Consider the following 144,179-nt stretch of genomic DNA (forward strand, 5'->3'; position numbering starts at 1 on the left):
TTGGTGTCTGATGAGCGTACCAGGTCTGCCTATGGAGCTCAGGGAGAAACACAGTTAGCTCAGAATCAAGGGATATTGTCTAGTACAGCAATAAAACTCTGGTATCAAAGAGAAACTGCACAGCTCAAATGGCGATGAGGGCGCAGTGAGTGCAGACCACACCGTAGCTAATGATCTTAACACTCATTTAAACCCAAAACACATAGCTGTGTGCATGACATTGCATGGGAAATCAGAACAAATAAAGGGATATAAGAGAGAAAGTGAAAAGATTCTGAGATATGGAACAAAGAAAAGAGCAAATAAGTGCTTTCCCATGTGCACCTGGGGCAGGGTCTGACCCTGTAAAGTGGGGTCCAAGGCTTAGCCCTCTCTACCTCCACCCTCTCTCTATACCAATGGCCATTGGCACAGAGCAATCACCGAAATGAGGGAGAGCTGCAAAAAAAATCTACTAAACTCACTTCATTCCCATAGAAGTCCCATTGCAGTGGACATTAAAGTAGCTGCTCTACCTCTGCAGCCCACTTGGGACTTCTGAGTCAGAATCAACAGGTGGAAAGGCATCATGTTTAGTGAAGGTAGTTTGAACTGTGCTACAAAAACACTCTACCTGTGTTCAAAAGGCAAAAGCAAAAACCAGTCAACAAACATGATACCATCTAGCTCTCATTTCCAAAGGTTTTGCAAAGTTTTCATCACAACATCGTCATTCCATCTCAAATCAGATGATCAAGAACTCAAAACAGAGATTTGTTCTATTTGGATTAAACTATCTGCTCATATTTTGTTTTTGTGGTAAAACTTGTTATATTTCCCCAATCCAGCATGAAAGTTGAACAAAAACAGCATTTTCTTTATTTTTGTGAATAACAATTTCATGTTCAAAAATATTCTACGTTTGCTTTTGCATTTTTGGAAAATATAACTATTCAGACATTGTCACCAATTTTCTTTTGCAATGTAAAGTTTTTTTTATTTGTGGATTCTTAATTATAGGACTTATTTATAGTCCCATAATTCTAAATAAATATATTTTAACTAGTAAATACTCAGATATTTGAATACAAATGAAAGTTTTAGGCTTTTATCTTTAATCACTTTTGAGATAATCGTGTTCAAACATGGTCTGAGATTTCAATGTGCAAAAAAAAGAGACCTGAAAATGGATAAATGGACCATTTCTCCCAAAATATATCTTGAAAGTATTTGATACATAAAGCTACAATTTCACAGCAATCAGAACATATGTTCAACCTTTGAAACATAAACTTTCGAGGCATTTTTTAAATGCAGAAAATGTTTTTAAAAATGTGATGATTTAAGAAGAAAATGGAAAAAATATACATACATATTTAACAAAATTATTTTCTGAGTTGTAATTAAAGTCCCACCTGTAAATGTCATACTTTTGATTTATTTAGACGCGACAATCTACTGATACTTTTGTTTTTGTCATATTTGCTCAATCTTTCGTGATGAAGTATTTCATGTTAAAAGCTTTTCTGCATACTTTATTTCACAGTTTTGTGAATTGTCTTTCACAACGTGAGACTTTACAGGTTGGCTTGAATTTTTTTTCTTTCATATTTTACCTAGCCAGTGTGTACACGTACTTTGATGTATGTCAGGGCAATGAAAAATTCAGGCTTTTATCTTTAACGGTCTTTCGGATATGCATGTTTATCCTTTGCCTCAGATTACAATATGTGACAAAAAGGCCCGAAAGCGGGCCAACGGACCATTAAAAAAAATAAAAAATACTAATAAATTAAATATACACATATTTTGAAATTGAAGTAAAATGAGTATATCAGAGGGACAGTTGAGGTTGAGCAGTTTGGACAAAAAGCTGGTTTGGATGCAGGAGGAATACTGGATATTTTGAACAAAGGATGTTGAATTTGGAGCTGCCAAGAAAAAGGCAAGAGGAAGACCACAGAGAAGATTTATGGATGCACTGAAGGACGACATGCAGAGGGTTGGTGTGACAGAGCAGGGCGGTGCTGGGGATAGCGTGAGATGGCGTAAGTCTGATGCCCTGCCTGTATCTTTTTTTTAATGTTGTGTAGGTAATGACTTTAGCTAAACAAACTTGATAATTTTCCACAACTACAGTCTTAAGCTGTGTAGAAAATCATTAGCAGGACGGATTAAAAGATTATAACAATTACTGGCAGATTGTTCCGAGTTAAGTGCAGGGCCAAAAACTGCTGCTTTGGGGGAACAGTTCTGAGAAAACAACATCTGAACACAGGTGCTTTGTGATGTGTGATGTGTGTGTGTGAGTGTGTTGTTCCAGGTTTAAGATTTGTTGTCATGAGAAAAGAAAGGCACCCAGCCAGTAAACAGAAACTCCCCCCTCTTGTTCTCAGATATCTGTTTAGACTTCATAGATTAGCCATGACTCCATCAGACTTGCATTAGGCCACTCACGCACATAGAGTGCGTGCACGCAAACATATCTGCATATTTGGACGTGCGCCGCACACTCAGATCCTCTTCACCCAGGAGACATTTATGGATTTCCTGCGTATCGGTTTTTACAGTACAATGGTCCTGAGCAGAACAGCAGTAAAGTAGAATGAGGACAAAAAAAAAGAAAAGAAAAAAAGGAGCAGACTCTTTAAAACAAGCCTCCGTGTCCCGTTTGTGCTGAGTAGAGGCAACAGAACACAAACCACATGAACTAAACAGTGAATCGCAGAGGGTGATTCACTGTTGCCCTCCGTGTTTGCTGCAAAGTTTGAGTCACATGTTCCTCGTTGTGCTGTTTGATAAAACGCTTTCTGAAACGTTAACAGCAACATTAACCTTCTATACAGCATGCAGACAAATATCAATTCACATAAAAGTCCTTTTTAAAATTGTGACGTTTATAAATAAATACATTTATGAAAGCTCATCACAACGATTAGAATTTTATGGAGTTAACCATACTCCATGGTAGGGTCCATTACAATTATGCAAGCTAATGCCTGTTAGCTTTTGTTTTCTGTGTGGACAACTGCAGCTAAACAAAAGTTTTTTCCTTTTAATTTGTAATTTTATTTTCTTGAGAAACTTCCTTTTTTTTTAACAGCTGATGAATCTTATCATTTACTTATTCAGGACTACCTACTCCCTAATGCAAGAGAGACACATGGCACAATATTCAGCTGCCATGTTTCAGGACAAAGACAGCAAACTTATATCAGTAGTTGTGTTTTGTTTTCACTGCTATGATTCTGTGCATGCAGTTGCGCTGAAAATAAAGTACATTTACTATCCAAAAGAGCAACTTTTGACCCCCCAAATCTCTATGAAGTTCTAACTCATGTAAATCAAAACCTACTAACACATCTGACTACTCTGCTCGACTGTGGACTCCATCCATCCATTTTATTCCAGTTATCTAATCTGCAGTAGACAGTCTAGTTCAATATGCAAGATTCCTTTTCATTTTTCTCCAGCTACATGTAGACAGTCATCAACTGTGGGACCTGTAAATACAGCAATATCCTGATTTTTCTTGAAATTATTTAGCTTATTACTGTTTTTGGTGTTTGCTAAATTTGTCTCATGTGAGATGAGCAAAAGGGCAGCATGTGGCTGTGGAGCTGCAGGTTCACCACCCCAGGTCTGATAATGCTTTAAAGCAACTGTGCAAATAAGAGCCAACAGCTAGACTCACTTCTAGAAGGACTTTTGTTCTTTGGGATGCGGATGACTATACAATAAGTTCATGTACCACCTTAAAAACACTTTCAAAAACTACTTCTGTCATTCTCTCAGCAGCCAAAATGAGTTTCTGTTGGCTGCTAACTTATACAGAAGGGGTCCTCACAGCAGACAGCTCCACATATTTGATTTGATTTTTACACCAGATGCAATCCCATGGGCAGTCTTTAACCATCTCGTATGCTAGCTGAATGTTTAAAGCACTACACTATGAAGCAGCTATTTTTGCAACATTGTTATTTACATTAATTTCTGTCGGATTGTTAAAAAGTGACTCAGCATCTGCTAAACAAATAAATACAGACGTGCATTTTCTCAAATTAATAAGCACAAATACGGTTGATATTGTGATAATACTCATAATTCATTTGGACAGCACTACAGAATGAGGAACTCTAGTCCATTGCATAGTGAGTGGTCGTTGAGATCTGAAACAATCATTCAAAAGTGTGGTTTAAACATTAAAATGTGCCCGTAGACATAGCCTAGAAGAATCTAAAATAAATTCAGGGTGAGGTCTGTGTAACCGCTTTTGCTTAAAAATGCTATAAAAATGTACAGCCACCTTGAAATCTGTTAAAAGCAGCATAAAGGAGGGCTTTGCACCTTTTAAAAAAAAAAAAACTTTTTCTTTTGCACAATTCTCACATAGATTTGAGTTCAGTACAGATGAGAACAGATGAAGGAGAAAGAAATTTTTTTAGGTCAAATTTTCTTTTACCTGTGTTCCCCCCTTCCCTCAGTTCTCTCTGCTGTCCTCAAAGTGTAGCACGCATTTGAAACAATGGAATAAATTACTAAATGCTCATTGCCTTGTAACTTTACACTCTTCAAAACAAAGATGGGAGTGGCACAAAGTGAAATAATCGAAACAATCGAATTTAAGACCATACACAGGCTTCACTGGGCCAAAGTCAGATTATTTAATTAACAGAAATTTACTGTGACCTTAAGACTACATGTGATCGTTGTAAACTGTCTTCGTTCGTACCCAAATTTAAAACATTTCTGATGTCAAGATTTTGAAAGTTTTCTACAATTTGGGGAAAACTGCACTGTCTGCTATTACAGCAATATTTGGGGTAAACCCTCCAAATGTGAACCTGAACAGAATCCAAGCTGACATTACTGCCTTTTGTCAACTTGTGCCAAGAAGGCCCATCCTACACAAACGGAAGGACTCCTGAAAAAGATACACTACTTTTCTGAAGGATCGACCTAACTGCTTTTGAAACCTGACAGACATCTTTCTTTTGTGTCCGACACAGAAGCAAAAAATCTGAGATCAATAAGCTGTTCTCTCCTTTTCATAGTTTTTGATTCTCTTCTCTAACTGGTCTGGATGTATATAAATCCGCACACTTATATATGTTCTTTCACATATACATATATATTAAAGTTCAGGATGTTCTGATTATCTGTAAAAAAAAGCAGCAGTGAGTAAGTGGAAATTTGGTTCATAACTAGATGAGTGTCTTCCACTACTTTCTACTCTACATTTAATGGATTCATTTGGGAAATGATTAGTGATTAATCTGTAAAGAACACAATCATTATTTGCTTGTTTTTAACTGAATGCATATTTATAATCTAATATACAGTACACATAACAGTCACAGTGACCATTACTCTGCCTGGAGCACTTTTTAAAAGTAGTAATACATTGTCCTGAATATAATAACTTCCTTTGATATTTTCACTGCATGACCTTCCCCATATGTCAGTAAGTCTCTGAGTACTTCCTCCCCACTTTAAATAACAGAGGCATCCCACTAACAAACTTATTGTTTGTCGCAAAGCGTAATTTATTTTCTGAATACATCCAAAGACAATCAAAAATCATTGATCAGCAAGTACTTTGTATACTTCAGCTGAAACTATAATATTCTATATTTTTAAAAGCCCAGCCTACTCCTGAAGGACGTTGTGCACCTCATATGTCACATCCATATTTCTAAGCCCAATGATGATGACGCAACCCATTCAATCTGCTGTTGCTGTGCCACAGACCGTGACAGGGCAGAAAATGGGATGTGTGGGTGTATAGCAACTGACAGGAGGAAGAGGAGTGTTGGACGATGTGTGGGTGGTGGAGGCGTTGAAATTCCTCCCTCATTATCCTCTCTCTCTCTCACCTCATGTTTCAGAAAGCAAAAAAAAGCCAAGCATGTGCCCAGGAAGCTCCCCGCCACCGCTGACCGCATCACCGTCACTCGTTGTGTTTTGGTGGCGGGTGACTGTGGAGGTTAATATTTTAGTACGTGTGAAAGCAGGCGGACAGGACCTGATAATGCCCTGAGTGATGTAATGCACTGTTTCTGTGCTCAGTGTGAAAGGGGTGAGGCGGTACATATGGTGTGTGTTTGCATGTGTGTGTGGTTACTGAGAACCTTCACAGACATGTGTGTGTGTGGTTACACAAAGGGGATTCGGTGTTTGATTACCCAATGTTTGACTTATCCCCTTACTATAATTTGCAACGCCGGCTCCCATTACAACGGCGCCTCAACCTGAACAACCTGTGCTTTTTCATATTCCAGCAGTGCCACATACAGACAGGCAAACATGAGAGTGTAGTTCCATGTAATTCTGACCTATGAAGAACTTCACTTCACTTCTATGTGTTGCCAATATCCTTTGCGATGTTTTCATCCATTTAGTATGAGAAAAGAATTCCCACAACTATCACTGACAATAAGTCACTGATGCCGGAATGAGCCTCAGGGAATTTATAACTGAAGCCAAAGAGAGACAACAAAAAACAACAACATCCATTTTGTTTTCTCTATTTACATTTCGACTTTGAAAATTTTTGCCATGATCATAAAAATATAAGGCCTGGATATAATTTCTGGATTTTGGATCATTACAACCCATCTACGGATTAGGGCAAAATGATCAGCCCCCTGTGAAAACTTTTGATTTAACAGGAGGGCTGATAATTTTGTGTCCAGTACCCAGAACAACTGCCAAGACACGAGTGAATGACTTAGCCAAGTTGGGAATTTTAGTGTCAAAGACGATAATTACTAGAACCCCAAAGGAATGGACTGTGAGGCTGCAGACCAAGAAAAGCTCCATTCCTACAAAAGAGAAACCTTCAAGCCACACTGAGCTATGCTAAATACAACCTGGAGAAAGATTACATTTACTGGAAGTTCATCCTTTAGTCAGATGAGATTAAACTAGAGCAACAACAAAGACACTGCTTATATTTAGAGAAAGAAGATTGAGGCGTACAACCAATAGAATAGTAAAGCATGGTGGTGGGAGTATTATGCTGTGAGGGTGCTTCAGTATGTCTGGAACTGAGAATCTCGTGAAGGTGCAAGGAATAATGAAGAAAGAAGGATATTTGTAGATTTTGAAAGAAAACTGCAGTCAGCAGCAAAACTTGTCGCTTTATCTTCCAACGACATGTTACTGATTGGACTCCCCAAAGCCCTGATTTGAATCCCATTAAAAAGTCTGTGGCCTGGCCTAAACTGAATGGAAGGCCAAGGTCCAAGCCACACTACCATCAAATCTGGAGGAGCTTGAGATCTGCCAAAGAAGAGTGAGCTGCGATTGGTCAGGAGACTTATTGAAAACTACAAGAAATGACTGCAAGCTGCTAGTTTTGCTTTTTTGTTAAATAATCATGTTTCTTTCTGCAAAGCAAAATAATGTAAGCATTCAAAATAAAACCAGGATGTTTGGAAAATGCTGTGTTAAAAACCCATTGCTCTCTTTAACAGTACTTGGGAAATACATTTTTTTTTCATAGGGGTCTAATAATTCTGATCTCATCTGTACATTTTTTTCTATAGCTCTAGAGGAGATAGAAAAGGGTCCAGTGACTAGAAGATTCATACCAAGTAAAGAGCTGTATGGTTGAGGTCATTCACTTCAGTTCACTTCTTATGAATTAAGGTTGCCAGTCTGTCAACAAAATCAACGGAAAGACAACCATTCACACTCACTTTCCTACCTGTGGCCAGTTTTGAACACCAGTTAATCTGACTTGGGTGGAGCACTGGGCGGTGAAGCCAGAGCATTTGGAGAGAACCCATGCAGGGAGAATGTGCAACCTCCACACAGAAAGGCGTCAGCCAGCTGGTGGATTCAAATACAGGACTTTCTTGCTGCAAGGCAAATGTGTTAACCACCGTGTCTGCAGTAATTTATCTTTGGCAGGCATCAGTGACAACAAGCATGACACTGATTAAGTCAGAAACAACATAAATACTATGAAATGGAAGAGCTGGAGTAGAGGTAGGGTTGCGAAGCAGCTTGCAGAGGCTGCGGGAGCTGTAATTAGGCTTAACCTTAGCCCTCAAAGGGTTAAAGCAGCTTAAACCTCTGAGGGCTTAGTCATCAGCCTAACCCTACCATAACCCTGTAAAAATGTGAATAGTTTCTGATGTGTGTCAGACTGTTTTCTAAATTCCATCATTGCCAAGATTTGGGAAAGGAATTTCACGAAAACATTAACTACATGTTCTGAATTCCCAGGGTTAGGTTTCGGAGTATCACTGATGACTTTGAACAACGTGTAGCATGTTTATCTTTACAACCTTATTTAGTTGTTAAAATGATAAAGTTTAGTACCTAAAATTTTTATGTCCTTGTCCTTTAGTTTAATCATTTGGCAAGGCAGACACAACATGGTATCATTAACAAAATGACTGCCAAATGTCAGCTTTTTCTTGTAAAGGTAATACTGTTTAATCAATATGTTTGTGAGCAGAGCTCTGGCCAGCATGTGTTTTTCAACCATATCTTAGTTAAGTTCAAACCAAATCGCAAACACACACTAACACATGCAAGTACATAAAAAAAAACATCTGTGTTCTCACAACTTCTCTCCCCTAAAGCACCAATTTTCCAGTTAACTCAATTGTTTTAGCTTTGCGCTTTAACCACTGCTGCCAAACTGTACACACACACATGCATACCACCTCTCCTGTGGTTTTACACATCTTCACTGTGACCCATGATGAAAACACAAGAGGCTGGTTATGTGATGTACCATGTCCTTTAATTGAGGAATGAGCAGTGTGTGTGTTTGTGTCCATGGGGTAAGGGTATGTGTCTATGCTGAGGTGTCACTGCTGTTTGAGGGCAAGCTGAATGCATCCTGCAGGAAGGCAGAGTAGTTGATGTTTTTCACGGCTGCTCGGCCACCATCAAACCCCACATCGACTTCAAACTGGAAACAGGAACAGGAACACACACGTCACTTTGAGCAGATTCAAATACTTAGTGTTGTAAATAATTGATCATTCTGGTGTCCAGCTTTATTTTACTATTTCTTTCTCTCCTCTGTGACTGTTTGTGCTTCTCTGTGATAACGCTCTCCTTTATTGTTCTTTTATTTGCTTGACTCTGCACTATGACTTGACTATGCACTTTTGCACAAATGAAACATTTCAGAGTGTAGCAAAAGGGCTATTTAAAATAGCACTGCTTTTTCAAACGTTAACAAAACTGAGGGCTGTCTTTTACCTCCATTATACTGATTAAACCCTAGGAAACAAAGGAAAATCCTGCTTACAAAAGTGCCATTTAGCACTTTCCACTTTTTTTTTAAATTGTTTCCAAGATAAAGTAAAATGAACAGAACAAAAGAATGATAACAGCAGAGGCAATAAGAAAATCAGCAATGCTAAACAGCGAGCTGGAATGCAGCAAATACCAAAAAGGCACGCAAGGAGAAGTTAGTTTGTCTGGACCTGCCAACGTGACATTCCTGTTGTTCTTGACACCTTAAAAAATGTTAAAAAGGTGCAGTGGCCATTTTTGGTCTCTTCGAGGGTTTGCCTTGGAGATTTTTTAGGACGGCAGAGTAGTTGAGCAGAGACTGAGCAATGAGTTTGGGCTTAGAAGCAGGCGAGGAAAAAAGCAGCTGGAAACCATGGCAGAGGAAAATGGAGAATAAATTAAGCACAGTGTCAGTATACACACACACACACACACACACACACACACCGTGAGCACATACACAGATTCCTTCACTCTTGTTCTATTCACGCAAGTCTGGTGAATATCTCTCCTGCTCACCTGTTTCTGCTTAGATTTGGCTGTAGCGTAGCATGCCGAATTTGTATTACACAGGAAAGATACACGTAAATAGAGAAGAAGAGAAGAGCTACTTCTTTTTGACCACCTCTGTATGTATGTCTCTCTCAAGACATTTGCCTTACACACACACACACACACACACACACAAACACACACACACACACACACACACACACACACACACACACACACACACACACACACACACACACACACACACAAATTGTCTTCTTATCCGATGACTGTTCCTTTCCGCTCACTTGATTCTGCCTTTGGCTCACTCATCCACTGAGTGATTGCAGGTTAGAGGAGAACGTAAACTCATTTTCAGTTACCCCTATTTAAAAAATCTGTGCACATGCTGTGAAATCACTTACTGTCTCTCACTGAATTGACTCTTTCTTCTTGCTTTATTTGCTTTATAGTTCCTGCTTTTTCTCACCTTTAAGGTGTCTTCAGGCATCACGGGTGGAGCAGGGTGCTCTAACCAGTTAATACCAGCAAGGAAGGCATAGTAGTCAATCTCATCTCCATCTGCAAACCTGAATAAAAGATGCCATCCACTTGAGAAACTGTTTTTTTGTGCTTCATGGTCACAGTCGCTGGAGCTTATTGAACCATTTTGCAAACTAAAATTTAAGAATTGCTTCCTTTTCAAAAATAAGTCACAGATGGAATTACACATTAATTATCAGACTCCTGCAATTTTTGCTTATTCTTCCAGTTCCAGCTGCCCCAAAGGTGCTACAATAATCATGTACTTTCTGTTTGTCTGTGGCTTCTGGAAAATCCAGTCTGAGTCAGAATCTCTGTGGCTTTCATACATTTTTTGTTGAAAGGTGAAATATTTTCAGTTTGCACGGATGCATATTGGACTGTATTCACACCACCTGGGCCAAGTTTAACCCATCTTCTGCACTTTATCTGCACTACTTCAAAACTTTTCTTCGCAACTTGTAACAACAACTGTAAAGCCAAGTATGATTTTTTTTAATGTGGAATAAAAATAAACAATGTAGACTTCAGAGAAAACAGAAACTACCAAACAATATTCTGGGCTGACAAAAGCAGCCAAAAAAATACGAAGAAATTGTCTTTAAGATTTTTAAAATGTAGTTTTCTCAACCATCAGGAGATGTTAGTGCAGATTGTGATTGGGATGTCTACTTGATGTCTTATATGTCTTACCCAGTCAAATACCCCCAACACAAATAATAACAAATAAAAACAAAACTGAGTCTAAACACTGAAACTAAATAAATCAAGCTGAAACAAAAAAATGAAACGCACACTGGAAACCAACTGAAAATGGAAACCAAAATTTCAAGTGCAATTAAAAAAAACAACTCTGGTCAGAACACACCTTTAAATATTTATAAGATATGTCCTTGAAAAGATTGTAACAAGGCACCATTTCTTAATTTTTGTGGTTTTCAGTTCGGTAGAGATTTTTTTTGTATGACAAGAACAATCCCGGGCACAGATTGCGGACTGCACTTCACCTCGGTGAAAATAAACCTTTCTGAAAAGCCTTCTGAAAATGTTCTGACATTTTTGAGGGGACCTTGAACTGCTCTACTCTAAACTGATTTGTGGGCTCTTACTTGCTGAGAAGACCTTCGAGCAGGCTGTTGGGCACGGGAAGGTGGAAAGCTTTACAAATGGTCCTTATCGCTTTTGTGGAGAGACGTTGTGTCCTAAAGAAAAAAACAAAACAAGCGCACAACATATCCAACATATGGTAGAGCCAAAAGCTGCAGCTACAGTTCAGACTCGCATTGGCTGTGAGCCTGCTGTTTGTAGAGACATTTGAGAAAGGCTCTAAGAAAAAAAACAAAACAAAACATGTTGGTTAGAGGCCAGTACATTACATCAGAGACAATGTGCCATCAGCAGCAACATGAGCTGGCCTTTGTTGTTAGTTTAACATAAAGTACATGTAATTCCCATAAGGACTGACATAAATTCAGTGCTAGTGGAAAACGTTTTAAAGTGATATCGTATTTGGACAATGTGTGTAAAACAGAGGATGTCTGTCCTGCAAGAACACTTATTCTCCACAGTAATGACCGCGAGTCCAGAGGCGCCGTTCTTGTCATGCCTTCCTTATTACAGGGACGCTGATGAACAAGTTGATGCCTATCAAGGGTGTCTACACTTGTGTCACATAAACAAATCAGCAAAAGTGGGTTAAAGGTCCTATCAAGTGGATGAGCAGTGTGTGCGCATTAAATATGTGATTTTATGCACAAAAACAAAATGAAGGTGACAGACAATGAAAAACACACATAATAGACTCAGGAGACTGTGTGTGTGTGTGTGTGTGTGTGTGTGTGTGTGTGTGTGTGTGTGTGTGTGTGTGCGCGCGTGCGTGCGCACTGGGCTAAACAGGTCTTAAGGATCCATCTGGTTCCCATGCTCCGCTATGGCATTGCTGGAACTAATCGTTGCTCTGAGGTATGGGGGCCACAGGCTGCACGATTGATGCCTTGTTGTGACGCTATCTGCCTGTGTGTTTTTCTGTGTGTGTCTGTGTTTATGTTGCAATAGTATTTTGCCTTACTTGTGTCGATCGTGATCCGCGAATGCTCTGGCCATTTTAGGGAATTCTTCAAAGGCCTTCTTCTTGAGGAAGTCCTGGGCCACAGCCAGCATCAAGCCCACGTCCACCTGGGTCTGCTCGCGCTCTGAGAAACACCGGCCCAGCACCAGCACCTCGTGCTCAGACAGATTGCAGTCCAGTCCCAGCAGCAGGCTCCTATGTGGGGAGAAAATAATACACAAAAACTGATGACAAATGAATTAACCCACATCTCACAATCCTTTAAGGTTGTTTTCACACCTACAGTTCACTTACTCTGGTCCAAATCAGCTCATGAGTATCTAAACACGAAGATTTGGTTTCTGGTTACCAGATAAAACTCGAAGGGGAACTCCAAGTGAACCAAAATGTGTTGCTACAAAATAAGTGAGAACGTGTAGTATGCTTATTGGTCAGATGTGTCTGGAGCAACAAAAGTAAATAGAGGAAAGAGGTTGAGGTTATGTTCTCGCTGAGTGGATAACATGGAGAACTTACATTCAATTTATAGCTGGCCCATACTAACTGTTTTATTCTCCATTTTCCATAAAACGAAGAGAGTTCGACTTAGAATTTGATTTAAACTGACTAAACCCTGCAGATGTGAAAACACCCTTAATATACTGTGCACAGGATTTCTCTTTGCTTTCATGTGTCACTTATTATATTTACATCCCTAGAATTGGATAGGAACAAATTAGTCTCCAGTAAATCACTATTTAAACTCCACATATGTAGTGATTAACTGTCCTTTTCATCACTTTATGGTTGGGAACTAGAACCCTTCTCTCGGTCTCGTCCAAGTTACCACACTCTGCTAACAGGAGGTGCTGGCAGTAATTTCACCTTGGAGAACTGAATACATTGATCACGTACTTCAACACTTGCGGGCTAGAGATTAAACTGCAAGTGCTTTTGCTTCATTACTGTACCTTATCGACTCAAAAGGGATGAAGCCAGTGTTGCTGGGGTCACTGAGAGTCAGAAACTTCCTGATCTCACACTGTTTCTCCTCCGGAAGGGACCTTAGTTTGCTAATGATGATGCCCATGTTGGCTCTGGGAAACTTTAAAGGGTAACACAGAAAACATGCTTAATAGAATAGAATTAGAATAGAATTCAACTTTATTGTCATTGCACATGCACAGGTACAGGGTAACGAAATGCAGTTAAGGAAATAATAGCACTTAAGGAAAAGCGGACTGCTTCATGCCCCCGAGACAAAAAACTAAAACCAGCTTGAGCTGATTTCTTATTTTTCCTCTTTACCTCCTCAGCATGCTGCTCCATGTACTTGAATGTGTATTCATCAGCATCCAGAAGCTGGAAGTTGATGCTGTTAAGGCAGAGGGTAGCTCCCACATACAGATCCTGAGCTGTAAAGTACTGAGACAGCTGACTCTTAAACAGCTCCTGGCCTGGCTTCTTTACACGACCGCGCTCCAGAAACTTACCACCAAGAACACCTACAACATGGGACAGAGTGTAGAAAGAAAGCTTCTGTAATACTTAACTACATGTATCCGAACCATGAGGGTCATCGATTTGTATCTCAGGTCCTACGAGTGTTTCTGTTGCAAATGAGGATGGAAAGTTTTTACCTGAGTTCTTCTGTGGGCGTTCAAACACACTGATGGTGTCATTGGAGAGGTAGAAGGAGATGATGAAGACCCGCTCTCTGTCAACTGGATCAGCTGTAATCATCTTAGCTTGGAAATTCAGCACTTTACTGTCCAAGCCATACCTGTGGAGACAGGCTCACAGTAGAGTTCGGGGCTAGCACTAACACACATATAGTGAGAGATAGAGTAGAGATAAAAAACTTTCACTAATTTGATTGTGACTGTGACTTAAACTCATCGAACCTGTCTTTCGCCATAAATTTCTGGAAGTCTTTCCGTGGTGGCTTGGGCAGGAGGTGCTGGCAGAAGCTAAGCGAGTCCTCCTCTGAGCCAAAGCCGTTGTAGGGGGGCACAGGTCTCGGGGGCTTAGGGGCTGGCGGAGCTTTGTACTGCAACGGGGTGAAGTCCTCTAAGAGGAAGCAGAAGAAAGAAGAGACAAAACATTTAAAAGAAGAAAATAAACCCAGGAGGAGATCACAACGAAACAGGTCACCTATCCCTGAGCTGACCCCTGACTACTCAGAGCAAGAAGGGACACTTCCATCACAGTGACCTGTCAGCGGGGCCTCTGTCTTGTTTCCTACTGTGACTAATGCAGCAAGCCCCCAAAACCTGCCCAGGGTGGCAGTGAGCAAGGATACACTATAAGGTTTTTCCCTGCTGGGGAGTAAGTGCCTTTAACTTTAACTGGAGGCCCAGGTGTCTTTTGTCAGTTCATCAGTGGTGTTGAACACTTTCTGTTTTTCTAATAAGCGTCAAGCAATAAGCGCTCTCTATAGACAGAAAGCAAATCTATCCTGTACCATTGGATTCAGGAATCACCTCCACAAGAAAGACGGCTTTGGCAGATGCTTGCTCTTACTGCCCCCAAGTGTTTATATTAATGCAATGCAAGACACAAGTGAAAATCCCCAGGAAAAAATATGTCACTGTAAGCATTTTCTTACATCAGTTATTCCATAGGTGTATACATAATGCAATTTTTTTTTTCAGTTGACAATCCTGTCCAAAGAAACAATGCAAACATTTTTAGTAATACTGAAATAAAGAAATCAACAGCACTGCAGTAGTGTTTACCGTACCGATGCCATATTTGGCGCGGTAGTAGTGTTTGGTGAAGTCATCACAGTCAGCGAGGATTACTCTCCTGCCCCACACATTCACTTCCCCACCTATGATTAAATCACAGTCCTTGTAGAATTCCTCGTGGACAGCTCCGGTCTGCAGGTGAGAATAGAGATAATGACACGAGTAAACAAAACAAAAACTTATATAGAATCTTACTTGTTGAATTGAATTACTTAAACACACATGAATTGGATGGTTATATCTATTAAGAGCCTGGTGCTGAGTGGATACAGGGAGTGGGACATGGTGATCGAAGAATCCTGTATTAAAATCCACAGCAGAAATTATGTCAGCAAAAATGGTGGAATAAGATTAACGCTCTGTGGAAGCATTTTAAAACCTTATTTTGGGTCAAACTCAGGAAACCTTTTATTTCTGATAAGACTGATGGTTGCATACAGGCAAAACTGAAAATTGATGGAATTATTATTTAATACAGAAAAGTGTGGTCAAACATAATCTGTGTTTGATTAGCAACAGCTTCTTTTTCAGCATGACACTGCCAACGCAGTAAAAGCATATCTGAATAGAGAAACACACAATGGAACATTATCAGTCATGGACTGGCCTCAGCAGAATCATTTTAGCAGTGTGGCATCATCTTCACAGAGAACAGAACAAAAAGCAGCCAACATCCAAAGAAGAACTTTGAAAGTCTTTGAGAGCTATTCCTAAAGGATAGTCAAAGAAATTAGAAGAAAACCCACCTAAGAGAGTTCAGACTGTGAAGTATAAAGGTGGTCATACTTTGACTTTCAAGGTCTTGTACATCCTCTGTTTTTGCCTTATATATTGTATTTCCACATATGTACACACATGTTTCAATAAATTGCCTCTATTTCCTAATTTCCTAGCAAAATATGGAGGAAATGAGGAGTGACACAAGAGGTTTGCACAGTATTGTATTAACTGAAAAAGGAAGCTGCCTTCCCCTAGACTGGATTACTGGATTGTAATTTGACGCATATTTTATCCTCTAACTCTAATCGAGTGTCTTAATAGCTCGTTTTAGGTTTAACCTCTGAGATTCATGTAAATCTCGCTAACTGCCTAGCCTCTCAGTGACCTCTCAAATAACATCCCGTTAGCATGTTTGTAGTGTGAGCGTGGCTGAGACAGGACATACTTTGAGGCTGTCCAGTATGTAGCGGTTTCCCATAGTACTGGAGGTGAGCACGTTGAGCACCGTGCGGTCTGTTATCTCTCCAGGCTGCTTGACTTTGGCTGGAACATGCTGCAAAAGGGAAACAAGTGCGGACAGGAAAAATACAGAAACTGTTAAACAAAAATTATTCTTTATAAGTAAATACCATTCTGCATGCACACAACTGGTAAGAGAAATAAAAAGACGGATAAAAGACTGAAAGAGAGAGGGAGAAGCAGATCAACAAAATAAGACTGAAGAAGGAAACGAGATCTGTCGTTAAGGACACGGTGATTTCCCACTGGATGGCAAAGTCTGCTCAACCTTTAAGGCTGACATTTAATAAAAAGGCATCGGAGCAAACAACGTTACTGGACTGAAAACACATAGTTATACATTGACATGATTGATGCCTGGATGTCCTTCAGGATGAATTAAGCTTGGTCAGTCAGTAACTGGAGGAGAAAGCCTACATGCTTGAGGGAAACTGGGTGCTAAAGCAGTCCTGTCAGAGTGAATGAGGTCTCCATGAAAGCAGGAAGACGAAAAGAAGCAACACAACCAGAAAGAGGGACACTGCAAGCCTTTAGGTTAGGAGTAACCATCTTTAAAAGTTAACAAAAACAAAGAAATAGCAAAACTTCAAGCTCAAAAAAGCCCTTATTTATCCTTTTGTATAACCCTGCCTGTGCTTTTTTTCTTTACTCTCTCATTTCTCGACAGCTGTTATCGCGCTCTTATCACGCTGCTTTACCTACCTTAGGTAGTCTGCAGCGACGAAGAAATTTGTTCACTTTGTCTCTGCCAGAATTTGGGGGGATCACCTCCCGGATCTCTATGGTGTCATCAACCAGGAAGTAGTGCAGTATGAGCTCCCGCAAGTCAACATAAATGCTCTGTGAGTCATCCCAGAAGCAGTAGAAGCGCAGGACTTTGCGGTCATGGTCCAAGAACTGCTTCAGCGTATCATGTCTCTCATATGGCCGAAGTGGCTGCATACTCTTTTTGAGCTGAAAGCGTGAAACAAATAGATTATTCGCTATAACTTTCTTTAAAAAAAATAAATAAAGGAGGATTAAAATATATTTCGACAGAGTTAAAAAAAAAAAAAAAGAGTTAAAATAAAATACAAACAACAAAAAATGTATTTCGGATGCCCACCTGTTCCCGTAGGCTGCTGTAGGGGTCCTCAGGTACAGTTGTAGGGTTATTTACGTGCACCCCAAGTTTTGTCAGAAAGTTCCTTGTGAAAGAGTCACAGTCAGTCACAGTGAATGTGCGAGAGTGCAGCTTCATCTGTTGGTTGATGTTGAAATGGAACAGGTTGTAGAACTGGCCTTCATTTGGAGGAGGCAGTGGAATACGGTGGCGACGAATGAGTGTTCCTATGACAGGGATCACCAACACAGTAACAAATGAGTCTGGAAACTCTCATCATATTGCAGATTTTTGGGCCACTTGGGAAAAAGCAGAAGATTAACAAAAATCCAAACCCAATCCCAAAAGAGTTGTGATGCTGTATAGAATGTAAATTAAAACAGAATGCAATCACTGACAAACTCATAAACCCATATTTGTCTGGAGAAATGTCTTTTTGCAAGAGACAAAGCTGAAAATCAATGCTGGATGCCCATGATCATCGCCACCCCGAAGGCATCTAATACAGGCATGGTTTTATCATGGAAATCACTGCATCAGCTCAGGAACACTTCCAGAAATCACTGTTCACTTTCCACAAATGGTTGGCAGAAACGGTTAAAGCTCAATCATGCAGAGAAGAAGCTGTATGTGAACAACGCCACCATCTTCTCTGAGCAAACACTCATTTAAAATTTAGAGAGGCAAAGTAGACTGCATCTGTAGTCAGACGAATTAAAATGCAATATTTGAATTTCTTCTTCTTCATCTTCCTCCCATCAAATTCAAAAGTGACCTTATTTTTTTCTTAAAAATGTTACAAGTTTTTATCATGAGTAAAATGTGAGTTTATCAGATTTGCAACTCATTTTATTCTGTTTCCATTTATATTTTGCATAGTGTCTCATTGTTTATTTATTTATTGAGGCTGTAATTGAATTTAAGCAATATTCTCAAGATATTTCCTGTTATATCACAGACACCTTGGGGAATGCCACTGTTCTTGTACTCCGGCTCCACAACCTGTATGGTATCGTCTTCCAGGAAGAAGTAGATCTTACACTTTCTGATTCTGTACGTCTCAGACTGAGCCTCAGGTACAGTCTCCTGGAAGTATGCATCAAAACACAGAACCTAGAAGAACAAAATGATATTTTGTGGCTAAAATTACTCAAATGACAAATGCGAAATGATTACAGGCTTTAAAAAATACCAGGCTTTAATTTTTTTTTTACTTGAATGAGTAACACAAGATATTGGAAGCTTTAAACCTTAATAACAGACATGAAAAAAAAATAACATAAAGCTATACCATGTCTGTCTGAGTGGAGAATTAAAATCAGTTTCTATTATTCACCTGTTTGTCAAAGGTTACCCATGGTGGTAAACCGGTACCACTTCCTATGGGATAGACGGAGTACTTTGGTTTAATCTCCTGACCAACTAAATGTTCTCCTCCAATGCCTGGCTTCTCAGACCCAACCAGCATAGGGACTCCACTGGAATAGTTAAAATGTTGGGATTTGTGGAATCTCTCCTTCCCCAGCTGTGGTACAGAAAGGAGAAAGTATATCTGAGCACTTTCTATTAAAAACATGTTAAATAGACTGGTTCTTATATGCCTGAGTACTCAAAGCGCTTTCTAAACAGCATACATCACTCACCCACTCGTACAACCACTTTTATCTGAGCTTAAGCGCTCTCTAGCTAACAGGCGACCTGGGGTTAGTTTCTAGCTAAGGAAGTCGCCTGCTAACGAAACTCGGTAATTTGCGAGAAACATACGAAGTGTCGTAAACTTACTCTTTCATTGGGAGAGTTCCCTGGCAGAAACGGTAAAGCCATGGTGGTAATACTTATAACTGTTGGATTACTTTCTCCATAAAACTCAGCGGCCCTGAAGTTCCAACGGTCTGTTATTGGTCTGTTACCATGGAAACGTCTTTTGGGGACACGTCTCTTAGCAACAAAAAGAACCAATGAAATATTTTTATTTTCATAACAATATTCAAATTATTGCTGTTCATCGTATATTTTGATGCTAACATAGCCAATTAAATAAAAAAGAATTTATAAACACATTATTTTTCCTACAAGTTAAAAAGTGCAACAGAGCGTAAACTGTGTACTTATGTACTATTTATATATTAAAGTTTACAAATAGTATCAGAGTTGGCATAATATAACCACCACTACTAAGGTAATTAAGTAATTATCCCTGTAAATAATACCTTGCTGTTTAGAGTTTACTGTACATTCTGATGATTTGGAAATAATTCTTGCTTGAACTTTTACACCATCTAAAAGCCCTCTGTGTCTACCTAAGAAATTATAATTTAATGTATGCCACACACATCCTGCAAAAATTTAACTTGGACTCAAGAATACATTATAACACATCCTGTTTCCTTGTAAACTGTAAACTATTATGCTTGTAGGGCATACAAAAATAAATGGCCAGAGTAGCAGCTCATTTTTGTTTCTAATTATAAGTGCAAACTAAAACATTTTACAAAATCCAAGTGAAAGTAAACCAAAGCATGGATGAATGTATACTAACAGACTTCAAAGGCATCCGAGACTAGGTTTCTTCATCTGTACAGTTAAATAAACTGCACTGTAAATTGAATTAGACACAATTAAACATATTTCTTTATTTTTATTTACTTACATAATAGTCAGACCACAGCCTTCAGTACCCAAAGCGATGCTAAACATAATAGACCATAAAAAACAGAGACCGCAAAGACTGGTGTAACCCAGTTTTTACTTTGAAGATGATTGATTATAATGTGTTAAACCAAAATATAAAAATTAACAGTGGCACTGATGGAATACCTTAAAGACATGCATCCCCTGCCAGGTGTAGGTGAACTGAAATCTATTTGCCCCAACTGTGCACAACCACAATGGGAAATCTTTCCTTCTGGAACACTGTCCCGTTTTTTTAATAAATACATAATAACAGAAACATTCTGCTGGGTTTCCTTTTTTGATTTAATTTACATGATATGTATTATTATTTGGCGTTAAAACTGGAGTGTTTCAAGATGGCCATTCTGGGCTAATAAATAAGTCCCATGTCTATATCAACAAGTATGGTGTTATAAACAGAGGGGTTTGCAATGCAGCTTAAGTAAAAACACAGAGCTCCAAGCTAAACTGGTATCTGTTGGTCACTTGCTGTTAAAACACTTGAGAACTTTTCAGCAAAGACTTATAATTATCCCCTATAGCTTTTTATAACATCAGAAACATAACACAAAAAAACCCCAATAACTCTTCTCATTCGGTAGGTCCTAAGATGCCAGGCCGAGCAGGAATCCTCCGATGAAGCCACTTGTGACGACAATGTTTTTCTTCACAAACTCTCTGGACTGAAAGACACAAACCATATTTCATATGACACAGTCACTTTTTCGTTGTAATGGGAGGGTGAAAATGATCTCACAGTCAACCAGACAACTCACAACAAAATTACCTTCTCAACAAATGTGTTGAGCTCAGGGACTGCCTGATCTGTTCCCTTCTTTAACTGCTTCTTAGCTTTGTTGACATCCTTCTCTACTCGCTTCCAGTCCACTTGGATATAGCCACTGTTGTTAGCTACCTGAAGAAAGACAGATTCATGAAAACAATGTCAATGTGTTGAAAAGCTTAACCTGCACATATTTATGCAGGGCGATGCAATAATACCTGTAAAAGCAGAAGGCCTCCCCCCACTGCGGTAGCAGCAACTTTTCCAACCTTCTGGAAGAGGTAACCTGCACACCTAAGGCAAATTGAAAAGAGAGCCTAGTAGCTGATCTAACAATAATAATGACACAAGTTAGCCTAACAATGACCATTGTAAGGTGGCCATTCACTGTCATAAGGTTTGCATGATGTGAAAGGTTCCACTGATAAAGTGTAACTAAGACACTGTTTGCAAGATACCTTAACTGCAGAGTTATAAAGTTGGGAGTGTGAAATTTGTTTTCTTAAGTGATGGCAAAATACAATTTTGTCTCTCTGCTTCCAAAGAGCCAGGCCTCCTGGTCATTTTTTAAAGCGGCCTTGAGCAGTAGCTCTCCAGCCCTTCTGATGCTCTTTTAATGTTTTTCTTTGGACGTTCCTTTACAAGTTCTGAGGTATGCCAAATGACACAAGAACTGGGTTGTAAATAACTTGTCAAAAGTAATAAATTCATGAACACAGAAAATGATCTTTGATCCACCACCCAATGTCATCTCTAAAGTGTTTGATTTGGAAACTGAAACTAAAGAATGAAACTGCTGCCATACACGCTGCTAAAGGCATACCTGGATAATTACATTACTGAAGCAGTGTGAGATCATCATGACAAAGAATGGAACAAACAGCATTCAAAGGAGAACTTTGAAGAACTATCTTTGAAGAGTGCTTAAAGGAATTAGACGAAAGCTTTCTGAGGAGACTTCGGGCTGTTGAAGAATACTCATGACCATGATCACTTAAAAGGTCATGAGTATTGTATAAACTCTGTTTTTCTTATATACTGTATATATGTTTGCATGTTTCAAATACTGTCTGCACACATTTCATATTTTCCTAGGAAAGGGGAATGTGGGGTGGCTAGAGATTTTTGCGCAGTACAGAAATAAAGACATCCGTGTCCAATTAGCCAACAGAAGATATACTGTAAACAAGATGAGACACAGAGCAATTTATAACCATCTAAATCTTGAGATTTTCTCATTTTGCGTTGGGGTGTTTCTCAGCCATTCATATTTACTACGCTAAAGGCAGCATAATTTTAATGAGAATATTTACCATCCACTCACTCCACCTATTGCAATCTGTGTGGCCACAGAGTATTTTTCAGCTATGGGGCCGGAATTCTTTCCGAAAAGGCGGTTCCACCATCGCTGACGTTTAGCGTATTCTGTCAGATCCACGACCTTGTCGTAAATCTCATCTTCCACTTGTGTACATACAAGAAAAAATAAAAGACAGCTAGCATGAAATAACAATGAATGCAGCGGCGAGAAGCCTTACAAGCACAGTTATATTAATGCTACAAAATCAACATACGATTCTGGACGCTATTATCCATAACTCAACGATCAATTTTAGTAGTTTCCTGCTTTTTTACTTAAGATTTATCATGACAGAGGCAGATACCAATAGTTTCATTACGGGCTCCATTACAACTTACTAAAATTCATGGGCCTAACAATAACTTAGCATAACTACATAACTAAAGCTAACAGGTGAAAAGTTAATGTTAGCTGTAAATGGTGCGGCCCAGGACACAGTCAACGCTACAGAGGAAACGGGAAAACGTCTTCAAGGCTTCTTAGCAGCAACGCGAACGTTACTAAATGCACCCACGGTGTCGAGACCGTCCTGGATCCGAATAACATGCAATAACTTTGCAGGCCTCCTTACCCTTGCTATTCGCCATTTTGGAGTGCACTGGTCTGTCCTCAGCTGCTTTCACGTCCGGCGTCATTTGCATAAATTTGACGGTGAAAAAGAAACTGAGACATGGGCAGGCCTACATATACTGCAATGTTATACGTTGTGTAGTAGTAATAATAATAATAATAATAATAATAATAATAATAATAATAATAATAATAATAATACATGTTTTTGTTTCTTATGAAACATTTGGAGATTTTGCCAGTCTCGCAACTCCATCCAGGTTTCGCGTGACCTCCAATACACTCAGTGCACTGAAGGTTGTTAGGACACAGGTATGGGCAGCTAAAGGTGTGTTGGTTGTGACTATTTTGTTTTTTAAGAATAACTCTAAATGAGTGCATTCCAAGTGGAGATGGTTAGCCCCCTATTTTCCTAACTGATATTAGGAAAACAATTCCTGACTAATTCCTGACAATAACAGGTTTCATTTATTTAGGTTATTTTTGCACTATTAAGTTAGCAGAAGAAATTCTGCCGTGAATTCTCCATGAATGAGTTTCGTAATAACCCGGTGTGCCTAGTGGTAGAAAAAGACAAAACAGACAAACAAAAGAAAGAATCGATAGTAAATATATTAAAATGTTATTACTAAGTTTTATATAGCTTTTTATTTTTTATGGGATTTGTTTATATCTTTTTTTGGAACACCAAGGCATTGTGTTCATTCGCTAACTGACGTCCTCCTGAAGCTTAAAAAACAGATAAATAACACGGCACAAAACTTCAAAAAGGGAATAGTTATAGTTTTCTGGACTGTTTCACTTTAGTTTACTTTCTATGGTTCATTTCACAGTTTCTTCAGTCGTTCATTTTTTTAAATTCATGTTTATTTGTGTTATTTGGAGGAAAATGAGTTCCCAGTTTCTTGAGCTATCTATCTATCTATCTATCTATCTATCTATCTATCTATCTATCTATCTATCTATCTATCTATCTATCTATCTATCTATCTATCTATCTATCTATCTATCAGTCAAAAAGTACATGTGCGACGTTGCAACAAATACCCTTGGCACATATGACACTTATTTTAACCAATACGTTACCTACAAAAACAGTTACGTAATCATAATATAGCCTGAAGAACCAATCGCAGGACGTGAGGCGGGACTTGGAAACAGATTTGATGTGTGCGTGCGCGTGTTCGTTCGCGTGTTCGCAACACGTCAACAGGAGACCACCACGTGACCGCGGATGCCGCGTGCTGATTGGGCACAATGAGCAGAGGGCGTGTCGAAGGTGGCGGCATGCGTTTGCCTGTGTGACACAATTACAACAACTTTGAGCCGATGGTTGGGGAAGTTTGCGATATTATAAAATAACACTCAGTCCTACAACCCAACATTACATCAACTTCATGCATAAATTGGCACTGGAATACACGTTGAGTTTGATGTACAATGAGGAGTGTGGAAGATAACTTGAAGGGATCATTTCCTTGAGGATTTGGCAAGAATTACACTACGCCCCGTTTTAATCCTGGATAGGTGTGCAACACTTTCGTTGTGACTGCATTTTGGCGGAGTTGCTCGGTGCCGTTGATTTTCCCAGTTCTTTTCCATGAAATCGTGCGGAGTGTCGCTCACCGCCGCTGCCTCTGCTGCTGCCCGGAGTCTCGGCGTTGCTGGTAATGACGAGGAGAAAATGGCGTCGGGAAAAGCGACTGAAATCGAAGAGGACTTTCCGAAGCTAACAGCGCAAGAGAAAGAGAGCTTGGTCGGAATTGACAGGTTAGACGCTCTATTGTGTGAATAGTTTAATTCGCTTAGTTTTTTTGCAATTAATAAATTTTCTTCGCGCAGTTGGAAACAACAATTGCCCCCCCTCCCCTCCAAGTAATACGGAACCGCCTGTGTTGTCTGTCCTCTACTTGCAGTTCACTGTTTGGATTTCATAGGCTTCAAGAAGATGGCGCCAGAACGAAGGCCTTGCTGTTAAAGGTATGCCACAGAATAGGATCACAGTTGCCGCTCTCCGTTATCTCCACAGACGAGTGCATATCCCATATGAAATACGTGGTACAGACCTCCCAACGCCACTCTTGGTATAAGGCTAGCAGCGACATACACAAACCATAATTTCCCCAACTTTGAAGCTGAACCTGCGGGCTGAATGTACAAACCAGCCCTCAGTTTTACATCATTGCATTCGCAAGACAACACGTACAGTGCCAGGTACACAGCGAGCCAACTCGAGTGTATTTCTGCTATGTTTATTACTATGTTTAGTATTAAACATGCCCAAACTAGCCGACAGGGCTACAGTACGATTGCAGGGAGATGGGAATCTCCACCCTGCTCAAATCGGTGGTGTCATCGGTAGTTGAGAGTAGGTACCATGTACATAGCGTTTTATGGAGTGTTGAAAACATACTTGGCGTAGCAAAAATATTGCTTTTAACAAAACTCACAATAAGTGGAAGGCACGTGTATCGGTGAAAAAACGTATTACAGTGGTTATTACTAGTTAAGTATTGCTAGATAGTCATGCACACGTTGTAAACTGTAGGACTAACAAATTTAATACTTTGCTACCAAGCCAACTTGGTGTTTCGTATCTAAAAGCATTACAGCGAGCCTAATAATACGGTAAACGCCGACTTTTTTGACTTTTACCGAGAGGCGTTAACAGAAATATCAGTGTCGCACTATGTCGTCCGTCCCCTCCTCAGTAACGGCAGGTAGAGTTTGGTTTGTGCGTCAGCTCACTCTGTTAGCATGTAGCAGCTAACTGTCCAGTGGTTACCCGCCCCTACCCCCTTCCTGCTCTCACTTTTAGCTATTACGGCATAACCTGGAGAACACTAAGAATGAAAAACACAATGTTAGGTATTAATTTAAGCTTGCAAAAATAATGGCTGCTCAACTTGGCGCAAGATGGCGGGGATAGGGAGAAAATACCTAGCAAAGGTTTGCTAGGTGACTGGCTAACTATCAGCGGTGGCTAGGCTAACCACCATTCGCTTAAAAGATACAACGACGGTGGCGTTCAGTGTTTTAGAACAAAGGTGCACGATTAAAGTGCAAAGAAGGGTTTACAGTTGATTTCACGGTGTGTGTTGCAAACACATCAACCCTGCTCATTCAGTCAATGTTACTACAGGTGAGCTGCCTGTGCTGGATGTGTCTTCAACATGTGGCTTCTGGGTTTCTTGTTGAAGCGGTTTCTTGGGACGTTGTTTTGTCAGGGTCTACTTTCAGATTAGGGCCGAGCCATTACACTCATTCTTTGCACATTTGTGGTGTTGCTGTCCTTCATACTCTGCTGGATAGCTGGACAACCTGACCGTTCAACATCATAACGTTAAACTTACAACGTCTGGTTGTTGAGTCTTTCTTGGCGATGGTGTTTTAGATTGTATCCCATTAAATACAGTTGTGTCTTCCAAAATGAGTGCGCTTTACCTAATTCTTCTTATATTCTTTCCGCATCCTACCATTTTAAAATGTGGTGTGACTAATTCTTTGCACGATGCTCTGTTCATTGAATGGTGAATATTAAAAACAAGTAGATTTGTCGTCGTAGAGTATATAATTTGCTTAAATGGTTTCAAAAGTGGTCCTTGCTGATTGACACCGTCTCTACAGACTTCACTGCTGCACCAAAAGCAGAATTCGTGAGCAGAACAACAATAGTTTCAATGTGCATGGATTTTTAACCAGTTAATGATACATCACAGCCCTTTTTATGTTAGCGTAGTTGTATGTGCAGTGACGAATCATGCGGGAATGTTTTTCTTCTAGACCGCTAGATAAGGTGCATGGTGCACAAGAATAATGTTTTCAATTTTTTTTCATAAGGTCTTGTAATAACGAAGAGATACTGAGTCAATTATCTGAAAAAGTACTTTGCCAGAATCTCTGAAAAATATACCTCTGCTGTAAACAAGCAGCATACATATATGGAAGGTTGCCTTTTTTGCAGAGCAGTAGAACTGATCACAGATAAACACTATGCAGGTTTCAGAATCAGTGCAGCTAGTTAATTATATCTGTCTAAAAACAGTGCAGCAACATTGTGCACGCAACATAGCCGTACAGTGAGATGGATATCATTGCTTGCAAAGTACACCTGTCAGGGGAAAAAAGTGTCTATGCTAGACCGACATGCATGGGATTCAGAAGGATGGAGTGCTGCTCACGAGTTCTGCAAAACAAGAACCAAAACCAAAAATAAGGAACCATTCTGTGTTGGCTGTTGCTACCAGGCTGATTTCCAGTTCTTGCACTAACATTATCCACTACTACCTCTTTTCCACCAACATAGTGCTGGTGTGTAGCCAGTTCTGCCTTGGTTCCCATTAGACCTCTAGACTCAATTTGAGCGTTTTAAGAGCTAGTTATTGGGTAGCTCTGCTTGCAGACATTGGGTCATCTACTATTGTAAGAAAACTAAGGTGGTAAGATACCTGTAGTTTGCTCTGCCTATATTTCTTGCAGTGACTTCTCCAGTAGCCACTGAGATCAATGCTTTCAGCTTCAGCTCCATCAATATGATAGTGCCAGTGTTTTAGAACAGGTTCTAAAAGGAGCATCCGTGACAAAGCCTTAAACTGTAAATAGATAAATACTACTGATAGTTTTGCTGTGTTTCAAATATTGATCTGAGTCACATCACATGACAATAACCTGACAGTGATAAAGTTAGTTCTTTGCTGAGTAGGGCTGCCATGATTAGTCGACTAGTCACGATTACATCGACTATTAAAATCATCGACAACTAATTTAATAGTTGACGCGTCATTTGAAACTTTGTAAGATCCCAAAAGACGCAGGAATAAGTAGGATTTAAGAGTGTAACAATGGCCTGAAACAGAAGATGGCAGCACTGCATGTACAAGGATGCCAGCTGCTATTAAACCTTGAAGAAGAAGAAGCAGTGTCCGGTATCGTAGCTGTGTCCAAATTCAGAAACCGCATCCTCCTGTGCCCGCATTTGTAGGCTGATTACGTTACAACGACACAACGAAGACTGTCCAAATTCGAAGACTCCAACAAATGCGGCCGACAAATGCGCCCTTCATTTCCCCAGATTTGAAGGATGGGTCGGGTGTATACTTCGTGGCCTAACCTATCCCAACAATGGCGGCAGCTAGTTAGTTTGAATTTTACTCTTATTATTCTTTCTGGGTCACAAAATAAACGTTTAACATATTTTTTAGGCGAGAATGTAGCTGTGTAAACTTCAGTTTATCAAGACGCCACATATTTTCAAAAGTGCTCCAACGTTTTCGGAGACGTCTGTTATCCACCAGCTTGATAGGTAGCCGGGATTCAAGGCTCACTAGAGCCGGCGAGAACACCGGACTCCCAACAAATCGTTTACGAACCCACAGCCGTCTTTCGTTACTCAGGTTAAACATATATAAGTCACTTAGATAACTTAAAAATGTTATTGTTTGGCTTTTTTCAGTATTTTATTTGTTCCTGAGTAAATCGGTTGGCTGAGATTAAAGTTATAGTTTTTACACAGGTGAATAAACGTCTAGCAGACAACTGATTATCAGAAGTGTGAGATGCTGGAGAATATACTGCGGTGTCCTGTTATATTTTAGAAAGCAAGGAGCAGACGGCTGAGTTTATTAAACTCCAATGAAACAATCTGCAAATTTCATTAAAATTTAATAAACTATCATCTTGTCTTTATTTTTAGTTAGCACATACCTGAAACACTTAAAGCTGTAAGCTAATGATAGTTATATAAGAGCAGATGCATGCTGGTGCAATAAGCTGTACGCTGTACGTCCAATGGATGCATGATCTGATTAGTCGACTAATCGCAAAAATAATTGGTGACTAGTCGACTATCAAAATAATTGTTTGTGGCAGCCCTATTGTTGAGTTGTAGCTGGTATAAAGCAAGTTCTGTAAAGCACTTTGAGTAATCAGGCAGAGTAGAAACGCGCTATATAAGCACCAGTCAAGTTACAATTTATTTTCTGTGACTGTTACCAGCTCAACAAGACTGTATTCTGTATGCCCAAATTCACAGTACACTCTGTTCAGTTCACTTACCATTTATTTTTGTCAGTTGAGTTACATTTAATTTATTTCAGCGGTTCCAAATGATACAATTGTTTTTCCGCCTTTATTTTACCCTCTCATGTACGCACACAGTCATACTCATCAATCATTTGTCCTTGGTGACTGCAGCGCGGGCTAAAGCGCATAATTTGTATAGCCATTGTTTAAATACTGACTTTCCAGGTCCATATTTGGGCACAGAGCTGGTACTATGCAAAGCAGGTCTAGAAGGTTTGAAAAGGATATCCCTTTGATAGTATGTGAGTCAACTGTGTCAGAACGTTACCTCCAATAAAGCTCATCCGGTGACCTAAGCATTGGTCATATCGGTCCTTTATAGCCTCATAACGTCTCTGTAATATGCACAGGACAAACTGAACATCTACCTTACTGTTATCAGTCGCACCCTTTTAAACTCTTCATTGCTATCACCTTTTTATTTAGGCTGTTAGCTGCTATGATGCCCTCATCCTGAAAGCAGAGGGGAAAGTGGACCCTGACATTTTCTGCCAGCTTGGACACTTCAACCTTCTGCTGGAGGACTATTCAAAAGGTGAGAGACCAGAGTGTAAATGGCTCCCTGTTCCTGTCAAATCTGCTTCTTAGGATCCACTAAGACATCTTTTTTTTCCCAGTAAAAATTTGACTTCACTCTTGTTTCTTTACTCTGCTTGAAAAAATGTTGATGATAAAATATTCAGATTAGGTCATTTGTGCTTTCCTGCTGGGAAGCGTTGAAGTGTAACAGAGCTAAATATCTTTAGCTTTTAACATTGTCACAAATTGTTTACATCCTGTTGAGTCTTTCCCTCTCTCTGCTTTATGTTCTTATATTTAGCATTATCTGCATACCAGAGGTACTTCAATTCACAGTCGGACTACTGGAAGGTAAGCGTTCATGACTCTTATAGGTAACACAGCCATTAAAAAGCTGTATTCATTTATTTATGTTTTAATTTGCTAGGACTGATTTTTTTCTGGGATACACAACATCCCCTATTACCGATTTTTCTACTGCTTTTGTTTTTGAGCTGGCAGAAAGGTACAGGTCAGCATCAGAAACGGTGCCTTAAATGCGCTGCAGGTACTGAGGGGCGGTAGAGGCTAACAACTGCTCAGATGCAAGAATGTTCAGCATGTCATTGTCCTTAAACAGTGTGCGCATACCAAACAATGCTTGACTGGTTGACAGTTAGCCTGTAAAATGCGCCTCAGCAACCTGCTTTAGATTATTCACTCCTAGTCCAGAGCCACTGCTGGAGTAGATACTGTGATTGACAGTTTGATATTAGAATCAGAATCAGAATCAGAAAGGGGTTTATTGCCAAATGTTGAGCAGGTTTACAACATTAGGAAATTGCTGCGGTGCTTCAGTGCAAACATAGTGTCATAAATATCACTTAAATAGACATGAAAAAATAAAAGTAGGGATAAGAATTAAAAGTGCTACGTGGAAAGATATGTGCATGAGATATACATGAGATATATACATGAGAATAAGAATTAAGAGTGCTACGTAGAAAGATATATACATGAGTGCAGGTGGTGATCAGTGCCAAACATGAAATGATGCAGTGACACAGCGTAGGGTCATGTGTTAGTGGTGGGAACAGTCATATGGTTATTGTTCATGTGTCCAACAGCAGAGGGGAAGAAACTGTTCTTATGGCGAGAGGCTTTGGTGCGAATGGACCGGAGCCTCCTGCCTGAGGGGAGCAGGTCAAACAGACTGTGTCCAGGGTGAGAAGGGTCAGCTGAGATCCGAGCTGCACGCCGCAGTGTCCTGGAGGTGTACAGGTCCTGCAGAGATGGGAGTCTGCAGCCAATCACCTTCTCAGCAGAGCGCACAACACGCTGCAGTCTCTGTTTGTCCCTGATAGTGGCTCCAGCGTACCACACGGTGATGGAGGAGGTGAGGATGGACTCGATGATTGCAGTGTAGAACTGCATCATCGTCCGTGTTGGCAGGTTGAATTTCTTCAGCTGCCTCAGGAAGTACATCCTCTGCTGGGCTTTCTTGATGACGGAGGTGATGGTGGGCTCCCACTTCAGGTCCTGGGTGATGGTGGTACCCAGGAAGCGGAATGAGTCCACAGAGGTGATGGGGGTGTCAGTCAGGATGATGGGGGGGAGTGGGGCTGTGTGCTTCCTGAAGTCCACAATAATCTCCACTGTCTTCTGGGCATTCAGCACCAGGTTGTTGTGGCTGCACCAGGACACCAGACGTTCAACCTCCCTCCTGTAGGCAGACTCATCCCCGTCAGAGATGAGCCCAATAACGGTGGTGTCATCTGCAAACTTGATTAGCTTGACAGACTGGTGGGTGGAGGTGCAGCAGTTGGTGTACAGGGAGAAGAGCAGAGGAGAAAGAACACAGCCCTGAGGGGAGCCGGTGCTGATGGTCCGGGAGTCCGAGACATTCTTTCCCAGCCTCACATGCTGCTTCCTGTCCGTCAGTAAGTCAGTAATCCACCGGCAGATGGGATCAGGCACATTCATCTGGGAAAGCTTGTCTCGGAGATGGTCTGGAAGGATGGTGTTGAAGGCAGAGCTGAAGTCCACAAACAGGATCCTGGCGTAGGTTCCTGGGGAGTCCAGATGCTGCAGGATGAAGTGTAGGGCCATGTTGATGGCGTCGTCTACAGACCTGTTGGCTCTATATGCAAACTGCAGGGGGTCCAGGAGGGGGGCCGTGAGGGTCCTGAGATGGGAGAGAACTAGGCGCTCAAAAGACTTCATGACCACAGATGTCAGAGCCACGGGTCTGTAGTCATTTAGTCCAGTGATCCTAGGTTTCTTGGGGACAGGGATTATGGTGGAGGACTTGAAGCAGGCAGGCACATGACATGCCTGCAGTGAGGAGTTGAAAATGCCAGAAAACACTGGGGCCAGCTCGTTTGCACAGTGTCTGAGGGTGGCAGGAGACACGCCGTCTGGGCCGGGAGCTTTCCGAGCATTCAGGTTCTTAAACTGCTTCCTCACATCTGCTTCATGAATATGAAGAGTTGTGGTGGGAGGAGGTGGTGTGAAATCCTCTTTTGTGTGGGGTGAGGAGGGGGGTGTTGTAGGTGAACAGTTTGAAGGTGGTGATGGCTCTATGGAGGGGGGAGAGGTGGGGGAATTAGTGTCCAAAGTGCCTCTATTGTTGGGGCCGTTGGAGGTGTGAAGGCTGCCTGATGGCTCGTCAAAACGGCAGTAAAAGTCGTTAAGGGTGTTGGCTAAACTATATATTAGTTTATAGAGCTTGGAGATCGGTAGTCATGTCAGTGTGAATATAGTGTGGATATTCTTTTTTGCTGTTTAGTTATTCTGCTGAAACTTGAAGTGCATTCTCTGAATTGGATACAATACCAGGAAGATGGGGTGGATGGATGGAAGCACGCAGTTAACTAAATGTAACAGTCTTGCAAAGACAGTAGCAAACATGATTTCATATAAACTGGCTTGATTACAGGTCATTTAGTCAGCAGTATTATGTAACCGTTTTGAAAGCTGAAGTTTGCCAAATGTTGCCAGCTAGTTTGTGTTTTTTTTATATCTGTGCAGAGACCAGAGTCACGTTGGAAATGCTGTGGCATGAAGGTTAAAGGCTCCTTTCTACTGTTTGTTTTGAACTATCGCAATTCTGCTTTTCATAGCCTTTAAGAGGTCAGGGGATTTTGTTATTCTGTGCTGTGTCAAAGGTTTAAATGTGCATTGGTGGGAGGCTTTGTTCCCCATACGGAAAAGAAATAGTAAAAACTTATATGTGATTACTCATGAAAGTGGCCACTTTCGCATTACTTTCATACATTATTTTAGTAAGTATCCAAAACATACAAGTTTCATTATATAATTTTTCAAGGGATCTTATATCTGTTTTCACTCTTATATGCTTTTCATACAAGTTTCACACAAGACGGATACAAACTTTATAGGATTTATATATATCTTTTCCATATGGGTCCACCTCTAACTTGGGATTTTTTACTGTAGTCGCTTATTACTTAGGAAGAGACTGTAGCAGGATGACAACCTGCCTAAATTGCAGTTCCAGTGACATCCAATTTGCATCAAGAATAACCATGGCTTTACAGCAGTAACTAATTTACTACTGAATGGAATAAAATAAAGAAATAAGGCTAGTCAGCTAGTCTATAAGTAAGTAAGTAAAATGTATTTATATAGCACATTTCACAGATAAAAATCACAAAGTGCTTTATAATAAGATCAGACATACAAGCTAAAATTAATTAAAAGCCCGTTTGTATAAAAATGTCTTCAGCTGCTTTTTAAAGGAGTCAGTTGAGTCTAGAAAACAGTTACAATTTAATCAACAAGATAACTGATTTAACCGAGGTTAAACAGTGTCCCAGATCTAGCATGTGTGTTTTGCCACCATTAGTCACATAATTCAGGAAAGAAATTCTGTCTTAAATGTTGCTGAAATGTCTTTCTCATTGTGCTGTGCCTAACACTGGACACATGATGCTGCAGGTAGCACTAGCAGCCTTCTTTCCTTGTAGATTAGTGCCCACAATGTGGTTATTTAGTGTTCTGGTTCATATGTCGGTTTCGTTTGACAAAGTCTACACAAAACCGTTCATTAACGGAGCAAAGTAATGCAGAATCAGTGGCTAGCAGGGAATCATTTGGATTACTTTACGTTTAGCTAGTTTCAAACTTCCTATAACCACAACAAGTAAGAGAGAGAGATGCTGGTGTTTGGTTTCACCTCAGCACTGAAAGCGACCAAGCTAGAGAGAGATGGTGTAAGCATGTTTGCTGGAGCCTTAAGTCATATCAACTCACTTAATCACAGTTTTTGGTTAAAGAAAAACTATGTCTTTAAAGCCCAAAAGGTTGATTCTGTTCATCTGGACGTAGCATTTTCAGTGGGAGAAACGTTTCGTCACTCAGCCAAGTGACTTCTTCAGTCTCAGCTGACTGCAGAGTTCCCCAGCCTTATAAACAGTACATTTGCACAATAACTGAAACCAGCCCACTGAATGGGCTGTGAGGTCAGTTCCTTGGTCATTAATATGAAAACCATTGATGAAAGACCACTGATTAATGGCCATGAGAACCATTCAGAGAGTTGGGGAATGGCTGCAATCACAGCAGTGTAAGATGGCGAAAGATGTACCCTTAGGCCTCCTCCTGGAGTCTAGATGAACAGAATCAACCTTTTGGGATTTACTTACCTGGATGACTGAGCATGCATCAAGATATGCCTGCAAAACAAGCTATCTTAGTGGTCCCATTAGCGGCCATTGCTCTGTTGCTAATGTGCAGTGTAGAACTGAATGAATAGACTTTAGATCAATTGGTATCAGAGCCAGTTTTTGAAGTCCGGATTGGACTGATATCCAGTACCGATCCTACTGGATCGGTACATGCCCAGTTGAACATTAGTCTTTCACTGTGTAATGAATCCCCTTTTGGGGATGCTCGTTTGTTTTTATTCTTTTTACACTGCTCTGCTACAAATGAACTACGTTTGTTATGATTTTGTTTTCTCCTATCATCACAACTTTTTCAGTATTTTGTTGCTAACTGCTTTGAAGCAAGTTCAAAGCATGACAGTTTTAAGCTTGTTTTTCTCCAGTGTGGTCATATGATTTGTTGTCTTTGCAGTTTTTTAGTAATCCCAAGTTTTTTGGAAAGTGGAGCGGCTGTGCTGAGAGTTTGCACCTGTATTCTGTCTAAACTAAAAGCAATAAGGTTAAGTGAAGTGTCGCGCATCCTCTTAATTTAACAGGGCAATGCATAGCTTGTCCTGCTAAATTCCAAGTGTATCATGCCTGGCATGAACTAGCACATTAACTTATTTGTATTGTTCAGGAGGATCACAGACAATATTGTGATGGGAAAAGCAAACTTAATATGGTGAGAAAGAGGATCACAAAAGCACTTCAGGGGAAGGAGACAAAAAGTGCTCTATTTCTGTCTACCCGACCACAATTACCTCATCCATAATCATGGTCCCCCATTGTGTAATTTGTTAGCTTAAACCCCAGATCAGTAGTTTTTTTTTCCTTAAAGCATTATTTGAACTTTAGTCAAATTGTCCAGTCATCTATGTTATGATAGTTTCCAGTCCGTGCTCTTCATGTGCTTCAGCACGCCCGTTAAACAGAGGTGTTGAGAGTTCGATTGTGATCAGACCTGACAGCTCCCTGCTTACAGCTCACCACAGTGAAGTGATAATGTAAGCTCGTAGTCTCGATTTCCCCGACTCAGTGCCAGTCCCAATGAGACTGCCTCCCTTTAACAAAGCAAAAATAAAAAATAAATACTGTAACAGAAAGACGGTGTTTTATTTATGTAACAATGCATCGTTTGTGTGCCATGTATAGATTACTGCACTAATATGGGGGAAGGGAGACAATGACTCATGACTGATTTTGGACATGAGTTAAACACAAAACCTAAACTAGATTTCCATATAAAATGATCACTGAGATAGAAAGTTAGAAGCAACATGGGGTTGCTATAGATGGTACAAAACAAACGGTGGACCTGAGAAGTGAAGCCAAGGCAGAAGTGCCTTCAGTTGCCATTCTTTCAATGGTCATCCATCCATCTTCATCCGCTTTATCCAGGGCTGGGTCGCGGGGGCAGCAGCCTAAGCAAAGCATTTTGACATTTAAAAAACAAATAAGAAGAAGGATTCAGGGCCCTAAAATTGAAAATGGAAACCTTTTTTCTTTTTTTGGCTATTGTTTAATGTGGTGCTACTTTCTCTCTTCTATCTTGCTCTCTGTTTCACCTCAGGGAAGAATTCATTTAAAGTGGTATTAACTAGTATTGAATGTGTATAAACATGTTTTCGTGCCATCAAGGTTATCCTTGCGAGCTCTTACTTTAGTGCTAAATTCTGTACAGTAAACAATGAGCTGAAAAACGTCTGTTTTGCTCTTAACAACAATTTTCCAACCTTTGGTTTTCTCCACAGAATGCTGCCTTTTTATATGGCCTTGGCATGGTTTACTTCCATTATAATGCATTTCAGTGGTAAGTACTTTTGAAAAAAAAAGTTTCTCATTGCATGTGTGATCTCTGCCAGTTTTATAATTGTTTCTCCATGAACCAAGTGGGGATTAAAAAAATCCTTTTCCTTTGCTGTGTAACGGTCTGACCTTGTGGTAAATAAGCGCACGTTATGTCACCCCAACTTTGTGTGAGGACCAAGAAACTTGATAAAAGCAGAACTGTTTCAGGGAAAGACAGAACAGTTGTAAGGCAAGGTTCCCCTCTGGACTGAAGGCTGCCTTCGTGTATCAAGCTAATATGCAGATAAGAGTAAGAGAAATCCTTTTTTGAATTCCCAGTGCTCAATAGGCACTTGACATATTATTGTCAGGCATTAGTTGTGTGTGTGTGTTTGTTGAAGTATTGCTTTCCCGGCTATTGGAAGTACACTTTTCTGTGTTTATGTGATTTATATGCTGTTAACAGGCACTTTTTGTCATTAAATGTTTACATCTGTTGCACTAGAGAAACTTTGTGTGTTATGAATGATGTCTTTGTATTCCATTAAATATTCCCAGTAAGCCAAGAGGCACTGGCTGACCCTCAAGGTTGTGGAATTGGTGTAAGTTATCACCACCTCTGCCATTTAATTTTTTAAAAATTACACATGCTGGTAAAAATATTCTTGACTCTTTTTTTGCTTTCTTAAATCCTTTTAACCTAGGGCTGTTCGATGTAACGATATATATCGGATGACGATATAAAAACGTCTATCGTTTCATTTTACGCTATCGTTTGTTTCGTGGTGTCGCAAAATAAACTGTTTACGGCAATATTTTTTCATGGTTTTGATGGTCACTGTAGTGGCTATATTAATTTATTAAAGTTCTCTCTATCGCTTATATTTAATATAACTACACTACAGACAGACAAGCGTTTGTTTTTATGCGTTGTCGTTAGCAACAACGACGGTAAAACCACCGCGTGTCTGCTTGTTCCACATAAACCTTTCACAATAAAGCTCAAGATCCTGTTGAGACTTTTCAAAATAAACTGAATCACGTGAAAGAGCAGATTGTTTACGGATGAGAAGCAAAAAAGAGCCGCCAGGTGCTAAAAAATAAACCTTAGACTCAAACGTGAGTACAGGCTTTTCCCCGCAGCACGCCGTGCACGCCGTGTAATAAGCCGTGTGCAGTCAGCACAATCTGGAGCTGAACACTCTTAAGACTGTAGAGATGACAGTGGCCTTCAGGAGACATCCCTCAACTCTGCTCCCCCTCACCATATCAGACAGCCCTGTGTCAACTGTGAAAACCTTCAAGTTCCTGGGTACCACCATCTCCCAGGACCTGAATTGGGAGACCAACATCAACTCCATCCTCAAAAAGACCCAGCAGAGGATGTACTTCCTGAGACAACTTTGAAGTACAGTCTTCCACAGGAGCTGCTGATCCAGTTCCATACTGCGGTCATTGAGTCTGTCCTGTGCTCCTCCATCACAGTCTGGTATGGAGCAGCCACTAAACAGGACAGGAGCAGACTGCAGCGGACTGTACGGGCAGCAGAAAGGATCATCGGCACCCCCCTGCCCTCCATCCAGGATCTGTACCTCTCAAGAACCAGGAAACGGGCAGGGAAAATCATCACAGACCCCTCACACCCTGCACACAGACTTTTTGATCTGCTGCCCTCTGGCAGACGGTACAGAAGCCTGCAGACCAGGACCACCCGACACAGGAACAGTTTCTTTCCCCTCGCCATCTCTCTTCTTAACAGTTGACCTGTCACACTGCTCCCACTGCCAGACTGCAACTGCACCTTATGTACATTTTGTAGTATTCATTCCACCTCATTCATTTCTGTATTTTAGGTATATAAGTTAGATTCGTTATTTATAGTTGGTTTACACAGCTTTGTGTATGTATGTGTAATGTGTATATATAGACGTGTGTGTGTGTGTGTGTGTGTGTGTGTGTGTGTGTGTGTGTGTGTGTGTGTGTGTGTGTGTGTGTGTGTGTGTGTGTGTGAGATTTACATTGCTGTGCTTGAGAGCCACCATCTACCGGAACCAAATTCCCTGTATGTGTCTGCACATATACTTGGCCAATAAACACGATTCTGATTCTGATAAATACTCACAAAGAAAACGGCGGCCGTTACAACTTACCGGTATGTCTAAAAATGTATCGTTTCATGCATCGGTTAAAACACTCGACTCCAGCTACATGACGCTCAGCTGGAAACACTTCACGCAAGTCGAGCTGCCTGAGATTCACAGAATTTACAGAAAATGTTACATTTTTGTGATTTATATCATTATCGGACGATAGATGTCTTAATATCGGGATATGAGATTTTGGTCATATCGCACAGCCCTAGCACAACAGACTTTCCACTTGTGTATCGTGATTGTATAAAATCTTGGAGGCTAAGACTGTATTCAGATTGTTTTGTTCTGCTGCCGCCTGTGCTGGTGTTGATGTGCAAAGACGTGATGAGCGCTGACACTTATTGCATTAGAATGTAGTAGATAAGTCTGTGATGTGAGTGTAGTCATTTTGCTGCACCGACTGAAGTCCCATCAAACAAATCTTGTAACCAGACTTATGGAAACCAGGGGTGTAGCTTTCTTATATACCAGGCTGTAGAGGCTGACCTGCTGCTGTGTCTGTTACCTTTGGGCCTGTTGATTTTATTGCTTTCATAAGCTACACCAGCAGAACATCTTATTTTTTCCCTTAGCCTAAGCCAAGCTTTTAAAGCTTGAAAACCTTCTTTAGCAAGTCTTTTACTACATTAGTGCTTTTTGCCCTGTAAGGGACCACCTTGTTCCTGGGTCTATTTCACTGAATCCCCATTGTAGAACTTTTACTTTGATTTAAGATCAAATACTTTTAAGTAATGTCCAGCATTTTTGTCTAATGACCAACCAACGTATTATCATTGGTTGGTCATTAGACAAAGGCAGATATTTCCTATCAAATTTAAAATTACATTATACATTGCAGTGCACCGGCTGCATATGCACCTGTCAGGCTTTAGGATCAGAAATGACTACTCGTCTGTGCTCCATCAGTTTCAGGAGTAGAAAAATATGATTGGGTGGCTGATACAGTATTTTCCTATGGAGTACTGGTACCCAGTACTCCATTTTTTAGTACTGGGATTCCAAGCGATCTGAAAATGTGACATCAACAGACTGACGATGAGTCACATGAGCACATCTCTTTCACAAAATTCAAAACTATAATTTTTAACACCAGGCAACTAGGGAAAGGGCTTCACCTGCATTAGGTGGTACTCAATTTTAATGGAAAAACGACCAAAAGGGGGATCGGGCCGAGCTTGTAAGGTACTATTGGAAAGGGCTATTAGTGTAGCCGAGAGACCTGCGCAGAAAAAGTCTGTGTACAATAAAGAGGAGAAAGATTTTTACGTGATGTTCTAAATGGTTAATCTAAGACTGGTTGCATGTTTCAAGTGATAAACTATGTCTGAGTTTGCTGAATTGCAGAGAAATTGTTGTCTGCAGAGCCTGCATATTCATCCTTTGCCCTCTTGCTCGCCATATGTAATTCCTTTCCTAAGTGCTTTCTGAGTCTCTCAGTGCAAACAGTGGTTGTAGAGCTGTACAGTCATGTTTCATTCACACTAAGATGAAACCATGGTTTTGACAGGTTTTTGAATCTGTTTGTGTAAAACGGCTGTGAGTGTTGGGGGATGTTAATGGGGGAGGGGAGCATGTCATGTTGGGACCTCAAGGTCAGATTACGTCAACTTGAGCCGGAGGCCCAAAGGAATGCTGAGCTGTCAAACGGTGAATGTTACTTCACAACGCTGTAGTTTTGCATATCCAGAGAGGGATGCTAGCCTATGAATCACAATCCTTTGATTCTTAGTGTTTATTAAAAATAAAAATAAATAAATAAAAAGAAAGCCATAATGGAAGGATAAGATATTAGGTCATAAATGCCATGCTAATTTTGATGTTGAAATAATGTTGGACATTCAATTTCAAATGGTCACCAACCAGTAGCCATATTTCAGATGTGCACCTTTTTGTTGTTGAATGGTCTTTTCTAAAGGCCTGGGTCGCCCTCTGTTCATCCTTTGGCTCGAGTCTGCCTTATGCTGTGTGTCACAACCTATTTGGTAGAGCAGCTTCACTTTGGATTGTGCCATTTAGGGAGGGGAGGGTGAACACGGAGGGGAGGGTGAACACAGAGGGGAGGGAGAGAGGGAGGGCCCAGATAAACAGGGAGGAGGGAAGGAGGGCAATGAGTTCAGTCAAGCTGCCGTTTGTGTGTGCGTGTATGTTGCACACAGTCAGCAGTGAGCTGAGTGCCCTGCCATACAGGAGAAGGGCTTCGTGCTGATATGCAGTTGCTATTGTTGTCATAGCTACACAGTGAGTGGCTTCAACTGGAAACTAGTATTTGTCTGTGTTTTAATGTGCTCTCGTCTCTGTAGGTTAGTTTATTTCAATATTGCTGAGAGATCGGTGCTGAAATGTTGAAAGGCTGCTGTCATGCTAGCAAATTTACGATTGCTCTGACATACACTACACTTGTGAAGCCAGACCCGCCGATATAGACCAGATCCACTGTGCAGATACTGTTACTGAATGACTGATTTTTAGCTTGCAGCAAAAGTGTTGAAGAGAAATTTGGGGACTTGAATTTTCAAACTGCTGAGCATGCTGTCATTCTTAAATAATCGCGCTCCATTTTCTGCTGGCTGTGCTGTATTTGACATTACAAGGATGGATTTGTTTAAAAAAAGGAGGGAGGGTTTGCATGTGCACTTTGCTTTTATTTTACAGATAAAAACAAAACGGTACAGCGGAAAGTCTGTTTGCCTTTTTCTGGGCTGAACTGAGAAATTAGTTCAGCATTTTGCTGGCAACTAGGGACCAAGATATGAAGTCCTCTTGTTAGCTTTGATGGAACATTATACCATTGTCACGTCAAGTTTATGTGAACTGAAACCTGTTTCAGACTAGAGTAAAAAAAGTAGGATGGCAAACTGTGCAACCAGGAAAAACCACTGGTAAATAAGCTTGGCTTTTGGGTGTGTTTGTTTGTTTGTTTTTTCTGTCTGGGAACAGTTGAAAGTCAATGCAGTTACCCTCTGGGAGGCCAGAGGCTGAGTGCCCTCTGCTCTGGGCACCCAACTTTGGTCGCAAGGCAACTGCTCAGCCTCTGGGTGGGAAGTCCAAGGCGGGCAGACTCCAGTCCCTCTTCAGTAGATTGATGAAGGTTTGCTGTTAATTGCCGTCTAATCTATAAATGCAGACAAGTTGCCAACAAATTTTAATCAGTGGTTTGCTCAATCACATATAGAATAGCACAAACCTGAGTTACTGTTCGGGCACTGAAAAGCATGTTTTATTTTGTGCCAATGTGTGTAGTTGCCTCTTGGACTGTTTATTTGGAATGAGAGGGAAAGATGTTACCAGAACAAGTGTGTAATTGACACGGCTGGATGGCTTAAAGCTGTAGGTCTCTTCTGTCGCTCTTTCCTCAGTGTTTATAGCCGAGTCCCACATGTTCCTGCTCCACAGTGATGCTGGTATTTTACTGAAACAGTAGAAGTAAACTCAACTTAATGGAAGGAGGAGAATTCTAATGCAAGACACATACAAGGATTCAGCTTACTTTCTCTCTTTATTTTATTTTTTTTAAATTATAGTGAGCAGAGCAGGTTCCAGTGTGTCTGAATGTTGCAAAAGGGTCAGTGTTAGTTAAATTAATATGCAGAATATTCCAAGTCGTGTGCTTTCCTCTTCAGACACTCGAAGTCAGACGCAACAATACAAAAGTATAATCTGTAAGAATTAAACGCCCTCTCCACTTAGCCAGCTGTGCCACTCAACTTCGATGTTTAATATGAAGTAATGGCAAGAAGTTGTTAAAGAAAGAAAGAGTTAATGTTACACTGCAGTAGATTTCTAAGAAAGCACTCTACTTTGATGGAGGATTTATTTATTTTATTTTGTAAGTCTGCAGTTACCTTGAGAGTTAATAAATATGTATAATTACTCTGCATCTGTAGCAAGTTTCACACCATCACCATGGACTGGAAGTTCTAAGTGTGCAGTGAATGATGGTTGGGTTAGGGTTGAGTTTTTTTCACTCAGCTGCTCTTCTTGGCCCGTCACAACAGTTGCATCATCATTTGCAAAGCCAATAAACTTTGCATGACATTTTATCAGAGATCCTCTCACAGCAAGGCTTTCTAACTGTAGGATGTGAGACTGCAGCCCCGGTGCATAGCATCAGTTAGGTTTCGCACACTGTAGAATACCTCTGATCAATCATATTTGTACACCCGGCACAGTAAGAGCATCTTCATTAACATGCGGACAGCTTGGAACTGACAATAGATAATGTTTTGTTCTTCTAAACATCGTATATGTCAGGTGTTACAAATGGATTTCAGGCTTATATGGAGGAACAGTTTGCAATAAAGCAACTCTAAGGTCAAATCCTGCCTCCACTCGAGTCTCAGTCCTCAAGCCTTCACACAGTTACCGACAATTTCAAACAGAAGTGTTCACACTTGTATCATATTTACCGATTCCTCTTCAGCCTTGTTACCTGCTCCCTGACTTTTGCTCTTGGTGAAATGCTTGTAGTTTGCCGCGTCTTTACTTGTTTGCCCCGTTTAGATCTGGCCCAGCCTGAGAGAGTTGATTATGCACGGTCCAATGCTGGCAAGTCTGTCCCTGGCCCAGGGTACAGCTCTGCAGGTTGGATGTAGGCGGGAACAGATTTGAGATTGCAGTATTATCACAAACAGATTGCATGTAGAGTGCTTAACAAATGTGTTAAACCACATGTCATAAGTGCCAACTTGTTCCTGAACTGATTCAGAGAAAAACCACCCCCAAAAAACAGTGGTAGCCGACCGACTCGGTCTTATTGCTGTTTTATCCCCATTCTACCGCCATATTGACACACCAGTGTTGATTTGAAGACGGGCAAGTTGACTACAAGTGGTCTCAGACCCTGGTCCCTGACTTTGAAGCCACAATGTACAATTTAAAAATGGTGTCAGACTATGTTAACTGTTCATCTGCACAATTTTATACAATTTCTTCAGATTTACTGCAGATTTTTATTTGTGTAAAAACAAACAGCGGTGGATGGAGCAGCTACAAAGTTTTGCTTTTCTTTGCATCAGAGTTTTTGATCGGGTGTTTTGATGAAGGACTCCCGCTTGCCTTTTTCCACTAAAGGCATTAATGGTGATCACAGGAACAGCACTGCTGTTTACGACACTAGAAACACGTTTTTCTTTCACTCTACCCGAGCTCACCAGCTCGGTAATGGCTCCGCCTCTTTGCTCTTTATGGTGTGTAAAGATACTCTGGGTCCACGTTAAACTGTGCCAGCATCATCACTACTGCTGTTATGTTATCAGTGTTTTTGTTTAAAACTGGGGCCTGTTTGGGCTTAATGTTGTCAGACCTTTTAGTCACACGCTGCTCCTAAACACATTTATACTGAAGGTCCATTTTTAGTCGCACATGCGCGTGAAACCCTCATGTTTACATCATTTAACACATCGGCGCAATACAGAGCCATGCGTTAACCGAAGCATCGAAGCAAAGTTCGTGTTGAGAATTTTTTTTTAATAATCGAGTTCTTGGAATTACTCAATGAAATGTTGTAGCCCTGAAATGGTTTCTTTACCTACAAGTTATGCTTCTATATGTATGCAAACATGTAACAGCTCAAGTGAGACGCCTCTGGCTCCCACCAGACCACTTGCCATGAAAAATCATCTTATGAATATAGTAAGCTAACAAAGTGCACATAACTCCATCTTTACTGTAGTGATGAGGGCCTCCACGTAGTTGACCCTGTTGTGAACTTTGCAAGCAAGCAAAGAGGAAAAAAAATTTACTTTTGGGAAAAGACACATGCGTGAAGCCCACATGGAACCATGTGTATCATAGATTTGGGCTGGTAGATACCAATATACAGTAGTGTCTGCAGCACCTTGAAGAATAATGGGAAGATACTAGAGAAGACACTATCCACTGACCATAAAGGCTACAGTACAATATACTGATACACTGCTGAAGCCATTTTATTTAATTGAAGTAAACAAATTGCCTGCAGCTGTTTGTACAGTGAAATGATTAAGATTTTTTTTCTGTTGTAAAAGTAGCATCAAGCCTTATCTGGGCTACCTCAACCTGGATAATGTTTCGCAACACTAGAATAGTTTACAGCTTAGCAGCTGTTATGTTATGTATGGGTTAAGTTGCACAGTTGCATCTTGCTGCCTTAAATGGCTAATATTAGGTCCTCATCCCTTATCTCAACCTAATTTCCGAGATGGTTTTACAAATGGGATTTCACTCATTTTCCAAGTTTTTTTTCTTTTTTCTTTTCAAAGTAGCATTTACACTTATCTGGTTACCTTGGAGATTTTTATACTCCATATTATTACCATATCAATTCCATTCGCTTCCGCTTCTCCTTTTCAGGGTCGCGGGGGGCGCTGGAGCCTATCCCAGCTGTCATAGGGCGAGAGGCGGGGTACACCCTGGACAGGTCGCCAGTCTGTCGCAGGGCTAACACACAGAGACAGACAGCCAGTCACACTCACATTCACTCGCACATTCACACCTAATGGCAATTTGGATTATCCAATTAGCCTATCCCCACAAGCTGCATGTCTTTGGACGGTGGGAGGAAGCCGGAGTACCCGGAGGGAACCCACGCAAACACGGGGAGAACATGCAAACTCCACACAGAAAGACCCCGGCCTGATGTTGGAATTGAACTCAGGACCTTCTTGCTGTGCGGCAACAGTGCTAACCACCGTGGCACCGTGCTGCCCCTATTACCATATTATTATTATTATTATTATTATTATTATTATTATTATTATTATTGATTGGTAGTGTAGTAAAGTGTCCACATGGGCTATATTGGCATATTTTATTAGGTTTACTGTTTGTATTCATTTCTGTTCTTGTTAATCCTCCTATTTTTGTGGTCTTTTTCCAGGGCAATCAAGGCATTCCAGGAGGTGCTTTACATCGATCCCAGTTTCTCAAGAGCTAAAGAGATTCATCTGAGACTGGGATTCATGTTTAAAGTCAACACAGACTACGAGTCAAGCTTAAAGGTAAATTCAATTCAATTTCAATTCAGTTTTATTTATATAGCACCAAATCACAACAACAGTCGCCTCATGGTGCTTTATATTGTAAGGTACACCCTACAATAAAAGATACAGAGAAAAACCCAACAATCATATGACCCCCTATGAGCAAGCTCTTTGGTGACAGTGGGAAGGAAAAACTCCCTTTTAACAGGAAGAAACCTCCAGCAGAACCGGGCTCAGGGAGGAGCACCCAACTGACGCGACCGGTTGGGGTGAGAGAAGGAAGACAGGATAAAGACATGCTGTGGAAGAGAGACAGAGATTTATAACAAGTACAATTCAATGCAGAGAGGTCTATTAACACATAGTGAGTGAGAAAGGTGACTGAAAAGGAAAATCTCAATGCATCATGGGAGTTCCCCAGCAGCCTATGCCTATTGCAGCATAACTAAGGGAGGGTTCAGGGTCACCTGGTCCAGCCCTAACTATATGCTTTAGCAAAAAGGAAAGTTTAAAGCCTAATCTTAAAAGTAGAGATAGTGTCTGTAAATCTAAATAGATATGAAGTTTGAGACAGAATCCAGTCTGTGTTTTCAGGATTTTATTTCAGTGGTGTCATATCTTCCACCTTGTCTTGTTTTATGTATTTTCACTGAGATGGTAAAATATGTTGGACTGAACTGAAGCATGCATGCACAGATAAAAAGGGTGATCTGAGGTTGCTATACTGAGGCTGCAGAACAATGTCCAACTTAATAGGATGCACTGTAGAGGACTACTGAACAGATGTTGTCTCACACATTTTAATAATGAAGTTACTGATTTCAGTTGGAATATTCTAAATATCTTGAACTATCCATCACAAAGGACTTGGGGTGACAACTCTGGCTGTGGTCTGACGTGATTTAATAAATGTAGTCAGAAGTAAAGCCATAGGGAAGCAGGCGAGCTATCTTATCTTGTAATGTTGTCATAACAACCTTATCAGCTAATATTGGAGGGATACTGGAAGCATTTGCTATTGTGGGTGTTTATGAAGTGTATTATACAGTCTTACTTTGTTCATTGCACATCTAAAGGTTCTGCACCCACAGCTGATAGAAGTGCAGCTAGAACAAATATATACATTTTGACTCGAGTCATCAGCAGAGTGTCCTTGCCTGATGAGAGTGCTGGAACAATTGAATCATTTTGCATTCATGCCACTTAAGTTTCATGAATTCCGATGTACAGTCACAGATAAGAGCCTTTTAACTTTTTAGATAATTCTGACCTCCCTAGTCCTTTGGATCAACACCGGCTGCAGGATCATCTGTCCTGTGTGTCTGTAATCCCCGGATACTTGTGAGTTGTCGAGACAGTAACAAAAGGAAAAAGGCATTCTGACTTTTAGCTGCCGATCTGTTGTCGGGGATCCCTTTGGGGATTGATTGCTCTGATCCTAGGCTTTGTCCTGTTTCAGACGTTATGTCACACTAGCATACTTATGCCAGTGCACTACAGAAGTTTAGACATGCCAACTGGATATTACAAGTTTAAAAAAAGGAATATTTATTACACTGCCATCGCAGAGGATTTTATTCATGGTGATTATTTATGAAATAAAAGTTCAAATAACCAGAACTAAGAATAGAAGACTAACTAAGAAAAGATTAAATTCCAATAAGTTACAAGTAAGTGTCAATATTGCAGCAATAGGTGCATCAGTGTATTTAACACTCTGAATGACCACAGTCAGAAAATAGCAGGGGAAGCACTGCAGTAATATTCTTCCAGGCTTACAGAATATGAAGTTCATACATAGAGCTGTTCGATATAACGATATATATCGGATGACGATATAAAAACGTCTGTCGTTTCATTTTACGCTATCATTTGTTTCGTGGTGTCGCAAAAAAATTAACTGTTTACGGCAATATTTTTCATGGTTTTGATGGTCACTGTAGTGGCTATATTAATTTCTTAAAGTTCTCTCTATCGCTTATGTTTAATATAATCACACTACGGATGGACAAGCGCCTGTTTTTATGCGTTGTCGTTAGCAACAACGACGGTAAAACGATCGCATGTCCGCTTGTTTATTTTCCACATAAACCTTTCACAGTAAAGCTCAAGATCCTGTTGAGACTTTTCAAAATAAACTGAATCACGTGAAAAAGTATGCAGAGTGTTTACGGATGAAAAGCAAAAAAGAGCCGTCAGGTGCTAAAAAATAAACCTTAGCCTCAAATGTTAGAACAGGCTTTTCCCCGCAACATGCCGTGTGATAAATACTCACAAAGAAAACGGCGGCCGTTAAAACCTATGTCAAAAAATGTGTAGTTTCATGCATCGGTTAAAGTACACGACGCCCAGCTGGAAACACTTCACCTTCCCGAGATTCACGGAATTTACAGAAAATATTAAATTTTTTGTGATTTATATCGTTATCGGGACGATAGATGTTTTATATCGGGATATGAGATTTTGGTCATATCGCACAGCCCTATTCATACATTACTAAATCTTTTGGGGAAGGTATAATAAGTGCCAGACACACAAACTCAGACACATATCGCTGTGATCTCAGTCAGCAGCACAGGAGCTCCTCCTCTCCTCTGATGCCCATGGAGGATCTAGAAGGAAAAAGGTCGAGGTGGTCATATTTTCTTAAAAGTAAGTTGTGAGTTAGTGTTGCCTGATCTCCCTGACTTTCTTTTTTTCAGTCAGACTAAGTAACCTAGTTTGAATGTGAGTAGAAATCCTGCCGAAACACGTTTGAGCGGTATGGTTCAGAGGTCTATGAATTCAAATAAATTTGTCATTGATAGAAAAAAGCTGCAACATACACATTTAAACAATTCTCTCTCCAAAGAAAACACACCGACATCAGATTAACAGATAAGATGACACAAGAGGAAGTGCATGTAATCAGCAAGGTGAATTACATTTCCAGAACAACACCGACAGTCCTGTATATGTGCAAGAAACGAAGTGTGCAACACTCGGAATTTAAGGTGCATGACACGTGTCTTAACTATATCAAGCAAATATTCTGTATTGGTTAATGGTGAAAGAAGTATTTCCTAAAGCTTGACATTTTCAGTTTACAGTTTATTACCAAAGGTTTTAAGAGTTTATACACATGGTGCTCTGTGGAGCTAACTAGGCTGCACGCGTTGCACGTCTTCACTCGGTGTTGGAGGCCACCCCTCCCTGTTTGTTCTGGCTCGCTGCCAACACATATACACACACAACTGCCCCACTTATCTAAAGGGAGGGGTGGTCTCTCACGCAGAGGAGCTGAGATTGAATAAATGTAAGAAACAGAAATGAGAAAGGAATCAGAAACTGTTTTCTGTAGTAAATGCGTGCAGGAGGGAGAGGGAGGGAATGTAGAAATGGACTTTCATGAAGGATGCATGTTTCAAGGTGCAGAGCATCAAGTGACTGAGATGCCTTGAGTTTCTAAGAACACATTGCAATGTGAATCACTGCATGTAACTGCACCAAACTTGGATTTCACATACAGCGCAGACAATTTCATCCCATTAGTGTCTGCTAATGTGGTTAATGAGAGAAGAGGAAATGATTTGGCCCCAGTGTGCTTTAAATTGAGGTTATATGAGTTGGCTGCTTCTGTAGAGCTGCGTAGCCATAGAGAAGAGCTTTGAGCTGAGAAAGAGAGGTGAGATTTGGGTTGGGTGAGGGAGGGGGGGCTGTAGAGGTGGTGTTTCCCTGCCTGTTCCAGCTTTGAGGTATTGTGTGTCATCTCTCAGCACTCTCCACTGCAGCCGTCTGCTGAATAGTAATCAGTGACACCAGGATAGAAGAGGGGGAAGGAGGTGGCGTGAGAGAGGGAGGGAGAGAGACAAAAAGAAAGATTGCAAAGAGACAGAGAGAGAGTGAGGAAAGCGAGACATGGGGAGGGAGGTGGAATGCCAAGCTGACAATCCTGCTGCATTATCTGCCTGATGGTAGAGCAAGTGTGAAAGGGAAGGAGGGAAAGGATAGAAGAGGCTGAGGCGGAGATCTACTGGAGGATGCTGTGGGGTTCCATGAGGAGTGTGATGTGAAAGCGATCTAGGTAAAAGCATTTGTCTTTGCCTCTGTTGCTTGACATTAAAGCATGTGGATGCAGTTGGAGTGTCTGGTGTTTAGTGGCTCGTAGCGCTGTTTAAAAGGGAGTTTGTCCTAAGCAGGGTCCTCTGTGTGTGTCTGCATGCGTGCGCATGCATGTGTAAGTGTGTGTGTGAAGCTCCACTGGCCCAGGGTGAAGCATGCAAAGAAAGATCCAGCTGGACGGCTCTTGATTTTTATCTGGCTGACATTGACCGTCTGTGCGGCTGCTGTCGCTCCAAGACAGCGGGCGCCTCCTTTTTCTGTGTGTGCCTGTGCTTATAGCTGCCTTTTCCCCAGCATGGACCGCTGATACCGGTGCTTGCCTTTTAAGGTTAAAGCAAGAAATCCTCTTTAATTTGACCAGTTCAGCAACAGCAGCAGTACAGTTTGTTCCAAAAGTGTGCGTGCCATTGAAAGAAGTTCAAGGTTTTGGGATTTTCCTCGTGCTCAGGTGCTGACAGGTTTTACTGACCCAGATTCTAGTGGTGCCTTTTTAAATGCACAAAGCATCATTTGGGACTGCATAGGGTTACAGTGCAGCAACCCTAGGGACTGAAAAAGGGCTCCAGTGATTCGTCCAAATAATCGATGACATCAACTATAAAAATTAATTGATGGGGGAATTTTATTGTCGATGCATCATATCATAAATTTCTTTTTGTAACTGCAATACACTACAGGAAGCTATAGGGCAGTATCGCCTATATCGTCTGCCAAGACTGCAGATAATACTAACGAAGAAGAACGTAGCGCGAACGGCAAAACAGGAGGACAGAAGAAAATAGAAACTGAGATTTTAAACAAAAGTTATTTGCAGAGTGTCCAAACTGGCACTTTCCTTCCACGACAGGACTACTGCTGTCCACGAGCATTTAAAACGCCGGCACCCTGGAGCTGTGACGTCAGCTCTGAATGCTTCAGTTTTAGGGAGTTCAGTGCATCGCGTTAATACTTTATGTTCAAATTTGTCCAGTAATGTTTATGTTAGATTACCTATCGGAACCTTCTCATGCATGCGAACACCATTTCAGTTTTGTTAGCTAAAGAGTGAAATGCGATAATGTAGCTACTCCTGTATGCTAGTTTGTTTGGTTTTTGTTTTTTTTTCTCACATTATTATTAGTGTTTATTCTGAATAGTAATTAGTACAAGTTTCTGGGTCATTATTTTATTTTGCTGTGGGCCGAGACAACACAGTGATATTCACAGGTGGGAAGACTTGACTAGGTGAAACACTGGAGCCTAGAAGAGGAGGTTCACCCACTGGAAGTGGAGATAAGCATAAGTGAAATGATCGTTGACTAATTGAAGAAAAATTGGCAGATTAGTTAACTACCGAAATAAACTGCAATGAAAACTGTCACCTTGAAGCCACTTATAGACAGGACATCTTGCTGGAATTTACATTTCACTTTCTCGTATAATGAACTTGAATACAGTTAAAATTACAGCAGTGTGTCAGCAACATCTGGGCATTTTGTGGAAGAACTAAAGGGAGTCCGAGAAGGCCAGAAGAGCTGTGTGACTTGGGCTAATCAGTTCAGTGACCCCATATAGAAGGCATTTCCTGGTACTGTGGCACGCCTTGGCCTCTGCAGACATCTGCCTTACCCAGAAACCGTAGTTCAGATGATGGAATTGGATGCCATTAATAGCCTGCCACTGGATATCAGCGTCTCATTTTGAGGACAAGTTGGACAGGAGAAAGGAGGGGTGAGATTTGTGCCTTAGCTTTTCCAGCTCTGTGTCCTCTCTTGTTGCAGTGGCAGGAGTTCATTTATGGTTTATTAGGAATGCTGGGGATTTGGGTAATGCACATTAGCTGGAGAAGAATAGAAATTTCTCCACGATTTCCTTAAAAGTATCACTCCTGTGCTCTGTGCTCTCGGAAAAAACTAGGTTAAATCGTTTTTGTTTGTTTTTAATCTTGTCACAGAGATGTTTGATTTGTGTGAATTTGCTTTCACACTAAAATGATTACATTTTTTCCCTCTCTGCAGCATTTTCAGCTGGCTTTGATCGACTCCAAACTCTGCACTTTGTCCAAAGCTGAAAGTAAGTATAGGTGCTATAATTGTTCCAGCCAACCAGTCACACGCTACAACGTAAAGTATGATCACATATGATGGGCCGTGTTGCTAGTGGTATGTAACACATATTGAAAGGGCATAGGAATATTTCTACAGAGCAGATTTTTTTTTCTCTCTCTCTGTTGCTGTTTCCCTGCTGACTCTGCCCAAGACTGGGGTTGCCTAGGAGACAGCACAAGGAGAGAGAGCGAGCTGGAAGTGCTTTCAAGCACATTGCAGATACACACTGTGATTTCAGATTACATGTACACTCTGGGGAAAGTGTCCTACTCCCCCTCCCATCTGTGCTCCATAGTGCTAGCAGTCTGTACCCACTGAGCTTCATGGAGCCATTATCTAGCTTAATTTCTCTCTTTGTTTGGGTTTTTTTGTTGTTGTTTTATTTCACTAATTTCTAATTTCTCACCCCCACAGTTCAGTTCCACATCGCTCATTTATATGAGATCCAGGTAAGCAATCGATAAATGTGGGCCAAACAATTTCATGTTGTACTCAATTAATATAGCATCATGCACCTGCTATAACTTTATATTGATTTAACAATTTCTCTGACAAGGGAAGACCTTCAGTGTAATCCAGCCTTTTTAAGAACTCAGATACTGTGGCTTATAAGAACAACTGTACTGTTTATTCATAAGTATAAAATAATTCAATTATTAAAAAATTATGATGAACAACACCAGTAATATAAAGCTTTAACTTCTAACTATTATTGTTTGGCTCAAAGGCTGCTGGGAATGATTCAGGGTATATATAGGTACATTACACCCCTACTTTGTACTAGACCACTGGTGTCGATGAGTTACTATATCTAGGTATTGTTTTTATTTACATGTATCTGTCCCTTTGCCTTGTTTAGGCCAAGTTTGAATATGTTAATGCACTCCTCAGTATGCCATTATGAAAATATGCTGCACTGGGGGTAGAGCAGGTTATTTACTAAGTGGAAGGTTGTTGGATCGATCCCTGGCTGCTCCAGTCACAGATCCCAAGTTGATGCATCCATCAGAGTGTAAATGTGTGTATGTCAGGTAGAAAGCACTTAGGCATAGAAAAAAGTGCTTTTTTGAATGGGTGAATGAGGCATGTTGTACAAAGCGCTTTGGGTGCTCAGGTAGAGTAGAAAAGCGCTATATAAGAACCATTACTGTTACTATCATGTTGAAACAACATGATCAGGACCTGTTGGAAAATGTGTCAATTAACTACAGAACAGTGTTTGTTCAAGTATTATCTAAAACTAAATGACTCTAAATGTCAGATCTTGTAGGTAATGGCAGGGCTTCATTACCAACAATCCCCCCCCCCCCCCCCCCATTGCAATTCTTCAGTTGTAGTAGTTCCAAATGCAGCTGTTCATTTGGTTGTATTTGCCTTCAGCCTTAATGACAATCATTAGTCGACACAGGAAGGAACATTAAAGAATCTCTCTCGCTTGTGTGCCCAAGTGTCAGTGTTTGCCCAGAGGTGTTTTTATTGTGTGCAGACAGGAAGAGTCTAGAGCCAGACTGTGTATGTGCAAGGTCTGCACATACACAGTCTGGTGGGTTGGTTTTTAAAAGGCTATTTTAGACCTGATAAGAGAAGATTCTGTCCATGCACTGACATTACTCTACCTGATGATCTAGACAAAAGGTCAGTAAGCCCACTAAGTTAAAACAAACCCTTGGTTCACCAGCAGGCAGCTCAGATTTCCCCAGATTTTTGTTAAAGCACACAAACATTTTAGTGCAGACACACACACCTGCCAGACTTGTTGAGTCTCCCTCCCCCCGTGTGTTTGTCTGTGTATGGAAGGACACTATGAGTGTGAGGAGGTCTTTAAAGTCTTTGTCTGTCTAGATAAAACCATAAAACACTGGCTTTCCTGTCTGGCCTAAACAACCCCCATGTCTACTTCTCTTGCTTGTCCTCCTCTTCCTGTTCTCCCCGCAGAAGAAATACAGAGCAGCGAAGGAAGCGTATGAAAGTCTGTTGCAGACGGAAAATCTTCCTGCACAAGTGAAGGCGACCACACTGCAACAACTTGGTGAGTGACCTTTGCTGATGTAGGCCGATGCTCATGTCCACATGTGAAATGTACCGGATTAAACTGGCTGAAAGTATCTTCAGGCTCGGTTGGTTCGATTCCCGGCTTCCCCTAGTCTGCATGCTCATTTACCATTTACCATCCTGCAAAGAATGGGGGGAAAAAAACCATCTGCAACCAGTGATTGCTAAAATCGTTGTATTTTTACATCAAATGTTGTAATAAGTGGATTTTTATCTAGTTTGATTAAATAATTCTGGCTTTATTTACTCAGGCATTGGTTTCTCTCTCTCTCTCTCTCTCTCTCTCTCTCTCTCTCTCTCTCTCTCTCTCTCTCTCTCTCTCTCTCTCTCTCTCTCTGTGTGTGTGTGTGTCAGTATTAATCAAAAGATTTCATACATTTATATACACTTGCTGTATTACCTATACCTATTTAACTGCTTGTTAATGCAGATATCTAATCAGTGAGTCACAGAATAGCAACTCGTTGTATTTGGGTGAGAACAAGATGACTTATTGTAGTCCAAACTGAGCATCAGAATGGGGAAGGAAGATGATTTTAGTGATTTTGAACATGGCATGGTTGTTGGTGCCAGGAGGACTGGTCTGGTAGGAACTATCCAGTGAGCAGCAGTTATCTATGTTCATGCCAGAAGTCAGAGAAGAATGGCCAGAATGTTTTGAATTAATAGAAAGACAGCAGTAACTCGGGATAAGCACCGGTTACAACCAAGGCAGGAATGCACAACATGTTGAACCTTGAAGCAGATGGGCTACAGCAGCAGAAGACCACAGCAGAAACTGACAGTATACTTTGCACAGGTTCACCAAAATGCCAAGATAACCAAGGTAGTGAGGCGCACAGATTAGTTTGTTTGGTGTATTTGGCTTAGTATGTTTGTATATAGTTGTGGTAGCCACTGTTGTACCTATCAGGACTTGCTGGAAATTGGTTTTTGGCTAAAACTTCCCATTACAGATGATTTACGATGCTTGCAATGGCCCTGCCAACCTTGTGAGACCACTAGGAATTGCCATAGATTGCTGTCAAGTAGGGGTGGGCGATATAAACGATATACGATATAAACGATACCACTTTCTGACTATACCGCTCTATCGTGATAGCGTATGTTGATGATGTCATCAAGCTGCGCCTGTTTTGGTCGAAAGCATCGCAGCGGCTACAACCATTATCATCTGCAAATTATGCCAGGCGACAGTAATGGCAAAGAGATGAAGCACTTTTTAAATATGGGGAAAGCCAAACACTGCGCGTCCTCCACTTCCGTAACATTGATTCATTAATGTTGAATTCTCTCGCAGCTGTTCTGTTCCCATGTTGTTGCAGTATATTAATAACTAACCTTGTATTGTGGATGAATAATCTCAGTTGTTGTCCTGACTGAAGTTTGGCCCGTGTACAGCATCCTGCTATGCGATTGCATTTGTCCCTGACCACCAGAATCCCTCACGTTAACTTTTATCGAGTGGAAAAAACGTTGGCGTTCATCCTCCAGCTTCACTGTGCTAATGTTATGCTAACATAGCTGTATCACTACTAATCACGTAGCACAACATTATATACCAGGTAGTCCAACTTCAGTAACCCTGCAAACGCCATCGCTGTTTAGTTTTCTGTCTTTGTTTATGTTGGAAGTGGTAGCAGAGCTGTACGTTTTAATTAGTTTCAAAAATCTCTCAGTCAGAACATGGTATGTCATGTTTAGGTGGAAACTAGCGAGCTAACTTCCTGCTAACTTCTCACTCCGTTAAATTGAATAAATTCTGTTTTCATGGATGTTAAACTTAATTGTTACACCTGGTAAAGCAGCAACGCTGATGAAAGGATTTAGACAGTTTTTAACTCTGTGTTCGTTTGACTTTGGGACCTGAAGCCGACGGAGTTTTGGACCCAGATTACTCCGCGAAGCTCCTCACTACGGCAGCCGTAATGCTCTGACAATCCATCAAAACATTTTTTAACAGATTTGTGCACGCAAAAATAGGTTCGAGGTCAGTAAGCACAACCAGAATTCATACATAAGGCGCACTCGATAAAACAGGCGGAGTGAGAACACATCCGGGAATTTTTTGCGTTCTCGGCTTGATGTGTACTTTGAATTGGAACAGTACTTGGTCTCCGACTGATGACGTATCATGAGTACACGGGAACGCAAGTACACATAAGTACGCATATGTGGTTACACAGGTGTATAGGAGAAGAGCTGTGGGAGGTTTGTCATTGCTCATTACAGTCTTCCTGAGCCTCTGTGTTTGCTTGAAATTGGCCAGTTTATGTGTGTGCACGCACACGTACTTGTGCGTGTGCACGCACGCGTACTTGTGCGTGTGCACGCACGCGTACTTGTGCGTGTGTGTGCTTGAATGCAGGGAGGAGCTGTTTGTAAAGGCTGGTTCATATCAGATGTTTAAGCGTTTTGAATATAACTGCTTCTTTGACTTTTTCCACTGTTACTCTCATTAAAGTTTCAGGAAGTAACAAGTTTTTATTTATTTGATCTGTTTTGTTTTTTTTCTCCTTTGGCAGACAGAACTTAATCTTATCAGAAATCTTACCTTTTTCATTACATTTAAAAAAAATGTGGATTTTGATTTATAACACTTGTATTCTCCTTTGGTATGTAATCATCACTAAATAAAAAAACAAAGCCAGGAGGTGTGTTACAGTTGAATCGTGAAGGCTGATGTTTTGTTTTGCTCTTCTCAGGCTGGATGCATCACACAGTGGAACAGTTGGGGGATAAAGGCACCAAGGACAGCTATGCCATCCAGTGTCTGCAAAAGTCTTTAGAGGCAGACCCAAACTCTGGCCAGTCTTGGTACTTTCTTGGCAGGTACGAAAGCAAAGGACGCAGCTGTTTGCGTATTATCTTGTCTTGTGTTGTCAAATTTAATTAGACGGCAAATTCTTAGTTTTAGTCGTAGTCTTTTGGCTGACCTTACTGTATATGAAGATTATTTCTGATTGGATCACTTCCAAACACGTCCCACCTTTCTGCACAACTTAATCGGATCTCATCTCTTCAAATTCATTAGTTTTTATTTAGTTGTCATCTTCTTTTCATCACAAAAAAAACCACTTGTTGCCAAAAACATGACATAACACTGTTAGAAGGCATCACAAGATAATTTGTTTGTTTTTTAGCAACCTTAAAATCTAGCTAATGCTTCAGGATGTTAAAATGCATGCTCCTGTGCTGCTGTTTCGGTTGAATGTAGTAGATGCCCAGTCTTGACCATGGGGCCAATGCTGTCCTTGAGGTTACAGCCTAAGCAGGGAAAAAACAAAAAAAAGGCATCCCTTAACTGGGTTATTGGTCTTTGCATAATATTCCTTTTAGACTAAGCAGTCTTTACTTGAGTCACTATGTTGGTGCACTAGAATCGGCCTTGCCTGATGACCCACATGAATAGACCTTCCTCTGGATCAGGGTGCTTTTCAGTTCACCGACTGAAAGAGTTTCTAGTTATTCAGGAAAATAAGTTGAAACTTGCTGCACAATAGTCAGCATTCAACACTGTAAAATCACTTCACCATAAAACACCATCTGCACTGGTTTTTTGACTCTGTGTTTTGAAGCCTCAACTTTAAAACAGTTGATCATACGTGGACAGTGTGTAGCGTTACCAGCTTCCTTAGCAGGCTGCATGTGTAAACTGTATAGATTAGCAACACACGTCTGGTAATTGGTGCTAACCGGCAGACTAATAAATACCAGAATTTCACTCACCAGATCTGGGCAAACAGCAGGCATTCTTAATATTTTGCCAATTATTAAAAGCCTTACAAGCCTATGTGACCAATTATTGATCTTTCATTAGGGCAAGTAGCTGTTTAGGTAGAAAAGCTTTTCTACTGCTTGGAAGCTGAAAGCTGCTCTTGCTCTTGATATAGCCATCTGAGTGATACCATGTGCTTGGTAGTCTAAGGAGCTTGGAAAGAAAAGCGCCTGGAGTTTCCTTGAAGACGTTTCACCTCTCATCCAAGAAGCTTTTTCAGTTATACCCCAACCGGTCGCAGCAGATGGCCGCCCCTCCCTGAGCCTGGTTCTGCCGGAGGTTTCTTCCTGTTAAAAGGGAGTTTTTCCTTCCCACTGTCGCCAAAGTGCTTGCTCATAGGGGGTCATATGATTGTTGGGTTTTTCTCTGTATCTATGAAGCGCCTTGAGGCGACTTTTGTTGTGATTTGGCGCTATATAAATAAAATTGAATTGAATTGAATTATAAGTGCAATCGGTGGAGAGTCCCAGATTTAAGCCCTATTGGGAGTGTCCCTAAGATGGCCACGGACCCCCTATTGATCCTCTGCCTAATCACACGAGCCAAGGTGTGAAAACGTGTGTGTGTGTGTGTGTGTGTGTGTGTGTGTGTGTGATTCACAATCAGCCAAGGTTTCGGGTGAACCCGTTATGAAACCTAGCCCCACCCTATCATGTGATTTATTAAGGTCAAATGGCCCAGGATGTGAGTGGGCTTTAAGGTGTATGAGAAGGGATCTCAAAACTTTTCAGAGATGAGAGGTGTATCGTCTTCAAGGAAACGTAAAGAATTCCAGACACTTTTCTTTTCTAGCACCTTAGACTACGATGACCTGGATGACTGAGAACCTTCACAGACGTGTGTATGTTAGTTAAAAAGTACCTAAAAGCATGGAAAATGTATCTGTCTCTGTCATGAGTTCTTACATTTATGCATGGGCAAACCGTAATGATTAAAACTGTTTTGTGTGGTTTTCACAGCCCAGGAAATTCTACAGGACAGTTTTTGGTTAATTTAAGTAACTTGACTCGGTCGATTGCACATCAAGGGGCTTGGTGTAAAAAGGTGTCTTAAAAGCGGGCTAAGATGCATGAAGAAAGATAGAAAGCGAATATGTTTTGGAACAAAGTTCAGTGCAGATTTTTCCTCAGCAACATCTACTAGATAGCTAAATGTTGCTCCCTTTGCTAGTTGGCAACAGAAAAACTAGTTGGTTAAACTAAATTTAATGCACAAAGGCATTTACATGTCCCGTCTAGCAACCCTCCTCTCCATTATACAATGTTGCAGATGGATGAGATGCAAGGTAGCATTGCAAACCACTGTATTAGTACTGTATTGAAGTTTTGTAGTGTTGTATTTTAAACTACAATATAAACTGTTGTATGTAGGCTGTGTAAGCGTAAACTGACACATAACCAGTAGATGCCCAACTGTCTTCTGAATGTTTTCACATCAGTCAATTTGTTCCTAAAAACAAACATCAGACTAAACCCTGAATTGTCTGCTTTAGGGTAGAAATTGGTCACCAGAATGGTACCAGTCATATTTTTATACAGGGAGTGCAGAATTATTAGGCAAATGAGTATTTTGTCCACATCATCCTCTTCATGCATGTTGTCTTACTCCAAGCTGTATAGGCTCGAAAGCCTACTACCAATTAAGCATATTAGGTGATGTGCATCTCTGTAATGAGAAGGGGTGTGGTCTAATGACTAGGGGTGCAACGATACACAAAATTCACGGTTCGGTTCGGTTCGATACTTTGGTGTCACGGTTCGATATTTTTTCGATACAAAAAAATGTTCATGCATTTTTTATTTGTCATTTATTAAAATTATAAATATATATTTTAACTCAAAAGTACAGTTTTTAAATTTAACCCTAACCCTTGTGCGTGTTTTTTATTTTGACAGCGAATGCGCACCTGCGGACCACTTATGTGCAGCCCTGGTTATTTAGCTCATCATATTGCAGCCACAGAAATTCTTTTGTCCATGAAACCATAAAGCTGCACTTTCTTTTTGCCGTATAGTCTGATTTGTCATAACTTCTCCGTTTTGTGGTAAGCTTTTATTTGGCTGTCACTTCTTCACCCTGACCTGTCTTATTTGGCTCAGCAGAACTGAAATGCTTTTACACACGCACTCACATAAGCTCAGCGATTCTCTGCGCGATCAACCTCTCACATGTTTAAGCTTGCTGCGGGAGATTTCACTTGTCATGTTTGCATAGTAAGCTAACGATTAATAAGACGATGTCAGAGGAATTGGTGCACAAATTATCATCACTCACAGATCAGTGCTGTCACTCTCTATACACAGTTCGCACGATTGCAAAGTGAAAGCAAAAAAACAAGCGCAAATTCAAACGCAACTTCAATATGTCACATATTGACAGTGGCTCACCGATGCCAATGACATAATTACCCAGCTACATTTCTGAAAGAATGCAAAAGCATTGACATATATTTTTCCTACAATAGCCCGACGGGCAGGGAAGAGATAGATTTTGGTAGCCCGACTGAAAAAATCGCTAGCTCCGGGACGTCGGGCTAGTGATTTTGCGAGCCCTGTATCTGATTGAGGAATCACTCATCTTTGGAAAAGAGAGTTTATTACAGAGAAATGTCTCTTTCCAAAATAAAAGCTATACTATCCGCTTCTTCTGGGCTATATTCTCAGCAGCATAAGGAGAATCATGTGCTAACAGCTGTCTAAATGACTCGGCTAAAGTTAGTAGCATGCTTGTTGTTTTTGTCTGCTTCCACTTGTCTTTGCACTAGGATGATGTCGGTGTAAATGTGCAGTCATATTCGTCGTGTTCCCACTAGTGCTTTCAGGTTAATCTCGTTGAAATGACCTTAACGCCACAACACGGCAAATCTCCGTTAACGAGCTACCGCCGATCGCCCCGTGCATGGGGCTAGACGGCCAACACGTTAACGAGCTAACTGCGCTAACACACTAGTTCACACCAATGTAATTGAGCATTGCATGGCACATCCAACATACTGTTTTACTTTAGTCCATGACTCGCTTACCTTCAGGGTCATACGTCACATGAAAACCAAAATAATTCCAAACGCCAGATCTGAATGAGGTTCAATTTGCCTGTTGCAAGGAGAGCTTAACTTCTGTCTCGCTAGCTTGCCCTGCGCTCTTCCTTCTGACTATGCTGTCTGTGTTGAGCGCTCAGTGGATCTGCATTCGACTACTCCGCCTAGGCTGCACTGTCGAGCCTAGGCGGAGTAGTCGAATGCAGATTCACTGAGCGCTCAACACAGACAGCATCGTCAGAAGGAAAATTGATAAAATAAATTACAAATGTTGTATTGTTCGATACATATGCGTACCGAACTGAAAGCACTGTATCGAACGGTTCAATATCGATACGAATATCGTTGCACCCCTACTAATGACATCAACACCCTATATCAGGTGTGCATAATTATTAGGCAACTTTCTTTCCTTTGGCAAAATGGGTCAAAAGAAGGACTTGGCAGGCTCAGAAAAGTCAAAAATAGTGAGATATCTTGCAGAGGGATGCAGCAGTCTCAAAATTGCAAAGCTTCTGAAGCGTGATCATCGAACAATCAAGCGTTTCATTCAAAATAGTCAACAGGGTCGCAAGAAGCGTGTGGAAAAACCAAGGCGCAAAATAACTGCCCATGAACTGAGAAAAGTCAAGCGTGCAGCTGCCAAGATGCCACTTGCCACCAGTTTGGCCATATTTCAGAGCTGCAACATCACTGGAGTGCCCAAAAGCACAAGGTGTGCAATACTCAGAGACATGGCCAAGGTAAGAAAGGCTGAAAGACGACCACCACTGAACAAGACACACAAGCTGAAACGTCAAGACTGGGCCAAGAAATATCTCAAGACTGGTTTTTCTAAGGTTTTATGGACTGATGAAATGAGACTGAGTCTTGATGGGCCAGATGGATGGGCCCGTGGCTGGATTGGTAAAGGGCAGAGAGCTCCAGTCCCACTCAGACGCCAGCAAGGTGGAGGTGGAGTACTGGTTTGGGCTGGTATCATCAAAGATGAGCTTGTGGGGCCTTTTCGGGTTGAGGATGGAGTCAAGTTCAACTCCCAGTCCTACTGCCAGTTTCTGGAAGACACCTTCTTCAAGCAGTGGTACAGGAAGAAGTCTGCATCCTTCAAGAAAAACATGATTTTCATGCAGGACAATGCTCCATCACACGCGTCCAAGTACTCCACAGCGTGGCTGGCAAGAAAGGGTATAAAAGAAGAAAAACTAATGACATGGCCACCTTGTTCACCTGATCTGAACCCCATTGAGAACCTGTGGTCCATCATCAAATGTGAGATTTACAAGGAGGGAAAACAGTACACCTCTCTGAACAGTGTCTGGGAGGCTGTGGTTGCTGCTGCACGCAATGTTGATGGTGAACAGATCAAAACACTGACAGAATCCATGGATGGCAGGCTTTTGAGTGTCCTTGCAAAGAAAGGTGGCTATATTGGTCGCTGATTTGTTTTTGTTTTGTTTTTGAATGTCAGAAATGTATATTTGTGAATGTGGAGATGTTATATTGGTTTCACTTGTAAAAATAAATAATTGAAATGGGTATATATTTGTTTTTTGTTAAGTTGCCTAATAATTATGCACAGTAATAGTCACCTGCACACACAGATATCCCCCTAAAATAGCTAAAACTAAAAACAAACTAAAAACTACTTCCAAAAACATTCAGCTTTGATATTAATGAGTTTTTTGGGTTCATTGAGAACATGGTTGTTGTTCAATAATAAAATTATTCCTCAAAAATACAACTTGCCTAATAATTCTGCACTCCCTGTAGTTCAACTGTTCTTTGGTCCTTATTTCTTTCTTTGTCTCCTCTCCTCAAGGTGCTACTCCAGTATTGGGAAGGTGCAGGATGCCTTCATCTCTTACCGGCAGTCCATTGATAAATCGGAGGCCAGTGCTGACACCTGGTGCTCTATAGGGTAAGAGCAAAATTTGTCATGTGTTGGCTATGCTGAGAAGTATGATTAAGGTCACAACGAAGAAGGTGAAGCTCTTTAGGTCTGACTCAAAATGGCTGGTGGAGAAGCAGCAGCTGCATAGAGGACATGGAAAAAGTGTGAAAGGATCTATTGTTAGAATTATGAAGAACAGATTAGGTCCCCTGAGAACTGTGAGTTTGTAAGAGGATAATGACCTAAATCCTGGAAGATGGCAAGAGAATAATTTCCTATCTTTGCCTCTGGGTCCAGGGTGCTTTACCAGCAGCAGAACCAGCCTATGGATGCACTGCAGGCTTACATCTGTGCTGTTCAACTGGATCACAGCCACGCCGCCGCCTGGATGGATCTGGGCACTCTCTACGAATCCTGCGGCCAGCCGCACGACGCTATCAAGTGCTACATCAACGCTACTCGCAGCAAGGCCTGCCTCAACACTGCTGCACTCACACAACGTATCAAGCTGCTGCAGGTAGAGCTGGCCTTTACATAAACCCAACGCACTTTGTTACGTGTTGTGCATTTTGGTGTGTGCGTGTATTAAAGTGACGTGTTAAGTGCCAAACATTGCCAAAGCAATCAGCTTTTTGAATTGCAGGCTGCGTGTTTGTCCTTTTGATTTCTGGTAACAGAGATATGAATAATAATTCATATTGGTATTTTGTTTTGGCGTTTTCCCCTCACTTTATTGTAAAGCATTCCTTCATGGCATTGAACATTTTAGTATATCACCTATATAAGGTGTGATCAAAAACATCTGAGAATTGCCCCAAGAAAATGTAACTTTACCAAATTTGTAATTTTTCCTTTAAGGTCATCTTTTTGTGGAGGTCAGAATGTTTTCAGCATGGCTGCATTTGTAATATTGCTCTCTGGAAGTCCCGTCTTGCACTTGCACGCCTGCGATCTTCAAGCAAAGACGGCAAACATCAACCAATCAAGTTTTAAACTGATCCAACTGTGGTTTTGAGTGCTGGGCCAGCTTCAGTTTTCACTTGAAAATTCACAACATGTCAAAAGCTCAGGAGAGGTAAAACCAGAGTGGGCGTGTGAGTTTTTTAGTATTGAGTAAGTTCCCCTGAGTTTGGCCACCAGAGTCAGACTCTTGGTGTGGAGTTCTACTATAACACCAGAGAAATGTATCTGGCTGTGTGCAGATACAAAGCAAAATACTTTTTTTTTTTTTTGGCTACAGAAAATAGTCTTGTGTCACAATCTACCCTACTAGCAAGTGCAAGTGGTCAAAATGGGACTTCCGCTTACCTACAAATAGCTACAAGCTTTTCAGACATCCACAAAAAGGTGACTTTGAAGCAGAGATCAGCCAAATAAAACCAGCCAAAGTGTTTTTATCTTCTTCTGTTTTTTTAAACGGGCTCCTTTGAAGATTTTTTTGATCACAGCACGTACACGAGCAGTAACTTTTCTAGTATCTTTTTTTTTTTTTTTGTCCAACCCAAGTTCAGCACTAAAGTTTGTGTCTTACACAATTTCTCCTAGGCTCAGTTGTGTAACCTACAACCAGGTAGTCTGCAGAATAAGAGTAAAATGCTTCCTAGTATTGAGGAGGCATGGAGCCTACCCATTCCTGCTGAGCTCACGTCCAGGCAGGGGACCCTGAACACTGCACAGACACAGCAGGTGAGATCCAGCTTATAAAGGAAACTCCAGTCTCTTATAAACTAGTTAAACTGTAAATTGAAGAGGATTGTTTAAGCCTTGCCCTCATACTTTTAGAGGATTTAACTACATCATAGTCATTTTCCAAAATTCTGGCTAGCATCAGTGTTCAATATGGATCCAAAGATAAAAAGCATGAAAGAACTGGAGTGAGGCCCATTTTGCAATAATCTTAATTGCTAAAGTGCAGTTTCCCTTCATAGCCCCTCTCTCATCAAAAGGCACGTGTTAGAATTACTAAGGATTTCTACAAAGAACTCATCATGCCACACTGCTTTTATCTTTTTTACAAAAATGCACAAATCTTATGCAGACATTGCAACAGAAAATGCTGAAAATGCATGTCTAATGAGCATAGCATATCGAGTAGTACGAATGCATGGATTTGACCTGTGTTTGTCATGAATGGCATACGCGAGTTTTGATTGCCACAACTGACTTAGAAAAAAAGACTGAGGCTCAACTCCACCACTGTCACATCAGTTTTAACCCTTCTTGTTTTTTCTGTTTGTCTGTTAGTAAAATCCTTAAGTCCTCATTTTGGCTTCAAATCACCATATTTGCATCATGCTTCATCTGTGCCACAATAATAATGAGGTCATTTTCAGTGATTCTAAGTATTGATCAGAGTGAACCAAGTGATATCCTGTCTGCATTAGTGACTTTACATGAACAGAATATGAGATGTTCAAACTACTTTCCTGTAAAGCAACTAGGGATGCTCTCAATACGATTTTAGTAACAGACTGTGAATAATCAAGGATTCACATGAATTAAAGACAGTGGCTGCAATCTGATTTTAGTCAAACGACCAAAATTGTTTTACTCAGTGTGACCTGAAATGAGTGACTAAGCCCATAAGCTCGTGGGAAAAGCATTTAAACCCATCAGGATCGACGGCCGTTTATCCATAGACTAGTCATTTCACAACCACAGGTATCACCCCTCGTCGCCATTACAAAGAATGCAGATTTAAGCCACTTCAAGCTTGCTTTACTTTTTGGATTCTGAAAGAGAGGGAGAGAGAGCTGTGTCAGTGCCAGGTGAACAAGAGGCCGATGCAAAGCACTCGACTGCTGGCTATAGACTGTTTGCCAGGCATTGTTTGGAAGGAAAAGGCTAAAGAGATCTGAAAGTCACAGAACTCTAGTGGCAGTCGCTGTGTTGGCAACATTGGGGTTAAGTGAAACATGATCATCACTGCTGAGAGAGAGTGGGAAGTTAGGCACAGAAACTAAGGCTTTTTATTTCCTCATATCTGAATCCTGAACCCAACAAAAACTGTTTCATTATCAAATATCCAGTTACAGCCCTAAATGCAACAAATAGCACATTGTTTCACATAATAATCACAGTATGAATACTCTGATTACCACCTTAATCCATCTCAGTTATTTAGATTAAGGTAAACCATATTTGATATCAGAGTATTGCCATACAAGCATTGTTTAAATGCTCAATGTTTTTGCATGTAAATGTGTAGTATGGACCCTGTCCTTTGATCTCAGTGTGGGGAAAGTTTGGATACTTTGGCTCATTTTTTTAAATTTTAGCTTACTTTTTTTGGGGGGGGGGGGGGGCAGCTTTACTGTTGTTGATAGTCCAGTGTGTAGTCACAAACTGTCTTTGATGCATTTTTAGGCCTGTAAAGGGGAGGGAGGCCAGTCTGCCAGCAATCATGCAGATCCGCAGGCCAGTCCTGCTAAGAAGAAACGCACTGCCAGCCCAGCCAAGGTACAGCCAGGGATGCTACTGTGTGTGATGGTGGAGAGTTAAAAATATGGTGCATGGTACATATTTGTGTCTCTTTTACAGGGTGCTGCAGACTCGTGGGGAAACACCACCAATCAACAGCAAATCAAGCTTCAGGTAGGAACATGCATTTCTTAATTTGGTAATTATTACTATTTTTCACAGAGGCTTCACATTTTAGTGGTTTACATTTGCATAATATGCAAAAGATCCAAGGTTGGAGCCCAATAGGGGATGCAAGACAGACAAAACAAAACAAAAAAAATTGCCAAATCAAACTTTATTACTGTTACACATGATTCTGATTTAGAAGAAAATGTAAAGTCTGATCTGACATCTGACTTTTATTAGCTAAAATGAGACATACTCAAAGAGGTCGCTTTGGGGGTTTATATGCATTTCACAGAACCACTTATATCAGCTCGTGATATTGTATGTTTAACATTTTTATCCTGTCTTGTCATTTTTCTTTATATCCTCCATGCTTCCCATCTGTATCACATTCATAAAGTTGATCATGGATTGTACTTGGACATCAGTTTCATTTATAAATTCCAATTACTCATTTATTTATTTATTTACATGGAACTCAAGTGTAAACCTAGAAACTCTTTAAAGATTGTAACACTTTTATATGAAAATAACTGAAGCAGTCGTTTAAAATTTTAACATATATGTTTTTTATTTTACTTTTTAGGTTAGTTGTCATTAAGGATAACAATCTCAGAATCCCCATATAGTATGGGTAAAAATGACAAAAATACCATTAGGTTGTGTTTCTCTGCAGCTACTTTAATTGCCAAAACTCAATGACAAATTTATATTGGCATAATGTAATCAGCTGGACTTTTGAGTCCATTGTCTTGAACTACAGCTGCAGATGTAGTGTTAATTCTGCTCAGCGTCATTGCTGAGGGCGTTGCTACCTGTTGTCCGAGGTGGTGGGATTGAAGATTGTACAATGAGACAAGGTCGAATGGTGTCAGAGACTGCCACCACAAAAACACAGAAAGGGATAGGGCTAGCTTGTCATCATGACTGAAGTTTAGAAATAAGAAAAGGAAAATTGATGACAAAATAGATGAAAATAATACACAAAAAATGCTAAAGTTAATAAACCAAATATATTTGGGTGTTAATTAAAACATGTGTGTCTTGCTCAAGTAATAGATATGTGTGGGGAATGCTACCTGTGCATTTGGTAGTAAGCTTTAATAAGTGATCTTCTAATTTTAATGCAACACTGTTGTGAAATGTACAGCACCTGGAACACTTGCGGACCAACCGAGCAAACCTCAACCCCCACCAGTTGCAGATGCTGGAGCAGCTGGAGAAGCAGTTCTCGCTCATGCAGCATCATCAGCAGGTACACACATGCTACCTTGGTTATTAGTGACGTGAGTTTCTACTGGCTAATGTGTAGGAGGTTTATATTTTACATACAGTTATGATGGACATGAATGTCAAGGCATTGTTGGGCTTTCAGTGATTTCTCAACCTCTTAGTTTGGTCGTCATGAATAAGTTTTGGCATAATTCTGGTTGGAGTGGCCACACACTTGTACCACGTACTTATAACACTGGTTTATCTAATTACATTTAAAATTTGACTACAAGAGAAGTGATTGGCTTGTGTAAATCTACCATCTTCTTTGTGAGGTCTGCTTTGAGTCCCACTGTATGAGTGAGCGCTGTGAAACAAATCCTTTTCATGATACTACCTGCTGTAGCCCTTCATGGTCACCAAAGGGAAGTGCACAGGCCTTGGCAGTTGAGACACTTTTAGATTTTGATGAGCATCATTTTGATGAGCACACTCATTTGAGAAAGAAGGTGTCTTTTTTTTCTTATATGTGAATGATGTGAAAGAAAATGAGTAGCTTACAGCAGCAATTGACAGCTCAACATAACCTAAGCCTTCGTGTTCACATTAAGTGTGTGTGTAAACTCCTGATCAGAACAGTTTGTGTTAAGTGTGACTCTTTTCTCATTCTCTGCCCTGTATCAGATTCGGCAGCAGGCAGCAGCAGGTGGCCAACCGAGGCCCAGCCTTCCCAACGGCGAATTGGCTGGGCCCTCTCCCCACCACGCAGGCTTCTCTCGCACCTCCCCTCTCAATCACACAGCCACCCGGCCCCCGTGTGTCACTCAGCCCACAGCCAATGGATCCTGTTCCACAAGTCCTTCAGCGGGGCTGCCTGGACACCCGGACAAAAATCACAACCTGGGACTGGGAGGTGGCGGCGCAAGCAACGGAAACGTGCCTTACCCGCAGCAGAACTCTCTACCTCACAACTGCAAAGCCGCCAGTCAACCCAGCACCAGCAGCACTACCAGTAGTCCCAGTCAAGCAGACGAGACATGGAGGAGCCAACAACGCAACACTACCACTCAGGTACACTGTTGACTGCTTTGAAATGGCTTTGTTTTGCACAACAGCAATTCACATTCACTGGCCACTTTAATGAGTACATACTAGCACCAGGTTTGACCTCCTTGTGCTGTTAGAACTGCCTTAGTTCTTAATGGCATAGATTTAGCAAGATGCAAGAAATATTCATCAGACATTCTGGTCCATGTTGGTTGTAACATCAACAGGTCACCTTTACCACATCTACACACCTAAATACTTTGAGTTGCTGCCATGTGAATGACTGATTAGATTGGTGAACTTGTAGACCGTTTGCACATGTCACTTTCTGCATTATTTTGTTTCTGCATGTTTTTCATGTGAATTATTTTGGCTCATTGAATGCACCATTTATTAATCAGTATGTCTCACTCTCTCTCTAGGGGCTTCAAAAAGGTCCAGGTTCACATTCGGCAGGTCCTAATGGAGAACCCCCTTTTTCTTCTTCCTCCTCCCCTCAGACCTCGTTCACATCATCTGGCATTCTGAATCAGGTTGGACATTCCTCTGGGCCCTGCACTGCCTCTTCCTCTGCCTCGTCTTTATCCCCCACTTCCCCTCAGACAACCCCCAACCACTTGTCCTCACCTCCCCACTCCGCTACTACCTCAGGGGTCCACACCAAAGACACCACGCCTTCAGGGGGCAACACCGGCAGCAGTGCTGCAGCTGCCGCTTTGCCATCAGGTCAGGAGGCTGCCATCAGGCATTCCGGAGGGACGTCGCATAGTCCCAGCACCACCCCTGCGCAGGGATTGACTAATCACATCCAGCCACGGGTGACTGACGGCTCTGCCAGCGCGTCTCTGCCCAGCTCTCCTGCCCCCAGCGTGCTCAGTTCAGACAATCCTCTCTCAGCCTTGATAAAGGGAAAAGCTAATACTACCAGTAACGACAATAACAATAACTACAGCAACCACGGAGGGTCTTCCTCAGAGAAAATGAACAATGTCCATCCAGGTCTCAATGGCGCCACCAAGCCAGTTTCAGAGCACTCAGTGGCATCCTCGCCACTTTCTGCCACTGCGATGCCCTCTCCATGTTCAGCAGACCCTCACACCATTAACAGCCTCCCCTGCCTTAACAGCCCGTCCAGTACAAACAGTCAGGGGCCCACGCTCAATGGAAAGGGGCTGGAGGACTCCCAGAGCCCAATGAAGGTGGAGCCTTGTGGGGGGCCTCATAGACATTCTGGCCCTGCTGGCCTGGCTCCCTGGTCCTCAGTTTCCATCTACCCCAGCTCCAGTGAAATGCTCAAAGCATGCAGGTACGAAGTCAGTAAAGCTAAGACCACATATAGAATTCACTGAGTTAATATAGTGCATGCCCAAATTAATATTCATTTTACTCCGCTTTGGATTTAAGTGTAATTCTGAGTTTTTCAAACTTTTCAGCCTGCCATAAATTAGTCACAGAAGTTTATATAAGTACAAATTATTGTGTAAATCTAAAACTGAAACACCGCGAGAGCTAAAGACACCTGCAATGCCCTCTCCAGCTCACTGCTAACACCTGCCCATTATCTGTTAGGGTTGGGGTTGGGACACAAACCGTGTCGGTTAATGCAGCAGACACATTCATATGTATGAAACCATGTTGTGAAAGTGAGGAATGCCTTGATTCTTTGTTACATTTAAAAATGCCCTGATATTTTGACCCCGTACTATACACCATTTAGCTCCCTCCCAGCATCATTCACACTCTGCACTCATGTCAGACAGAGATCTGAAGTGTACATGTGCTTAAATGTTTGTGTGAACCACATAGATTTGTAACTGTCACAGTGCTAGAAACTTGTTTCTTCTCGCTCTTTCCTTCTTTAGAGAAATGTGGAGGACATTTTTGCCTTTAATCTTCAAGTCATGCAGAGTTAGGCCATCGCTCATGTTGGTCCCTCTCCTTATCGTGTTTTTGGGGGTTTTGTTTTATTTAAGAGCAGAATGACAAGCAGCTAATTTAGAAAAATCATCCATGTTTGCCTTCCAGTTAGATAAGTTGCAGGGTTTCCAGCACAAAAGTCATTAGACCCAAAAGCTAATGCTAACTGGTGGCACAGAGAGAGGGATGCGCTGTCAGACTTGTAATAAAGAGATGTACATGCAGTGATGTGAAGTGTCAATGAACCTCTAGTGAAATTACCGTAAACCAAAAGTTGTTTTTCTTTTTTTCTTACTGATTTATTGATTTGTGTCTGTCACAAAGCAGGGCAGTTAGAAATAGTGGTTCCAGATACAGAAGCAACATCAAAGCACGAATGAAAGGTGTATGAGCAGTTGATGGTAACACTATATTAGTATATGTTAGGGGTCTCAAACTTGTGGCCCAGGGCCCACTTGCAGCCCACATCACCCCTACTTGCGGGGGATTTGGCCCAAGAAGTTACTTTTTTTTTTTTTTGTTAGGGAGGATTTATTTGTTGTTGAGTGCAATGTTAAAGTAAGTTCTTTAAAAAGCAAAAAATCATTTAACATGAAGGCAATATGAGCAGAGAGCACAAACTTGTTGAGGGATTGGCTGTATTAGTTCAGTGAGCTGCATTCTCAATCATCCAGGAAAGTAAATCTCCAAAAAGTTGATTCTGTTCATCTGGACGAAACGTTTCGTCACTCATCCAAGTGACTTCTTCAGTTTTCTTCTTGAGTAGAAGTTACTTGGATGAGTGATGAGTGACGAAACATTTCTCCCACAAAACGCTACGTCCAGATGAACAGAATCAACTTTTTGGAGATTTTCTTTCCTGGATGATTGAGAAGGCATCAAGACATTATAAAGGGAAGGAGAGCGAAGGGCGAGTTCACAAAATGAGGCACACTAAGCACTGATGTTTCAGATTTCTACCTAAGCCGATACACAGCGTGATGATCTCGTGTTCTTTACCTGCAGGAATCTGGGGAAGAACGGCCTGTCGACCAGCAGCATCCTCCTGGACAGGTGTCCCCCACCACGGCCCCCTCGTGCGCCATCTCCTCCACTGCCAAAGGACAAACTCAATCCCCCAACACCCAGTATTTATGTGAGTACAGCTGTGCCATATAAGGAGAAGTATTCATCATGTTGTTGATTCTCAGTATCTTAGCTACAGCTAACAAGCACAAACACTCTAAGCTCCTTTTTAATGCACTGATACTCTCAGTAAGCCTGGAGTCAGTTCACGTTTTCCTGTCTGACATACAGCTAGAAAACAAGAGGGATGCCTTCTTCCCCCCCCTTCATCAGTTCTGCACCAATCCCACCAACCCGGTCACTGTCATCAGAGGACTGGCTGGAGCACTCAAACTAGGTAAGAGGATGGGATGGCACAGTTTTGTAAATTAGGTGTTTTCCGTGTTGAGGGTTGCAAGTACGGCTGGTGTGGCTGACTCGATGTTTCTTTCCCAGTCTCACATGGCTCTGTGGGTGTGTCTCTGAAATCACAGGAGGGAGCATGTTGTGTGGATAACTTTGTATGACATGTATGACAACAGCACCACCTGCAAGCTGAAAATGTTACTGCACACATTTCCTGTGGAGAAAACTAGTTGGATTTGCACCAAAAAAATAATATAAAAAAAATCACTACCATCAGCTCTTTCCCCCCCCCCAACTATTATGTAACAGATTGTCCTCAGGTTATTAATAAAGAAAATAAAACAAAAACCAGTTCATGTAACATACGTGTTCCACTCTGTTCCCCTTAAGTCACAAGTTCATATCGATGGTTCGCTAAAATCTATTTTAACACTTGTTTAAAATGATGTAAGATGCATGAAAGCTGTTCTAAACTCTTCCTTGCTTCCTCATCCTCAGACTTGGGCCTGTTCTCCACTAAGACACTGGTGGAGGCTAACCCAGACCATTTAGTGGAGGTGCGGACTCAGCTGGCTCAGCCCACCGATGAGAACTGGGATCCCAGCGGCAACAGGAAGATGTGGCGCTGTGAGAGCAGCCGCTCACACACCACCATCATCAAATACGCCCAGTACCAGGCATCGTCCTTCCAGGAGTCTCTGCGGGTCAGATTTTAATTGAAGTTCTTATTTTGGCTTTCAAGTAAAAAGATGATCAGGATCAAATGCTTGGTTTTGTTTGTTAATTTTCATTACAAAACTCTGACCTTGTATTATGTTACAAATCAGCCACCTCCCATGTTACATTGAAAATATTTTCACCGTGTTGCTGAGTATGTTACCAGCCTATAAAAATCTTTTCTTTAACAGGAAGAAAATGAGAAGAAAAAGGAGGTGGAAGCGGAGGCGGGTTCCTCAGACGGGTGAACTTTCTCTGTCTTTCTGTGTAGATTTGAAAGCTTTGTGAGCTCTTGTTTCTGTTATTAATGACCTTTTACGCTCTTGCTCTTAGTGTGAAGCGAAGGAAGGGTCTGTTCAAACACATCAAGTTTGGCACCAACATCGAACTCTCAGATGACAAGAAGTAAGTGACTCATTCATTTTAGTCGATGAAACGTGTAGAGCGATTTGCAGTTGAAGAAAGATGAAGCACTAGTCCCTTTTCTTCGTTTCATTGACCTCTGCCCTTTCAGGTGGAAGCAGCAGCTGCAGGAGCTGACTAAGTTGCCTGCCTTCGCCAGAGTGGTGTCAGCTGGTAACCTGCTCAGTCACGTAGGTCACACAATCCTGGGCATGAATACTGTGCAGCTCTATATGAAGGTGCCAGGGAGCAGGACACCAGGTATAGATCAACGCAGTGACCACAAGTGTGTGTGCAGTCTTTTGTCTCACTCTGTCTCACTCTGAGTAATCGTGCTTTTTCATAGGTCACCAAGAAAACAACAATTTCTGCTCCGTCAATATTAATATTGGTCCTGGGGACTGCGAGTGGTTTGCTGTGCCTGAGCCATACTGGGGCGTCATCAATGAATTCTGTGAAAAGTACGTGGACAGAAAAGATCGTTTGAAGTCTGTTAGGTGAAGCTCAAAGTGGTTCATTGTATCTGATGATATATTTCTTTATTTTACAGGAACAACATTAACTACCTGATGGGCTCCTGGTGGCCCAACCTGGAGGACTTGTATGAGACCAATGTGCCTGTTTACCGCTTCATCCAGCGTCCCGGGGACTTGGTGTGGCTTAATACAGGCACAGTTCATTGGGTTCAGGCCATCGGCTGGTGCAACAACATCGCGTGGAATGTCGGATCCCTTACAGGTTAGGAAAGGAAAGCTCCTTCTCCATCGGGGCCAGCTGTATGACTGAATCATGCACAGATGAACATAAATATGTGCTTTTTTCTTCAGCCCATCAGTACAAGCTGGCGGTGGAGCGCTACGAGTGGAACAAACTGCAGAGCGTCAAATCCATCGTTCCCATGATCCACCTCTCATGGAACATGGCCAGGAACATTAAAGTCTCAGACCACAAGCTTTATGAGATGATCAAGTAAATGCCTGTAGATTCATCATCTCATTCTTGGTTTTGTGTGCATGTTACCTTGATCTTACCTCAGGTGTGTTTCTGTTTCTTAGGTATTGTTTGTTGCGCACTCTGAAGCAGTGTCAGATGCAGAGGGAGCTGCTGCTGGCTGCCGGGAAGGAACTGGTGTGGCATGGGAGGACCCAGAACGAGCCGGCACACTACTGCAGCATCTGTGAAGTAAGCGCAGCCCTGCTCATTTGTATTTTCTTTCCTGCTGCAGGCATGCCATTCGATCGTCACCTTTCCTACTTTGGTAACGCTTGTGCACCTGCTATTTTGCACCTAGGTGGAAGTGTTTGACCTGCTGTTTGTAACCAGCGAGAGCAACAGCAGGAAAACATACGTGGTGCACTGCCAGGACTGTGCCCGTAGGGGGAGCACTAACCTGGACAACTTTGTGGTGCTGGAGCAGTACAAGATAGAGGACCTCATGCAGATTTATGACCAGTTCACACTTGTAAGTATCGGGCACAAATCCACCAGGGCGGGCCACAGAGAACCATGAAATGCTTCAGTGTGTGCTTCTTTGTCCCCACAGGCGAGTCCCCTGCCTTCCTCCTCTTGATGGTGATATTCTCTCGTTCTGAGGACTTTTAGTACCACAAATCAGAAACTCTCCGGAAACCTTGTTTTTTCTTTTCTCTCTCTCTCTCTCTCTTTTTTTTTTTCTTTTTTTTTTTTTAAGTTTGTTTCTTCTGATATTCAGGAAGTAAGCCGGCAGTCACCCAACTGCACCCTGTAGCTAATCCCATAAGGCAGCTGCCTGAAAGCTGTGTGTCTATGCAACCTGCCCAGAGTGGTGTGCCACCCCAACCCCCCCACCCACCCACCCAAACAAGTGGACTAGAGGGGGTGAACGGTAGCTCCACCTGTCATCACGACCAGACTGTTCTACTGCTGGCTCAGCTGGACTTCACCCCAAAAACCACACAAAATCACAAAAGGAGGAGAAAAGTCAAATTTTGTACATATTAAGTTTAAACTGGTGACATCATCACGCAAAGACTACTGACTCGATAGTTTTCCTGTTCCCCGCCATTTTTGTCTTCTGTTTGTGAGTTCACAAGAGCTTTGTTCCCTCCTTCCCCTCGATGACACAAGTACATTAGCATAGCGGGTCTTTTGTATGTTAGACACCACCTCGGTCAGGAACATGAGTTAAAAACTGTTTTGTAATGCGAAACGTTGAGTGACAGATTCTTTGAGACATTTCCCTTCGTTTGTTTGTTTTGGATTTTTTGTAATCACTTAAGTTTTTTTGAGTATGCTGCAAGTATGATGAGACTTTGGTTCCTTTGGGTTGAGGGAGAGGAAATGAGTTGTAGGCCATGTCACAAAGAAAAAGGGTTGCACATAGTTGAAAGAGTGAACTTAAATTTGTGATGTTTTCTTTTTGTATTTGGTTGTAAATTACACTATTTATAAATGCCTATTTATTGCCTGAAAAATATTTGTTGATGGAATGCTGTACTTTTTTTTCCCAGAGTACCTGCCATTAAATTTGAAGGAGCCTTGTGATTTTTTTTAAAGCAGGGCCCCTCATAACGTTTTCTATATGAATAAAACTGCTTAGTAAGCATTGTACAGAGACCTTACATTGAAATGGGTTTATTGTTTGAAGGATGTTTTATGCGTCAATAAACAAAACCGGTCTTTATTTACATCTGCAGCTGTGTTGTGTCTGTGCAAACAGTGCTGTCTGCTTGTTGGGTGGAAAGTGAAAATATTCCATACATGCCAGAATTATCAGTATCATCATCCAGCAATATAAAATTAAATGCAGTTAAATGTTTAAAGTTTATGTAACACAAGACGAGTGCAGAGCCTGCAATACAAAGGATGTAGATAAGATACAAAAATGTATTATTTTTTAAAAAATTTAAAGACCGGTTACTGAAAGGCTTCCATGTGGATGGGTGGAATGCTAATTTATCATTGCATCCAGAAAATGCAACATTCATTCACTTGTTCTAAGATTAAATTTATTTTTCACCTCAAATTTCTACACACAATACTCCGTAACAACAAACTAAAAAAGGTTGGCTTTAAATTCTTTCAAATTTAGCCATCGTCCTGTTCTTATCAGTGCTGCTGGAACCCATCCCAGAGCGCTAACACAGTGAGACAGACAACCATTTGCACTCGTGGTCAATTCGTGCATGTTCTTGGGAGGAAGCTGGAATACCGCGAACCACTGCACCACAGTGCTGCTCTAATTTATTAAATGTAAGATGCAAAAATTATAACATGTGCGCCAGAATCCAAGCCTTTCCCCAATACTTTGTTGAAGCACCTTTGGCAGCAATTACAGTCTCAGGTCTTTTGAGTATGATGCTACAATCTTGGCACATATTTTTGGGCACTTTCTCCCATTCTTTGATGGGGAGCTTCAGTGCACACCCATTTTCAAATCCCTCTCCAGAGATGGTCACTCAGGTTCATCATCATCACCCATGGGTTGGAGAAGAGCATGCTAAACGTCCTGTGGTGAATTTGGCTTTCAGGCTAACACATACAGCTCTTCAGCTTTCAGATGTATTTTATGTTTGATTTGCTATTTTCCCAAATTAGATGTGTTACCATAGCCAGCTTTGCATTGTACAAATGATGGAAATGCAGAGATCACAAGTTGCCACAAGTTTTGACAAGTTGCCACATGTGAGACTGCTTTCAGCTAGCCGCTGTCACAGCTGCCCTGAGTGTTTGTCATGGCAGGACTGTCACTACATGCCCTTGGGCTCATTGTTCCTCTAACCCAGATGTGCTCTGGTATGGAAACTTTGGTATTCAGTAGGACTGATGCAATTTAGTCTGCACACAGCCTGTGTTTTGTAGCAGGCTGTGAAAATGCTCTTGAACACTGTAAAGTTGAAGATTTTTAACACTGGAGTCTCTGTGTGGATCGACTTCTTTTTCCAGACAGCCTCAAGTGAAACCTAAAGGTACTGCAGTTGTTATCAATCCCTCATTTTCCAGCTCTGGAGGTTGCCCTTTGGGGTTCACAGCCTGCTCCAGTCGACTAGCATGGGTTCAAAGGAGGTCTATTATGCTCAGTCCAGAGTTAGAAATTTACAGGGCAAAATAACCCTTTAGTTAATCTTATACTGGCGTTATGGTTTAACGGGCAGTTTTACTTAGAAAGCTTCCTGACTGAGTGAAGTGACCTGGACGTATCTGCACAGCAGCTTCAAAGAGACTGTGTTAAATTCTTTTACTAATGAAAGGTGTTTCAGTGCTTCCTCCATTACCTCCTTTATCAGATGATACTGGAGCATCCTTTCTAAAGAGAAAAGGAGATAATATCATCACACAGTTTAAAACCACACACCATCTGACTGTCCACAAACGTAAGTAACTCGACAACTAATGCTAGATAGACTGGTTCTTAAACACACCGTTTCTGCTCTACTTGAGGACTTTATAATAAAAAACGTCTCATTCATACAAGTGCTTTAAAAAAAACAAAAAAAACATCTAAGTGCTTTCTGTCCAACTGGAGGAACGGGAGTAACTCAGGGTTCAGTATCTTGCGCAAGGACACTTCAGTAAAATCTGCTTCTTATGAATTTGTTTCCTAATAGCTGTATTGAAATGATCAAAGTAAAGAGAAGGTTGTAGAGTGACGCGGTATGCATTGCTTTGTCTTGAGGATTCCTGGTAAGCCCTTTCCTCCAGAGATCTGTGGTTTTAATAAAGGCAGTGTTGAAGTACATCAAACAGCAGGGTGAGCAACATCTTTTAGTACAGCTGTTTCATGTTGCTTTTGTGATTAACATTTTGCTTTAACCTTGGTTTTCCCCCGCCCTGCCCACGTTTATTTAGCCTGCATAACAGAGAGCAGGGTATAGACATGAGGTGATGCGTCTAATATGCTATAATCTTTGGGATGTTGTAGTTTTAACTTCACCTTCACCTTAACTTCATCTGTCAGATTTAAGAATACTCATGGAAGGGTCGTTGGATTGTCCTCATGAATACTTTTCCACTACAACAAGAAAAAGACTTTAGGCTAAATGTCTATATCAGCTACAAGCATTTATCTCATGCTACAGCCTCACAGTTCATCTCCTGTCTGAAACAAGCCATTTTGGATCTTCTCCCTTTCTTCTGATTGGCTTCTCCTCACAAGCAAAAACTAAACTAACATAACAATAAAGAGGAAATATACTTTGTACTTTTAGTCTTTAGTTATCGAAACTTGCCTGATGAGGCTTTGACAGACGTATTTATTGAGACTGTAAGTCAGCTGCTTTTTAGCTAATTAGAAAATGTCAAACTATCATAACTCTGAAACAAATACTGTAAAACCACTGTCATTTAATGGTCGGGCATTGTACAGCTACAAGCATTTCACCCCCATGTCATATTGTGTATGGTTGTGTGTGTGTGACAAATAAAATTTGAATTTGAATTTGAAAACAGCAGATGAGAGGTCAAAAAAGCTGCAACTTAAGAAAAGAAAAGAACAAAACACCATGTAAAAAGAAAAAAACAGTTTCTTTGTGACAATAAGACCAGCTGCACATGTAAGTTACTGTAAGTTACATGCTTACAGTAAAGAGCTAATGGCAAACATGCAACTACAGTATTGCATGAATTGTGATATAAACACACATTACCTGCATCCTTTTCTCCCTCACTATGCTAAAGAATCCTCCGGTTTTTGGCTCATAGTGAAAACTTCTCTACACGCTGACCTAATTATTTGACACTATGGCCACATTTCATATGAACAACTAACAAAATGAAAAAAACATTTTTATTTTTTGTTTATTATATATTTTATGCTACTAGAATGACAAATGTTCTTTTTTACGAACACAAAATGCTGACAATTATAAGACGGCTCGGTGTGTTCAGAGACAAACATAATCAGATTGGTGGGGCCTGACTGATGCAACAGTACAGATCAGCCTCCCACTACCAAAACTACAGGTGGCTGAAAACAGTTTGATACGGTGCCAAACAGCAGTTGAGACAGCTGTCCTGTGTTTGTGGCTGTTTGGCCCGTGCTCTGTGGGTGGTCATTTCCACCTTCACTGGAGCAAAGCAGGAAGTGAGTCAGTGTGATGGCCATCGCCTGCGTCTTTGAATGAACAGTTTTTGGCTCTATCTCTGCTTGCACTTTTTGTTTGTTCACTCACCTTGCTGTTCCTCCTACTAATACGATCAATTTAAATACTGTACACTACCCTTTAAAAGAGAATCCTTTAAAAAAGCTAAAGTCATGCTTGGCCTGCTACTTTTTGTAGCTGATGCACACATTAGAGTGAAAATAGATGAGCCTCTTGTTACAGGTGAATGCATAGGTTCTCATACAAAATGATGTATTTTAGTTGAGATTCCTCATAGCACACATAAAGAAAAAGAAATCTGGAAATACCCCAGCTCTAGTTACCCTTTTGGATTTTGTGATTTCTGTCAGCTCAGTGCATTTCTTCCTGTTAAACCCTAACTTCATATTAAAGATCCTTTAATAATACTACCTGCCTTCAGTCCTGCAGCGTCAGCAACTGGGTCCACGCTTGGCTGCTATTTGTCCATTCTTTGGTTTTTCTACAGCAGGCTGCCAGTAAAAATTTAACTTTGCCAAGTGGATCAGTAAGAGAGCAATTAAAATAGTTTTGCTCACAGGGCTTCAGTTTTCTTTAAATTATTTCACAGAGTTGTTGAGCTGTGCGATATACTGCTTAGGGTAGCGCTTAAAATATTACATTTAGAATCACTGAAACATGTGTGTGAAAGCACTTCCCCAAAAAGAAATAAAATATGAAACAGGCCACCTAATTTCTTGTTTGTTTTTTGGTGTAACTTGTTTGCTTGAACACAGCTGAGGTCTCCTTCAGTGCTCGCTGGTTTTGTGCACAGAATTCACGAGGGAGCCTGTTATTCCACCATATTCAGTCCAGTGCAAGTGTGCCACAGTCAGACTGTGTGGCATAACAAAGTCATGATGCCTCATTAAATGTCCCCATGGTGCATCCAGTTTCAGTGGGGAACTGTTTCTTTATAAAATCCAAATGACGTCTATAAGTACAGAAATGGAAACAAAATAATGACCCAGAGCAAAGCAGCTGAGAGAAATCAAAAGCTTTTCTGATGTTCTGCCTACAATCAATATAAAGTTCTGTCTTTATCCTCTACCCACTAGGTTGTCACATTTGGTAATTAAACAGTGTAGTTTTTTTTAGAGGTGCTGTGCAAAATCTACTTTACGTTTTCCCCCTAAGAGAAGAACAGATAATTCCGTGATTTACAACTGAGGAAAAGAGGAACTTTGATAATTGTCGGTTTGTAAAAGAGGAACAGAAAGTGCCTTCCACCTCCGGGCTAATAATGGTTCAGAAATGTTACAACCAGCTAAATAAATAGTGAAATGACTGACTGGCTCCATTTGATTAAACTGTTTCTACATTTATGATCAGTTTAACAGCCTTGATTTAATCTGACTCTATGTAATGACAGCCCAAACCTCAAGTAAAAGAAAGAATAAAGATATCTGTTATATTCACAGTGTTTTGAAATGGCATGTGATAGCAATATAACTCCAGACTCAGTTATATTAATGTCTCAACATAAACCAAGCCACTGGCCTTCCCTCTGGGGTTAGAGTTTGAGCTCAGTGAACGCTCCTTTTTCACCTACTTTTAGAACTCCCATGTGGGAAAGCTCATAACAGAAAAAGGGTTAAATGAATGTGCCCTGTGGCTAAAAAACAAACAAAAAACCCAGTCATACCCCTAACCTTAGATAAGTTGAGGTTGACTTGGACACGAGATCTGGCAACTTTGCTTTTATATATAGGAAGTTTACCAAAATACAACCTTACTGTAAAGTGCATTTATAAATCTGTCTGCAGTTATTTAGATTACACTCAGTCTGACCCTGACCACTATTGTCTGGAGACTGGTTGCCTCCCACCAGTCGACCTGTGCAATTAACTTGTCATGGAAAGTAGTTTCCCATTCTCAACCTCTGGGTGACCAATTTATTGCAATCACCGAGCAGCCACCATTTTTTCGTTGTCACACAGAGGTTGGTGCCTTATTTTGAGTCTACCGTGACTGAGCCATGAGTGCCGTAATTGCCTAGTGACCGGTCCAGTACCCAGCCTCTGATCGTAGGTTCCAGCCCTCCTTCAACTCATCTTGATAAACAGCTGGAAATGGATTGATGTTTCCACTGCAGCTGGATGGAATGAAATGGATACATTTTCCAAAACTTGTTTGATTCTCTTTCTTTTCCATCTCATTAGAATGAAATCGTTGAGAGAAATGGACAGATAATTTGCTGTGCACATCCATTTCCTGTTACGTTTGCAACGTGAACCAGCAGTATGTCTGCAAATGTCTTTTATTTCAAACTACAAAGGTTATTTTTAAACAGATGTGACAGTACCCTGCAGTCCACCATTCTTTGTGGGCCTCACAAGCCGGATCAATCCAAATATTGATAGTATTGATTCCAACCTCGGTATTGGTGTATCAATGGAAGCACGATTGGATCTACTCTTTAGTTTGTTTCTCTCTTCTAAGTTCAGAACGTAGCTGCTGTTCATCAGAAAATAGACACGTCTGTGCAAACACCACTCTTCTCATGCTGGTACTCTTTGCTCCATCCTCTCCTCCCTGCAGTCACGTGACTCAGCGGCACTGAGCAGAGCCAGGCAGACTGACGTGAGTAAGAAAGAGGAAGATGGCGTAGAGGTGCTTTGTGGCTGTAAATGAAAACATTGTAATCAGTGATGTGTGTTTGAAAGAAACTCAGTACTGCACCAACTCATGTAAGGACAAGAAAGGGCATAAAAGAGAAAAAGCTTGAACATGAACTGTGAAAAATGAACACATGATTGTCAAGTCTGTTTTAATGATGTGACACATTTAAGACAGAACTGATGCAAAGTGCTTTTGAGACAGGCACATTTACATTCCAGGTTTCCAAAAAACCCGGAATGTAAATGTACATGAAATACTGAAAGGTTTTTTTTTACTGTGCTACCTGGTTACTGTGGAAAGTAAAACTCTCATAAATCATGACACACTGCTGTCCGCTGCATATGCTTCCTTTATAAGTTAAAAGCATCAATATTGGCATTGGTATTGACAATAACGGCCCTCTATTTACTTGGTATCATATCAATATCACAATTTGCAGTATTGCACAGTAAAGTGCATAAACCTGGCAACTGACCTCATCATTCTCTCACATCATTTTTTATAGTGCTGGTTTAGTTCATTTTTTAAGGTACTCATTTGTGCACTGCTGTCTTCAGGTCCAGCTACAGGGCATTTTAATCAGGTCTGGGTTTTGACTTGGCCATTGCAACACCTCGATTCTTTTCTTGTAAAGTCTGTATGTTGTAAATTTGCTGCTGTGATTGGAATCATTGTCCTGTTGCACGATCCAAATTTCAGGGGTGTATAGCTTTTTATTTATTTTTCAGCTTAAAATATCACCCGCTTTAACTTAAAGTAGTTGTACGGTGATATTAGTTTTTACCACTAGATAGCAGTAGAAGCTTTGGTCTCTTATTCAACCCCCAAAATAACAAATACCCTGGATTTTCTGGATTTGATCCACATAGAAACTTCAACAAATTAAAATAAAATGTTAAAGTTGGCTAGCTACTATTTTAATTTTTCAAGGAAAAGAATGCAGCAGCAGCTATTTACCACCAAAACTCCAGCGACCTCAGTACTGAATGTGTAAACTGCTGCTAGTATAGGACAAAACAAAACAAAATCCATCCATTAATCCATTGCAGCTTACAAAAACAACATTTTTTTTCTTTACCTAAAAAATTAACCACAGAGAGGAATTTATGCTAAAACAGAAAGCCTACTTTAAACAATTTGTAACACAGCAGTCAGGTCAATCATTCCTTTTCACTTTAAAGGTCCTCTTTAATTGTGTTGCAGTCTGTTCACACATCATGTTATGACAGTGTTATCTCTGCTAAGCTGCAGCAGGAGTGTCAAACAAAAAGTATGGCTTTGGCACTAAAAAAGCACCTGTGAGGAAAAGAAACCTTCATCAGAGCTACTCATTTAATAACAAATATCATACTTGTTCTGTGGTTTCACCAAGATGTAATTTGCACTGAGGATCATCACTGGAAATCATTGGATCTCAACTAGATTTGATAAAGTTTGGTGCATTTGAATAATTTGGCAGCACATATATGACTATGAAATGGCTTGAGGCTAAGTTTCAAGTCAATGTTGAAGAGCCGCTTTTCACAGAAGTTTTTCTGGCATGTGACACGGGGAGTTGGACAGGTGTAATGAATAGTTGGCTGAATGGCTGCATTCAACTTAGTTGCTTTAATTTCAGCTCCTGAAACTGTACATGCTGTTTCACTGACACACTGTGATTAATCGCTGGGACATTTGAATAGTTTGGGAGCATGTTGTTAAAACTTCTTTTCTATAGTCAGAAATTCATGACTTGTGAAAAAAAGCCTCTATATTATCTTTCTGTCTTTTATCTCACCAGTCCTTTTTAAATGGTAAATGGTCTGTATTTGTATAGGTCTTTACTTAGTCCCTATGGACCCCACTACATTCAGTCATCTACCTATTAACACACTGGTGATGGCCACAGCTGCCCTGGGGCGCACTGACAGAGACGAGGCTGCCGGACACTGGCGCCAACAGGCCCTCTGACCACCACCAGTAGGCAAAGGGGGAAGTGTCTTGCCCAAGGACACAACAACCGAGACTGTTGGAGCCGGGGCTCGAACCGGCAACCTTCCGACTACATGACAAACTGCCAACTCTTGAGCCACGATCGCTCTTTTTTATCAGTAAAAAGAAATATCCTGGTAGTGTGAGTATAGCATCAGTTCATGCAGGCAATACACTCAAGCTCAACCAGCAATCTTGACAAACTGGCAAATCTCAAATAGGGTACAGTATTTAAAAGCTGCTTCAGCCTGCCCACTATTGCTGCTTATTGGCAAGCTGCATTGCAATCCACCTCCACCCAAACTCCTGCTTTCCATGCTGTTTCTGTTCTATTTGTTGCCATATCTTCTTTTCTGTGCTAGAGGTTATCAAACACTTATCAAACTAAACACATCACCCGCTGCACGGCAAGGCTGACACAGACAGACAGACACAACTTACACGCCCGCAGCTGTCGTTGGACTTTAGGGAATAAACCAGACCAGCTGGAGACAACCTACACCTGCTGGTTTACTTTTTTATTTGTGAAGCTTTGTATAACTACTCTACAAAGTACAAAAAGTGAGGCTAAGAGAAATGTATTATTATTTATCTATGTGCGAAAAGTGCTTTCCATTAAAGCTATTAATGTGTTACGCCCATCATTCAACTCAGCAGGAGGAAAGTGCTTTGTCCTAACTTCAAATCAGACATATTTCTTCGCTTTCTTCAACACCTGATAGCTGGATTCAGTTTATTCTTGGCAAAAGCTGTCACTGCTGTTACTGTGTATTCAGATCATTCCGGTTACAGCTTATTTTGTCCATTCGTTTTTCAGTTAGTCCAACTTTGTACTACATGGACCCATCAACACACACTGGTGCCCTCCACTGCAGTATTTGGGTGACCATTCTGACAAAGTGGGCATTCAGTTTATTATGGATCATTGTAAGTGACCCTATCCTGCTGGTTAAAAGCTCATTAAAATGCTGTTTTAGAAAGATTTCAAATATAAAAACAAAAAACAATGGAAGTTGCAAAGTGCTGAGAGACGGACTAATGCAATGTTGAAAATTTGTTGATTTGAACAACAACGACAGCAGAATGCATTAACATCCCGCTGTGATACTGCCATAGCGTTGGTTGGTTTGTTTGGCCTCTGAGTGGGCACCACTTTCCTTTTTGTTTTGGCTTATGGGTAAAAAGGATCGAAGTATTCAAAAATCTGGCGACTTACTGGCAATTACTGTGACAACCTTTTACATGAACAGTCGGTGTGAAACATGAATACAAGGCTTATAATAACACTAAAATTAGACTTTTTGGTCCTTTATGGTGCCTGAATCTTTAAACAATATATTCCTTACCTAAATCTTTGAAAATCTTTAGAAAGCATGTGATGGGGGACATTCATTGTGCTCACTGGATGACATTCATTGTGCTACTGTAATAAAATGAGTCATAAGTGCGAGTTCATTCATCTGTAACAAGGTCTGTAGGCACTGTGCTTGACAGTTACTTCATTATCACGACCACAGGTGGCTGTGTTGAACCGATGGACTGACAACCGCTTCAACCAAAACACTTTTAATTTATTCATGATCCCTTTTAAATTTTACGTTTAAAAAAAAAAAAAAAAAAACTGTACTGGCAGGCTATGTTTTTTCTCCACTCTTCACTTACCTTCAGAGTGAGGATGGGGTGGAGGCTGACATTTTAGAAAATATCAAAGATGGAAGCTGAAGTCTGGTTTTGTAGAGATTTCTGTTTTTGGTCTGTCAGGTATAAAAGGCAGTTATACACATTTATAAGTGCAGTTATGCACTTTATAATTACAATCATGAGGTTCAGTAACAAAGTGGATTCGTGGGTCTGTGCACACACATATTATGGATGGATAAGCTCGTGCACAGCATGCACCACGGGCAATGGCTGAGCACAAGATCAGTAGAGGCTGGGGTCTATCACACCATGGTCCCAGGTGCTGGCTGTGCAAAGATGCCCCTGAGACAATCCAGCACATAACAGCAGGGTGCAGGAAGGGATGAGTGGAATGCTATAACCAAGTGGCTCGCATATTATACAGGAACATCTGTGCTGACTAAAGTCTGGAAGTCACGAGGTCAAAACTGAAAAAACAAACAAACAAAAAACGCCAAACATGACCAAACTAAGATCCTGTGGGACTTCCAGATACAGACAGACAAACTAGTGATGGCTAACCAAGGCAGTCACGCAACAGCTCTCCTGGCTCTTCCATCGGATGAGATGCTTGCAGATGTGAACAGTACTCTATTCACCATCCCTGCTACCAGTATCACTGAAACCAATGTCAAAGCAATCCTAAAGCACTTGACTATAAAATCAAGGATGCTTGTAGAGGAAGCCCCCTGTGGAAAAGAAGGTTAGAAGCCAAAGTCAGGGAAGACCAGAAGGATGTTAGTCAGTTAACTAAGATGCTACTGAGGTAGAAATTAAGAAACAAGGGTTCACAGCTCTGATCACTTGGCTCAAGAGATATGGAGTGGAATGACCATCAGACACCTCCTGTGTATGGATGACATCAAGCTGTCAGTGTGTCAAAATGCTTGTAAAATGTATGTCATCACAGATCTCAGCGTCATGGTGAGTGATAGCTAAGCTGTACTTGAAGTGAAACCTCAATGTTTGTGCTTAAAATGAACCAAACAGCGAGCAAAAAGAAAAGCAAGTGAAAGACTGATATCTACAGAGTTTGATTAATTAAAAAAAAAAGATTTATGGTCTTTTCTAGTGTGCAGACCTACATGTCATTTCAGGAATGCTTATATGGTTTGTTTTGAATAGCATAAATGAAGTACACTACCCACGATTTTGCTAACTCACCCCCATTTAAAGTTTACAAGTTTGTTGTGTTTTTACTGGTGAGAGTTGCACCACACGGTTTGCAGTGCTAGTTGCCCCCCACTGAAAGAAATGTTCTTTGCTGTACTGTTTTCAACAGTCAGATTGGTCTAACCTTACTGTACTAGTAGTTTACATTTCATTGGATCACTTACAAAGTCGTACTGCCTTTCTACACAACTTAATTAGTTCTGATTGGATCTCATATCTCCAGGACACATTTTTATTCTTTAATGAAAGTATCAGTCCATTTCATCATAGTTTTAGTTTTAGTTTTTAAAATATAATGATTGTCTTGTTTTTGTCAGGAAAAAAAGGTTGTTGATAAAAACTAAGCAAAAATTATTGGTCAAAGAAATGAACATGGGAATAACTGGTAGGAGGCAGGTTGAAGATATGCAGCAGCTACTGTCAGGGTAAATCATATGAGCATCCTATATGAACAACAAAATCAGCTGTGCCATTAGCCGATGTCGTCTGGCAGTGAGATCAAAGGTCCTCTCTAAAAATGAACTTTTTTCTTATTAAAATTTCCTCCAAATCACACAAACTCCACTGCCTTCATTTAAAAATCAAGATCTGTGATGTTAACAATATTTTTCATTTCAAATAAAATGTAACTTTTGAAACAAGATGGCTCTCAGTCCAGGGAAAGTTCTGCTTCCAGTGAATCGCAGTTGTAAGTTTCAAGTATCCACACCACTTCAGCTCAGAGTGAAGATGAAACATCCAGATAAAGGATCAGGTTTTTGAGCTGAGAGGATTTGAAAGCAGTCTTGCTGAGCAGCAGAGAAAGCCTAACACTTCACATCAGTCTGATCAACCGATGACCCCACTTGCCATTAAAACCATTAAAACTGTGATCAGAGCCAGTTTAACACAAAGCCAGCAGATGTCACTATAGTTGTGAAAAAAATGGACACTAACGTAAGGGTGTGGAAAGCACCACACACACACACACACACACACACACACACACACACACACACACACACACACACACACACATTACTAAACAGGATCAAAGCTGTTCCTAAATCCTTAAGGTGTATTCCAGATGCGTTAGTCACTCATGTGAGTCAACTTGTATTTGTTCCGTTTACTCCTAAACAGAGTGAGTCACGGCAAAGTTGGCAAAGAAAACACATGCAAGTATTTTAGAACAGGAAATGGATGTACAGAAGGGCAGAAATTATATTTCTTGGACTGTGTGCATCAAGCACTTTCAGCAGCCAAGAGGAAATCATAGTCATTTGTGGAAGTGCTGGGTTTGTGAGGAATGTGTCTGTAAGAAGCACGGACTGCCGTTAATGCAGAGAGCAAAACATCTGAAGTCTGACAAGGCTGAGATGAGAAAATAAAATAGCTTTCTGGTAGAGAATGCCACCAAAAGATAGTTTTCTTCTTCTTGTTCAAGGATGATTTATTGAAAAATAGCAAAAGTTCCAGCTTGCATCCAGCTGCTTCAGTTAAACTTTGGTATGAAACTGGGATCAGAATAAATTGCAGTAATGCATTAGCTTTTAACAATGAAGAAAAGGGCTGAATGTAGCTGAAACATAGCACAAAGTAACAGTGTATCTGTTGTCTTTATAATAAGTATTATTCTTAATATTAATTATTAGGCATCGTTACGCACCATCATCAGCTTAGTCTGAAATGAGGTGTTAAAACGTGATTTCCTCACAGTTAACAATCTTATAATATTGTATAAAACACACAGACAATATCCATAAATCCATGCATGAAAACGTATCCACGTGAGCTTAATATCCATCAAAGATAATCTTGAAAAGGAATTCCCATATCATGGGAATCCCAGTAATTTCTGTCTCCATTAACCACTTTTCTAAAGGAGGTATCCACACCTGGTAACTAAATGGAACAGACACCATGAATCTAGCAAGTAAGAAAGAAAAATAGGTCTTATCATCTGCATCACTAAAGAAAAAGTCTTAATAAAATAGTGTTAAAAAAAACAAAGAAGAAGAAAAGAATTCACTTGTGAATATCAATGGATAATAACATATAAATAAAAGGCAGGATAAAAATCTGGAAAGGATTCAGCTTTAAAAGCAAATGTTTGTATGTAATATGTGTGTAGCATTTCCGTTATTTCACTCCAAGTAAATTCACAGAAAGACTTTTGAAAAGATAGACGTAGAAGCACCGTGACGACCATCCACAGCTCTCATACGGGGAACACGGGGCATTTTTATTGCTTTTTATTGCTTTTATTTACTCAAAGGCAAGCTAAAATACATAGTACATACCACCCACAAAATGTATTTGAATAAAAGAAGTATTTTTCATTAAAATAATATTGTAGTAGTTAATAATTATGCAAGCATGTTATTCTATTTGTACAGCTGTTTCGTAAAGAAAGTAACCGCACTCTTGGTCGGTTATTCACTGTCGTTTTTGAACTCTTCCTCGTCTCGGCTGTTTCACACGTACACTCTGTATTGAGAACTGCGAGCCGAGGTGCTCGGCATCCGCTCTGTTCGGTTTCAGGAGCGAGACAGGCGGAGGCGGAGGCGGAGGGTCGGTGTGGTGCGGTCCAGTGACTCAGCCGAGAGTCAGAGCCGGCGCGGTGGGTCGCGTGCGTCTCCCGGGGCGCGAGGAAACCGCAAAGTACAGGGCTGGGACGAACAAACAACCGCAAACTTCATGCGACCTCACAAGGCAACAGAACCGCAAACTCTCCTGATAATGCAAACACAAGATAGTGACAGGAAAAACGCGCAGGGTGACTGGCAAAAGGCCAACAAACTGTAAGTCATCCATTCACAAGCCTTCTTTATTTGGGTGGGAAAAGTCCCTACACCTCCGGCAGCCATAACTCATGACTCATTTCTTATGGAAGTTGTTAGTTAGCTGTTTATGTAGTCAATGTGATAAAGACAAAAATGGAAGATTTAAATCTTATGATAAAGGCACAAAAAATGGGAAGGAAAAAAAAAAAAACACTTGCAGCAAAAGCAACTGTTGCCTGCAGTGAAAAACCTACAAAAACCTTTGTATTACGGCAAGAGACGCAGAAACCTGAAAAAAAAAAAAAAAAAAAAAAAAAAGCTCTTGAAATCTGATTTCAAAACAAAAGCATTTGAAACCTTATTTCAAAATAATAGCCAACTTCGAGTGAATTTAGCTTTCAAATTAACAGACACGTTAAGAACATAATAATAAATATCATTCAGTCTTGTTTCCACACTCTAATGTTAGATCCAACTGATTAGACCCTTGTACTCTTGTAGCACCCTGTCACTATCAAGGCCATCTTCTTGTGCATTTCAAAGTAAAAGCTCTCTGAATTTTCATTTTTGAACTACTCTTTCAATGACTTCAGAATTTTCTTAGAAGGACAATTCATGTTTCCACAGGATAATTGGAGTTTATATCGACAGTATACACCTTCACAGGGATGCCATGTCAATATCAAGACAATCTGCCATTTAAAGATGCTGACTTATTGCAGAGTATTTGTGAACGAGATGAGGCCTGTTGTTTGTATTCCTAGACTATTTAATTTATTTAATAAAATATCAGGTCGCCACGCAACATGCCATGAAACTATGGGGTATCATTTTTTTCCCCAACCCCTAAAATCTAAGATGAATGAAATCAAAGGCTCTCAACTGTTACAGTTGTCATGGTGCGCAATGTACTCCTTCGTGTTCAAAGAGAGAATAGCTTGCTACCACACATTTGAAACCGTTGGACTCTACTGTGCATCAGCGCAGCAACATTGGCTAATACAATGGCTAATACACAGTGTTGGGAAGGTTACTTTAAAAATGTATTCCACTACAGAATACGTTTCTGAATACTTTGGATTCTGAATACTTTGGATTGCTTAATATATTATCATGCTTTTTACAGCTACATGAATGTACTATAGCTGTGTGATTTATTACTATTACTGAAGGTTACTCGCCATTTTTGCAGCGATCTCATATTAAAACTATTCCTCTGGCTAATACGTCGGGTTCTGTGTCAGGCTCGTAGGCAAAAACTAGCTTTACTTTGCTGTCTCGGTCAACTTTGCTAGCGAGAGACAGAGAGAGGCGTTGAAAGGCTGCTCCAACAGAACTTATTGTTTTGGAGGAAAACACGAGCACAGTGTACAGTCAAGTCTTAATAGCTTACTTACAACTGGGCTCGTCAGGCACTCTTTTTGGCTGCAGTGGTTATTATTATATTTACATGCTTCCATCTCTCGTTTCTGGTCAGTGACAACTCATACTTTTCCACTCACCTTTTTCTCCCTCCCTCGCACTCACAGACACATAATGGGTATGGCAGTCTATTCTCCCTGCAGCACGGACTACACTGCCCATGAGGCTACATTCTTTAAGGCTATGCCTGTAACACTCTGCCTGTTGCCTTCATATTAAATCATTTTTTTGAATAATAATTTTAAAAAATATTTCTTCACATCATTAGAGGTGACATGGGCCGCGAGACTGACACACACAGGCATTAGAGCCTCTTAATGTGTGTTTTGTTTGGGTTGCCACCGGCATGGAATTACCAAAAACAGAGAGGGCATAGCCTAACATATGAAACAGGAAAAGACTGTATTCTGAATACCATCTTAAACTGTTACAGAATAAAGAAAGTATACTTTATTGATCCCCATGGGGAAATTACTCTCTGAGACCAATGTGTAGGGACGGTACCTTGCTCAGGGGTACCTCAGGGTAGCCATTCAGTGGATTCGAACCATCAACTATGGGGCCATCACTCTACCTACTGAGCTACCCCTGCCCCCAGATGGAATACGGTTACCCATATTTTGTATTTTAAATATGTAACGCCGGTACATGTATTCCCTTACTCCCCAACACTGCTAATACATTTCCTGTTACTACCTGAACTAGCTGTTAACTAGCACTTCTGGAGGTGGAGACAACTGTCATCTTTTCAGAATTTTGTAGTAGAATTCTTTAACTGCCACATTTCTCCATGTATGGTTTCTGTGGAATAACCATGCTAATTTCTTGGATCTAATACAGTAGCATACTGAACATGTAATTCGGGTAATTATGCACAGTAGTAGTTAAACACAAAATAGCACCAAAAATGAAGGTCCACAAACCCTGCAATTCCTGTCTCAATAAACAGGTGGACTGGATGTACACACATATCACACTCCTCCTGTATCACTGGAGGTCCCCTCCAGTGATACAGGAGGAGTGTGATACAGGAAGTTCAGCCGCTTTGCCTGCCAAGTGTGCAGACCGTTCAGCGTTGAGCAAGCTCACCATTATGTTTTCAGAAAGTATCCATTTCCCCACATGTGCCAAAGCAACAACAAGGTCTCCATGTGGTAGAAGTCCCCCAGATTCCGCTGGTAAGAGCTGGAGTATTTTGGAGCTGAGTCACAGGATGCATCGGGTTAACTTGATGAGCTTCTTGTGATTTTGTGCACACACACATACATAGTGAATTAAATGTGCATGCATAGTAAAAGTACTCATTACAATGACTCACCACCTTGCAAAGTGTTTTGATGCTAGAACAGCACTGTAGGTCCAGGTGGTGAAAGAAAAACTTCTGCATAGCCAGAGGATGTTCTGTGTAACAAGCACAAATAGAATCCAGCTATTTTAGCCAACAGAGCTATGTTTCTGTTGGTTTAGAAGAAAAATTGTCATACTTATCATCTAGTAATCTGTTATCCCACAAAGGTTTTTTTGTCTTTTACTTAGGTCAACTTTATAGACAAAGACAGCTAAGTCTGAGATGGTTTGGACATGTGCAGAACAAGGAGCCTAGAGCTGCCAGGCAAGAGCAGTTGTAAATGGACTGGTGTACTCTTGTACTTTAACTGAGCACTCAAAGTGCTTTTCACTACAAGTCACATTCACCCATACACATACAGCTATATTTCTTGCCTTTAAACACTTTCTAACTACTACGCACATGCTCACACTCCAATGGATGCATTAGGGGCAATTTTTGCTTCAGGATTTTGCCCAAGGACTCTGACATGCCGACTGGAGGATGGACCTTCCAATAAGTAGACCACCCGCCTGAGCCACCGATGCGCGCAATACAGGAAGACAAGGAGAATTCACTGATGTAGTGATAGACATGCATAACAGATGGTCTGACAGGATGGGATGGAGGCAGACGATCTGCTGTGGAGCAGTTGAAAGAAGAAAAAAAAAAGTCAAGGTAACTTTAGTTTACATAGCACACACCTAAATGTGGAATTTCTAATTAATCTGATCAGTAATAGATCATTACTATGAGTTATTCTTCTATTCTGGCTCCTACAGGTGCTGTATAGATCTTTCTAAGAAATGTCTCACAATACTCATATTTTAATCAAAATTTTCCTGAAACTCTGGACCTTTCCATTTGTCAGCAGTGTGTCAACGAAATCATTACCTATAACAGAAATTTGTTTAGCCAAATGGTATGAACATCCACTTTGCAGATGCTGGAATACAACAGATCCACCTTCTTTGTATTTAAAAAATTGTGTTGTTCTGCAGATTTTCAATCAATAGGATCTTAAAATCAATAGGTTTTAGAAAAACCCTTTACAACACAACCTAACAGTTTAAAAATCTGTACTTAAAATAACTGTTCCAATCACCCTGTGGCTTTTGCTGGGAATAGCCAGTAAGGATTCTGGGTTTTGGCTTGCTCCTTATTCCTTAAGTTGGAAGGTGGTAGAGAGCAAGCAGGGTTCCTTGCAGAGAGTGAGGAAGGTAAGTAACTGGAAAAACTTCACAGAAACAAAACTCAGCCTGAACTAGTCACCACTTTGATAGCTATAACAATCTGGCAGTAAGCGAGCGATGAGCTGTCCTTTGATGTGCAGGAGGTTGATGAGTGGATGAGAAGCAGGTGTGTCTGCCAGAATCTAGCCAGGTCTGTTTTGAGGACCTTCAGAGGGTCCTGACAGGCTGGTACGCCCTCCCATATACTCATACCCGGTGGGAGAACAAGTAGTGAGAGAGAAAGGGAGAGAAAGACAAGAGGAAGAAAGAAGGTAGGGGACACTGGAATGTGAGGAATCATAATCCATACAATTAGAAATGGTCAGGAAATGTTACATTGAGCACCATGATAAGATGACAGTCTTATTTAAAAAACTGCAGAGATTACATATATTTTAGGCCATTTTAGTCTTTAGTTTCACCTTGGTTCCCTTAACAAGAGTCCACTGGTATTTTTTTTACAGGTCTTCTTTGGTTCTCGGTTTGATTCACTACCTCTAACCTCCTGGGTTTCGCTTTGATAATGTTGGACGCCTCTATGTCTTAGCCATTTGTTAGCTAAAACCTTCACTGAGATACACAAACAATTTGTGAGCTAAGATGACTGCTAGTGCAAAATCCAAAATCTATTTCCTGCCGCACTGTATTCTGCAGAATGTATCACACTTTTTTAAAAAGGTATTTGCAGTTGTACTTTTTATTAACTTCCAGCATTTTTACGCTGTGCAGAGGTATAAGCACAGTTTGACCATCTTGATATATTTGTTATGAAAGCAGTCATGTGTTTTCACTTCCAGAAGTTCATCACCAGGAACTGCAAAGATAGTTCTTAGATTTGTCATCCAGCGATGTGGCAGACAATATTACTGCTGTCACTCATCAAGCTACTGCAAAAGTACACGGCACATTTTTGTGGAATGCTTTTTCCTGTTGTAAATTATTAACCATTATAACATGAATCAGTGGGTGTTGACCTCGGGACTGATTCATACTTTTAAAATGTGCAGGGGGAAAATATTTATCTGCTCATTCAGTAACACTGCTGGTTGGAGGTGATTTTCTCATTAAACTGTGTTAGCTGCACAGGCTAAACTCGATATTAATTCATTAATAGGTTGATTTTAGGATTGAAATGGAGAGCAATTACATAACTAAAACTGGCATTCTTGAATAGTAATTAATCAATTAGCCTTAATATTAATGCCAGTGAATTGTCGTGGGTTTGATGCATGACATGAAAAACCTGATCTGTTTTCACAGCAGTTTGACTCTGTGTCAATACTGCCTGTCCGTAAATAAATATGAATGAACTGATATTTCAACTATGTCAAAAGGAATTACAAGAATACGCACTGTCCATTTAATCTCAGCTGTGGCGAATATAACTGGATCTATAATAAAAATCATTTGTGTGTGCACAGTTAGTGTTTGAATTGAATACCAGCACTCAATGCTACTTATCTGAATTGAAACCTGTATTTTTTTCACCTGCTAATATTGCTACTATTTACTTATTATTTGAACTATATGTTGCTGATATTTGAGTTTGATCCTTTGCTGTGATGAACCTCAGTAGAATGGAAGGAGCCACATGGTGGCAGTGTCCACAAATGCTGTCAGCTTGTCTTCAGTGTCCACATGAATACAACTCTTGCTTGTGGCTTCCCTGTTTACAAGGTGATTGCACCTCCAGCTAACAAGCCATGTCCGCTGTGACAAAATTTAAAACAGGAGCGATCTCTGCAAAATACAGATGGCAACCCAACTGGCACCTGGCCAGTTTTCCAGAAATCTTGAAATTCCTTCCGCTGTTATGCTTGAGTCACCGTGACTCTTCTGACAATCATCAATCAGCAGAGAGGTCACTTGAACAGCTATTTAATGGTTCACATTGCCAATTTGAAACAGTGGTTAAATCCTCCCACAGCGGTGGCTTTTAGTCATTTTGTATCGCATTTTGTTGCCAAGAATATCTGGAACATTAAACAAAATAAACCGAGGGGAAGATCAGCAGCCTGAATATGAGTGATAACGGCAATGAGTAATGATGACTTGATTGTAAAGCAGATCCAATAATAAAATGTATAAAAAATATTTTGTTAACGGCAGGAAGAAAAGCATCAGTGTTCTGTTTGTTTAAATCATAAAGCAACGCTCTCGTAGACAGGTGCTCCGCTACCTGGGCAGCAAGGGAAACTCCACAGTTCCAACAGATGGGAATAAGAGACTCCTCTTTATCTGCTATGTTGACATAACTTAATCCAGTTTTTCTGTCTTGTCAAAATTCTGGCACTGCTTCGAACAGAACGGCTTTTATTTTTAAGTTAGAGAGAAGTCATTGTGTTTTTTTTAAAGTATGACAAATACGTGTGTATGTGAAATAGTCCACATGCTTGTGTGTAACAACCAGAAACAGGAGAAACAGCTGAAGTTGGGATTGAGTTACTTCCTGTAAAAACAGACCACAATGTTTGGTCATCTGAAGTGCCTCCAAAAGTCATCAGATTATCTGGCTTTGCCAGATAGTACGGTGCTTTCCACCTACTAATGCAGTATAAGTCACTGGCCCTTGACTAACCAGAAGCACTACAGCGATGCCTCTGTGCCGCCTGCAGGCTCCACATGACAGATGTTGTTTAGAAGTTGGCCAGCCGGCTCCCAGCTATGACCTGCTGTTGTCCTGGTGCAGAATGACGCAGGTATTGCACAACATTTTCCTTGGTTATGACTGTGTGACATCACCAGCTCCTATTAATCCTCACTTTCCCAGTTGCCCTGACGCGTGACATGCACTCAAACGATTGCACTGTTATGTGTAAACACCACAAACAACTCAAAGAGCGCATGCATACACACATAGACCTTCGCTGCCTCAGGTCCAGGTCCTGCTGTATCTACAGAGGCACCTGTCGTACATGACGTCACGTGTGAGTCAGGTGAATGCATCCATGCATGCATATGGGTGTGAGTACAGGCTCCTACTGGCTGTGGGATGTTTGCATAATCAGCACAGCAGCACACCTTGGTCACAAGGTAAACTTTCCACTGTGTCAGAAAAAAAGACACTTTTTCACACTTGAGTAGTCCGGGAATGGCCTACTTTCAGAGAAAGGAGGTAAAAAGGAGGTAAAAGGTCACAAAGAGAGCTGGGAGGGTCTGACTGTACATGCTCTTTGTATATGCAGTGAGTAAAGGACTTATTGTTACTTTAAGAGAACTTTAAGAGTACTTTTTCACTGTATTACAGCAGTAGTTCTTAAACTGGGACTCTCCAGCTGGAGTATCATAGGGCGAAAGGCAGGGAGACTGATCTATTGCTGGGCTAATATAGAGGGACAGGCAAATATTCACACTCACATTTACACCTATGGCCAATTTAGCAAACTAACATTCATGTCGTTGGATCATTGGAAGCAGAGTACCTGGACAGACATGCAAACTCCATACATAAAGACACTAGCCAGCTGGTGGATTTTCTCACTTTGATGCAGTGCTAACCACTGCACCAGTGTGCTGGGAACCATTTATATCAATAGACCAGTAATATTGTGTCCATAATTCTTTCCACCGTATATTTGGACCAATGCTCTGACATGGTTGTGATGCATTACAGTAAGCTGGGATCATGGAATCACTGCCTTCTCTTAGGATGTAGCAAACTGATCCCACTACTTAGCTTGGCTTATTAGCTGGCTAATATTTGAGTGAGTCCCATTCGATACTAAGCCTAAAACCAGATAAATCCATCATTTCATGTTGAAAATCTACAAGTTAGTTGTTTGTAATAAAAATTTCCTCAAATACATGTATTTGCTTTCTTGCTGAGATTTAGATGAAATCTATAGAAACATGTAGTTAGCATAGCTTTTGTCTATGGAACCAACTTACCTAGTGACTGCTAGCATAGGCTCCAGCGCCCCAAAGACCATGAACTGAAGAAAATAGATGGACAGAACTTTAATTATGTACTAATTGACACAAGTAAAGTAAACTTATCAACTGTTTTCTCTCTGTTTTTAGTACTTGTGCTAAGCTACAAATCTTAATATTTGGTTGCAGCCATACTTTAAGGACAGAAACATAAAGTGGAACATTTCATGCTTGGTTAGGATCCTATTACTTCCCATCACCTTTTCATACCCACGATTAACCTTCAAAGAAATTAAATTTAAAATAATTTCAATATGAAAGAATTAACTATAAAGCCAAAAGTCTGTATTAGGAGGAACACAGAGGTGGTGATTGCATAAAACATTTGCAGTTCACCTCTCATGAAATCGTGTTAATTTTTGAATTTTCTTTTTGTGCGTGTTCATTTCCAGTTGCTGTTTAGCTAGAATTATGCAACAAAACTACTTGGTTAGATTTAGAAAAATCTCATTTCCTCTCAGGATATTATGGGTAATTTTGTGAGAAGCCAAGGTAGCAGAGTTACACGCAAAGTATTTTATGCCTGCGCTGTCTTGACACACTGGCTGTGTGATTACTGAATACTGCCAGCTAATTGTCCTGCTTGAAAATAGAAGCTACATTTAAATCTGATGGGAGGAAGTCTGGAACATGCATCCATATATGACAAATTTTGAGTAAGACCTGTCTGACAAGTGCCATAACCAACACCTTCGGATGCCTTGTGTACAACTGGAAGATGTCAGCATTTTTGGCCAAATGAGCGTTTGATGTCCTGAGATAAAGAATGGGATGTTTCACAGTGTTAACCACATGATAGAAGGCAAACTTTACCCACCAACAACAAGCTCCCCTCTGCTTGCCACAATGAGCAGTCCATTCCAAGTGCCACGTCAACACGGTGTCATGGTGTCTATTTTAGACTGTAGGACTTGTGAAAGGGTAGCAAGCACATTAAAATGTAACGCCAAGTGGTCCTGCCCAAGAATCTGTTGGTGGCAGCTAAATATCAAACTACAGGCACACAATACAAATTGCTTTAAGGATTTTCCTTTGAACGTCAAACAAATCATAGAACAGTGACGTATTGGCCGGGCATGTTAATGTTGAAATGATTCCTGGATGCCGCACCAGCTGTGATCCGGACTCTTTTTAGCTAGTATTTATAGTGAGTCAAGTAAAGTAAACTTGAGACAGGAAATAGAAATCAACACACTTTACATGAATACACATCATTTCCTTTGCAAATACTGCAAATCACGCTTTTTTCTATTTCTGTATGTAGACTTAATTGGGTTTGACTTTGGCTTTACTTTCTTGAGCTATAAATGAATGTTCAATTAGAAAATAAAAACAAAGAATAAATAAGTAAATTTATAAATAAACAATAAACTCAAGGAAACTTCTTTTAACCGACTATTTAAAAAAGAATTACTGAAGCTCTAATAATGTGATTTTTTAGTGCTAGCTGCAAAATGAGCATGAAGTTTAAAATTAAACTATTCTGTTTGCCAAATGCTAATTTTCTCAATGAGAATTTTTAAAAACTTTGGATGCCAGCTATCGTGTTACCCTGTGAGTGGCACTGTTGGGTGGTGCTTTCGCAAAACATTGCTAATGTTCTGACAGAAATTGCTGGCTCTGACCTTAATGTGCTAAAATGAAACTGAAGGGATTATTTATTTCTAATATCCTGAAGTCAAGGATATACACTTTAAATTCTAATGATGGCAAATGAGAGCTCTTGTCAAACCCCTTTTCATAAAGCCTCTTTTAACTTAATGGTCATTTCATGCAAAGTGGTATCATCCTAAGGAGATTTTTTTTGGTTTTACTTGAAGAGGTTTTGATAAATCCACCTTTGCAAGTTCTGCTGCTTTCTCAACGGGATTTTTCTTGTTGTATTGAAAAGACCTGAAAAGTATTTACTCTTAAAAAGTATCAACACCGAAGAAATGCTGACCCATCTGTTTTCAGTGTCTAGTGCTGTCACATGATGTCGAATAGCCTGGATATTCCTGTTGAACATAGCTTGGTCATCATATTTGATATCCATCCTTGACTTTCTAGCAAGGGGAAGTTTGTGTACTAGAAATATGATCATTTTTTCAATTAGAAATAAATGGCATAAGCAAAACATTTGTGGAAAAGAAGACTATGAAATGAATGAAAAGCTCTCTTCAGAGTGAGAATTGAATATATGACTTTTATCTGTGTTTTCCCAATTGCAGTAATATGAAAGGACTCTGACAGGAGCACTACCAACTGTTCCTATATCTATGTATGTATGCATGTGCCATGCGTGGTGCACTTTTTTGCCATTGTAGCATATCTGCGTGTGATTGTGGCAATAGTACTCTAATGTTTCAACCATGTTTGCTGGGTGTGGTTTTCAGACAGTGTGCTGAGGCTCAATGGTGTCCTTTGAGACAAGTAAAAGTGTCCCTAAAAATTCAAAAAACGTTCTGTATGAACTTTCAACCAACTATATCAATACTTTGTACGAACTAGTTTCTTCTAAAATAAGTAAATAAATAAATTCTTTAAAAAAATGTAGTCAAAGGTAAGCCCAGTCTATGAATGCACTTGCTGGTGGTAATCAAAAAACTATCATTTATAACAGTAAGGAGGCTAAAAAGGGGGGAAATGGACCACTTTTCGACCACAACTACCCATCACTAGCAACCAAACGAAAAGAGCAAATGTGTTGCGAAAGGTAGTTGTCTTTTGGCTTTGCCTTCATTAGACACATCAACAGTCCTCAATCTGAGGGCGTCATCTGTCGGGAGAAGCTGACTAACATGGTGCCACAAGCTAAGGAGGAACTAGAAAACCAAATGTCTTTTCTTAAAGAAACTTTGCCTATTTCGTAAGAGCACTGGATCTAAACCAGAGCCAGCAAGACCATGTTGGCCAAAGTGTCACGTTTCATGCTAGATGAGTGGTGATGCTAGCTTAAAAACATATTCCAGTTGTCATGCTTGGGCTTGGTAACCCCTTGAAAAAACACTGACAATGAAGCTACTCTGTGCAGATAAAAGCCCAGGTATGGCATGAAATGCTCTTTCCTTTGATGAGATTTGCCACAAAAAAGTCAAAACTACTGGTCTAGTGGATCATATATTTAAATGGTGTAAATAACAAAATAAAATTCTAGGCAATGACAGTCTCACAATCTTAGAAAATAAAACCTAAACTGTTCAGTTGAGACAGTGACATGAAATTGAATTCCCCTTATCCTGTTGATAATAATCCTCCACAATCCAGCAGTTAATTGTTTTAATAAGAGTTGAACTGCAGTTGACTTGCCCAGGAGACCCTAATGGTGGACCTGTTGTTAGCCTGGACGATGCAACAGAGGCCCATCTGTTCCGCTCCTGAATGATCATAAGGCCAGGCTGAAGCATCTAAATATAGAAGGGCCAAATGAAAATCAAATGACTCAGATGCTTGATGACTGAGACGAGTGGCTTCAGTCAGTCGGTGCACTGCCTGCCTTTGAGCAAACATGCAAGCCCGGAGTCACTTATTCCACTCCGGGTCACCTCTCAAACCTTCAAGTGTTAGAGGAAGGAGGTTGGTGGTATGGGATGGCGGGGGTTGTGGGGGAGTGAAAGGAAGACGGGTGGAGGGAGGGACGACAGAAAGGCTAAATCAGTTGGCCGAGGAGAGGAAGCTCTGTCATATCCAGGAGGAAGTGTGAGTCAGTCGTTGTACATTCTTCAAGGCTGATTCAGCGCTGTACAGGAAGTGGGAAATGCTTACTGCTGGGCTTTAACACCAGGAGGGAAAGAACCTCGTCTGGAGCGGTGTAACTGTAAAAATTGTCCCCAGTAAAAAAAAAAAAAAAAAGGAAAAAAATTGAGAACACACACGCGTAATATTTTGTGCACGGAAATGACTGACTCATTGCTTACAAGTTCGAAGGAGGTGGCTGCCACTCAAAATAGATTTAACACAGACAACAGAAAGAAGAAGAAAGACTGTATCAACAGGGAGAGCGGCAAAGAGCTGTCAGAGAAGAGGAGGGCAAAGGGTAGCGCTCTGGGTCTTCCTCTTTTTCTTTGCTCCCCAGAAATCCCCCCTTCCCTCTCCCATCACTTCTCAGATTTCACAGTTCCCGCTATAGCAATTTAACTCCTTCTGTTCCAGTAAAAAAAGCGTTCAGTTTCAGCTACATCCAAGTGCTGTAAGTCACTCAGAAGGAGGAAGTGAAGGTCTGGCACAGAGAAAGGCTGAAAGCTTGCTTAATTGTGCCACTAATACGTCAGTCTACGTTTGTTCCAATCGAGTTCGAACTTTGGTGTCACTCAGCTGAGGTTTTCCAGGTTGTGACCTATATTTCAGTTCAAAGCCAAGGTTGATGACATCATGGTGGCCATGTGGGTGGCGGTGGTGGTGAAGGGGAAAGAGGTAGTTGTTTATAGGATGTCTTCCCCCATTTATACACCCATGGACAGTCTGTCCCACCCAGACTCTCATGGTCACTGCCCCCGTCCTCGTGATAAAACGCTAGCTTATCACCAGTTTCCATTCAGCTTCTTAGTCCTTATGTAACGTCAACCCAGGGAGGAAGTGCTGTCCGCTGTGAATGAAGAATGTATCTGTGTGTGTGTTTGTGCTGAAAGAGCAAGACGACGCGTGGAGTGGAACGAGTTTCCACATGACAGAAAAAGCCTCCAAACATGTATGACAGTGGAAAAAGTGTGCTCAGCTGATTAGTGCACACACACACACACACACACACACACACACACACACACACACACACACACACACACACACACACACAGCTCAGATGGTTCCCAAACTCTCTCACACTTCTTACAAACACATACACACACACATTACTCTCACACTGTGTCTCTGTCTCACACAAAACCATGTTGTATTGTGCGGGTTGTTGCTAGGAGACAAATTCCAAACCTCTTGAAACAGAGGGACTTACTCCTCATTTCTAAGCCGGTATGTCGGGAGAGAAAAGGGAGAGTGAAGGAAAGGGGCAAAGAGGGATGGGGATGAGGAATGGGGGCTCTAAGAGACAAGAAAGCAAGTCTCCCACGCACAAAAGCTTTCGCTCTCAGCAGGAAGAAGTCCACAGACTCATCAGTCTCTTGCTTTGACATCAACTCCGCTTCTCAAAAGATCCTACAGGGAATGGCGATACGCATCCACAGTATCGTTGGTGCAAAATGGCTCTGCAGTACTATTCTTCACCTTTTCAAAATGAAACTATTTCTAAGGAGGAACATGAGAGTGACAGCTGCGGCCAAAAAGACTTTTAGGATTCATAGAAGAAAATGTAATTGGGGTCTGTTGTATTTTGGAATCCATGTCTCAGGATAGAACTCAAACCTAAACCATTGTATTAAATCCCACCATCCGTTTGAAATGGCTATAGCTTTACTAAGGTTCATATAGGCTGAGAGGAAAAAGCCATAATTTCAAAACTGTATAAATGCCAGATATTCATTCATGTTCCTGGGTGAAACAATTTTTTTTTTGTTTAGCTTAAAATACAAGCATAAATACAAGAATATTTTTTAAAGAATGTTATTTTAAGAAATAAAATCCATATGTGGAGTATCCTCATTCTCATATTTTCTGAAGCAGATTGTGTGTGTGAATAGTGGACCCAAATGCAGACACAATGAAACCTGGAACGTAACTTGAATTAACAAAAGGCGAGCAGTTTAATAAAGCCGATGAAAATGCACAAAGGGCAAGGCAAACTAATGCAAAACTAAACATTAACCTAAACTGGGGAAACTAAAATAGAACACGAAAAACCCTGACATGACATGAACAAACCTGGAAACATGGCATTAAACAATAGATGACCAGACAGTGAATAAAGGAAGACAGAGAACTTAAATACACAGAAGGGTTATGAGGGAATTGAGAACACAAGGGGAACACAGCTAACACAAATGAACATGATGCCAAAGGCATAGCTGGACTGGCCATCGGGCAGATGCCCGGTGGGCCGATGGTGATTTTGGGCCGATTATTATTATTTATTTTTTTATTTTGTAACGGCATAAACAATGAAAGGTGGTGGATTGGCCAGATGCTGGTCGATGTGTAAAAATAACTCAGTTGTTTGGTGGTTGCCTTGGCGGAGCTTCAACAGAGGCCAGCAGATAGATGAGGGAAATGGGAGGCAGGAGGAGGAGAGACCCGAGGTGGCCGCCGGTCCGAGTGTCAGGTGAACTGAACTTCAGGTAAGAAGTTATGACCTGCAGTCTATCTGGGTCAGATATAAACCAAGTTTAGGTGGAGTTTATTTTTGTTGTGCTGACTTTTTACCGTCAGTTACAATAAATATGCATGACGGAGTTTCTATACAGCTAGGTGGGTGCTATGATGTTACTGAGAGTGAACTTTATTTTATTCATAAGGTTCGTTAGTAGAGTTGCCAAACGGAATCGTCCCGTATTCATAGAAAATATTACGCGTTTCGTATTGAGCTGAAAAGGAGCACAGTTTGTCCCGGACTTCAGCTAGAATGGAAAAAGACACAAAGCTGGAGTTATTCTGTGTTTATGCCACACAGCTGCTGCTTCTTCTGTCATTCTCTCCCCCTCCCTCTCCTGTTGCTACTTCAATCATGAAACTGATCAATGATCAGCTGATCGGCAATACGACATGGAAAACGCAGACATGAAACACATAACAGACTGGGGAAACTGAATGATACGCAAAGGGAGGAACATGGAGACAGATAAGGGGAACAAGGCACAGACATAACTAAAAATCATACATAGAGGACAAGAGACTCACACAGGAAACAGAAAACGACACATAAACAAGGGAGCATGCAGACACGATGATCCAATCAAACCTAACTATGCAAACAGTAAATTATGCTATTTTAATGTGTCAGGGAGAAATCCCTCTTCCATTTAGCGCTACTTGTCCAGCTGTGCTGTATGAATTCTGTATGAAACAGTTTGCTTGGACTGACTTTTCCTGTTTTCCTGCAGTGTCATCCCCAGTAGGATTATTATAGGTAAATAAAACTAAAGTAAAAACTAAAACTAGATTCTGAAAAACATTTTAGTTAAAATAAAAATAAAAACAACACTTCTAAAAAAAAACAACAACCTAAAGCTAACTGAAAAGATTTTGTGAACTTGTAAAACTAAGATAAATGTTAAAAATTAAATAAAAAATAGAGGCAATATTTTTAGTTTTAGTATTTATTAGTTTGACTTGAAACACTGATTGACATGCTTATTGAGACTCTGAGTTGTTGCTTTCCAAAAGTTCAGTTTTTTTAAATACCTGTACTGATTTTTCCCAAATTTTGCAAAAGAGTAACACTAACACTGAAACTTATAAAACTAAACTAAAACTAAACGTAAAACTAAATCTACCAAAACTAACCAAAATTAAAATGAATTGAAATCTAAAAGTCAAAATGAAATTAGAATAAAAAACAATTAGAAAACACAAAATTACAATAACTCTCCAGTGTGCAAATTTCTGCTATTGCATTTACTGAGACTGGCAGCAGACTAAATGAATATGTCTGATGTGTTTTATGCATCATGGACCATGACTAGTGTGTGAATCATGCATTGAATAAGAATCTGCTTAGGGTTGGTCTTTTTACAATGGAGTGTGGCTGCAGCAACTGCTCCATCAGTTGCAAGTTTTTTTAAATCCCTTCATTGCAAGGCTTTCTAACTGCAGGATGTGATGAGTCAGTGAAGCTCACTTCTGTATGATGACAGTGATAGATTTCCTGAACCTTTCTGCCACCTATGGGCAATTTAGAGTTTCCAATTAACCTATACCCACTAACTGCATGTCTTTGGACTGTAAGAGGAAGCCAGATACGGGGAAAACATGCAAGCTTCACACAGAAAGACCCCAGCCTGATGGTGGAATTGACTTCAGGACCTTCTTGCTGTGAGGCAACAGTGCTAACTACCATGTTGCCCATAATAATAGTAATGATAATAAAAAAACACAGTGTACAGACTTATGCTAAAAATTATTAATCACTTATTTGGGGATGTGTTGTGCTTGGACATCAGAGTTCACATTAGTGAATCAGTCATTTGTACCTGATATTTATTATTTTTATTTTAGATCTTTCACCAAATTCTTAGCTTAAGAATATAATTAGTATCACCATGAGCTGAGTGTGAATTTAAGATAAGTGGTAATTCATCTTTTTTCCCAACAGATGTTTTATTTGTTACCAGTGGATCAAAAAAGGCAGTAAGATTCATCCTCTGGGCAACAGGAATATCACAATTTTGGTCAACTCCATCCCAGAGATATGAAGATATTTCCCATGTATCTTCAAACATTCTTCTGCTGGTGTGTCTAAAGTAGGTGAGTCAAAATATAAGCCTTTGGGCCTTAACGTGACCAACAAATGGTCCACCCTTGTTAACTGGAAGGTTCTGCAAAAGGTAAAAATGGCAGAGTTTGTGCATAGTTTAATTTTGTTTTGCAAGTGCATTTACTGCAAGTCATCCAGAATGACTAATACCATGGGACTGATTTATTCTTAATAATTTGAGTTTCATCACAACCCTAGTCTGAATAATTGTCAGTTTTTTATCCTTCTCACCAACAAAGACGCTTCCATGGGCTGCCACTCCACTTTGAAGAGAGGTACAGAAGCCAAAGAGCCAAACCCCGTGTTTCTTTAATTTATGACAGGCACAAAGTAATGCCAATACACCGAACACGTGTTGAAATATTTAGTCTGGACCAGAAAGCTAAATGACCAAGATATATACTGAGCATCCAAAACTGCTAAAAACAGACAACTTTCTTCAGTTATAAGAAACAGCTAAATGCTATTCAGTGAAGGCAGCAGCAATAATGACTCATAAGTATATTATTTGAGACTGTTTGTTGTACATATGGCATTGCAACAAAGTCTCAAAGCAGTTCATGAAATTGAATCTGTTGATTCATGTTTGTTTTTGATTCACATTTCCACTTGGTTTCTCTTGTTATCTGTTTGTGTCCATGCACTCAAACCAGGGTTTTTCCAGCTTTAACGAATAAAAAAAATCAGGATTTACAGGTTGGCAAGGTGGTGGAAACTTTCACACAATGATCTGCAGTTGTTCAAATCCCACCTACCTATGATCTAGTGATTTTTCTTTCTTTGACTCCTGATATGTGTGTGTTTAGCTATTTTTGTTGCCATTCTGTGTTTGGTTAGGTTAAAGCTCCAAAGAAGTCTCGACAACATAGTGCATGCACAAAAAATTTCCATTTGAAATGCAACAGATTTAAAGTCACGTCGACTGTAATGAAAACAAAACAAGACAGGACAGTTTGTGTCTGTGTAGAAACAGATTTTTGCCTTTTTTGTTTCTATTTCACATAGATCACATTAGATCAGGTGGGCACTGACTGAAAGCTGTATATTTCAATTAAAAGTAGGTAAGAGTTCTCTCTTTTGATTATTAAGATTTCTTATTTTTGATATTTAACCCTTCAGAAAGATTCTCCCGACACCTCCAGTGATAAGTCTAGGCCTGCAAACTGCTAAGATGAATAAAAGTATGCAGTGTAAAAGCTTGTAAAGTATTAACTGGAATGCAATTAAGGAGTTAAAAAAGGATAGTAAACAACAGCACCTTGAACCCTTTCAGCACTAAAATCTGTTACTATGTGTCAATCATAGTGGCTGTCCATACTTACAATGTCATTACCTGAACAACAACTTCTGCATGTCAGCATGCACACACATACACACAATGAGAGAGAAAGACACTTTCAACGACCTGTCATGTGCTCTTCATTTCTATCGTACCATTTCAGCTGCTCTGCTATATACTCACTCCCCCTTTAGTGTTTGCATATTCTCAGCTGCCTGATCTTTACTTGTCTCTCGTGCTGTGAAAAGCAGACCTTTAGCCAAAAGATTGATCGTTGGAGAATTCACACCCTTATTTGACAATGCTGTCCCCTTGCTGTCAGGTCTCCCCCTGACACTAGCTGATCCTCTAGCCCATAACGTCACATACTGTGATGGTGCGAGGTCAGCTGCCTGCCTGTCCATCTGTCTGACATGACAGGGAGTGTGCCGCATGATTTGCAAGGTCAGGGTTTCCCGCAAGATGAAAACTAACCAGAATGCTATCACACATTTCCTTAGGGATTTGATGCGAGAGATATAAAGGCTTCTGACAGAATGTTATTCACTGACTCTCCACCTGTGACTTGTCGCACCCACAAACACCTAAAGGTCACCTACTGAGGCTACTGTGTTTGCCGTTGAGTCACCTGCATGATGAAGACTGATGAAGGGACTCCAATCTTTAAGAAGACTTCAGTGAACCACAGCTAATGCAATAACTAAACACATGACTGACTTAGCCTCAGTTTCCTATTCTTGCCCTGTAGTGGCATTAGCCTTTACCTGTGGTATCCAGCTACTGTAGCCCATCTGCTTCAAAGTTCAGTGTGTTGTGCATTCAGAGATGGCCTTCTGCGTACCTTACTTGTAGCAAATAATTTGAGTTACTGTTGCCTTCCTATCAGCCTGAAGGAGTCTGGCCATTCTTCTCTGACCGCTGCCATCAACAAGGGATTTTTAGCCAGAAAACTGCCACTCACTGCATATTTTCTCTTTTTCCAATGGCTCTTTGTATAGTAGTAACCAGCTATGAGGGCACAGAGGTCTGAACCACAGACAAGATAGTAAAATGACATGACTACATGTGTGATGCTCTAGGAGGCTTTTACTTTGGAAAGACTAAACAGGAATTCTATGAAGTTATGTCCTTCCCTGCAGTAACTGAGTTGTTTTTAGGGGATTAGGTTGACACATGAGTCATGAGAAATGATGATTGGTTGGTTTGAGGCACGACGTGTGAATCAAAGGTACAGTAGAACCAGAGCCACGAGTAAGTAACTTTTTCCCTGGTGCTATTTTAATTTCAAGTGAAGAAAAATTCTATATTCTGTTGTTTTATATACAAAACACACTCATTCCACATTTCTATATACACAGTTGCCCTGGAGGAAAACTGTACAATATAAAGTCCTATAAAGTTTCCAGATTTTCTGTCTTTGGTTCTGTCGAGGCTTTTTCCTCTTCAAAAGTGTGGCGTTTTATATGAAATATGATATACAACCCCAATTCCGAAAAAGATGGAACGCAGGGAAAAATGTAAATAAAATCAGAATGCAACAATATGCAAATCTTAGAAATCCATATTTTATTCACAATACAACACAGAAAACATACCAAATATTCAAACAGAGAAAATGAAAATGTACCATTTTAAATTATTTTAAGAAAAAAGTAAAGCAATGAATTACAGTCACAGCTCATGAAAGTACATAGAAGTGGGTTTAAATTTGCTGCTTTTTAAGTTACCTTATTTTAGAAGCATTGTTGAGCCCTCATAACATCTTAAATAGAGAGATTTGGACATGAAATGAAAGCTGTTGTCAGGGGCTGAGTCTGTGACCCAGCACTTTCAGTTGGTTTTGATCTCTTTCATTATATTTTGAAGATAATGTACAATTCTTGGATTATAATTAGTTGGCTTTGAATTTTAGTTTAGTCTATGTGTCACCTAGGTGTTCTGTGTTATCTGTCATTATATCTTGTCTGCGTTTTTCTTGTTGTCAAGCCTGTGTTTTATTTTGAAAGTCTCGTGCTTCTTTGTTCGGCGTGTTTAGTTTACTCTTCCCCTGTGACATCGTTATGCTCATTTGTGTCAGCTGTTTCTCCATGTGTTTCCACTTCCCCTGAGTTTCCACACCTCCTATGCGTATTTAGGCTGTGTGTTTCATTCAGTCTTCGTCAGGACGTCTGTTTTCATCCCTTCATGTTACGTCAAACGTTCAGGTCCTTCATGATTCAGTTCAGGTCATGCCCATGTTTCATGTTAATGTGTTTTCCCACAGTTTCCCGCATGCTCCTGCTCTGAATCATGCTCATGTCTTTTCATAGTAATCATAGTCTAGTTTTTCCCAGTTTAGGTTTTAGTTTTAGTTTTTGCCATTCATTTTGGCCTTTTTTTGTATTCACGTTTTTCGAACAACAAACGACTCACTTTTTGTTTAAACGTAGTTCCTTCTTCTCTTGTGTTCTGCATTTGGGTCCTCCTTCTCACTCCCACACAGTCTGGGGAAGACTGTGACACCTGTTTCAAAGCTGCAACTAAATTAAATTTTCAACCATTCCAAGAGTCACAATCAAAAGTTGGAGTTTTACTGTGCAAACTATGATATGCTAAGAGTATAAAAATCAGCCTCATTTGTCTTCCTCGTTGATCAAAAGCACATTTAGGCTTAGTTTGGAAGATACCATCATCGTGCAGTACTAGCCGAACAATCTGAAATAATTAATGTAGTGTATTCATTGAGTTTTTTTTTTTTACTTTATTTCTGGAGGATCCCATAATGTACAGGAGAGATAACAGCCCTGAAATCTTATATGTTGCTGACTGACTACAGTATGTTTCTATTTTATAATTGCTTTGTAAAACTGCAAGTGATGTGGATATTTTTATACACACTGCAAAGTAGTAATAATGTCACAAACACAGGATTTCCAGATTCTTTTCTCTAGCATTCACATTGGCACACAAATCAAAGCGGAGGATTCTTCACATAACTTTCCAAAAATATGTAGTCAGAACAGAAGAAAATATCATTCATCAAGCTTCTTGATGGTCTTTAATCTAAAGAAGTGCAAACATAAGATCTTCTATTAGGGATAACAAGACAGCAGCAATACAACAGCTACTTGTATGATTTTGTGTGCAGATTTTTTGTGTGTGAAGATGCGGCTGTTCTGTGTCCTGTGTCTGGGTTAGGGTTAGTCTGCTGAGATGCTTTCACGCCAGACTCAGTGGTAGGGTTCTCATCAGCCTGACTCACCAAGTTTGATATTTGATAACAGAGCGGTGAACATGTAGTTGTTTGCCTTACTCACCCACCTTTTGAAATTCTGGTGAGCTGTGGTCAAACCAAAGTAGCGAATGGCACATTATGTAACGCCTACATTACGCTGCTGTAATTACTGGTCTCGTCAGCCCATGACCTGGACTATCATGTTGCAAGTGATGGTTAGTCACAGGTTTGGTTAAGGTTTTACGTAAATGTCATGATTCAGTGTGCGTCATTAGGAAGCACAATCAAAGACACTGACCTGTTGTAGTGGTTGTCTAAGTGTATGTAAGATAGGTATTTAGATGCAGATGTGGCAGACCCTGAGTTATTTTCATATTTGACTTTAAGCCTCCATTTTTGTCTGTACATCAAGCTATTTTCTTGTCACATTTGGGTTTTTTTTTTTTTTTTTTTGTGGTGTTCAGGATTATATCACATAAACTGTTACCTTTCCTGAACTCATCCATATGACTCCAAGGCTGCCAATTACTATAACCCTCTCAGAAAGCACATGTTATTTGAAATTCATGTTATTTATATACAATTCATTTGCACAAATGATGGTGAAAAGCATACTCTGTTTCATCATCTTTTTGGTTCCGATGGGAACCATAAATTACAAAATGAATACACGCGTCTTCCATATGACTGAATCTAATGATCGAGATCATGAACTCATCAGAAAGGTGTTTAATTGGATCACAGATCAAATGTCCTGATACCTAGCTTCACTTTTTCAGAAGTGGCAGTCCATCATTTATAACTAGTTTATGTTTCCTGTGTATTTTGGTGTATTTTTCCCTTTTGTTGTTAATCGACCGTCGACTGAAACCAGCAGAGAATTTTTTTTTGAATAGCTGTGAAGGATAATGAGATTCCTGTCCTTTTCTGTGTTTGCAAATTCTTTTATAATAACCTCTTTCACAGACGCATGTTTTATGAATAATTTTAGAAATATGTGCGCTTTGTTGAAAAATGTGTTGCTTGTTTTAGGGAAAAACAGAGATGAATTGCTCCAATTAATTATTTACTAATTATTTGGTGGCTGGACAGACCCTTGAATACTGGGTGAGGACCTCTGTGAGAGCTCAGTGTATGACCACTGCAGCTATATGTTAAGGAGCCAGTTTAGGTTCTTCTGAATCTGAATCTGATTAACTAGCAACTTTAACTGCCAATGAAGACATAGCCACTTACTTTGATTATGTGGTCATTTTGTGTGTTTCTTCATTAAGGCATTCATTTCTTCATTCTTCATTAAGGCTGTCATTTAATATTTTACTTAAGTCAGGAAAGCTTGAGTAAAAGTCCAGAAGCTCTGTGTCCTATAGATGCTCGAATGGAATGCAAAGTGTTAATTTTTCTACATGTTTTTCTGTATTTTTATTGAATATCTTTATAAAACCAATTGGATAATTGGATAATAAGCAATTTTACAGACCCTCTACCAGACATACAAAGAAGTAACTCTGTTCTATTGAGAGGTGGTGATACTGTAACATTTACAAACATTCAGCTCTGTCGTGGTTTTGAGTTTTTGTCTGGACTTGAAAGGAGGAGACAATAATGTCTGGTTGCTGAATGCTATTTTCTAGGTTACCATGAGTTTTGTGATTGAGTCTCAGTCATTTGTTTGTGTTCTTTATTCCTAGTTTCTCTGTTCTCTCTGTTTCATTTCTTTGTCTCCCCAGTCTGTCTTGTCCCCATGTCTGTTTCTCCCTAGTGCAAAGCCTGTGTGTTTTAGTCTTTGTCTCCGCAGTTATCTTACTTCCTGTTTTACTTTGATAGTTTCCTGCCTCGTGTGTAACATATTCACTTTTGCTTCCTTTAACTCATTTGCCTAGATTAGTGTCATCTGTGTTTCCACCTGTGGACCGTTCTCTCATTACCCCTTGTGTGTATTTATCTCCTCAGTTTCCCTCTGTTCCCTGTTGCCTCCCCCCCCCCTCGTGGTTTAGTCCTCCTCCCTTGCAGTCTGTTCCTCACTGTGTCAAAGGTTTGACTTTCCTAGTTTTGTCATTCATGTTATTTTGCATTTCATTTTAGCTTTCAGTTTAATCCTCGTTTTTGCGCGTCCTGCATTTGGGTCCTGCCTCTGCCAGCCACTGTGACACAGTTCAAGTGGAGTGTTGATTTATTATAGACAGTAAAACAGGAAAGGAAATTTAGGTTTTTTAATCTTTTAACCTTGCTTATAATTACATTACAATAAAATAAAGAGAGCCCGAATAAGTCTCTGCGGCACTGGAAATGACTTTGCTGGAATGCATGTTCGAAGGAAATTGACCTCTTAAATATACGAGAAGTGTTTCTAGAATTACCTCCGTCTCTAAAGTTCAGTGCAGGGACAGCGCTTTTCCAGGGATGTGCATGAGGTTATGAGTTTATATCTCAAACTGTCACCTCTATCTGACAAAAATCCACTTATAGAACAATTTGCTTTAGTTCTTCTTCTGCTTCCTCTTATCTTTCCAGTTTCCTGGATCATAGCCATTCACCTTGATCACAAATAACAAGATAAACTTTTGCATGTGAAACCCATTTCCAGCTACTAGCTGCCAATTCCCGGGTAAGCTCTATTCCATGAGCTTCTGAATTTCTGTCATCAGTCTTTCTGGAAAAATAAATAAATCATGTACTGTACATATTCACATCCACTAAAAGGCTTTCTCTCTAAGGTAATGAAACCTTTGTCATCTTAAATAAAACAATATCTTTGTGAGTAGAAAAAAGAAAAAAACAAGACCTCCTTTAAGAACTTAGTTCATTTCAGCTTGAATTTATTTATATTCTTTAGACTCATAACCGGATAATCTCTGGTAAGAGTGTTCAAACCCCTGTTTTCCCAGTTAGTCTGAATTAACTACAGACTCTTCTTTGTCAAACCTCAAAATCGACTCTGTGAATGTCTGTGGCTTATAGAAAATGATGCTTGGTTACTAAACAATATAAGATCATTTTTCAAACACATACAGTGAGTTTCGTGACGTAGTGCTCAGAAAGGCTCTGTTCCATTTGCATTGTTAAACCTGTCAGTGGCATTTTGAATGAAGTTTTCTCACTTCTGGAACAGAATCCAGAAGTTTTATTTTCACTTCGCCTCTCTTTAGGGCACTGTTTTTTTTTAATTGAAGTGAAACTCACATGCACAATGTCAACAGGTGTTTCATTCATTGTACATAACAAAGAACCAAAGTGTGCCACTGTGACATGGTGTCCATTCAACAAAACAACAGTACGTGAAGGTCAGGTGGTAAGATGGGTTACCACACGTTAGATATAAACTTTTTGTTAGTGAAGATCCCATAACTGTTACACAATAACCATTAAGGAGTACGTTTTTGTAATAAGAAGCTCCTTTGAAACCCTAAAATGAACTTGGACCGTTCTTCATAACATATGTTATTACTATCTATTGGCTGCAGGGACATTTGTAAAGTGATAACGTCTGTCCATAACTGACTCACTTTCCTGGTACAAACCAACCAATCGAGACTCTTCTTATTGACTGTTGTTTTATCTAGAATGCTGCAGCAATGAGTCCTAAAACCCAGAAATGATGTAGCATTTTGCACCACCAGTTCACTTGTCTCAGTGTTTCTTTTTTTGAATGGGTGTTCATTAGATGTCTGCAATAAGGTCTGTGATTAGCACAAGTTTTAGCTTTCTTTTCTACAGCGTATAAAAACATCGATAAATACTTCACTTCTAAATTTTGAAGTTTTTCCATGTCTCAGACAAGGCATTTGCTAAAAACCATGGTCCAAAGTTTTGTGGTGGTGACGCTAAAAAACTATGACCATGGTGTTGTTTGTTTATGGCACAACATTAATTTAGCTTTGGCAGTTGCATTTAAACTTCAGAATTCAAAAATACATCCGTTTCTAAAGATTAACATGTACGCTGTAGACTTATTTTTTTGCAGACTTAATGAAAAAAGCATTTTTGAAATATCACATCAGGTTTTTGTTGAGGGATCTCAGGGCAATGCTAACTTGTGAGTTGGCCTACAGCACTCTATTAGGGGCGTACCCTTCAAAACACTAAGCATACACATACTCTCTTACTTTGGTGTTTTTTCACTTCAGCTCATATCAGTTCAATTCAATTCAGTTTTATTTATATGGCGGCAAATCACAACAACTTGAGTAACCTCAAGAGGTTTTATATTGTCAGGTATTGAACCCACAATAAAAAGATGATTTTGCATCTAAACATATTGAACCATTGCTGCGGACTTGTAAAGAATTAAAATATTTCTTTATGTCTTGGAAGGTACAGAAAAATCATGGAACACTATCTGTAGGGTCTATCCATCCCTCGTTTTGCAAGAAAGGGGCTTGCAAAAGGTGTCACAGGGCGAGGGGTGGGGTTCACTCTGGGCAGGTCGCTGGTCTGTCATAGTTATCACTATTAAAAAGCCTGAACATGAAAGCGGCATCAATTTAATGACTGTTGTTCAAGAGAAAAGCCAGTTAACTGTATCTTACGAAACCATAAACATCTTGTGACCACTGTAAACCACGTCATGTAAATCTCCCTCTGGAGGCTTACTGATGGGGAAAGCCCTGCTGTAGAGGTCATTGAGAAGGGCTCGGATGACTTATTACAGCAGTGACGCAAACAAGAGAGGGAGTGTACGTTTAGCTCACCTTCAGATAACAGCACCTTCACCTTTTACCCTGTCCTCCTTGAAAGTGTTTAAATGTGCGATGGAGGACGACAGATGGCCTCATCTCTCTTTCATTTTCCCACAGATTTTTTCCCCCTCCCCTTATCGCCATCATCATCAGTCATTTTTTCTCAGCATTCTGTTGTTTTGCATTCTGACTGTCCTCACACCACGCACGTCATCGACAGCTTATCAAAGCAACAATAAACCGCCCACGCACCCCTCCCATTACAGGCCATTAGCAACCACTTGCATTGTTGGGATTCTCATAGTGGGTCCCGATGGAGTCGCTCAGCTCGCTGTCACAAAAACAGAGTTGGTAAAGTTGAACTTGAGGGCTTGAGTAGCGAGAGACTGACAAGACCTGTATTGATGATGGAAATGAGACGAGTGATTCAGTGTGGGGGATGTAAATGCAAATCTATTATAATTACACCCGAAGGGGTTCCAGGTGTTATGTTTTTTTTGTCCTATAAGGCCACATTTATGAGGTCATATCTTTTGCATTAGCACGCTTGTTTCATCAACTGTCAGCTCGGCTTCTATTTCATAACAATCACTGTCTGAAAAATGTAATTTTCCACACGAATATATAATCACCATTTTCTCAACTCCTTTGTTTACTTGCACAGACTTTATGCAAATCTTTTCAAGCTGACACATGAATGGCGCCGGTTCACTTCTTTATACCATTACCACTGAAAGGCTTTTACATAAAGAGTTCCTTCACGTTTTCCCTTTTAACACAATGCTGACATGCCCGCCTGTGTGTACACTGAAAAATCTATTGTACAGCATGTACAGCCAGATCAGTAGAATGCCTTTCAAACAGTCTTTTGAGCGCAGAATTTGCTCATTGTTGTTTCCCCAAAAGATGCGAGCGCTGCTTTCATGTAAAATCATAAATGGTGGGAGCGTTATTTACAAGCAGCAAATAAATCTTTGTGTCCTGTTGCACGGGGACAGGGTTTTGATTAGTGAAATATGCCAGACTCAGCTGGAGAGGTTCTTATCCTGTATTATGTATTGCAGCTCATGTGTTAGTTTGGTATAAATGAAACAGCATCACTCAGCTACCCCCTTTTTTTTTTAAACGTGCAGCGATAGGAGGATCTAGTGTAGGTAATTTTACACTCAACAAATAATTTTGTCTGTAGAATTTATTATTTATTGATTTGTTCGAATGACAGCTGAAAACTCAGTTTATAAAGATAGAAAACACGCAGACATACACGGAGAGGAAGAAGGCACATGCGCTCATGGTCACTGTCAGTGCAGCTCGTATAGAATATCCCTCACCAAAGCCCAGAGTCATATTCGATTAGCAAAAAAACAAACAAAATTGATAAATGACTGAACTTTTTTCCCTCGGTTGCTTAATGAAGCGAATCATTTCAGCCTCACTCATATCAGCTCTACTTGAACCTTGGAGCTGTGGAAAAAGTAAGGCACAAAACCTTCACTCTATATTTGTCTTTGATTTGATTATAAAAGAAATAACACTGTTATTCAAAAGACCCGCTGTTGCGAGGGAGCTTTGCCTCGGTTTCTTTTCTTAGCTGCGGAGACTTATTATATTTTCAACTGTATTGCCGGAGCGTTGCTGGAGGGCTGCAACAGGACAAAGACGCTGCTGCCGATCCCTGCTGAACACACACATTAAAAGTAGAATCGTGCCCCCCTCCCATCCCTTTTTTTCGGTTTCTTGTAAGGCTCGGTGCCGTAACATGTGTTTTCAAAGCCAGCTGCCTGCTGCTTTATTCATGTAGGTATCAGTCTAGTTAGTGTGTGTGGAAAGAAGTTGCCAGCAGAATTTGTCAAATTACAGTTTGACTGCATTTCTTCTGGTTTTGTTTTTTTCAAATTAAAATCGTTTGTGAAGTAAAAACATACTTTGGGATGTAGAAGTTGCTTTTGGGGTTTGCAGACTTTCACAGGTAGGGATGTCTTCTGAAAGCACTGTGTGAAGGTTTGGTATAATCCCAGGTGTGTGTGCGGGTGTGTGCTTTTTTTGTAGCGTGTGTGTGTGTGTTGGCTGCAGGGGAGACAGTGCTGCCCCATTACCGTAATAAGGAGCCGGTCTGACAGCAGCCTGACAAGCTCCTGACAGACAACAGCCCAGCTTTGTGCTGAGTTACTAGAATATTCCTGGCATCTCTTGCTTGGGGTTAACTCCTGGGACACAAAAGCAACACTGAATCAATTTAGATTTAGTAGATTTGGAGATTTCTTTCTTTCTTCAAATGTGATTTTCAGCTTGACAAACGACAGTCACTCAGCAGTATTAATGTGAAATATTTTCTCTTTATTGAATTGTCAGGGTCAGACATTTGAGCCACATTGACAGAACAGATGAATGCTTACCTTTTCGAGCGCCCGTGGGATTATATAAGAGCTGCTTATATTGCTTGCCAGAAACCCAGCAGACAATGTAGCTGTAGAATTGAACCACACAGAAATCTACATTGTATGCCAGGTTCAGGACGAAAGCAAAGGTCTCTCCGAGGGCTTTTCAAATACACGTTGCTGCTTTTCCTTTGGAAAAATACGCTCCTTTAAATTTCTCTCACAGAACTTTAATATTTACAACCAAGGACATTTCATATTAAGAGAATCTTGCAGAGGCCAAGGAGAGAAGGCGAAATGAGTGAGAATTTAAAGAAGAATGACAGAGGAGGAAGGAGTGAAGAAAAAAAACCAACACAAAAAAAGCCTTGACAAGGGGCCCTTGTGGAGTTGTGACACAGAGAACATCCTGTCTGTGGGGTCACAGGATGGAGCCCCCCTGACATCGCAGCCAATGCGGGGACTGGAATGTGTCACTTAGCCAATAGGAAGATGAACGAGCAAGCTTGACTGGGAAGTAGGCAGAACTGTCAGAGACCCAGTAGCCAGATGTAGCTGCTGATTGCTACACAGGATCTACACTGCCTACTGAGCAACTGACAGCAGCTAGAGAGGCGTGAACTGCGAAGGCTGGCCGGTTTAGTCGTGTCTGGGTGGGGAGACTCTGGACCCCATCTGAAGAAAGAGTGAAGAGAAACAGAAAATAGGTCCATTATGAACACATACAGATCTCAGGGACAGACCAATTATGTAAAACAACAAAAGGAAAATAAGAAAGAAGGAGAAGGTGTGAGTGCAAGATGCAAATATGTAGAGGCAAAGGAAAGAGCACAGGGGGCAAACTGCAGAGACGAGATCAAGCGGGAGAAAATGAGGAGCCTGAGGGAGGGGAAGGATATAGGAGATAATCTGCTGACGAACATCTCCAAGCATGGCATTATCAGTTGCAGATTCCTGTCATTCTTTCCCATTAGCCCTGAGGCATGACAGACAGAGCCACCGCCGTGCCGACCCAACGCTGAGCCCTACGCATAAAGAGAGCGCTAACTCAGTCTTCATAAAACTGCAACCTAGATACATGTGATTGGAGGAGATGGGTAACCTGGAAGGAGACAGCGGGGCCGATCTTTCTCCCTTCATTTCGCTCTGCATACCTGAGGCCTCATGACTATATTGATCAAACATTCTCTGACCAGCTGATGGTCACTTGACTCCACTTTCTTTTTATTAAGGGAAATGTGCTGGCTTCTCTCTCCCCCTCTCTCTACTCTGCCCCTCTTTCCTCCTCCTTCCTCGCATTCCAGCGTTCTGTCACCGTAAATGCTCTTTCTGTCATATGCGTCTTTACATTTCCCCCATCTTACTTTTCCTCGTTTCAGCACCTCATTTTTTTTCACCATGCCAACTATGTCATATCGTTTGTCTCATCTTACCGTATAAGAGAAATTTCTCTGACAGCTCCCCAACTGAACTTACCTGTGAGCCTAAGGTTTAAAGTGCTAATACTGTTTGGGCTCCCTGCACTGAGGGATTTGAGGTAGGGAGAAGGGGAAGTGGCCTAGAGCTCTGTTCTTTTGACAATAGTGGCAAAGAAGCTGAGAGAGGAGGGGACAGTGGCGAAGACAGTGTTTGATGCAGATTTTTTTTTTAAAGAATGAATTTCTTACCTCTTGTGGGAATGGCTCGCGGTCATTTATCTGGGACAATCCATGCAAAATCAGCAAACCTGGAAAAAAAAGGAAAGTGATACTTAAGACTTCAGATGCTAATTTTAAGATGTAAAAAACAACAACAAATATAACAAAAGATGTCGTTTAGCATAAAATAAGGACCGGTGTGTGTTAAAGCTGTGCTAGTGTAGTGTCAACAGGTCCAGACTGGTGAGGCTCAGTGAGTTCACTGGGCTAAGAGGCAAAGTGATAAGGTCTATGTGTTATCGCTTCCCTTTTTTTCCACACTTTGGTGATGCTGCCACTGCCGCTAGGCAGAGAGGTCAAATGTACATAAGCCAATCAGCTTTTTCAATTTTTCAATCGAAAGCAACACATTGAGTTGATGCGATATGGACATGCTTAGGAGGACAGAGGGTGAAGGCACACAGAGACAACAGAGGAAGTGAAACACCATCTCAGATAAGCCAGATTAATCGGGGTTTTCATCAAAGCGACACCAGCTCTCGGTTTTTAAACACATGTCTTGTGCATACTCAGATGCTACGGCGTTTGAGGAGCTGGACTGAAATAAAAGCAGGTGGACAATCTGATGCTTAATACTAGCCAGGAAATCCAGGAAAGCGAGCATGCGTCTGTAGTTCTTTCTCTAGAGAGGAGTGAAATGAGCAGTGATGCGGAGCGCTACAAAACTGCAAGATGAAGTGGGGAAATGCAAGCAACCCAAGCGACAAGGGCGATTTGGACTAGAGGAAGAGGGGGTGAGCGCTAGGAGGCCTGGGGATGGGTGAGGTGGTTCGAGGAGGGGCGAGGCCAGGCGTGCCATTCCATTCCTGCCTGCGCTGGCCTATTCTATTCCTAGAGTGTGGTATATGGCAGTTGATGTGGCTTTCGTCTTAGCTGCCTTGAAGATGACTGGGCCTTTACCACATCCACATTCACACACAGACACACACACGCTCGAAACACATTCACAAAGTGGCAAATGTGTTCACATATACACCATGTAGTACACACAGATGTATACACACACACACACACACACACACACACACACACACACACACACACACACACACACAAAGAGGAACTGAATCATTACCCTGCTTTAGCCTCAAAGTAGGGGGTGACCACTGTACAAGTATGTGTGTGTATTTTGTGCAAGCACGAGAGTTGCAGTTCTACAGTGAGCGACACTGGTTCACTGGTAGTGTGCATGTGCTCGTGCTGTTGCTCAAGTATGTGTGGGCATGTGTGTGTGGGTGGGTGTGTAGGATGTGTGAGCTGGGTGTGGATGCATTCCCTCCCTCGCTCTCTCTCTCTTGCTCTTTCTGCACGTGTGTGCGTGTGCAATACGTCCAGCACTCCATCTTTAAAGTCCCCTACTGTTCCAGCGCTGGGCTTATTATCTACAGTTGCTCTTCCAACAAAAACAAAAAAACAGCCTGGAACTGTATCAGTTTATTTTTGAATACTAAGATTTGGATAGAAAAATTGATGGTAGAGAAAATTGGACTTTAGAAGCGCAAGCACATATTTTACTTTTTCTCACTGAAGCTGTCAGTGCTAGAAGAGAATTGGTGGACACTGACAGACTAAAATTCAAGAGTTTAGATTAAAATAAAAAAAAAAAGCAAAAAACAAACAAAAACAGTCCACTTAATCTTTTAACGTCCACCAGGTCACCCGCAAACCATTGAGCATTAAGGGTTCTAGGTTGCTTTTAGTTGCACAGCAAATGCACACGATTTCAGAAACTAGTTTTTGTTAAGTTTTTGTTTTTCCAAGTCTCCTACATGGATTTCAGCCCTCTACTCCATCTGTTATTATTCCATCTGCGTATGCCAAAATAGGTGAAAATCCATCATTCGAACTTTAGTGTAACTCTACCCCAAACAGACTGCTGACAACCTGGTGAGTGTGAAGAAGTTCATACTTAGCTTGTTCCCATACAGCCTCGGCAATTTCGCTGGGTTAACAAAGTGAACATTGCACCAATCACTTTGCTTTCACTCACACAAAGAGATGCTTAGACTACAAGATGAGACGAGCCTGAAATGCAGTGCTCACCAACTGCTTGCCACCAATTAAGCAGCCGTTCCATGAGGCCTGCTGCCAATCAGATATTAGTTCTCAGCTCCCCAGATTTCAATATACCCCAGCCTGACAGTATAATTGGTTATGATGGGGGAGTGAGAGCTTCCAACCAAAGAGAGGAAGCCAGTAGCTCATATTCGGTGGCGGCAGAGGTTATGGAAGCTCTGTCTTTGCTGTTACCTCTGTTCGCCATCCAAAGTCATTCCCTGTTCCAGAATATTGCTATCCTGTATCCACGCTGCTAAAGTCACTTTCCCCGCCACCCTTTCCTTTCCCTCCCTCTCACTTTCTATCCTTATTATAAATTGTAAAGATAAAACAGGCCTTTACTTGTAAAGCTATCCCAAATGGTTCCTTTGAGTGCTGCTAGGTGGCTGTCGGTCGAGTTACACACTGAATCCAGACCTTTAGACTGAACAGCCAAAGAACCTCTCCAGAGGGAGCCCCAGCCTCAAATATACAGCTTGTACCCCAAACCCAGGCTCAGCCCCCCGGCCTACAGAGAGGGATGTCTGCAAGCTCTTCGAGGGGGCTGGACTGATGGGAAAGACCTGGCGAGATGACCAAGGAAAGCTAACTACCTCCTCGAGCTGCTTTATGAAGGTTTGGCAAATGTGCAGGGAGCACAGAAAGAAGGGAGCCGAAAGGAAAGGAAGGGAAAAGGAAAAAAGTATAGAGAAGGAATGGAATGGATGAAAGGTGTCCCATTGTCCAAAATCAGTGTGAGGGTACTTTGCTTTGTCGGGTCACAGGGTTTAAACAGGACCAGCGCTGAACCCTGGCACACATAGCCATAAATCTGCTTCATTAGTGCCAACATAAGGCAAAGCAGAGGCTATAATGTAATAATGTAAGCTCTGTCTGCAAGAGGCACAACCCGGCTACTGATACCTTCACTACCTCCACCCTGAATACTAACGCACGTCTTGACAAATAGCCCAAAGAGACTGAAAGTAGATAAGTCAGTTGTGGAAAGTTTGATTTTTAGCAAATAATCAGAAAGTCTGGATGTTGTTGTTGGGAAAACTGTTGAGCCCACTGTGTGTCTTCTTTTAATCAAGAGTACACAGGGATTTCATTCTGCTCTCTTGAGTGTTGTATGCAGCTTGTCTAATAGCAACATGACCACAGTTCCTTCTTGACGTCGTCCTACTGAAGCCACTTTGAATAATCAGCCAAGCTGAGTCATTGTGCTAACTGATTACCTTTGGAAAACAAAAGGAACACCTTAAAAACGCAGCTCTGCGGGCCTTGCCCATTGATCCTGGTTTTCCATGACGTGCATCCGTCTCTACAGCCTCTTTCTCGCACACGCACGCACGCACACTCACATTGCAACTTATTGGAATTCAGTGAGGCCCAGGTAGGGGAAGCTTTGCCCATATATGTGCAAAGGAGGAACCAGGCCAGGTGTGTGTGGTTAGTACACGTTGGAACGTTCTTGAACACACACACACACACACACACACACACACACACACACACACACACACACACACACACAAAAGAAATGCACACAAGACGTATGCAAACACACAGAATCTCTAACGGGCTTTTTCTGTTGTGCATGCACACACAGTGCTTTGAGCCCTGCGACATCTAAGTTATCTAGCTAAGCTCTTAACACTACAATCTGCCTGTGAATGACAGACTTGTGTAAGTGAGCTGTTGATGTATAAACAAAGACAAGTCATGCGAAAAGGAAAGTAGGGAAAAGAAAAAGGAGAAATGAGTCAAGTCATAGTTAAGATTGTTCTTGCGCCGCTTAACCCAGTTTCAGTTACATAACTCCTGTCAGCGTTGGAATAACTACGGTATGTCACAACGCCTCACTTCCCGACGCCAGCCGCTATGAATGCAGTTCAAAGTAAAGCCTGCCACAGGTGACTTAAGTCCTAAGTTCCTCCAGCCATCTGCCACCTGTCATTATGCGGTCCACGTTTGCCCCCTCCACTCCACGTCACGAGCACATTGTTCCTGATATTAAGTGTAGCCGTTATATCCTTTTGTTGTCAAACTGAGTGTGGTGGAATAAACAGAAAAGCTGCTTTTATCACTACCGTGTGGATATGTGACCATTCCACAGCAGTTTGTCAGGATGACACCTTTCTAATTAACCTAACCTGCTTGCTTGAGGTCCTTTTCAGTACATTAAAAAAAGAATTCTTCCATTTAAAACTCACAAAGAATAAATATTTCGTATTAAAAAAATTCCTGCATGTTTATCTTTGACCATAAACCTTTATTTGTATATATTTTATTTCCACTAGTTAATAACCAAATAAAAGTAATATAAAAATAAACTAATTGGTATTAGCTCTGCATCTCTACATTATGTCAAAAAAAGTAACACATGTCAATATATTCATTTTTTATGGGTTAAATCTGCTCAGCCAGTCATGGCCTTTTAAAAAGATTTAAATCTATTTAAAAATTGAAAGTTTAACCATTCTGTTGAATAGTTCAGTTTAGTTAGATTGACTGAGCTTTACAGTGCTGCATCACTGCCAAGGTTAAAATTAGGTTCAGTTTGACTAAAAAATGAAAGGTTTGTAGATGACTCACCTTGCTGTTTTTTCAAGCCACTTTTATTTGGTTGTTAAATGGTTGTAATCCAATAGCCCCTAAAATCTCTACTCATGCCAGTAATACAGTCAGCAAATAAATGTATGATGCAGATGTAGATTTCTCGCCTTTTTTGTAACCAAATCTCAATGTTGCTTTGACATCTGGAAAATTATCTTAATCAACATCTAAATAATCATAATAATAATCATAAAACGTAAGAAACTGCTACAACATGCCCTGGATTTGTATACGTGACAAAAAAAAAGTGCTCTCCTCTTCTTATTATCCAAAAACCAAGTCATTTACGTTTGCCTATAGAAGCTGCAGAAAGGTGGTTGGCCTGAGATGGTTAGCTGCTTATTGTCAAGTAGCACAGAGCAGGGTTCACCGTGTAGGCAGGGTGATAAGACAAAAGGGCAGATTCCATGCTAATCTGGGCTTGGGAATTTAATCTTCCTCATCAAGATACCTGCGATGCATCTCGCCGCCAATCTCTTTTCTATCGTGCACTCGCGCCGGAAACGCTGCCCCGATAAGTGCCGACAGATCCTCGCGCACCAACGTGACAATTCCTTATCACCACTCCTCACTCTCTTTCTCGCCGTCTCCCTATCACACCTCCTGATAAACCATAAACTAAAGTGGGGACAGGAGGAGTGTAGGAACTGCAGTAAGCTCAAGGAGTGGCCATTATTGTGTCGCAGTAAAACAAAGGGTGTGCATGTCCGTCTGTAGGGTTGGCTTTTGGCAGGCACCGGCATGGTAACGTGGTTATGGTCCACACACACACACAGAGGTCACCCTGATAAATTATTTTCCTGTTTGTTTCCTGAGAACGGCCTCTTACATTATCTCATCATCTTGATGAGATCGACAGATTGATAGCATGACTTCCTTCTTTGTTGAAATTCTTTAAGCGGAAATCTAAAAGTGTAGACGGTCACAAAATAAACCTTCGTCCCCGAAAGTGAGTCATGAGGGAGCATTATTACGTGTTAATGCTGGAAACTTTCCCTCTTATTACATGACAAGTAAGAGTAATGATAGCTGGAAGGAGCATTATGTTAGTCAGAGAGAGTGGGAGACAATTTGAAGAACAACAGCTGGGCAGAGAGCCACAACTCTTTAAAAAAAAAGAAGATGAAGAAAAGAAGAAAAAAAGCCCACTGCTTCAAGACACACACCCCTCTGTTCAGATTGTGACTAAGCCCGCTTAGGCAAACACATGTCACCCACAACCACTAGCACTGATTCACACGACTCCTTAAAACACTCTCTCTGTGTCTTGCACAGACCAACACATATACACACATGCGGCGGCAGCGCTTTAAGAGGTGGTAACCAGGAGGGACAGCGGCGACAGCGAAGGGGAGAATGACTCCAGAGTGCCGGCTCTGCAGTCATCAGACGTCACTCCTTTGCAGCCAATCATGTCAGCTGCCTGCCATGTCCATTCATAAAGAAGCCACATGCTCGCTGTCCATGCTGTATGATATTTTATCCACACCCCACCTCCCGCTCCACCACCAACGCCACCGCTTCCACCTCCACCCCACCCCAGACGCTCAGTTCATTCATGCCTTCTGCTGCAGAGCAAAAGGACTGTGCTATCTGTGTCAGTTGAAGAGGGGGGGGCACAAACACACAGCGTGACTGAAACAGAGAGGAAGTGGTGCTTCTGTATTTAAAAATGGCCCATTGACCACAAAGACCTATTTTAATCACAAGACTTCATATCAGCGTTGCCTTCAACAGACTATGTCTGGTATATTACCGCAGCACTGATGATAGCACACACCATACATTTTGCCTCCCATCTAATCCTGGCTGTGCGACTGTAAGTCAGCCTCAGAGCAGAGTCAAACAAATCGGCTGTGTGACAGTGAATCAGCTCCTCTGTAACGCGATCGCAGCGCTGGGGACGCTCACGCTAGTGACCATTCAAACTCAGAGCAATCCGAGACAAGCTGAAGGTGACCAATCACCAGCTTCAAAACAAAACAAAATTGAACAGAAAGAAAAATCAGAGTACAACTTCACTACTTCAGGCTGTGTGAGAGTTTGCCGACAGCCTACAGACTGCTCTTCCTCTCCACCTATTAAGGATCTGGGAGCAGTTTCTCAACCTTAACTTGTAACATATGATATCCATCAACAGCAGCAGCAGCAGCAGCTCCCCTACTTTCTGGGAATCTTTTCCCTTTCTTTTCTTTTTTCTTTCTTTTTTCACTTACCCGTCTGGGTGAGAGTAGTGTTTCCTCCCAGCGCTGAGTTTGGAATGAGGGAACCCCCCACATATGCACACCCCTTCCCTCAACCTCCACTCGAATTTCTTCCTCTCTGGTGTCTTTTCTTTAAGTTTTTCCCAGTGTTTCTGGGCGTCCTCTCGCTCTGTCTCTGCTTCAAAGAGGGATTCCGGGTTCCCTTTCACTTTGACTTTGCTTGGTCCAACAGAGAGTGAAAGAGAGAGAGAGGGAGGGAGAGACGATGTTGGGTAACGGTGTCTCACCCACGTCACTGCCCAGGACCGTGAGGGCAAGTGACATAAAGCTCGCCATAGCTCAGCTTCTGAGAGATTTCATCCTTACATGTCTCCTCATCTGTTTCCCTGTCTTTTTAGCCTCCTCCCGTTGCATTCTTCTGAGTGTAATCAGTAACAGGCTTAAAGTGACAGCAGCAGCACTGAAAAACCGGCTCTCTCACTCACACACAGAAGCACACACTTTCACGTACGCACAAAAAGACACACACACACACACACACACACACACACACACACACACACACACACACACACACACACACACAGACAGCTTGTGAGGCTCCCTCTGGGCTAAAGGTGCTTTCCCAGAGCTCTGGAGACACTACAGCCGTTAAACTCCCTCTAAGCCCCGCCAAAGTTGCACTATCACATGTTTCACAGCAGTCTATCTCTCTCTCTCTCTCTCTCTCTCTCTCTCTCACCTCCTTCCTTTTCTCTTACCCTTCACCCTCCCCTTCTCTCCCTCAACCCCTTGACTGACACTGTCGGACATACTCGCTCACACACACTCACAGGACTGCTGCTTCTCCCTCTCTTATACATAGAGGGGGCTGAGCCTAAAGCAGTGTCCTGTTACAGCTCTCAATTGAGGTTAGGGAGAGGACATCCATTCAGAAAAAAAGAGAGGAGGGAAGAAGGAGGGGGAGAGGGAGGAGGAAAAAAACTTAAGGGTAGCCTCTCTGTCTCTCTCCCTCGCTCTCTCTCTGTGTATGTGTGTGTGTGGTGGGGTCTTCAAAAGCAGGAAACTCCCCCGCTAGAGAGTTGAGACTTCTATTTAAAAAAAAAGGAAAAGAAGGACTGCTTCTCATATAGTGCTTTGTTACTCGAGCACTATACTACATGTATCAGTCAGTCATTCATACAAGCGCTTTTTACAATGCCAAAGTGCTCTCTGTCTAACTTTCACACTGGAGGCCATTCAGGTGATCGAACCTCCCGCACTACCTCCCGAGCCGTAGCCACTCTGAAATGAATATGAAATAAGGCAACACAAACAAAAACAACAGCTACAGTCTTTGTGACTTCCAGCCTACATTCTCCACCCATAAGGACATACACCCACATAAACAAATGCTATATATGTGCATCGTATCTCGACTGCTTCATGCGCCACATTTGAAGATGGAACTAACAAATGGGCTGCTGATTGAGACCACAAAGAGAAAGTACCAGAGTTTACAGAACCGGACGGACTCATAAACAAGCGAGTAACCACATGTTGACCACAGCTACTAAGAAGAAAGTACCCAAGTTCACAGGTTAAAAAAAGAAAGAAAAAGAAAACGGGGCAGGAATGGATGATGACAGTTCCTGGGGAGACTGTGATATATTAATTTACAGGAGTCTTTGGCACCTTTTGTCCCCCTGATCTGAAACTTTTGACCTGAAGCTGCCCTCGACCTCAGTCAACCCCCCTTGGTTTCTACCTCCCTCCTTGGAGCTTGCTTTCTCACCTACATCCTGCTATTTTACCCCAACTTCTGCCAACCACACCTATGAACCATCACCACCCTGCCCCACCCTCAGCTTCCATCCTCCTCCTCCCTGCTCGTGTGTATGGGGTAAGAGTGGGCTGAATGGGAGTCTCGAACTGAAGGGATCACATAGTTGGTTTGTTACTCACACGGGAGGCCATGTGACTCACCAAAGGCCATGCTGCACCCATGCTACGCTCCCGTTACACATATTGTGGTACGGAAACACGCACACACGTTTTAGTGGAGCCGGATAAATGCTTTTGTCAGACCTCATTCATAACTATTTAAATAACCTCTGTGAGTCACATAACAAGTAGGGTTAAGTAATAATTGACCTATATACACACATTTTGGTATTAAAGCCCTTAAGTGCAATCTCAGGGCAACTTGCAACCTATTGTTTTTTTGTATGTACAAGAACGCCACTGATTACCTGACCTGACTGTCCTGAGGAGGTAAAGCTCTATCACGTTATAAAAGAAGCTTAGGAAAGTTTCTCACCTCAGTGATGACGTGAGTGGGATCCCAGCTTCCTGTGAGCTGCGACAGCATCAGTTGGCTCTCCTGTTTGGGACACAATTGAACCTAGTATGAGGGATTGTTTGTGTATGTCTCGTTGTTTCGGTGCGTTCTCTTGTACACACATGTACACTGTATAATTTCATGCTACCTGCCCAGGGACTGTTGACGCAAGTCAGCATTAGTGCTTAAAAGATTTGGTTGTATATTTTTTTTAGAACATTAAAACACTGAGATTTGGTCAAATAAAAAAAAAAGTTTTAAAGGGCTTCTAAATAAAGCCTTCATGAGAAATATTATATAAGATTTTTTGTTTTTAGTCTAAATTTATAATTCTAGTGTTTACAAACTACATTTCCATCCAGTGTCTTTGGACCTCATGAGCTAACATCAAAGACATCATCGCATATAGCTCTGCTTGTCGCGCAGAGAGAGTGAGTGGGTGAAGGCTGAATAACAGCTCTCTCCGTGTGTGAATGGGTATCTGTACGCGCTTCGCTGTGTTCAACGGGTGCCGCTGAGCCTCGGCATCAGGCTGCACTCAAGCCAGGGATGACTCAGGGTGAGAGCGGCTAAATGACTCCAGACCTGCCGACAAACTGCGGCATGAATGTGCGCGGGTCGAGTCACCGGGAGGATTTAAATGGGACTCTGTGCGCTTGCCTGGTTTGTTTTTGTTTCTTTCTGTTTGAAATAACTTTGTTAATTTTCTCTCGTGTATTCCTGTGTGGAGCTATTTCGGGTCGACCATTTGATATGATGTGCACTACCTGCCAAAAGCAGCGATCTGACAGATTATTCCTGATCTTGTTATTCAGATGCTCTGCAAGCCAGCGACAATGAGTCATTGATTTCTTTTTTCCCTAACAAGTAGGTAATTTATAGTTAAAATGAAAAGAGTGCAACGGTCTGTCTTTAGCAAATGATGAATCTGCAATTATTGATCCTAAAAACAATTTATAATAACACAAAACCAAAAAGGAGTCAGGTAAACATGAGACTGAACATATTTTCTTCTAAACGATCTAATCAGAAAATATGAAGAAAACTGTTCTGTTTTGCGGTTAAATCCCGTGTTAAAGACAGCAAATTAATTAGCGTGTGCTGATGAAATTCACATGATGTGAGTCTCAGTTTGACATTAAAGGGTTTCTCCTAAAGAGCAAAGTTTCTCAGTAACTAAGAGGTTTGCCATTTTAGAATGTGACTCAGTCTATTGTGGGCACAAAGTGAGCACCGCCTGCTCGCTTTCTCTGGGTGGATACAAGGGCGGAGATGTGTTTCAACACACATGCACAGCACAGGCGGGGGTCTTTCCTTCATGTAGTTACAGACACACACGTACCCCCCACCCCTCCACCCACACCCACACACCCACACACACACACACACCCACACACACACACACACACAATGGAGATTTCAGTGGAAAGGAAACTGGGGATTCCTAAGATTCCTGTGGACAAAAAGGTGTGAACTCAGGCGGCTGAGCAGCCTGGGAATTCTGCTGGGTTGACTTGAGAAGCAGTTAAATGGCTGACCAGAGTTAGTGGTGACACACAGACAGACAGAGATAAGGAAGAGCTGGAGAGATAGAGCGAAGGAATTCAAACAGCAGGAGAGAGACGAGAATGTGGAGAGAATGCAAGAGAAAATATTGAAATGGTAAAATGGGTCCGCGGGGCTGTGTCTTTACAAGTAACTATACCGGTGCTTAATGATTTACATGAAAAAGGTAACGCTGTTCTTCTGCAGTCAGATGTGAAACAGAGTAGTCAGAGAATAATGGCACAAGCAACATACAGAATTTTGCCTATTTCAAGAAAATCAAACTGTGTGTGTTTGTGTTTTCAATGGTTTTAAATACTTTCTTATCCACCTTGTCTTAGCTGCAGTGGCGTTTTATTCATCCTACCCAAGTAAACAGGGTCAGAGAGATAGCAGTGATAGAGGTTGGGTGGGGGAGACACAAAGACCAGCAGTGAGAAGACCTACAGTAAGTTTCCACGGTGCTGCTCAGAGTAGTTTTAAGACATGACAGTTCAAAAAAAAGCTCACTTGTGGAAGATTTTCTTTCAGCTGGGTTGAAGTGAATAAACAGATTGGCTGTCCATAAAAAAATTAATTTAAAAAAACGCTTAAAAAGAAAAAGTAAGCAGCAAATAAAAGCAAAAAACCCCCAAAACAAAACAGCTAGAAACTGTGTTTCAGAGAAGTAGGGAAAAGGTCAGCAAGACAAATAGAACGTGCAGCTAGATATTTCCACAGACGTGTCAGAACATTTAGAGAATGTCTCCAATGCCCCAAATTCTTGTGAGCACTCAAAGTTCTTTCTCAAGTGGCATTCCACATAGCCAGAGAAAGTTTGAATTATAAAAGCACAAACTCTCTCACACACGCACACGCTCACACACTATGTCACAGATGCACCTGTCTGTGCCAAGACAGAAACTCCCAGCCACTGATAGACAAGAACAGACGTAACAGTGACGTCATCTCATTCACTAACCCGGCACACAAAGACACACCTCTGAAGAAACGCACGCTTGTAACCAACCAAGGACAGGAGATGGAAATATGGCAATCAGACTCCCTCCCCCGCCAGCCTAGTGTAGCTGTGTGTGTGTGTTCTGCACTGACTATATTAGGCCCGTCGGTTTCTAGCATGGGGAGACGGCGAACACGCAGATACAACTGTGATGTCACGGTCACGTTGGAGAGGCATGACTCTACATCTTATCTCTCATCACGGTGCTTGTTCTGCATTGCTCTCCACTGCCCTGCAGTGACGCGCGTGTCTGTTTGTGTAAGTGTGCATGTGTCTGTCTGTCTGTGTGTGTGTGCGCGCGCACTTATTACCCTGTGATAACCTTGGGCGTTAGTGACACGCAGGGATTTCACAGCAGCTCTAGTGTCACACGAGCACCTCTGAGCTCAGGTGAAACATTTTGACAATACTTGAAATTTCCATTACTACTGCAAGTCTCTGTAATTGCATCATACATGCATGCTTCTATTGTGACACAATGCATAATTATTAGGTTGAGGTATATAAAGTAATAGCTGCCATAACGATAGTGTTAGTAACATAGTATTAAAAACATCATTTTTGCTTATTTTTTTTAACTTTAGATGATACTTTTTAAACATTTTATTTCCAAAGCAAAATCAGTTTTGAGCTCGTTGTATTTTACTTTGCATATTTTACATTAGTTCAGCCTGACAACCCCCCCCCCCCCCCCCAAAGAAAGTCTATTTAAATTATGTTTATTTACATGCACTGCTCACATAAATGTACTCCATTAATATTTCAGTGCTCATTTTTGACAGTTAAGACAACTCAAAAAAGAAAACAGCAATGTTACGTTTTATTAAGTCAAAGATGCTCCGCAGTCCATAACAGGCCCACCAGAGATGGTTCCACCTCCGTTTAATATTATACACACTCTTTCAAATACAACATTTGGAAGTGCATGGAGCTAAAATCTAGTTGTGCCTATTGCACAGAATTAAATAATATTTACCTGTCTTATAGGCTTGTCCCTATTCTTGTATAAATTATTGTGGTTAATAGGTCAATTCATATGAAAACAAACAATCTGATGAATGAAGGCTGAGTATTTCTGCTTTGATTAAATGCAGTAATAACAGTTGCACTGACTGCAGTTTTCATGCTCTTGTAGTAAAATGCATAACGTGCCCGTGACAGCATGATCTGATTAGTGCAGAAATGCATTACTTACATATGCATGAATGTATGGCCGCCAGTATTGTGGTCCCTTTAACAGAACCCACTAATGCATAGCACTGACTCCCTCACTTACACTGCAAGACTTTCTCTCTCTATTCCACAACCGCACAGCGTGGACTATACGAAGGCTGGGACGGTGCTGCAGGCTGGCCCACTCCCAGGATATAAGAGCAGTGAGCTCTGCCAAGGCGGTGAGGGGTCACACTGTGGAGAATGTGCGCATGTGTCAGAGGATGGCTATGTCACACATGAGCTCCCTCGCTTGGCGGGTGGCTGTCTGAACAGTGACACCAACAGCGGATGCCCACATCTTGACGCTACAGTGCAGATAAAGCTCTTGTGAAACATTCCACTCCCCACTCCCACTGCTCCTACCAGCGTTTCCTGCTCTCACTTCCGTGTCCTTCCCTCCCATTCCTCGCCTGCCTTCCTTTTTCACCCGTCCACATCCCTCCAGCACTTCCCACCGCCTCATCGACTGCTGCTCCACACCCCTGGGCTGATCCCATAGCTGGCCCACTTACTGGTCCTACACCCCAGACTGGTGGACTCCCTCTTGGCTTCCTGGAGAACCACCTTCTATTATCAGAACAACCGGCCCAGCCCAGAATCACCGCTGCTGAGTTCACTGGGACATTGTGGCCCTGAGAGTGGTGTCATGAAATCTCCTAAAATGGAACTACAACAATTTAGAGTTAATTTGATTTTAATCTTATCAATTACTGATGTCAAGTATGTATGTCAGTATGTGAAGCTAGCAATGACACTTGCTTCAGCTTTTCTTAATAAACATAATATTGAGATGCAAGTTTCACATTTAGAAAGACAATTTACAGAATAGTAGGATGACAAACCTATTTCATTTCAGTTTTGTTTTTATAGCAAAACAACAGTCATCTCAAGGTGTTTCACACTGTACCGTAAAGACTCTACAATATCCCCTATGTGCAAGCATTTGGCAACAGTAGGGCAGAAGAACTGCCTTTTGACAGGATGAGACGCAGCTAGGCTGAGGGACACTCAGCCATCTGCTGTGACTGGGTTTTGGGGTGAAGGGAAAAAGATGACAGAAAATGAAAAATTCAGAGACAACTAACAAGTCCCCTTAGTGAGTCATTAGTTCATTGACACAAAAGCATGATTTTAAAACTTAAAAAAAAAATTATGTATCTGATGAAGCATGAATACCAAACACTACTCTACATCTAGAAATATTTCCCACCCTATACAAGAATTTGTTCCACCAGATACAATATTTATTCTCATTCTTAGAGATATTGAGGATGACTGCAGTTTTCAGCTACCTGTATTAGGCTACTTAACCCCTAAAAAAGCATGAAGAATCTCCTCTAAGCTATTTTTTTACCACAGTATTTACAGGCTAATCATGCTCCTGTACACGTGAAGAAGATTTACACATCAAATCTCGCATTTTCCTTTAAACAGCAGCTCTACTTGCAGGATGAACGGAGAGCATTCATGAATGATCCTGCAGTGAGTAAATAACTTGTGATCTGCAATGCAGGCTACACTCCTGTGAGCTTCACACTAGAAAGTTTATTAACCTGGCAAAAAGCACCAGAGACAAACGGTCCCTGTTGCTTTTGACTAATGGACTATGCATATGCATAGTGTGGAATGGGAGTGTGTCATTCACTGAAGATTAAATGGACATGCAGCATGGAGCTTTGTTTTCTCAGCAGACAGAGTGAGAAAGAGCAAGTGGTTCCAGCAGATGGGGCTGGGCCTGATACCGCCATCTGTCTCAGAAGTGCAAGAAAATGCATAAGCAGGCTGAGACTGTGGTATTCAGAGCTGTTCTGTGGAAATACACGAAGGTCTAAAAGGTCTAAAAATACAGAAGTGGTCTGCAGAGCCACTTTTTGATCTAAGTTTAACATTAGAAATTCACATCAGTAAAATAAAGAACCAACAAAGATGCATGCAACATCTTTGTGTCCCCTGCCTTCTCCTGTAGCTCCTGACCATGTTTTGAGGAGCCGTCAGCCCCACTGAAATTGTAATTTACTCCATCTTCTCAATACCTTCAGAGCCTTCTCCCACCACTGCCTTCTGTCCTATGTGTAATCCCAGCAGTTACTTCTCCCGGGACTTGTAGACTCCTCGTAATAAACTTAACAGTTTCTTCAAAACGCTGGCAGGGAGAGGACTCTTGCCCGTGTGCTTCTTCCCTCAGCGCTCTCGTGTCTAGGGGCTCAGCAGCAGGCTGACTCACAGCCCCAGCCCACTCTTACCTCCCACTCTTCCCTCCCACTCAGCCCCAGCCGTACCCCAGCGTGGGAGGCAGTGCAGCCCAGGACCAGAGCCTCCGGCTGGGCACACACGCACACAAACACACACACATAGCCACCATGGGCCCACGGCTCTGGAGCTTTGGCTTTCATTCCCCATCACCCACACAGAAACAAAAACATGCACACACACAAAACCCACATGCAGTACCTACAGTGATTTTTCGATCACTTCTTTAATGATGTCATGTGCCTCACATCTGAAGAGAGCAAAGGCAGGGGAAACACGTGGGAGTGTGTGGGCCGTGCATGCTGCATGTGTGTGTTTGAATCTTTTGCCAGTTTTATATCAAATACACTACATTTAAAAAAAATGTTGACATCTACTGTTGCCTACTGTACGTAAAGAGCTTTTAACACAGCTGAGCTCAGTAGGTTGTAGTTATTTATAAATTGCAGCTACAGGGGAGGATTTGGATTGTGAGAGTGATGAGGTCTCCTTAGATATAGTAGATGGATTGTGAAGGGTAAGATTTCAAGAGAAAAGACTGATACAACATTTTGATCTAAAGCTCGCAATGATGCGTTCAGTGCAAGGTGCATTAACAAAAACTTCAAATGGAACCTGGTCTGCTGCCGCTCAGGTTCAACTTTTCCATTTGAGAAATGAATTCAAGCTATTTCTGCATCAGTGAAAAATCACAGAAAATGTGTGATTCTTACCAGCAGGACAGGAGCCATGGATTGCAGGTCTTTGCCGCCTTTTCACAGATGTGCATCATGAAGAGCTCGAGCTGTGAAAAACGGGTGGCAGAGGAGCATGTCACTCACATCATACGGAGCCTTTTCAAATATTCTTATCACTGACACCTTTATCAAACAGAAAATTTTTGAGGAAGGAAAAAAAGAAGATATTTTACGAAATTGATAGACTCGCACAATGTCACACATCGTAGGATGCTTGTACTGTGAATAATATTCAGAAAGGGCCAGATTGCTCATTAGAATATCTCACATTTGTGTGTGGGCGAGCTTTTAGCAGTCCATCTCCCTCTAGTCCCCAGCACTGTTCCAGAAACACTGATTTGTGTCCAATACCAACCGGGATCCTAACCTCAGTCTGTCTATTAAAAAAGTAAATCGATGCACCAACTTCTGTCAAAGTTTCAAGTACAGTACATGGCATATGCTGTCAGCTTTCAGATTATACACTCCGACTGTGTATAATCAGATAAAGCTCAGTCTCCTCCAATACTGTCACTAATGCTTATTTTCCCTTAAGGGTGAAGTCACATTTGTGGCATGTTATGTTTGATATGAGCAGGGTTGCAGAGGCAGTCTATGCACTTTGGTTCTCTACTTTCTGTACTGACTAAACAACAGATACAGCTGATGGAGGATCAGGAGGCAGGGACAACCTGTTGCGCATGACTGCGCTCCTCATGGCAAAATGAAAATCACTTAGACTACTGCAAAGCTCCCACGAAGTCCTAAATCTGATGGACTCTGAGTAGACTGAGGAGCAAGTTTTGATCAAAAGTTTGTTTGTTTGTTTTTAAAAAGCTTCTAATTCTGCAAACTCCTCTGAAATTCTGTTTAACGTGCTTATTGTCAAGTCTGGAAAAAGAAAAACGAGACACTAAACGTGCAAAACAATATTAAGCTTTTAAAGAAAATACAAAATTTGAAATTGATATTAACGGCCAGAGTTAATACATTAATAACCACAGAGATCCAACTGCACGTGTCACAAGTGCCCCCTGTTGGATACAGCAACACTCTTTCTAAAACTAACGGAGCATGGTTTCAATTATAGTCCTCTAAAGAAAGAACAATAAAATCAAAGAGAAAAATGTGAATAATTCGAACAGACAATCTAATTCACTTTAAAAAAAACTCAAGTCCCTTCACGCCCGATTACTGTGATATTCGCATTAACAAACACATCAAACACACCATTCAGAGATTTCTTAGAAAGCCAGTGCACTCACAATAGACCGCTCACTCTCTCTCCTCACGCCACATGCATCTCTCTCTCTCTCTCTCTGCGCCCCTCGTCTATCCCGAAGTCACGGGTCTCCCCCGGGGTAAACGCATTCCAACACACAAGAATTTCCTCCAGCCCTCAACTCACGCCCCCCTCCTCTTTTCTTTTCTTTCTCCCTCTCTCACACGCGCGCGCACAAACACGTAAACGCGGGCGTGAAGTAATAGCGCTCGCACAAGAGGCCTTGCCAGAGAAGACCACACACTGTTGCAATGCCATGTTCAAGTCTCGCCGCATGTAAACAGTGCCAGCCCTAATAGAACTTCTACACCACACCGACAAAGTCAAAGCACACATTTTTAAATATTTAAGTCTATGAATAAAACAGCCCTCTTCATTTTCTTATTCACTACTGTTTTTTGGCACTGATAATAATAATACTAATATTAATACTACTACTAATAATAATAACAATAATAACAATAATGACAACTGAAATTGTAAATTCTTATCATCAAACTGCGGTACCTGTGTGTATTCGTCTGTGTTGCAGATCAGCTGAAGCTAAAAAAGAAGAAAAGAAAAAAAAAGAGCCCAGTTTGCAGACACCTTCCTCGAGCGCAGCGCTCCGAGATCTATCCGTTGCGCGTACGAGAGCACGCGAGAAGCAGAAGCTGAAACAACACATCACCGAGGGCTGAGCGCAATAAAAAGAAAGAAAAGAAAGAAAAAGTGCTGGTGGAACAAGCGGAGACAACCGCAGATATATGCGGGAGGAAAGGAGGAGGATCGATTTATCACGTCTCTCGCATTTTGTGCCGTGGTAATACACCGCTCTATTACTCATCTGACGTGAGAGTCCCTTCTCTCTCTCTCTTTCTCTCTCTGTTTTATCTGTGTGCCTGCCCGCCTGCCTGCGGGCCTTTACAGCGGATCGCTCGGAAATGCCACTGACTGGTTCTTGTTGCCTCGAACTGGAGGCTGGCTACCCCCCGAAAAAACAACAATCAGTCACATCAGTCGGCCACAGCTCGGTCCCCGCATCGACCTCAGCCCGCGAGAAATCCCCCCCTCCTCCCGTCGCCCTCCCCTTGAGCTCCGGGGACTGTCCCCTGCTCGACCGCGGAGACTAATATCAGGATAGTGATGCCACTGTCAGTGACACACCCAAGAGAGAGAAAAACACCTGCACACAGAGAACAGAAGTGAAAAACGAAGAGGGGAAGGCAGAGAAAATTTCTACATTTCTGTGTGATTTCAGCACCTAATTTCAAACTCCAACAAACCAGTAAACGCCACTCAGCTGCAGATAGTAAAGAATTTCTTTTAAAAATCAAAAGCTCCAAAGCGATGAGGACATTCCTCCGGTTTTCCCTGCAACTAAATCACAAGACGAGGTGCTGCAAAATATGCTAAACAAACCTCAGCTTTCCAGTAATAAATTAGGAGCTCTAAACATTTCCTTTAGGAGTAGATAGTACATTTTTCCTCCTGCTGTGTGCAGTGGCTTTCCAGAGTCGGGTGGGGGGTCATCTAGGGAGAAAAAGGTCCTTTGCAAGCTGAGCGCACAAGGTGAATTTCACTTAAAACAGATTTCACTCCTCTGCACAAGCATACATGCAATGCTAATGTTTTTGTGGGAACCCCTGTGTTATTGTGCCAGGTCCAAATAGCTCTGCACAGACATTTAATGATGACTTTAAGAAATGTCACAGCTTAGCATCATCTTTTTAAAAAGAAAAAACCTTTAAATATCAACTCTCTCCTGTTCAATTTTTTAAAACTCTTAACTACTCCAAAAAAAAAAAAAAAAAAAAGACAGGCTGAACAGCAAGCAGTCACATTTAACAGTTTTACCAATGAGCTGAAGGATGCTTACAGTTCTGCGACTGTTTCATTTAGCAGCTCAGCTCCCCACAAGCGCTCAGTCAGAGCGTGAAAACATTTCAGAGATAACAAGTTGACTGAGAGCTGTCTCTCTGTATCTTTCACTGGGGAAATACACCTGCAGTGGGATTGTACCTGCACTGTTTAATGTATGCGTCTGCATTTGTATAAATTTCCTATGAAATATGTGATATGATGTGTTCTTGCTCACCTGCTCCCTCCCCCCGTTTTGCTCTTGCAGGCTGTCTCATCACTCTCACTTTGAGAGTGAGAGTGATTTCTTTTGTTTTGTTTTGTTTTTTTGTGACAGCGATCTGGGAAATTAACAAATGTTTCTGCTGCTTGTTTCTCTTCAGTCCACCGGCGCATGGTTTTTGAGGAGCTATGAGGTCTCTGAACCACAATGACAATATCACCGCCGGTATGATGACGAGGGGTTCATATTGTGAAAATTCCCTGAATAAATTACTGTGCCCACTCTTTCTCTTATCTGGTTATGAGTGCAGTTATGACCTCAGTTTCTGGTATTTGGGATGGGTATTTCTTCAATGTAAACTTCCCAGAAATATTTCTGTGTTTGCAGGCTGTTGTTTTTTTCTGTAAGCCGTGTGACCAAATTAATTTAACCCTATGGCGCTTGGCAGGTCACCTCACACGGCTAAGGAGGACTTCATCTAGGATTTCACCCGATTGACGGAGGCAAAGAGGCAGCTTTTTCATACCTGACGGAGCTTTTGATGAGCTCTGCACTGTTAAGACTTGTGATTAACTGACTGAAACGATTATTTAGCAAACTAACAAGGCGGGTAAAAATTGACTTGACGCTTTTAAATTTTATCATTTCACAATCCGATTCACTAGGGAATGTTTGGCAGTCACAGTTAGGCTAGATAAGCATGAAATCTGAGGAATTTGAATTGGTTTTGCTCACAGAACAGATTCAGTAAATTAATGGTAAACAGTTAAATAAAGGTGCATTTTGCAGTGACCTCAAACTGCTATTGCAGGGTGTGCAAAGACTGCAGCGACTGGGGATAATCCCACACTTTCCCCCTTCATGTTTCTCAGCAAGAGGACCCGGGCTTTCGATTCTGCGTGTATACTGATCTGACTCGGAGTGAGCAATATTGATTCCAGTTCTGTACAAATGCGACCCCGTCACCTCGCCCTTCCCTTTCCTCCTCCCCGACACACGTCATATAACGTCTATAGTGCACATCAGAGGCAGGAGGTGCGGGGAAAGGAGGGGGTTGACCTGTAATGTTCATTGAACTCCAGTCCCCTTTTTTCTGTCTGCCCAAACCTGAACAGCAAACACCTGATGAAATCTCAACTTGGGAGATACCGAGCCGACTTTGAAGTTGCAGATAAACACTTTCACAAGGCATGTTTATGTGTCGCAGACTTTGATAATCTTTACTTCATGATGTCAACAGAACAAGTTGAAACCGCAGTGTCTCTGGAGACTCAAGAAACTGCAAAAAAACACCCCTAAAACTTCTAATTGATATAATTGCTGGAAATGTCATAAAGTGTTGGCATTTTGGCGGAAATCTCTGCATTCTTTCCGTCGCTATTGTCCTTCACAAAGTGGCACGTCAGAGTTAAAATGCCTTATCTCGATTGCTATAACGCTAATCCATTCTCAAGACTCGGCCAATTGGTGTTTTATGAGCCCATTCAACAGTTTAGTCCCGGGTTGATGTTTTACACATGAAGCCTTCAAAGAAGCGGTGTTGCTTTGTCATACTTGAAGAATTTGTCACTCGCAGAACTCCCTTTGAGCTATCGGTGGTTTTTAAAAGAATTCAATACAGCGTTACCATTGAAGTGACTGGCATACCGCAGCTCCAGTACCTCCACCAGTGTGTTTCAGCACTGGTATTTTGGCTCCCAGGTTCATTGTGTATATGAAGGCAGAGGTGTGTTTTCACCGTCTCCTCCCTGGGAATTCCCCTCTGTTCCAGACTCTAACAGTTTGTTGGAGCCGCAGCTGTACATATGTGTATGTGTGTGTGTGTGTGTCAGGATGTATACACATTTTAGAGTGCAGTTATTCACATTTCAGTGTGCATAGGCATGCAATAATGTAAGTGTGCATGCTTACAGTGTGTGCGTGCGTGTGTGTGTTTCCTCCCTGATTCCCAGGGTTCTGCCGAGTTAAACCCTCTTAAATGTCCCCCTGGCTTTTGTCCTCACGTTTCAGCTGAATTTCCCCGCATTCATCCCACCATTCAGACTCTGTGTGTTCGAGCGCTCTGGAATGCATTGGGTTTGACAGGCGCCTGAACTGTGTGTGTGTGTGTGCATGTGTGTAAATGAGCATACAACATAAAGAAAGGAAAGTTTTTTTTTCTTTCCCCTTTTCTTTCCTCCACCTCTTTCTGCGAAGGTGACTCGGAAACACACAATCACCTCACCTTTTGCACACACACGCGCCCGCGCACGCAGCACTTTTCATCTTTCTACACACACACACTCAACACCCACACACACTTCGAGTCACATGTGCTCTCACTCAAAGAGAGCTCTGCACCCACTCACCCTGACACCCACACACCACCCACACACTCACGTGCACTGCCAAATAGCTCACTCTTTACCCTCCCACTCTATCCCCTCTACACCCACCCACCCACCACCATCACCACCACTGAGCACACGCATGTATTTTACACACATAAACACACGCACGCACACACACACACACACAGTGCTGGGCATGCGCCTGATCTGGTTTCCTCTTTTGCTTTGCAAGCGACCCGCAGTGATAAAATAAACACAAATACGTGATAATCACATTCCAGGCATTTCTCTCCTGCCGGTGGGAAGTTTCAACTGGTTTTCTGCAAGAGTTGGTTTGTGTGAGAGTGTGTTGTGTGTGTGTGTGTGTGTGTGCAACCCCAGAGGAAAAAAAGGAGAAAGAAAATGAGAGAGAAAGAGAAGGAACAAAGAGATCTGGGGAGAAGTCTCACACATTCCTCACTCCTGCCAATATCCTACCAGTATTGTAGACCATCACACAGCTCAACATGCACACACACACACACATGCACACACACACGCGCACTCGCACACACACACACACACACACACACACACACACACACACACACACTATGATACAGCCAGATCTGAATAAAATCTCCCAATTTGCACTGCATCTGTGGTATCAGTCCAACACGAGCAATTCTTTTTGCAAATCACAGCATGCAACACTGAACCAAAGGAAAAACTTGCACTCACAATGGCATCATCACATTAAAAAAAGAAGAAAAAAAGCGGCACTGCATGGGATTCATAAAGGCAGAAAAAGAAGTGAAAACACACAAAATTCTTTTGAGCCCTGTGCCTCTGAATAGCAAGAAGAAAGCCATCCTACCTTGTGTTTTTACTGATTTTTGTAGAAAGAGACAGAAGCAGAGAGAGAAAAAAAGAGGTTGTAAACGTGAGAATGGAGGACCTCCGTTGGAAGTAGTAGATATAGATAGGACCTACCTGAGCACATGGCCCGCACACTTCCTCAGTCAACACGCTTTGTTTCTCCTCCTCCTCCCCTCTCTGCTGCTACATGCTTCTCCTCCATCTGTCTGTCTCACTGAGCCTCTCTTCTTGTCTTTCTCCCCCTTCCCCTCTCTCTCTCGCTCTCTCTCACTGTCACTCTCGCTCTCTCTCCCTCCCTCTCATGCTCCACAAACCCTCTCCTCTCACTGTGCTGCTCTCTTCAAACTTCACTTCACTTTTCCCCCCCTAAAACAGCAGCAGCCCGTCCTTCGTTTTTCACCTTGCTCTTCTTCTCGGGCACCCAATAGAGTCATCCCTCTTTATGTGAGAAGTGAGAGTGATCCATGAAGGCAGGCTTAACTAGAATGTCACTCTCCTCCCCCCATTGTTGTTTGTGTGTGTTCGTCTATACTGGATTTTATGTGTTGCTATCTTGCCAGTTATTCACCTCCACGCATATGTCTTCAAACATTTTTCTCACTTTCCTTATTAGTCCACCTTTCCTGTCTCATACTTTTGCATGGTTTACACGCAAACACACACACACACACACACACACACACACACACACACACACACACACACACACACAATGTCAATTAACAAAGATGAATTACTGTGTGTCCGTGGTACTTTTTCTGCGAGTTCATTTCTTGCGCATATTCCTCTCACAAGATAACACCTGCATGTGTAATTTATTCAAGCAAGAAAATCTCGGCTGCAGATTGCAAGTGAGCGTGATGGAGGAAGGACAAATGGAGATTGAAAGACAAGGGAATAAAATTGGTAATACAAGCCAACAGAACCAAAACCAACCCCCCCCCCCCCCCAAAAAAAAAAAAAAAAAATCCTTGTGAGACCTCTTTGGGTATCATATGAAATCAGTGCACACATGTCGCTAGACTATGCATTTGGTTACGGATCCATAGCCCTTCTTTTTGAAGCATGGCGTTCAGATTTTAAACTAAATGTAATGTAATGTTTGTTTTTGCTTGCTAAATGAAATCACATCACAAAATAAATAAATAAATGTAACCGAACTGAAAGCAACACGTACATATTTATTTTTACGTGACTATGGATTTGGAGAAAACACAGGCAACAATTTTAATCAGAGGCAATGCTATAGTCTGGGAAGAGCTACGTCATGAGAGCTTATAGAACTGGGCATGTCGATTTGTGCACAAATTTAAGAGCCGATGTTAAAGATGCAAGTTTTAGAGCATAGGACTACTTTGGGCTAACAGAGATTTAGGTTAAAACGCCTCCTTCCTTATGTTAAAATCTAGTTTTTCCATATTTATCTAATACACAGTCTTTGATTTGTGAAGACAGAACAATGAATTAAAAAAAAGAACCTTGCTTTATCTGCTTTGCACCATGAATATTGTTAGAAAAACAGAGAAATTGCAAATTCATTGTACATCTTTGCGGATAAACTGATTAGAAAGACATTTCAGACATAGTTCCTGTACAAGCTCAGTCATCTTCCAGAGCGCTGAGCCACAACAGGCACAATGTAGCAGCACAGACTGTGTCGAGCGTTTTTCATTTTTTAGCTCGCTGTGTGTGTGAGTCAGTGAACATGCTTTGGATCAGTGGTCACAAGAAGCTTTAAAGGCGTTTGCTTTATAGAAAACTGCAATGCCTTGTCCACACAAAGATCTGTAATTACTGTACATATCTTTGAACCAGCAATTAAAGACGATGTGGGCATTCCTGATGTGAGCTAGAATATCTTGTTTCATTACACTGGACAAAATTTTCAGCATTGATTTTTTTTTAATCAAAACTGCGTAGCTGTGAAATACTCATATAAACAGCATTCTTAGATAATTTCTTGTGCACTTACGTAATAAATAGACTGAAAATAAATAATTTTGCAGTTATACAGTTGTAATTCTTTTAGGTTCTTATACTACCTGACGTGATGGCTGACCTGACCCCACTTTATGCACACATATCACCAACTGCGTTGAATGTAAATTAGCATAATTACACACTTTTCTGAGTGACTGATTGTAACTCCATTATTTACTGGGTACATTAAACCAGTGCCACTGTTTTTTTTGTGTTTGTGTGTGTGTTTTTGTGTGTTTGACTGTTGGGTTTTCCTTTTGTTTTTAACTTCCATATTTCCATGAGTGCGTTTTCCAAATGCTATAAACATGACCTCCAAACAACTCCACAGTCTTGTCAAGGATGCTTTGTTAACGCCGGGATGGAAAAGGTGCCCTTTGTGAGCGACAGCCACACGGTGGTCGGTGATATCCAGCAGCCATGAGAAAGTGAGAAAACACATGGTTATTTTGACGCCGTAATCAGAAATTCCAAATTTGCTTCAGTGGTGGGATAGTGGGAATGCAAACACACCTCACTGGGCAGCGAGAGAAGGGGATGAATGTCCATAATATGCCGTTGTCTTTTCCATTCCCCTTTTAAATATTAGTCCGTGTTTCCACTGGCTCCATAATAATACGGAAGGGAAGCTGATGGGATATCTGGGTGCGTTTCCATGTGAAGGGACAGCAGTCACGGTCCAGCGCTAATGTGTATGGCTTTCTGATGAACAAGGGAAGCATTTGTCTGTCTTGTCAAACACGCTTTGTTGTTTTTCCTGCTTTTGACAGAAATTATGGCCAATGTGATGTCTCAACTGAGGGAACGTCCTCCAGCGTGCTCCATAATGTCAAATAATAACACAGATACACCTGTCCGTCTGTCACCGTGGTATAAATTTTCTCCGTCTGCGATTAGAAATTAGACATGAAGGATAGAAAGTGAGTAACAAAGCAGGGCAGGTTGGTTCGTAATGCTTGATTTACCCACGAGGCACGTTGCCGGCTGTCGGAGCCCACACCCACCAACAATCAAGGCATAATAAGTGATTTCATCTTTTGCCTCTGCTTTTGTGCAGCAGATTAGAAACTCTACTGAATGACCATCCCTTGCCCACCTCTTCTTTGCATCCGCCCTCCTTTCCCTGGCCCAGCTGTGTACTGTATGTGCACGTATGAGTGTGTGTATATAAGTGTGGGAGTGTGAGGGTGAAGGAGTACTCTGCGTGGGCTGAAAACAGTGCTTGGGCTTCATGTGCTGTGGTGTTAATAGGCCTTTTCTCCCCTCAGCGGGACACAGAGAGCTGTCATTTACATGGAGGTAATGGAGTGATGGAGAAGTGGATGGAATATATGTGTGGGCGATCGATGATGAGGGCCTAGCACCTAGCTCTTTCTCTCTGTCTCCCTCACTCATTTTTTCCCTACTCTTGCTTTTCTTTCTTAGCGTCTTTCTCTCCTTCCCTGTCTCGATGTAAGTCTCGTTCTCTGCTTTTCTTGCATTAGTCATCAAGCGGTTGTTATGATTGCTACCAAGAGAAGAAATTCAAAGATGGGAAAGTAAACATTAAAGTCCTTGAAGATGTTGTGGATGCAAAGAATTTCTGTGTGAAGTTGAACAAAGAAAGGCAACAGTAACAGAAGCAGGTTAATATTTTTTAAATGTACCCGCTGGCTAATTGAATATTCTTCCACAAGACATTAACAATCATTTGGTGATCAAATAATTTTTGTCTTGTTTGGCAGTTGCTCAGTGTCAGTGGCTGAGCTTGAGCGGTGTCCAAACA

At 41.2% G+C, this 144,179-nt stretch overlaps 3 protein-coding genes across 5 annotated transcripts; 1 reads left to right on the plus strand and 2 right to left on the minus strand.

The window, feature by feature from the left end:
* Positions 1-8,718: 8,718 nt before the first annotated feature.
* efhc2 (EF-hand domain (C-terminal) containing 2) lies at positions 8,719-19,902 on the minus strand. The gene is made up of 15 exons (XM_085250207.1): positions 19,199-19,902; positions 18,753-18,941; positions 18,379-18,529; positions 17,420-17,643; positions 17,017-17,268; positions 16,241-16,348; positions 15,069-15,207; positions 14,230-14,395; positions 13,966-14,108; positions 13,634-13,830; positions 13,297-13,430; positions 12,347-12,541; positions 11,388-11,480; positions 10,226-10,325; positions 8,719-8,911 (listed from the first exon to the last, which is right to left on the minus strand). Exons 1-15 carry the CDS (start codon positions 19,238-19,240, stop codon positions 8,795-8,797), a joined length of 2,250 nt encoding a protein of 749 aa, XP_085106333.1. The 5' UTR covers positions 19,241-19,902; the 3' UTR covers positions 8,719-8,794.
* A 132-nt stretch (positions 19,903-20,034) lies between these two features.
* fundc1 (FUN14 domain containing 1) lies at positions 20,035-22,926 on the minus strand. Its single transcript, XM_085250208.1, has 5 exons — positions 22,805-22,926; positions 22,187-22,337; positions 21,092-21,167; positions 20,877-21,005; positions 20,035-20,772 (listed from the first exon to the last, which is right to left on the minus strand). The coding sequence occupies exons 1-5, from the start codon at positions 22,872-22,874 to the stop codon at positions 20,695-20,697; spliced, it is 504 nt and encodes a 167-aa protein (XP_085106334.1). The 5' UTR covers positions 22,875-22,926; the 3' UTR covers positions 20,035-20,694.
* A 1,158-nt stretch (positions 22,927-24,084) lies between these two features.
* On the plus strand, positions 24,085-74,860 carry kdm6a (lysine (K)-specific demethylase 6A). Of its 3 annotated transcripts, XM_085250204.1 has the most exons (30): positions 24,085-24,573; positions 24,720-24,783; positions 29,311-29,419; positions 29,705-29,754; positions 35,804-35,862; positions 44,850-44,970; positions 51,051-51,105; positions 51,555-51,589; positions 53,076-53,169; positions 55,898-56,024; positions 61,827-61,925; positions 62,196-62,415; positions 63,444-63,584; positions 65,265-65,357; positions 65,439-65,492; positions 66,637-66,741; positions 67,383-67,769; positions 68,168-69,051; positions 70,668-70,797; positions 70,959-71,064; positions 71,571-71,776; positions 71,981-72,033; positions 72,123-72,194; positions 72,304-72,452; positions 72,538-72,652; positions 72,742-72,929; positions 73,019-73,160; positions 73,247-73,373; positions 73,483-73,653; positions 73,735-74,860. In XM_085250204.1, exons 1-30 carry the CDS (start codon positions 24,404-24,406, stop codon positions 73,759-73,761), a joined length of 4,353 nt encoding a protein of 1,450 aa, XP_085106330.1. In that variant the 5' UTR covers positions 24,085-24,403; the 3' UTR covers positions 73,762-74,860. The 3 variants fall into 3 exon arrangements, with proteins under 3 accessions (XP_085106330.1, XP_085106331.1, XP_085106332.1); XM_085250205.1 differs by lacking the exon at positions 63,444-63,584; XM_085250206.1 differs by lacking the exons at positions 24,085-24,573; positions 24,720-24,783; positions 29,311-29,419; ... (1 more) ...; positions 35,804-35,862; positions 44,850-44,970 and adding an exon at positions 48,711-49,015.
* Positions 74,861-144,179: the final 69,319 nt, after the last annotated feature.

The sequence above is a fragment of the Mchenga conophoros genome, linkage group LG16 (genome assembly GCF_057382185.1).
Source record: "Mchenga conophoros isolate Kocher_MC1m ecotype Shallow Benthic linkage group LG16, M_conophoros_male_GT1.1, whole genome shotgun sequence".
Classification (NCBI taxonomy): domain Eukaryota; kingdom Metazoa; phylum Chordata; class Actinopteri; order Cichliformes; family Cichlidae; genus Mchenga; species Mchenga conophoros.

Coding starts and splice junctions, on each gene's coding strand:
- efhc2 (XM_085250207.1), bottom strand. CDS start 19,240: ATGGCTTTACCGTTTCTGCCAGGGAACTCTCCCAATGAAAGA. Junction 16,349..17,016: donor GTCGCTGCAGACTACCTAAG/GTAGGTAAAGCA, acceptor TCCCTTTTGCAG/CATGTTCCAGCCAAAGTCAA. Junction 12,542..13,296: donor ATCCCTTTTGAGTCGATAAG/GTACAGTAATGA, acceptor CTCCCCACATAG/GAGCCTGCTGCTGGGACTGG.
- fundc1 (XM_085250208.1), bottom strand. CDS start 22,874: ATGCAAATGACGCCGGACGTGAAAGCAGCTGAGGACAGACCAGTGCAC. Junction 21,168..22,186: donor ATAGGTGGAGTGAGTGGATG/GTAAATATTCTC, acceptor AATTTGCCTTAG/GTGTGCAGGTTACCTCTTCC. Junction 21,006..21,091: donor GAGGCCTTCTGCTTTTACAG/GTATTATTGCAT, acceptor GTCTTTCTTCAG/GTAGCTAACAACAGTGGCTA.
- kdm6a (XM_085250204.1), top strand. CDS start 24,404: ATGAAATCGTGCGGAGTGTCGCTCACCGCCGCTGCCTCTGCTGCTGCC. Junction 72,034..72,122: donor GAGGCGGGTTCCTCAGACGG/GTGAACTTTCTC, acceptor TCTTGCTCTTAG/TGTGAAGCGAAGGAAGGGTC. Junction 72,453..72,537: donor GCCAGGGAGCAGGACACCAG/GTATAGATCAAC, acceptor GCTTTTTCATAG/GTCACCAAGAAAACAACAAT.